The 144,179-nt window shown below is 39.3% G+C and overlaps 11 protein-coding genes across 11 annotated transcripts in view; 9 read left to right on the forward strand and 2 right to left on the reverse strand.

The window, feature by feature from the left end:
* Positions 1–4,364: 4,364 nt before the first annotated feature.
* LOC310939817 (transmembrane protein 238-like) lies at positions 4,365–4,919 on the forward strand (the record flags this gene model as incomplete). The annotated part of the gene is made up of 1 exon (XM_083904661.1): positions 4,365–4,919. The coding sequence occupies one exon, from the start codon at positions 4,365–4,367 to the stop codon at positions 4,917–4,919; it is 555 nt and encodes a 184-aa protein (XP_083760787.1).
* A 13,574-nt stretch (positions 4,920–18,493) lies between these two features.
* Positions 18,494–26,787, forward strand: LOC310939626 (forkhead box protein K2-like). Its single transcript, XM_083904431.1, has 9 exons — positions 18,494–18,900; positions 20,438–20,632; positions 21,439–21,580; positions 21,669–21,815; positions 22,701–22,894; positions 23,397–23,602; positions 23,714–23,971; positions 24,311–24,508; positions 25,541–26,787. The coding sequence occupies exons 1-9, from the start codon at positions 18,605–18,607 to the stop codon at positions 25,777–25,779; spliced, it is 1,875 nt and encodes a 624-aa protein (XP_083760557.1). The 5' UTR covers positions 18,494–18,604; the 3' UTR covers positions 25,780–26,787.
* A 21,089-nt stretch (positions 26,788–47,876) lies between these two features.
* Positions 47,877–58,864, reverse strand: wdr45b (WD repeat domain 45B). Its single transcript, XM_083905025.1, has 10 exons — positions 58,794–58,864; positions 57,269–57,343; positions 54,033–54,134; positions 53,857–53,944; positions 53,670–53,764; positions 52,003–52,193; positions 51,849–51,934; positions 50,596–50,697; positions 50,378–50,499; positions 47,877–49,771 (listed from the first exon to the last, which is right to left on the reverse strand). Exons 1-10 carry the CDS (start codon positions 58,858–58,860, stop codon positions 49,665–49,667), a joined length of 1,035 nt encoding a protein of 344 aa, XP_083761151.1. The 5' UTR covers positions 58,861–58,864; the 3' UTR covers positions 47,877–49,664.
* Positions 58,865–61,198: 2,334 nt separating this feature from the next.
* LOC310940134 (uncharacterized protein) lies at positions 61,199–67,715 on the reverse strand. Its single transcript, XM_083905067.1, has 7 exons — positions 67,553–67,715; positions 66,164–66,366; positions 65,151–65,252; positions 64,887–64,982; positions 64,667–64,777; positions 64,378–64,501; positions 61,199–63,798 (listed from the first exon to the last, which is right to left on the reverse strand). Exons 1-7 carry the CDS (start codon positions 67,578–67,580, stop codon positions 61,814–61,816), a joined length of 2,649 nt encoding a protein of 882 aa, XP_083761193.1. The 5' UTR covers positions 67,581–67,715; the 3' UTR covers positions 61,199–61,813.
* A 1,611-nt stretch (positions 67,716–69,326) lies between these two features.
* On the forward strand, positions 69,327–71,973 carry mettl9 (methyltransferase 9, His-X-His N1-histidine; the record flags this gene model as incomplete). Its single annotated transcript, XM_083904662.1, has 5 exons — positions 69,327–69,497; positions 70,037–70,227; positions 70,304–70,513; positions 71,479–71,663; positions 71,750–71,973. 5 exons carry the CDS (start codon positions 69,327–69,329, stop codon positions 71,971–71,973), a joined length of 981 nt encoding a protein of 326 aa, XP_083760788.1.
* A 2,532-nt stretch (positions 71,974–74,505) lies between these two features.
* Positions 74,506–81,532, forward strand: kdelr2b (KDEL endoplasmic reticulum protein retention receptor 2b). The gene is made up of 5 exons (XM_083905388.1): positions 74,506–74,744; positions 77,592–77,692; positions 77,924–78,082; positions 79,226–79,478; positions 80,437–81,532. The coding sequence occupies exons 1-5, from the start codon at positions 74,654–74,656 to the stop codon at positions 80,469–80,471; spliced, it is 639 nt and encodes a 212-aa protein (XP_083761514.1). The 5' UTR covers positions 74,506–74,653; the 3' UTR covers positions 80,472–81,532.
* A 526-nt stretch (positions 81,533–82,058) lies between these two features.
* On the forward strand, positions 82,059–84,257 carry LOC310939819 (THAP domain-containing protein 6-like; the record flags this gene model as incomplete). The annotated part of the gene is made up of 5 exons (XM_083904663.1): positions 82,059–82,138; positions 82,896–83,088; positions 83,521–83,589; positions 83,903–84,095; positions 84,229–84,257. 5 exons carry the CDS (start codon positions 82,059–82,061, stop codon positions 84,255–84,257), a joined length of 564 nt encoding a protein of 187 aa, XP_083760789.1.
* Positions 84,258–84,898: 641 nt separating this feature from the next.
* LOC310939820 (TERF1-interacting nuclear factor 2-like) lies at positions 84,899–86,629 on the forward strand (the record flags this gene model as incomplete). The annotated part of the gene is made up of 5 exons (XM_083904664.1): positions 84,899–84,932; positions 85,839–86,041; positions 86,135–86,227; positions 86,330–86,407; positions 86,486–86,629. Exons 1-5 carry the CDS (start codon positions 84,905–84,907, stop codon positions 86,627–86,629), a joined length of 546 nt encoding a protein of 181 aa, XP_083760790.1. The 5' UTR covers positions 84,899–84,904.
* A 53-nt stretch (positions 86,630–86,682) lies between these two features.
* On the forward strand, positions 86,683–88,802 carry LOC310939821 (uncharacterized protein; the record flags this gene model as incomplete). Its single annotated transcript, XM_083904665.1, has 2 exons — positions 86,683–86,797; positions 86,885–88,802. The coding sequence occupies 2 exons, from the start codon at positions 86,683–86,685 to the stop codon at positions 88,792–88,794; spliced, it is 2,025 nt and encodes a 674-aa protein (XP_083760791.1). The 3' UTR covers positions 88,795–88,802.
* Positions 88,803–94,497: 5,695 nt separating this feature from the next.
* Positions 94,498–98,324, forward strand: LOC310939822 (uncharacterized protein; the record flags this gene model as incomplete). The annotated part of the gene is made up of 7 exons (XM_083904666.1): positions 94,498–94,630; positions 95,569–95,771; positions 95,864–95,956; positions 96,050–96,127; positions 96,199–96,309; positions 96,388–96,511; positions 96,619–98,324. The coding sequence occupies exons 1-7, from the start codon at positions 94,606–94,608 to the stop codon at positions 98,322–98,324; spliced, it is 2,340 nt and encodes a 779-aa protein (XP_083760792.1). The 5' UTR covers positions 94,498–94,605.
* Positions 98,325–106,246: 7,922 nt separating this feature from the next.
* LOC310940140 (caskin-2-like) overlaps positions 106,247–144,179 on the forward strand; it is a 57,312-nt gene continuing 19,379 nt past the window's right edge. The window contains exons 1-6 of the mRNA XM_083905073.1: positions 106,247–106,356; positions 136,294–136,345; positions 140,650–140,747; positions 142,645–142,790; positions 143,931–144,026; positions 144,118–144,179. The exon at positions 144,118–144,179 is cut by the window's right edge and continues 72 nt beyond it. Coding sequence (XP_083761199.1) covers positions 106,263–106,356; positions 136,294–136,345; positions 140,650–140,747; positions 142,645–142,790; positions 143,931–144,026; positions 144,118–144,179 — 548 coding nt within the window. The 5' untranslated portion in view covers positions 106,247–106,262. The remainder of the gene's footprint in view (positions 106,357–136,293; positions 136,346–140,649; positions 140,748–142,644; positions 142,791–143,930; positions 144,027–144,117) is intronic.

Below are 144,179 nucleotides of genomic sequence, written 5' to 3' on the forward strand. Positions count from 1 at the left end.
TTTGGGGACGACCCTTTTTTAAAAAAAAAATTATTATTGGCTCGTTTTCACCTCTTTCGACAGCCAGAGGTTTATTATGGGATATTGTGTGTCTGCCCTTTAACTCTGAATGTGCACTAATTGTGACTCAAATCCTCCAAAATAAGACTAAGTGAAAACAGCCGGCGGCTGCTGAGCGATAGATACAACTGCAGGAGAACGACAGAATAAACAAACAGAAGAAACTCAGGAGGGGAAACACAGTATTAAAATGTTTTTATTATTATTATTATTATTATGAACTTAAGTTATGATGATAGTTTTGATTTTTTGAGATAACTTTCACTTTCCATATCTGGCTGTTATTCAACCGTTTACTGAGAAGCTGACGTCACAAAGTCTGAGTCCTGAAGTTCTGCCGTGATGACAAGTACGTTCTGCTTTCCAGTATCCATCCACCCATCCATCTGTCCATCCACCCATCCATCTGTCCATCCACCCATCCATCCATCCACCCATCCATCCATCCATCCACCACCCATCCATCCATCCACCTGTCCGTCCATCCACCCATCCATCCACCCACCCATCAATCCATCCATCCACCCATCCGTCCACCCATCCGTCCACCCATCCATCCATCCACCCATCCGTCCACCCATCCATCCTTCCACCCATCAATCCACCCATCCATCCATCCACCCATCCACCCGTCCATCCATCCATCCATCCACCCATCCATCCATTCACCCATCAATCCACCCACCCATCCATCCATCCGTCCATCCATCCGTCCGCCCATCCGTCCTTCCATCCACCCATCCATCCGTCCATCCATCCATCCATCCGTCCATCCACCCATCCGTCCATCCATCCATCCATCCACCCATCCATTCATCCATCCGTCCTTCCATCCATCCACCCATCCATCCACCCGTCCACCCATCCACCCATCCATCCAACCACCCACCCATCCATCCATCCATCCATTCATCCATCCATTCGTTCATCCATCCGTCCATCCGTCAAACCCTGGACAGATCGCCGGTCCATAGCTTTTGAATTTTCTAGATATCGCAAACGTTCCAGGAGTTTCGCTAACGAGAAGCACGGCGTGACGTCAGGATGGTAACGGAAGGCTGAAGCGCGACACGACAGACGGACAACGGCGGACATCTACGTGTCACTTCCTGTCCGTCACCTTCTCCTCTGTCCCTTTCACCACAACCTATCTAGGCGGATGATTCTTTGGGTGAATTCCAAATTCCTTGCTTAACCCTCGATTAAGGGCAAGTTTAAGGGCCACGTCGCCCTCAATATTTAGAATTTTTCCGAGACCACCCTTGGGAGCGAGGGCTACCCAGAATGCATTGCGTGCATTGAATCGCGCAAAGATTCAAAGAGGCTCGCGTGGCCAAAGCGACGCGTACGCGTTGTGAAAGGCCACCTGACGTCTTCACGATCGCAGCGAAAGGTGATGTTTATCACCGTAAATACAAATGATTGCAGAAATGTCAACGCGATCCATGACGGTGGAGCAGCAGCAGCAGCAGCAGCAGCAGCAGCAGCAGCAGCAGCGACTGCAATGCAGTGCATGAATGCAGACCTGATCAAAGTGGACACGTCGTACATGTACAGCATCTATATGTGTGTGTGTACAAAGACAATTTAAGCTTAAATTCTGCGTTGTAGCGTCTTATTTTGCTAATTCCTGCACAGGAAATGCTCACTTTTTTTTTAAATTTAATCTTTATTAATCGCTTGTCTTTTCCTGTTACTGCGCTTGTTCTGCACCAAAAGTACAAAGAAAATCCCTCGTACCTTCATTTCTACTTGATTCTGAATAGAGAAAAATAAGATTTCATTTAGACGTATGAAATATACGAGCAGGTAATTATAGAAAACTATGAGTAAAAAACAATTTTTTGTGTATATTTACTTCTTGTTAAAACGCAAGTAAATACTTACTTAAAAAATGTTTATGTTGTTATTTTATTATTTTTATTTGCTGGTTAAGGAATGCAGTGACTTCTCAGTGCAGTGCTGCAGGCAGCTTCAGGTTATTCTAAAGATGACTGGCGCCCTCTAGCTGTCACACGAATATGAACTGGAAATGTACTCGTATTAATCATCAGTTTTTTTCCTCACTCACTCTAAACTCAGTTAAACACATTTAATATGTTAGTTTTACAGATGTTGTCTTTTTTTAATGTCTCTCTGCTGAGGAAGACGCCGCGTCCTTCCTCCTCTTCCTCTTCCTCTTCCTCCTCTTCCTCCTGCAGCAGATGTTTTGCAGACGGCAGAGAAATCACCGTGAGCCATGAAGGACGTCACTGGAGGAAATCCATGTCATCTGCCTCGTCTTACACTTCATCATGAAGCTTAATAAGTCATGAAATCACCCGTTCACTGTCAGTGGGTCACAAAGGAGAGAATCATATCTGCCACAAAAAATACAAAACATTTACACATCTGACCCCGTTTTTCCTCGAGTTAAGATGAATATTTCTGTGTTTTTGACACATTTTTCCTTCATAAATGTTCCTTTTGTTTCCAGGTGAATTCACTGTGGTGTTGACTCTCGTCCACTGTTAAAAAAAACAGTAGGAGTCAAACCTTTGACCCTAAGACTGAACCTTATCACGAGTCAAACCTCAGACAAACACAATAAACCTAAGAATAGTGATTGTGTCACCAACTCCTTGTCCTTAAAGGGCAACGACACCAAAGTTTCATTTACTTTAAATGATTATTTACTGTATATTTACAACAGTTTGTTTTGGTTGTTTTTTTTAATCTAAAAATATTTTTACTTTTCTGAAGTAAACATACTTTTTACTTTAATAACAAATACATTTTCTATATTTTTTCTGACTGTTTTGATTAAGAACAAGTAAATATTTGGCCCGTTTCTCTAAATTAACGAGAATAATTTTCCACCAAATATGAAGTTCAGTTTTTCTGAACTAAACACGATTTTTATTTTTAATAACAAATACATTTGAACTCTGTAAATCTCGATTAACTTGATATTTTTCCCCCTTTGACATAAAAGTCAGCAGTTTTTCCCTGAATTTCTGGCGTAACTGTGATGTTTAAATATATTTATATATTCAGATTTCATTTAAAATGAGTTTAATATTCATACTTTTTCAGGTTTCTGACATCAAAATACATTTTATTTTAATAACAAACGCATACATTTTTTGTACTATTCTAACAGATGATTGTCAGAAGTGTGAGATTGTGAGAGTGTGTGTCCGTGAAGGCAGCACGTGATTCATTATTATTTAAGTATTTGTTTGATATTTATTTGTTTATTTTATTTAATGATGTGTTTTTTTTACATATAAAAAAGATTGTGCACATTTTTGGATTTTCAGACCTTAATATCTTAATATTTGATTTCTAAACCGTTTGGTTTTATGTGTTGATTCTCTGTGTCGCCAGTAGGAGGAGTTGCTGAATTTGCCAAAATATGAATTGAAAGATTTTTCCGTAAATTTGCAAATCTGGTGTCAGAACAAGAAGTTCTCACATTTAGTTTTACAAGTGTATTTGTATTTGTGACAGTAGTAGAATAAGTAGAATAGCTTTAGTATAGTCGGTGTGTGAATGATCGATAATCATTATTATTTAATTTAATTTATTTTATTTTATTTTATTTTATTAAATTAAATTAAATTAAATTAAATTAAATTAAATTAAATTAAATTAAATTAATTTAATTTGATTTAATTCATTTCATTTCATTTCATTTCATTTCATTTCATTTCATTAATTTATAATAATTTATAATAATTTATTTAATTATTTTTGGCAGTAACAACAGGGCCCCAAATTCAAATTGTTACTTAGGGCCCCCCATGGAGGCTTGGGCCGGCCCTGATACAGAATGACGTGTGCCAGGGGGGCGGGGCCAGCACGCAGGTAATCGGTGCACAGGTGTGAACGTGAGTTTGTGGAGCTGCGGCTCGGAGTGTGGAGTTGTGCTCTCCGGTTTCTGGTGTGGTCCTCCCCGGTCTCCTCCTCTCCTATCCCCGGTCTGGTGTTGTCCTCTCCGATCTCCGGTCCCCGGTCTCTGGTGTGTTCCTCTCCGGTCCCCGGTCTCTGGTGTGTTCCTCTCCGGTCCCCGGTCTCTGGAGTGGTCCTCTCCGGTCCCCGGTCTCTGGAGTGGTCCTCTCTGGTCCCCGGTCCCCGGTCTCTGGTGCTGTCCTCTCCGGTCTCGGTGCTGTCCTCTCCGGTCTCGGTGCTGTCCTCTCCGGTCTCTGGTGCTGTTGGTGCTGTCCTCTCCGGTCTCTGGTGCTGTCCTCTCCGGTCTCTGGTGCTGTCCTCTCCGGTCCCTGGTGCTGTCCTCTCCGGTCTCTGGTGCTGTCCTCTCCGGTATGGCCCACCGCTGCGTGGGTAAATGCGCTCCGTTGTTCTTCCTCGCGCTCCTCTTTGACGCCGCCGGCCTCCTCGTGCTCCTGGTCGGGATCTTCGGGAACCTGCGGCTGGACGGCCGCTTCTACGGGGACTTCCTGATCTACACGGGCTCCGTGATCATCTTCCTCAGCCTGGTGTGGTGGGTGCTCTGGTACACCGGCAACGTGCAGCTGTACGCGCGGGAGGAGCGCGCGGGGAGCCCGGACCTGAGCTTTACGCACTGGGCCAGGAAACTGTCCGAGAGGCTGTCCGGAGGAGGAGGAGGAGAGAAGATGAAGATGAAGATGCAGCACGAGCACGAGGAGAAGAACGTGGGCAACGCGAAGGCGCTGAACGGGACTGTGCGCGCGTCCGCGCCGGCCAAGATCACCTGGGAGGACGGTGGCACCGGAACCGGAGGAGGAACCGTGAACCGAGGCTTCGATGGAGGCAGCGAGAAGAACCTGGAGCTGGGAGAGCTGAGGAGTTCTGAGGTGAATCTGCAGACGGTGGAGAAAACAGAGAGGCTGTTGTGACCTGAGGTCAGTGACAACAACAACAACAACAAACAACAACACAAACAACACAATATATCGAGATTATCAAATCAATCAGGGCTTCAACTAACGATTATTGTCATGATTAATGGAGTTTTCTGAAGTAACAAAACTTATAAGACAAAAATAATATTAGTTTTTACACAAAAATTACAATAAAACTAATAAATAAGGAATAAATACACTAAAATAATATTCACTATTTAAGAAACTCAAACACCAAACTTTGATCTTTGATCTATTTCTGTTGATATTGATGGATTAACTCTGTGGTTAAACCAATATACGATTGTTTCGTCCGTAAAATGTCAAAACTTCAAATATTTAACAGAAATAGAGCAAAATAAAACATAGAACGTGAAATCAAAGAACTTTTAAACTCACACTTGATCAAACTACTGTCTTTAAAGTGTTTTTCTCAGGGATTAAACCCTTTACAACTTTGGTAAATCGCTGCAGGAATAATCCACAACTCCTTATATGAACGTCCTGGGGGCGTGGTTTATATGTGTTTATGTGTTTATATGTGTTTATGTGTTTATATGTGTTTATGTGTTTTATATGTCACATCTTCAGGCTTTAAAACATGTTTTTGAGTCAAAGTTAGGATTAGTTTTATATTGAAGGAGTGATAATTGTGTGTATTTATATAAATGTGTATATATGTGTGTGTGTGTATATATGTATATGTGTTTATATATATGTATATATGTGTGTGTATATGTGTATGTGTATATATATGTGTATATATGTATATATATGTATGTGTATATATGTATGTATGTATATATATATATATATATATGTGTGTATATATATACTGTATGTGTACATATACGTGTATATATATGTATATGTGTATATATATGTATATGTGTACATATGTATATGTGTACATATGTGTATATATATATATATATATATGTGTGTACATATATGTGTATATATGTATGTGTGTACATATGTGTATATATGTATGTGTGTACATATGTGTATATATGTATGTGTGTACATATATGTGTATATATATATGTATATTTGTGCATATATATATGTATATATGTGTGTATATATTTATGTATATATGTGTGCATATGTGTATATATTTGTGTTTATATATGTGTATATGTATATGTGTATATATATATAAAGTGAAGAAGAATAACATTTAAACTGCAGGTGATTTGACAAAATGCAAATATTAGCTAATCTGTACTATTAGCTAACATTTATCAGCTGAAATTTGACACTTTTTAACCACAATATCTGACAAAATTAGAGATTTTTACCCCAAAAATGTCATTTTTTCTGTTTTTTTTATCAATAGAAAAATTACACAATTGATTAATTTAACCCTGAGAAGAAAAAATCTGGCATATTCTTTTTTAAAAATGTGTGTTTATATTTTTCTTGTCATGAGTGACTGTGCAGTTTTTAAAAAAGTTTGAGTTTTCACCGTCACACACACACACACACACACACACACACACACACAGACACACACACACACGTGTGTATCATCATCATCATCGGCCGCCGCCCACTGACAACAGTCATAAATATATTTAAACAAAAGCATGTACGAACAGAAAGATTCAAGTGTTTAACAAACAAGAGTTTCTCAACACACACACACACCCACACACACACACGTTGTGTAACACGTTATAAACCATGATTGTGTTGTCAGTTTAGCGCTGAGTTCAGACTGAGGAGGTTTTTTAAACACTCAGGAAAAAGAAAATGAGGATTATTTTCAGATTTTTGAAAATAATTTTCTTGATTAAAATCTCAGATACACAGCGTTTCATCAAAACCTCAACGTTATCATTTCGTTCAATGAAAAAAAAGTCAGAGATTAAAGTCAGAACATTGTCTCTTAATCTGTAAAATCAGAATTTAATCTCAAAAGTATTACCTTCTTTTTTCCTGAGATTAAAGTCGTAATTCCGAATTTTCAGCAAAAAAGTCATAATGTGAAGAAAATAAATGGAATTCTGGGGGAAAAGTCTTATAAAAACTCTATTCATCTATAAAATTAGATTTTAATATCGGAACTCTTTTTCAGAATTTTGACTTTTTTCAGAATTCTGAGAATAAAATATTAATCAAATTAATTATATTATATTAATGCCAAATTTTAAATATTAATCAATAAAGTCAATATTTGTACTTTTTCCATGAGAAAAAAATAACCTCAGAATTCTGTGATTAAAGTCACAATTCTGACTTTTTTCCCCCTCAGAGTTCAGCAAAAAAGTCTGAATTTTGACTTTAATCTCTGAGAATTTCTGAATTCTGAGAAAAATTACAGGAAAAAAAAAACCAGAATGTAACCTATTAATCTAAAAGTCAAAATTCGCAGATGAAATTTGATATTTTCTGAGAATTTAAAGGGAAAAAAGTCAGAATTGACAAATTGAACAATATTCACACATGGCCCTAATCCTCTTCCGTAGTTATACGGAGCAAATAAACCAGATAATATTAACATGTAAAAACTGAAAAAATGATCTAATTATCGAAATAGTTGCTAATAAATTAACTTCTTATCGATGAATAATTCTTATTATTTTTTTAAGACGTTTTCTAGAAAACACGAGTTTGAGATTTCGGACGTTTTTTGATGGACATTTTTCCGGGTTTTCTGTCGTGGTTTTATTTTTTCTTCAGATTAATTTCAATAATAACAAACGGGTGAATCCATGAAGTGAGAAACACAACAAACCACAGATGAACAAACAACAACAACAACAGTGTTAATAATCAAAAGCTTGCCGAGATTAAAATCTGATTTTATTGATGAATAGAGTTTTTTTATAAGACTTTTCCCCCAGAATTCCATTTATTTTCTCCACATTATGACTTTTTTGCTGAAAATTCAGAATTACGACTTTAATCTCAGGAAAAAAGGTAAAACTTCTGAGATTAAATTAGGATTTTACAGATTAACATTTAAGGTGTTTTTTTGTTGCTCTCAAGGAGAATTCTGCAAATATCACTTTGTTATTTATACTCTTCTTCTTCTTCTTAGGTGAACTCCATCTTTGTGGAGTTGAAGGATCATCTCTGCTGCTTCTTCTTCTTCTTTAACACAAAAACAGACTGAAAAACCTTTAACTTTATGAACTTAAGTCACTTTTGTTTTTCTATCAAACGGCACTGAAACGGTTTGTTAATCAGGGAAAAGACACACACACACACACAGTGTTTTTACTGTGTCTTCAGATTTGTATATAGCAAAGATTATGTGTATATTTTATATGTGCGATTGTTTTTATTTTGTTTCCGTCACATATGTAAATTATTTTTCTCGGGGGAATAAAGTTTACATGTTTACACTTTATTTTTTGACGTCAGCTGCTTCGGTCGACAGCGTCTTAAGAACGCATTTGCCGCTTTATGTCGTCGTTAAATCGGCTTTTCCAACATGAAACTGAAGTCTGTCGACACCAAACCCCATAGAGAAAATCATCGTTTTTAGCTCTCGCGCAGACAGGGAGCTGCTGGGCTGCTGCTGGTCCTCTGCTGCCTCGTGTGGTCACTTTGTGTCACTGAGGTGAATCTGAACAAAGAATTTTAAAAGCCGAATTCACATAATAAGACATTTGAAGTTAGTGACGGAGGCAGAAGTGGATCAACGACTCCTGTGAACTCCTGCGTCTCTGTGATGTAAAAATCGCTGATTTTATCTATGGGGTTTGGTGTGGGAGAGTGAGTGGTTTACAAACTTCAGTTTAAAGCATATTCTGAAGATATTTTAGACTTAAGCTGATGTGGATTTTTATTAAGTGAGTAATTTAAGTGATAATTAAAAAAAAAAAAAAAATTCACTCTCCCACACCAAACCCCATAGAGAAAATCAGCTATTTTAGCTCACAGGGACACAGGAGCTGCTGGTCTGCTGCTGGTCTACTACTGCCTCGTGTGGTCACTTTGTGTCACTGAGGTGAATCTGAACAAAGAATTTCAGATGCCGAATTCACATAATAAGACATTTGAAGTTAGTGACGGAGGCAGCAGTGGATCAACAACTCCTGTGAACTCCTGTGTCTCCGTGATGTTAAAATAGCTGATTTTCTCTATGGGGTTTGGTGCAGGGAGAGTGAGTGTGTTTACAAACTGCAAGTTTCCTGTCATAAAAAAGTTGCGTAAAGGTGAAATTAAGCATAATTCTTAAGGTGGTGATTGTGTTGATTATATTAAATTAGCCTTTTTTTTTCCTGTAAAATCTGAACGCTAATGTGTGCTAAAGTCGCTTTGGACGTTGGAGCATCTTCTCAGATGAGACTACAAACCCTGGCCTTGAAGGAAACGTTGTTCCTCCTCCTCCTCCTCCTCCTCCTCCTCCTCCTCCTCCTCCTCCTGTCAGTCAGAGTCATGAGAGGTGAGGAATGTCTTATCTGACTGTTTAAACTCTTCCTCGTCGTCACTTCTCTCACACTGCACGAGCAGCGCTCAGGAAGGACGAAGTGTTTCCTCGCAACAGCGACGCGTGGATAAACCGGTAAAACTGAAGAACCGTTCCAAACTTCCCTCGCCCGCCCGCACCCGGCTGCCATGGATTTCTTCGCCCGTCTCGGCCGCTGCCTGCTCTTCTTCTTCCTCGCCGTGGTCTTGGACGTCGCGGGCCTCCTGCTCTTCTTCATCGGGGTCTTCGCTCCCCTCAGCTTCTGGGATTTCTTCGTCTTCTCGGGGCCGCTGCTCATCTTCCTCAGCCTGTTCTTCTGGATCTTCTGGTACCTGGGGAATCTGGATGTGCCGCCGCAGGAGTCCGAACCCGTGTGAGCAGCGTTGTCCCGGATACGTTTGGGCTGGAAGGATCTTCAGGATCGTTTTCTTTCTTCTTGATTTCATTGAAGGACGATTTCACCACGGAAATAACATGGAATATGACAATGGAAGCACAAACTTGGACCTTTTAATCCGAAGAGACATTTGTGCGCTAAACAGACTTCAGGTTGGATTTGAAGAAACATTCGTGGAACGATTAAAGAAGATTGTTCTGCGACATTTAATCGATTTTCTTTTCTGATTTTAGCTCCTGGTTCCTTTTCCTGGTTCAGTGAGAGTGAGTAAATCTAAATATTTGACGACATAATCACATCGAGAGGGGGGGGGGGGAAGTACATAAACTGCTGTAAATGAGGAAAAAACACAGCGGTCTGAGAATGGAGCCTTGAGGAACGCCACACATGTTTTATAACCAAAGGAAACATCCGCGGAACGATTAAAGATGATTGTTCTGCAACATTTAAATCGATTTTCTTTTCTGATTTTAGCTCCTGGTTCCTTTTCCTGGTTCAATGAAAGTAAAGTCAACATATTTTGTGAGTAAAACTAAATATTTGACGACATAATCACATCGAGAGGGGGGGGGGGAAGTACATAAACTGCTGTAAATGAGGAAAAAACACAGCGGGCTGAGAATGGAGCCTTGAGGAACGCCACACATGTTTTATAACCAAAGGAAACATCCGCGGAACGATTAAAGATGATTGTTCTGCAACATTTAAATCGATTTTCTTTTCTGATTTTAGCTCCTGGTTCCTTTTCCTGGTTCAATGAAAGTAAAGTCAACATATTTTGTGAGTAAAACTAAATATTTGACGACGTAATCACATCGAGAGGGGGGAAAAAAGTACACAAACTGCTGTAAATGGGGAAAAAACAGAGCGGGCCGAGAATGGAGCCTTGAGGAACGCCACAACATGTACATTTACACTTAATTTCACAAGTTCTGGTTCCCTTTGCTGCTTCAGTGAAAGTCAAGTCAACATATTTTGTGAGTAGAACAAAGAAATTTACATAAACTGCTGTAAATTAGGAAAAAAATAATGGGCCAAGAATGGAGCCTTGAGGAACGCCGCACATGTTTTATGACCAAAAGAAACATCCATGGAACGATTAAAGAAGATTGTTATGCGACATTTAAACCGATTTTCTTTTCTGATTTTAGCTCCTGGTTCCTTTTCCTGGTTCAGTGAAAGTAAAGTGAACATATTTTGTGAGTAAAACTAAATATTTGACGACATAATCACATCGAGAGGGGGGAAAAAATATACATAAACTGCTGTTAATGAGGAAAAAACACAGCGGGCCGAGAATGGAGCCTTGAGGAACGCCACAACATTTTAATGCTCAACAGACTCAGGGATGGATTTGAAGAAACTTTTGTGGTTTTCTGATTTTAGCTTCTTAATTTTACAAGTTCTGGTTCCTTTTGCGGCTTCAGTGAAAGTAGAGTGAACATATTTTGTGAGTAAAACTAAATATTTGACGATATAATCACATTGAGAGGGGGAAAAAGTACATAAACTGCTGTAAATACATAATAAACACAGCGGGCCGAGAATGGAGCCTTGAGGAACGCCACAACGTTTTTCACCATTTAGGCAGTTTTTAAGTTGCACTCCCAGAAAACATTCAAGTATTGTATTTAAATTTGATTTAATCATTTAATTTGCTATGTAAATTGTATTCAATTATGAAATAATAATATCACTACTGAAGTAAAGTGAAAATGTGACAATAAAAGTGCAAACATGGAACTTTGATGTGAAAAAAATATATATATATTTATGCTCAACAGACTCTAGGATGGATTTGAAGAAACTTTTGTGAAAATGAAGTGAAAAAACATTGAATTAATGACTAAATTGTGTAAAAGTGTTCATGTTTTCTGATTTTAGCTTCTTAATTTCACAAGTTCTGGTTCCTTTTGCTGCTTCTGTGAAAGTCAAGTGAACATATTTTGTGAGTAAAACAATTTTTTTTTACATAAACTGCTGTAAATTAGGGAAAAAAAACAACGGGCCGAGAATGGAGCCTTGAGGAACGCCACAACGTTTTTCACCATTTAGGCAGTTTTTAAGTTTTATAAACATGTTTTATAACTAAAAACAACTGTCCTATAAATCTGTGTTAAATCATTCAATGAATTGTATTTAAATGAAATTAATTATGTTGTCATATTTTCTATATGAATTGTATTAAAATATGAAATAATCATATGTTTATGGATATTTTTTTTTAACTCCGAACAGCTTTAATAGGTTGATTTTAAGTCCGAGAAGAGAATTCCGAGCAGTTTTTCACACATAAATCATGTTTTAGGTTCATTACAAAGAAAATGTTAGAGTTTGCGTTTGTTTTCAAGTTTGACGTCTTTTTTTTAAAAAAGATGATTCACTCTGAATCCCATTTTCACAGCGTTTGCATCAGAATGACTCAGTCGCTGCCTCTCCTGCTCTCAGTCCTTCCTTTGTTTTTATTGATTTCCCTGCGTCTTCCATTGTTCCCGATCACTCTCTGTGCTCCTACTCCTGTTGTGAAATCCGAGTATTGGTCGCTCAACCCATTCACCACAAACCAGTCAAACTGGGTCACTGCAGGCTGCTCTCGTTTCACAGCACTGAGGGGAAAAACTTCCCCCCGTTTATGAAACACGATCAGAAATTTTTATAGAAAGTTATATCAAATGAAATCGGGGCGGCAGTGAAGGCAGTGAGGGCGCGGAGTCTGTTTGCACAGATTTGGCTGTAATATTATGTGCAGCGAGGTATGCGGCGCGACTCGTTTCCTGTGTAACCGAAGAGGCCACGCCTCTATTTACTCACTGATCTCTTGATCTTTATGTTTCCAAACGATCAGAGAAAAACAAGACAATGGAGAAAACAGAGAGATTTCAAACCATAATAATTAAAGAGGGCAATCGGAGTGCAAATATGTGCCCACAGGAGTAAAATACTGACAGTCTGTTATCGTTTATCTAATAAGAGACAAATATAAACACCATTATAATAGAGAAATTAAAAAAAAACAAAGTAAATACTCTTTCCCAGTAAGATTCATGAATAAATCTTAATATTAAACAGCATAATGTTATTTATGTAAATTGTAAATTGCTCATTAGTTGCATTAAAACAATAGCGGCCCCAGAATAGAGCGCCACCCAAGACAAAACAATTAGTTGTACATTCCCCGGAAAAAAAATACTTACATTTCTTGTCGATGATCAACTTTACTTAATATAAATTTCCAAAACCACGTCAATATTTGTTATCTACAAAGAATCATACGTAAATGATATCGTATGTGTTGAAAAACGGCTAAAAAATCGAGAGAGATAGTGGTCCGAGTATAGAGCCTTGAGGAACGCCACACTGTAAAATAAACGTCTCTCTGTTGTAAATGTGTTTTTTTTATTCATGTGCAGAATTCTGTAATCTATATTTCTACATGTTTTATTCATGAAATATTGTGACTTACAATATGAAAGCTTTTGAAATTCCGAATATTAGTACGTAAAATAGCAGATCCGTGCTATTTCCATGACGACTGAACGGAAAAAGACGCGCGTCACGTCATGTTTACGTCACTCCAGATTGTTAAAATGAGTCTCTAAAGTAACGATAAACTTTAAAAGTCGAGTTTTTATTTACTTTTATTATTGCCGTGTGTCGGCCATCTTGGAATTTGACATTTCTGACTTGAGGGGCGTGTTCTAGATGAAGGAACGCCCCCTCAGCGCGTACATTCTGACTTCCAATTAATACTGGGGAACGCCTACAAGTAAAAAAGATTAAACGTGACTCCAGACTCATTTTTAATTAAGACGAAAAATATTTTTGAAATTTTGAAACCAAAACATTTGTTGCTACATTTTATTAAGAAAAACAGCCCAGCTATCGCAGTTATTTGAGGGAAACAAAACATTTTCCGGTTATTTTGAAAAAAAATGTAATGTAAACATACATGTCCGTATAATCTCTGTGACAGGGCCGTTTCTAGCTGTTTGGGGGCCCTATGCGAGTCACTATTTGGGGGCCCCTATTTTTTAGAGATAGGGTAGAGATTCCTAACTTTTTCTGATTACCCCACAAACACTTACATGCTTTGCAAATATATGCATAATGAATGCATCCAGTACATGCAAATAAAGACAGGTACTTTTAATTCTCAAAAATATAATAAAATATGAGTCTGAACTTTCAGTTTGGGGGCCCCTGGTGGCTGTGGGGCCCTATGCAGCTGCATAGTCCGCATATAGCAAGAAACGGCTCTGCTCTGTGGAATGTAAACATATTTACTATTTAATAACATATTTATCTTGTTTGTTTGGTTGTTTTGACCCATTTATCATAGATTTTAAAATGAGGTATCACTCCTCGTAAATGTCGAGGGTCGACGTGTTTGGAAACGCGTGAACCGTTCATCACTAATTCATCCTCACGCTCTTTAAATCTCCAGGTGAATTCGTCTGCGCTCGTCGACGGTGTCACGATCGCTCCGGCTTGTTTTGTGAGGCTTCGGTTTCCAACCTCACACCTAATGTGTGTGTCTTTCCGTTACCTGGAGCCACACACACACACACACACACACACACACACACACACACACACACACACACACACACAGAGGTGTCCTGGGTCAGGTGAACATGACACTCTTTGACTCAGCGTCGTGGTGACAAAGGCGACACGGATTAAGTTCAGTGCAACGTTTGGTTGTTTGTCTGATCCGTCAGTAATTCACACACACGCACACACACACACACACATTCTTGTACTTGCTGCATACTGAGGATCAGGTAAAAGTGCTGACAAAGTGAGGACCAGCTCTTACACTTTATAAATCAACACAATTACAAATATCTACTTCATGAATGACATTTATAAAGAACTACTGGGTGCAGTACCATAAAATGTCTGCAGGTGGAGCCCCAGAGCAAAAATTGTGTGAAACACCTGGGCTGGAAAACAGGTTTTTGTATCATATTGAGGAGCTCTGTTGAAAACAGAGTATAGCATGTTTACAACCTGAGGAAGTGATTTGAAAGAAAACAAAGTGAGGACCGGGCGAAATGTCCTCACTTTGTAAAAATGACCTCACTTTGTTGGTTAAAAACCCTCACTGGTCCTCAGTATGCTGCAAGTACAAGAACACACACACACACACTGGTGGTGATGCGTTCACTGTGATGCTATTTCAGGAAGGAGGAAATATGGCTGCAAGAGGCATGTTGGCAGAAATAACTACTACATTAAAACCTTATGGTCTAAAAAGTGGTAAATAACCTTTAAGAAGCACTCCAAAATTGTTTTATTTACAACTAGACTGATTTAACGACAGAAGTGCAATTTGCGGTAAAAGTAGCAGTTTTTGTTCGTACAGTGGCAGCCATCTTGGAATCCCAAGTCAGGGCTTGGTGAGTTTGCTTCGAGGAACCTCGGAAATTCCCGAGATTTGGAAAGACTTCAAATGGAACACAGCAAAACAACGCTATTTATTTGACTGTTTAAATGCACTTGTGTTGAACACGATGTTTGTGTGAGCGAAATACCGCATAGATTGTTGCTAACAGTGGCTAACAGTCGCTAAATGTGTGGCTAACAGTGGCTAACAATTGCTAAATGTGTAGCTAACAGTGACTAACAGTGGCTAAAATTGGCTAAGAGTGACGAACAGTTGATTAAATGCACTTCTGTTGAACACATTGCTACGACCGAGCGAAATACCGCGTAGATCGTTGTTATTGACTAGTGTTGCTAACAGTGGCTAACAGTGACTAACTAACAGTGGCTAACAGTGACTAACTAACAGTGACTAACTAACAGTGGCTAACAGTAACTAACAGTGATACTAACAGTAGCTAACACTTGCTAAATGTGTGGCTAATAGTGACACTAACAATGACTAACAGTGGCAAAAATTTGCTAACAGTGATACTAACAGTGGCTAACACTTGCTAAATGTGTGGCTAACAGTGACACTAACAATGACTAACAGTGGCAAAAATTTGCTAACAGTGATACTAACAGTAGCTAACAGTTGCTAAATGTGTGGCTAACAGTGACACTAACAATGACTAACGGTGGCTAACCTGAGTTAAAATTTATTTCTTTTAGTTCTTTGTTATTTCTAATAAAATAATTAGTAATCTTAGTAAATACATGCGTCTTCATCGGAGTGAAAAGGTAAAAGTACAGTTACTGCGCTTTGTTACCGTGGTGACGGTGATGGATTGTGTTAAATTAGCTCCTCCCTTTAACGGTCGTATTGATCCCCAGTATCTGCTCCAGTGAATGTGACAGGTTCATTAGCACAGAGTTAATGAGGCCAACTGACCCCAGAGCTGTTCAAATACACCTTTAATTCAATGGTTTTTTTTATTTAAGATACAGTTTTAAGCCTCACACGTGTATACATTTCATTTTTAATGGTTTATTTCATGTGTTTTTCTACTAATTCCTTTGTTTCATGCCAAAATACAAAATTCAACAAATGTAACATTACTATTTTTAAAGTAGACGTGACAATAAATACATTTAAGGCTCCTATAATTGTTTTAAGATTAACATTATATTCAATTTTATTGATCCCAAACTGGGGAAAATCACTTTTTTAATCATGACTGATTTTTCCAGGAAACACCTCAGTCTCATGTTTATTTAAACGTTTGCAGAAACCCTCAACAAACAGGTTTAAAAAATATATTAATGTATACAAATGATGAGGCTGCAGTATAATAAAACACCAGCAGGGGGCAGCACTGCACTGAGGTTTCACTGCAGTTCAGGGCACATCATGAAAAAACTATAGAGATATCTACTAATATTAACGTTAATAAAAATGAGAATAAGAAAAGAGTAAAGAGAAAATTCAATATTTTTAATTTTCATGAATTTTTGAAATTCTTGAAATGATCCATTTGCCCTGATGCACTTTGACAGTGAGCTGACTTTCTTCTCAAAAACAAAAAGTATCTCGGAATGACTTGAAATTTACCATCATACTAGTCGGCATAACCCTGAACAAGAATCCATTGAAAATATTTGCAAATCTCTTAAGGAATAATTTATATGAATTTTTTAAATTCTTGAAATGATCCATTTGCCCTGATGCACTTTGACAGTGAGCTGACTTTCTTCACAAAAACAAAAAGTATCTCGGAATAATTTGAAATTTACCATCATAATAGTCGGCATCGCCCTGAACATGGATCCGTTGAAAATATTTGCAAACCTCTTAAGGAATGATTTTTATGAATTTTTGAAATACAGAAAATGATCCATTTGCCCTGATGCACTTTGACACTGAGCTGTCTTTCTTCAAAAAACATTTGCTTTGTGCCTAATGAGTTTGCACAGTGTTTGTATAATGTTAGCCTTTACGGTCCTTATCGTGCATTACCATAACTGAAAAATTTTCTTCAGCTCCCTTTATAGGAATACATACTTCGTATGGGCACTGCACTAGTATTATATAAGTTACATTTATTATGTGTATTGATTTATATTCTCTAACATATTATTTTAGCCAATCAATATCAATAATGTGGACTTCACTGCTGCAGGTGAACAGCAGTGATTTATCATGCAGAGCGCTCCCAGCGGCCTGCTACTGAACTGCAGCCAGTGAACGCACTCAGCTGCACCTAAAACACGGAGCGTGGATCTGGATTCATGTTATGACTTTTGCACCACACTTGTGTTTATAATGATTATAAAGTAATTTTCTCCATGTATTTATTTCAATTTTAACTAAATTTGAAGGCTCTAACAGTGTTTATTACTGTTTATTTTGTTGTTTCCTTCATCTTAGTGATTATATATGAATTTTTAGATGAGATGAGATGAGATTAGAATTTATTGATCCAAAACTGGGGGAAATTCACTTGTTACAGCTGCAAAAGAAAAAAGGTCAGAGGTCAACGAGTATGAACAGAATACACTTTATTATAAAAACAAGAATTTGAAATAAAAGAGAAGATATTTCAAAACATATTAAATCATATATAATATATATTTATTTACTTTACTATAAGAAGTGTGTTTTTCTGTCTGGGTTTTAATTAAGAAATAATCTGTGAAGTAGCAAAAAAATAAAGCAACAATCAAAGAAAGGATAATAATAATAATAATAGTAATGAAAAAAATCAATTTTGTTCTAATAAATTATTTACAGTACATTTTAGTACAAAATTAACACTAAAAGATAGTAAACTGTCCTTGAGTTAAGATGAGTTTTGTCATACGATCATAAACAACAATATTTCTAAAGAAGCAACGTACATTTTTAAGGTGGGTTGAGTTAAATGTTGTGTTTAACGCTGTTTTCCACTGACCAAAACAATCATTAATGCAGTATTTAACAGCCTGTAATGTGATATTTGTTTACATCTTCACCATCCGGTTCCTCCTCCATGAAACTCCGCTCCGGTTCTTCCGTCTCTCCACTCATCTGCGTGTCACTCAGCCTGCGCCGCAACCGAACGCCATTTTCTTACCAATGTTTGTTGTCATTGGTAAACAACACACATCTGCCTTCCCCGGCCGGCTTCCTATTGGCTGCCGCGGTTGTCAGTGACGGCACTTCCGCCCGTTTGTCCGTTCCTCATTGGCCGACGCCGCTCTTTCTCTTGTTTTGCCCCGCCCTCCCCTCTGCTTCACGGCGGTGGTGGGTCGGAGGAGCCGCTGTGTCCCCGGTCTGGCACGTTCCTAGCCACATTCTCCACGGTGCTAAATTTGATCCCCATTTCCCCCCCCAAGAAAAACAAAAAAAAACTAAAAAAATAATAATCACTCCCCCCGTCGCAAACTCCCCGCAGCCGCTTTTTACGTTCGCGCTTCCCACAGAAACACACAGATCTCCGGCAGAAGATGGCGGTTGTAAGCGGGATGTCGGGGTCGGCGGTAGCCCGGCTAGAGGGCCGAGAATTCGAATACCTGATGAAGAAAAGGTCGGTGACCATCGGCCGGAACTCCTCGCAGGGCTCGGTGGACGTCAGCATGGGACACTCCAGCTTCATCTCGCGGCGGCACCTCGAGATATTCACCGCCGGGGAGGACGGCACCGGCACCGGAGAATTCTACCTCCGATGTCTGGGGAAAAACGGGGTGTTTGTTGATGGGGTGTTCCAGAGAAGAGGGGCTCCACCTCTCCAGCTTCCACGAATGTAAGACTCATTTATGACCCGTTTGTTTAGAACCATAAACCCGGGCAGGAGCAAACTAAACAAACATTTGCGGGTTTACGGCTCCGTGTGTTATTGTTTTGTTCGCCCGCAGCGGTGATGCACGTGTTGAGCACTAAAGCAACATCAAGCCTTCGATAACATTACGCTTAATCTCACCCGCAGATTAGCTACTTTATCACTTCTCCTTCCCGTAAAGATCGGATAAAACACAATTCAACACAAACCACGACTTAATCTTAACCTTTGGCGTGTTGTGGTTTATTCGGTTTACAGAGAACACGTCAGTGATACACGGAACAGTCAAAGTCGAGCTAAGAATGCATTGTGTAGAACGTATAAGCAATGTTTTTACACGTTCAAACTAAGTGGTTTATAATAAGAAAAATACTATTAATGTGTGTGATGTGTGCCGAATTGCACAGTTGTCGCTTTATGATCGAGAGCAGTGTAAACATGTGGCGTCTACTGTTTGTATTTCCGGGTAACTTGATGACTAACTTAAAAATGACTCGCACTGTAATGGGGGATTTGTTTAGCGATGAATGACTTATTGTATTCCGGGCTTTCACGCTCTCATCTGTGCAGCAAACACACGTGAGGAGGTGACAAACACATGTGCTGTGTGTGCTTTTATTTACTCATCACACCGGTGATGAATAGTCGTTATGTAATTGATACAAGGGAATAATTCACATTGCATCAGCAGCTAAGGTTAGCCCTGTTTACCCCCATGAACCACATGTTTACTCTGGCCAGTTTGTGTGTGTTTTTTTTTTTCTGTGTCCAGACACATTTTACATTTTTGTCACCCTCCTCCTCAATAGTGGTGATCCCTTTAATGCACGAGCAGCTGCTTCCACATATACTGGTTTAATATTAAATTAGACGTGATGGGTATGATCTGTTACGTAATGGACATGGTGGACGTCCATTTTTAAACCGTGTTGCTGAATCTCAGCTCTCATCGCTGGGCTTCACTTAGACCTTGGCCCGACTGTTGCCAGGCAGGAAGCTTATCTGGACACTGGCGCTGTCATAAACACCCTGGGTTGTATGTGTTTCCCGTTCATTTTAGTTATATATAGTTATAAATGTAGACGATTATGCAGTGATTTTCAAAATATGTTAAAATGTACAGTGTAGACATTCATTTGTTATTAGTCGTAGAGTTTAAGTAAAGTTTTCCATGGGTCAAATATTGAGCAACAACATTAACAATGTCTGTAAATACGTGTGCAAAAGAGGAAATAATGGCGTTGTCGTTTAACTTTCCCCCAATATTTGAACGTGAGCAGCCAATGGGCGATAATTCATGCCTATTTTTCGCCATATTAGGTTTTTAGCAACATTTATCAAGTTTCTAAGAACAAAGATAAAGTTGTAGTTATATTTAGCTGATTTAAAAGAAATTATGTCGATTATAAGGGGGAAAAAATGGTATCGTCCTCGGTCGGACCAAAACAAACGACAGTAACAGTAGTAAATACTAAACTGTATTTGTGTCTCTGGTTCCCAGGTGTTGTTTCCGCTTCCCAAGCACAAGCATAAAGATCTCGTTCACAGCCCTGTCCAGTGAAAAGAAGGAGCCAAGGAACGTGCCGGAATCACCGGTCAAGCCCGTCCAGCCCCAAATCTCCCCGCTGACCATCAACATTCCTGACAACATCGCCCACCTCATGAGCCCACTGCCTTCACCCACTGGCACCCTCAGGTGAGAGAGAGAGAGAGAGAGCCCTCCAGCAGGTGGCGCTGTGCCTTATGACTCAGTTTTCATGCACTGATGTTTTCTGGTCAGGTCTCTTATTTCACGTTTTAAGTTCCGAGCAGATCGGTCAATGATCCGCGAAGTTACAGGGCTACTTCCTGTTTTTTTTTTAAATGGCTGACTTCCTGTTCAGGTTCATGTGCGCAGATGTGTTCAGGTTTGGTCGCTTATGTCACGTATAAAGTTTTGAGCACATTGGTCAATGATCGGCGAAGTTTCAGGGCTACTTCCTGCTGCGTGGTGGCCAAATAAAAAAAAAATGGCTGACTTCCTGTTCCGGTTCATGTGCGTAGACATGTCCAGGTTTGGTCGCGTATTTCACGTATGTATCTTTGATGCGTCTAGTACAAATTGACGTGTTTTTTTTTAAATGTACGTATGATTAATAGCGTTACTCGGACGAGTTTGTTTGTTTATGGAACATAAACTTTTATTCGTTTATTCGCCAAAAGGTGGACTCTGAATTCAAAATGGCCGACTTCCTGTTGAGTTGATGCCATGGTGCCGATAGACTTTTTTGTTCGTCTTGGGCTGTGACACGTTTCCACCAAGTTTCGTGAAATTTGGTGCAACTTAGTTTCAGCTTTGTTCTACCGGGTTCCACCTTTGGGGGTTGCCACTGAGCCGGAGCTAACATGGCTAACGGAGCTAACTGGTAAACGGCGCCTGGATTCTGGTGCCGCGGCACGTAAACATGAAGAGCATTAGATTTATTGTTTTACCAATTATTTTATTTTTTTTATTTTTTACAGCGCAGCAAACTCTTGTCCGTCAAGTCCGCGAGGGGCGGGGTTCTCCAGCTACAGGACGGGTCGTGCGTTGACCTCTGACCTTATCGGCGACAACTCGCAGTCGGAAAACGACAAGGAGGCGTCGGGTGAAGACAGCCCAAAGGTGAGCGTGAACAAACCAGAGACGGAAAACACGCCGACGTTAACCGTTGCGATGTTTTGATATTTATTTGTGCTTTTTTTACCCGCAGGACGACTCCAAACCTCCGTATTCGTACGCGCAGCTAATCGTCCAAGCAATCACCATGGCGCCGGATAAACAGCTCACACTCAACGGAATTTACACCCACATCACCAAGAACTACCCGTACTACAGAACAGCTGATAAAGGCTGGCAGGTCAGTGTCTGGTTACTGTCGCTAAAGTGAAAGAATGTAAGCATTGATAAAGCTCTACTCATAAATTATCCCCCCCAAAAAAATTCCAGTTAATTCCCATTGAATTACCAGGAATTTTCCCACCCCTTTGTAGCCCCAACTTATTATGGACAAATTTGTGAAATAATAATTAAAATGGGTAGACGATCACCCGAGTGTGTTCCCATTCAATTTCGGTAAGAATCGACCCAGTGATGACGTCACAAAACATCAAAAATCTTCAAGAAACACCATTGTTTTATAATGGACAAAACTGTCAAAACAACCTAAAATATCTTTGTCAAAAGTCATCCTATTCAAACGGAATTTGGTGTGTGTGTGCGGGATTAGACTCTCTACAAGCAAAGTATGTTTCATCCAGATCCGCTCCAGATTACAGATTTTGTGGCAATTTGAATATAGATTGGTTCAGCACCATTGAATAAGTTCACGTGTGTATCCCAGCGACATTTCAACAGATCGGAATACAATTTTTGTGGTGGTTAGATGACTGCCTGAGTATGTTCCCATTTAATTTTGGGAAGAATTGACCCAGTGATGACGTCACAAACGCGGATCAAATCTTCAAGGTGCCCATTCTTTTACAATGGGCAAAACTGAAAAACAAACTAACATATCTCTGTCAAAAGTCAACGTATTCAAACAGAATTTGGTGTGTGTGTGCGGTATTAGACTCTCTATAAACACAGTGAGTTTCATCCAGATCGGAACCAGATTACAGTTTTGGTGGCCATTTAAATTTCACAGTCCCATGTAATGGGGTAATAACTGTAAGGAGGTAAACTTCTGGATCAAAAATGTTTAGAAAACTAGTTTTCTTTTTTGATTTGCTTTCTGCTGTCGTAGAACTCGATCCGTCACAACCTGTCCCTGAACCGTTACTTCATCAAAGTGGCTCGCTCTCAGGAGGAGCCGGGCAAAGGCTCCTTCTGGAGGATCGACCCGTCCTCCGAGGGGAAGCTGATGGAGCAGGCCTTCAGGAAGCGCCGGCCCAGGGGCGTGCCATGCTTCAGGACACCTGTGGGAACTCTGTCCTCCAGGTAAACACTGGACACGCGTTTGTCCCGTGTCCACAAACACGTGGACAAAATGGTCTTTCATGCTCTTTGGGATTGTTTTGAGTTATTAATTTGATTAAGGGTCAAGGGTCAGTTCGATATTCACTGAGAAGTTGACATAAAATCTGATTTAGCACATGATAATGTGACTCTGTGTCCTATTTCCAACTTGTCTGGCCTATAATTTTTTATTTTTTTAGACATTTTTGCATATTTTTATATTAAAAAAAAATGTTTTTGATACCTATAACTTTTTTGACCGTTCTGACAAAGGTTTAACATCTTACCTTGACATTTTTGTCGTATTTCTGACTATTTTTTTGATACCTTACCATATTTTTGACCGTTTAAAATCAAAAATAGTATAATTTAAGTTTACAGCCGCTGCAGTTCATGAATTATTCGGCCCTTCACACCTGTATCAATCACACCATTGGATCACTCAGGACTGTTTTTGACCACTTTATTTCCATTTCCTCCCCAGGAGCGCTCCTGCCTCTCCTAACCACACGGGGGCGCTCTCCGCCCACTCCAGTGGTGTCCAGACACCAGACAGCCTGTCCAGAGAGGGATCCCCGGTCCACATGGAGCCCGAGCCGACCCCTGTCCCGCCCCCCGTGCAGACGACCGCCACAGTCCAGCCCAAACTCGCCGTCATCCAGGAGGCGCGCTTCGCTCAGAGCTCCCCCGGTACACAAACGCCTCACTGTTTATTTGTTTTTCTTTTCCCGTGTTTTGTTTTTTTCACATCAGTGAATGACCTTGGCTCCGCCCCCCCCCCCCCCCCGTGCCCTCTGATAGGCTCCCCGCTAAACAACCAGCCAGTACTGATCGCCGTGCAGCGGCAGATGCCTCAGACGACCATGAAGCCTGTGACCTACGCCGTGGCGACGCCGGCCATCGTGACCACGGCGGGAAGCCCCGCCTCCGTCATGCAGACGGTGCACGTCGTCCACCAGATCCCGGCGGTCACCATGGCGACTGTCGCCACACAGCCTGCTGTTAAAGTGAGCCAAAAACCTCAGGAGAACGGCGGCGGCGAGCACAAAGAGATCAAAGGTGAGGCACTGTCTCCAATTTAAAAAAAAAAGTAAAAAAACTTTTTTTGAAAAAAAATAAAATAAATTCGGACTTTTTTTTTGTTTATAGATTTTTTTTTTTAAACAAATTAAAAACATTCTTTGGGAAAAACAAAATTCAAAAAAAATCTAAAAAATGTTCAAAACTTTTTGAAAAAAATAATCTGAAAAAAACTTTTTGAAAATGACTTTAAAAAACAATTAAAAAATGGAAAAAAACAATAAAACATTTTTTTTTTTCGTTTTTTATTTTATCATGGATTCACGACATCGCTGTTTTTGCGACTTTTTTCTGATCCGACTTTCTGTCCTCTTGCAGTGAAATTGGAGGCGGTGCCGTCCATCACGGCCACGTCTATAGGCGGAGTCAGTCGTATCATCCAGAGCTCTCAGGCGGCGCCTCTGACGACGGTGACCATCCTGCAACAGGCGCCGCTCGGTCAGCACCAGCTCCCGATCAAGGCCATCACACAAAACGGGACGCACCTGGTCCCCATCACTACTGCTGCTAACACAGGTAACACACTTCACTCTGCCTGCACCAAAGCCCATAGAGAATAGCAGTGATTTTAACATTACAGCACACAGGAGTTCACAGGAGGTGTTGATACACTGCTGCCTCCATCACCAACTTCAAATGAGTTATTTTTATGACTTCGGCTTTTGAAATTCATTGTTTAATATTACGGCAGTGACACAAACTGGCCACACGGGGCAGCAGCAGACCAGCAGCTCCTGTGTCTCCATGAGCTTAAATTGCTGATTTTCTCAATGACTTTGGTGTGAAAACTATGTTGTGTTTCTGTTGTTATGTGACATAAGTACGATTTTATCATTGTCAACATATTTTTGAAAAATTTGACACCATATAACATTTTTGACAGTTTTCAACATTTTGAACATTTAAGATTTTGACATTTAACTGAACTATGAAAATAAAACTTTTTTGAAAAGAAAACTAATTTGAAAAAAACACACTTAAAAATAAAAAAAATAAAAATGTTTTTCAAAAAATTTTCAAATTTTGGACGACAAAGTATAGTATGACGTTTATGTCAAATTTTGGACCAAAATTTTTTTTTCAAAGAAATTGTCAGATTTTAGACAACATAGTATAGTATGACGTTTTAGTCAAATTTTGGACCAAATTTTTTTTTTTACAAAAAATTGTCAAATTTTGGACGACATATGACGTTTTTGTCAAATTTTGGACCAAAAAAATTTCCCCCAAAAAATTTTCAAATTTTGGACGACAGTATAGTATGTTTTTGTCAAATTTTGGATTCAAATTTTTTTTCAAAAAATTTGTCACATTTTGGACGACATAGTATAGAATGACGTTTTTTTCAAAAAGAAAATTATGAAAAAAAGTTTTTTCCCAAAAACTTTTTCAGGAAAAAAAAAGACTTGAAAACTATTGGTATGAGAGGGTGAGCAGTTCGTAAACCTCAATTTTCCGATTTCAGAGGCGGTCAAATGTTGAGATAAAGCTCAAACACGTGAACGATCACTATATATATTTATTAAACTCTGCCCCTTTTCCTTCCAGTCGTCGCGAACCCTCTTCACCTCCTGGCGACTCACGCCTCGGCCTCCGCCTCCCTCCCCACCAAGAGGCAGAACGGTGAACTGCAGGACCAGCCCGACTTGAAGAGAGCGAAAACGGGGGCGTTGGTGGAGCAGGGCGGCAACGCAGCCGCCGTTGTCGTCGTCGTCAACAACAACAACAACAATGGCACCACGGACAGAGCCGGAGGGGGCGGGGTCAGTGAACAGAACTCCGTCTGATCTGCGTCCACTGACCTCAGCTCTCCTGTACGTATTGAGCCTCACACCTTCCACACTCACCCCCCCCCCCAACACACACACACACTCTTCTACTTCAAGGTGCCAAAAAAAAGACGGAAACGAGTCTACAGAATGTGCGTAGCCCCGCCCCCTTTCCACACACACACACACTCCGCCTCCACGAAACACGATGCAAAAACTTCAGACCAAATTAAAAAGACGGAAGCGAAGACTGTGAAGACGTTTGTGACGCGGACGCCCGTGAGGACGACGCCCAGTTTAAAGGGATAGTTCACCTTTTCTCTTGTTGTTTTTTTACCGTGTTGTTGGATGAGACGCTAAGATGCTAACTTTGACGACAAACATGGCTACCGGGTTAAAAAAAAATCTTTAGCCCCACGGGAAAAAGTCTCACCTATGATATCTCAAAAATGCTTTTATCTCAAGAAATTGACGTTTGTAAATCCACACCAAACCCCATAGAGAAAATCATCAATTTTAGCTCACAGGGACACAGGAGCTGCTGGTCTACTGCTGCCTCGTGTGGCCACTTTGTGTCACTGAGGTCAATCTGAATGATGGATTTCAGATGCCGAATTGACAAAATAAGACATTTGAACTTAGTGATGGAGGCGGCAGTGGATCGACAACTCCAGTGAACTCCCGTGTGCTGTGATGTTAAAATCGCTGGTTTTCTCTATGGGGTTTGGTGCAGGGAGAGCGAGTCAGTTTTTCAATCAAAAAACATGGGATAAAGCCGGAAAATATACTCTTAAGATATTGTAGACTTAAGCTGGAGTAGATTTTATGATGTGAGCTTCTTGTTAAAGGCTGAGTGTGTAAGAATTAAGTGAGATTTCCTCCTGTTTCCAAAGCACATCACCTCCGCCCTGGTTTGGCCTGTTCGGGCTGCCGTGGACACGCGGCGGCACAAAGTGGCGGCTACACTTCAACAAGCACACGCGTAACGTTACCGTCATCTCTCGTCGATACGTCTGCGGAGGAGAAGCCGTCGTCTTGTGCGCGGTTTCGCAACACGAGTTTCAAAGCTAAAATTAGAAATTCACCACAAGACGACGGCTTCTCCCCAGCGGACGCTTTCCACAACAGAGAGCGCAACAACGCTTTGGCCGATTGTGAAAAGAAACGCTGTGTTACATCCGCTTAAAACACGGCGACTTCAAAAAATGTGCGTCATGTGATCGTTATGCTGTGGAGAAGCCGTCGTCTTGTGTGGTTTCACAAAAACCTGAACTATCACTATTTAAAAGACTAACTCCGCCCCCCAAAGACAAAAAAAAAAGGAGCTGAACTCCGGTAGCATCGCAGACGGGCGAAGAAATCATCGGCTGCGAAGGTTTTTTTTCTCTCCACATAAAGGGAAGTGTGTGTGTGTGTGTGTTTACGTTCGCGTGGACATTCCCGTCTTCGGCAGCTAGCCTCTGTGTCGACCTACCTAACCTTGAGTCGTGAGTAGATTATGCAGTATTCCGTCGTACACGCGTGTATCTGTTCCCCCCCCCCCCTCCCCACACAAAAACCCCCCACAGATATTCTCTCTAGTAATAATTAAGATAATAATTAACGAAGAAAATGAAAAATCTATACGTGGGCTCTTTAAGAACATAAAAAAAAAAACACACATCATGATATTTTTCGGGAATTTTTTTTGTTTTGTTTTTTTTTTTATGTGAAATGAATGTAGTCTCAAAAACAAACACTATCTATGGAGTGGACGTTCCGATTTTTATTTTTACGTTTTTTTTGTTTCTGCTCACTCGCGCGAAAGGAAAAAAAAAAAAACATTTTCTTTGATCGGCGTACATCTACAGATTTTTTTTTTCCCCTCATGTTTTACAAATATCCTACGAGATGAAACGACGTATATTATTCCCGTTGTGCGTATTTTCACCATGAACTTGCATGTTATGGATCTAGAGACAAATGTACGTGAGCAGATTTAACCGAATTATGGAACTGAAGAAAATTTAGACTGAATCTACGCTTTATGATTCTGACCAGTGCTGCACTTAACCCTCTTTAGTTTTTATTCTTTTTATTTTTTTTAATCTTATTTTTCTGTATTTTTTTTTACTTTGGCTCCTCAGTATTTTCCCTCCCGTCATCATTGGTTGTTTGTTATTTTTTTGTGTTAAAGTCTCTCTTTGCTTGTTTTTTTTTTGTTGTTGTTTTTTTTTCAGATTGTATTCTATGTTACACGAGGAAAATTAAGTGATCGGTGTTTGTTCTGCTTCAGTGGGTAAATGCTTTTTTTTTTTATATAAATTTATTTAAAACACAAACTCTTGCCTGGGATTTATTTGTGTTGTTGTTGTTGTTGTTGTGGAGAAACATGATCACACTTTCTTCAACAAACAAAACTACGGTGTGTTTCTGTTGCTTTAGCCTTAAATCTATGGAAGCCCAACACTGCCACTATTACACACTGGTCAAAAAAACAAATCTTTGATCATTATAAAAATTAAAAATATTAACAATTATCGAACACTCAAGTAAATCTGGTTAAAACCAAAAAAATCTCGTAAAAATTTTTTTTGTCATATTTTGGACAAAAGAAATGTTTTAAAAAAAAATACAAATTCAAATTTTGGACAAAATTATTTTTTTAATTGTCACATTTTGGACGACATACTATATTATGACGTTTTTTCCAAATTTTGGACCAAATTTATTTTTTCTTATAAGTTATCAAAGTTGGACGACATAGTATAGTATGACGTACTACATAGTGTAGTGTGACGTTTTTGTCAAGTTTTGGACCAAAAAAAGATTTTTCAAAAAACGGTCAGATTTTGGACGACATAGTATAGTATGTCGTTTTTGTCAAATTTTGGACCAATTTCTTTTTTTCAAGAATGGTCAGATTTTAGACGACATAGTATAGTATGTCGTTTTTGACACATTTTGCAGGTATAGGTAGTGGGTTCAAATCCTTGCTTGGTCAAAGCTTTTCATGTTGTTTAAAGAAGCATATTATGGCTTTTTTTTTTTAACATCAGACATATTTGACAAGGTGGGGACTTGAAACCACAACCTTAGGAATTGAATGCAAGCGTTTTGCCAATTGAGCCACTGTGACTCCTGTACATCTGGTGTTGTCTATTTGTTACATTGTGGACGGCGTAGTATAGTATGTCGTTTTTGTCCAATTTTGGACCAATTTTTTTTTTTTTAAATGGTCACATTATGGACGACATAGTATAGTATGACGTACTACATAGTATAGTATGACATTTTTGTTAAGTTTTGGACCAAAAAAAGGTTTTTCAAAAAAATTGTCAGATTTTGGACGACATAGTATAGTAGGACGTTTTTGTCAAGTTTTGGACCAAAGAAACGTTTTGCCAAAAATGGTCACATTATGGACGACATAGTATAGTAGGACGTACTACATAGTATAGTATGTCTTTTTTGTCAATTAGGACAAATTTTTTTTTCCAAAAAATGGTCACATTTTGCATGACATATTATAGTAGGACGTACTACATAGTATAGTATGACGTTTTTGTCATGTTTTGGACCAAAAAAACGTTTTTCCAAAAATGGTCACATTATGGACGACATAGTATAGTAGGACGTACTACATAGTATAGTATGACGTTTTTGTCATGTTTTGGACCAAATTTTTTTTTTTCAAAAAAACGGTCAGTTTTTGGACGACATAGTATAGTGTGTCGTTTTTGTCAAATTTTGGACCAAACTTTTTTTTCTCCAAAAATGGTCACATTTTGGAGACATACTATAGTATGACGTACTGCATAGTATAGTGTGACGTTTTTTTCAAAATTTGGACCAAAAAAACGTTTTTCAAAAAACTGGTCAGATTTTGGACGACATAGTATAGTATGTCGTTTTTGTCCAATTTTGGACCAAATTTTTTTTCTCCAAAAATGGTCACATTTTGGAGACATAGTATAGTATGACGTACTGCATAGTATAGTGTGACGTTTTTGTCAAGTTTTGGACCAAAAAAATGTTTTTCAGAAAAATTGTCAGAATCAAAGACGACATAGTATAGTATGTCGTTTTTGTCCAATTTTGGACCAAATTTTTTTTCTCCAAAAATGGTCACATTTTGGCGACATACTATAGTATGACATACTGCATAGTATAGTGTGACGTTTTCATCAAGTTTTGGACCACATTCTGGGGGCAGCGGTGGCTCACTTGGTAGAGCATCTACCCCATATGCTGAAGCTGTAGTCCTCGCTGCAGGTGATCCTGGTTCGAATCCAGCACCAAGCGGTCTTTCGTGTGTGTCATCCACCATCTCTCTGTCCTGTCTCCTGTCTCTCTCCACTATAATATCATTAAAGGCAAAAGGCACAAACAAATATATATATATATAAAAAAAAGATCACTTTTTGGACGACATAGTATGTCGTTTTTTGTCCAATTTTGGACCAAATGTTTTTTTCTCCAAAAATGGTCACATTTTGGAGACATAGTATAGTATGACGTACTACATAGTATAGTGTGACGTTTTTGTCAATTTTGGACCAAAGAAACGTTTTTCAAAAAATTGTCAGAATCAAAAACGACATAGTATAGTATGTCGTTTTTGTCCAATTTTGGACCAAATTTTTTTTCTCCAAAAATGGTCACATTTTGGAGACATAGTATAGTATGACGTACTGCATAGTATAGTGTGACGTTTTTGTCAGTTTTGGACCAAAAAAACGTTTTTCAAAAAATTGTCAGAATCAAAAACGACATAGTATAGTATGTCGTTTTTGTCCAATTTTGGACCAAATTTTTTTTCTCCAAAAATGGTCACATTTTGGAGACATAGTATAGTATGACGTACTGCATAGTATAGTGTGACGTTTTTGTCAGTTTTGGACCAAAAAAACGTTTTTCAAAAAAATTGTCAGAATCAAAAACGACATAGTATAGTATGTCGTTTTTGTCCAATTTTGGACCAAATTTTTTTTCTCCAAAAATGGTCACATTTTGGAGACATACTATAGTATGACGTACTGCATAGTATAGGGTGACGTTTTTTTCAAAATTTGGACCAAAAAAAAGTTTTTCAAAAAACTGGTCAGATTTTGGACGACATAGTATAGTATGTCGTTTTTGTCCAATTTCGGACCAAATTTTTTTCCCCAAAAATGGTCACATTTTGGAGACATAGTATAGTATGACGTACTGCATAGTATAGTATGACGTTTTTGTCAATTTTGGACCAAAAAAACGTTTTTCCAAAAAGTTGTCAGAATCAAAAAACGACATAGTATAGTATGTCGTTTTTGTCCAATTTTGGACCATATTTTTTTTTCTCCAAAAATGGTCACCTTTTGGAGACATAGTATAGTATGACGTACTGCATAGTATAGTGTGACGTTTTTGTCAAGTTTGGACCAAAAAAATGTTTTTCAGAAAAATTGTCAGAATCAAAAACGACATTGTATAGTATGTCGTTTTTGTCCAATTTTGGACCAAATTTTTTTTCTCCAAAAATGGTCACATTTTGGAGACATAGTATAGTATGACGTACTGCATAGTATAGTGTGACGTTTTTGTCAAGTTTTGGACCAAAAAAACGTTTTTCAAAAAACTGGTCAGATTTTGGACGACAAAGTATAGTATGTCGTTTTTGTCCAATTTTGGACCAAATTTTTTTTCTCCAAAAATTGTCACATTTTGGAGACATAGTATAGTATGACGTACTACATAGTATAGTATGACGTTTTTGTCAGTTTTGGACCAAAAAAACGTTTTTCAAAAAAATTGTCAGAATCAAAAACGACATAGTATAGTATGTCGTTTTTGTCCAATTTTGGACCAAATTTTTTTTCTCCAAAAATGGTCACATTTTGGAGACATACTATAGTATGACGTACTGCATAGTATAGGGTGACGTTTTTTTCAAAATTTGGACCAAAAAAAAGTTTTTCAAAAAACTGGTCAGATTTTGGACGACATAGTATAGTATGTCGTTTTTGTCCAATTTTGGACCAAATTTTTTTTCTCCAAAAATGGTCACATTTTGGAGACATAGTATAGTATGACGTACTACATAGTATAGTGTGACGTTTTTGTCAATTTTGGACCAAAGAAACGTTTTTCAAAAAAATTGTCAGAATCAAAAACGACATAGTATAGTATGTCGTTTTTGTCCAATTTTGGACCAAATTTTTTTTCTCCAAAAATGGTCACATTTTGGAGACATAGTATAGTATGACGTACTGCATAGTATAGTGTGACGTTTTTGTCAATTTTGGACCAAAAAAACGTTTTTCAAAAAAATTGTCAGAATCAAAAACGACATAGTATAGTATGTCGTTTTTGTCCAATTTTGGACCAAATTTTTTTTCTCCAAAAATGGTCACAATTTGGCGACATACTATAGTATGACGTACTGCATAGTATAGTGTGACGTTTTTTTCAAGTTTTGGACCAAAAAAACGTTTTTCCAAAAAGTTGTCAGAATCAAAAACGACATAGTATAGTATGTCGTTTTTGTCCAATTTTGGACCAAATTTTTTTTCTCCAAAAATGGTCACATTTTGGAGACATAGTATAGTATGACGTACTGCATAGTATAGTATGACGTTTTTGTCAATTTTGGACCAAAAAAACGTTTTTCCAAAAAGTTGTCAGAATCAAAAAACGACATAGTATAGTATGTCGTTTTTGTCCAATTTTGGACCATATTTTTTTTTCTCCAAAAATGGTCACATTTTGGAGACATAGTATAGTATGACGTACTGCATAGTATAGTGTGACGTTTTTGTCAAGTTTTGGACCAAAAAAATGTTTTTCAGAAAAATTGTCAGAATCAAAAACGACATAGTATAGTATGTCGTTTTTGTCCAATTTTGGACCAAATTTTTTTTCTCCAAAAATGGTCACATTTTGGAGATATAGTATAGATTGATGTACTACATAGTATAGTGTGACGTTTTTGTCAAGTTTTGGACCAAAAAAACGTTTTTCAAAAAACTGGTCAGATTTTGGACGACATAGTATAGTATGTCGTTTTTGTCCAATTTTGGACCAAATTTTTTTTCTCCAAAAATGGTCACATTTTGGAGACATAGTATAGTATGACGTACTGCATAGTATAGTGTGACGTTTTTGTCAAGTTTTGGACCAAAAAAACGTTTTTCAAAAAACTGGTCAGATTTTGGACGACATAGTATAGTATGTCGTTTTTGTCCAATTTTGGACCAAATTTTTTTTCTCCAAAAATGGTCACATTTTGGAGACATAGTATAGTATGACATACTGCATAGTATAGTGTGACGTTTTTGTCAAGTTTTGGACCAAAAAAACGTTTTTCAAAAAACTGGTCAGATTTTGGACGACATAGTATAGTATGTCGTTTTTGTCCAATTTTGGACCAAATTTTTTTTCTCCAAAAATGGTCACATTTTGGAGATATAGTATAGATTGATGTACTACATAGTATAGTGTGACGTTTTTGTCAAGTTTTGGACCAAAAAAACGTTTTTCAAAAAACTGGTCAGATTTTGGACGACATAGTATAGTATGTCGTTTTTGTCCAATTTTGGACCAAATTTTTTTTCTCCAAAAATGGTCACATTTTGGAGACATAGTATAGTATGACGTACTGCATAGTATAGTGTGACGTTTTTGTCAAGTTTTGGACCAAAAAAACGTTTTTCAAAAAACTGGTCAGATTTTGGACGACATAGTATAGTATGTCGTTTTTGTCCAATTTTGGACCAAATTTTTTTTCTCCAAAAATGGTCACATTTTGGAGACATAGTATAGTATGACGTACTGCATAGTATAGTATGACGTTTTTGTCAATTTTGGACCAAAAAAACGTTTTTCCAAAAAGTTGTCAGAATCAAAAACGACATAGTGTAGTATGTCGTTTTTGTCCAATTTTGGACCAAATTTTTTTTCTCCAAAAATGGTCACATTTTGGAGACATACTATAGTATGACGTACTGCATAGTATAGTGTGACGTTTTTTTCAAAATTTGGACCAAAAAACGTTTTTCAAAAAACTGGTCAGATTTTGGACGACATAGTATACTATGTCGTTTTGGTCCAATTTTGGACCAAATTTTTTTTCTCCAAAAATGGTCACATTTTGGAGATATAGTATAGATTGATGTACTACATAGTATAGTGTGACGTTTTTGTCAAGTTTTGGACCAAAAAAACGTTTTTCAAAAAACTGGTCAGATTTTGGACGACATAGTATAGTATGTAGTTTTTGTCCAATTTCGGACCAAATTGTTTTTTCTCCAAAAATGGTCACATTTTGGAGACATACTATCGTATGACGTACTGCATAGTATAGTGTGACGTTTTTGTCAAGTTTTGGACCAAAAAAATGTTTTTCAGAAAAATTGTCAGAATCAAAAACGACATAGTATAGTATGTCGTTTTTGTCCAATTTTGGACCAAATTTTTTTTCTCCAAAAATGGTCACATTTTGGAGACATAGTATAGTATGACGTACTGCATAGTATAGTATGACGTTTTTGTCAATTTTGGACCAAAAAAACGTTTTTCCAAAAAGTTGTCAGAATCAAAAACGACATAGTATAGTATGTCGTTTTTGTCCAATTTTGGACCAAATTTTTTTTCTCCAAAAATGGTCACATTTTGGAGACATACTATCGTATGACGTACTGCATAGTATAGTGTGACGTTTTTGTCAAGTTTTGGACCAAAAAAATGTTTTTCAGAAAAATTGTCAGAATCAAAAACGACATAGTATAGTATGTCGTTTTTGTCCAATTTTGGACCAAATTTTTTTTCTCCAAAAATGGTCACATTTTGGAGACATAGTATAGTATGACGTACTGCATAGTATAGTATGACGTTTTTGTCAATTTTGGACCAAAAAAACGTTTTTCCAAAAAGTTGTCAGAATCAAAAACGACATAGTATAGTATGTCGTTTTTGTCCAATTTTGGACCAAATTTTTTTTCTCCAAAAATGGTCACATTTTGGAGACATACTATAGTATGACGTACTGCATAGTATAGTGTGACGTTTTTTTCAAAATTTGGACCAAAAAAACGTTTTTCAAAAAACTGGTCAGATTTTGGACGACATAGTATAGTATGTCGTTTTTGTCCAATTTTGGACCAAATTTTTTTTCTCCAAAAATGGTCACATTTTGGAGATATAGTATAGATTGATGTACTACATAGTATAGTGTGACGTTTTTGTCAAGTTTTGGACCAAAAAAACGTTTTTCAAAAAACTGGTCAGATTTTGGACGACATAGTATAGTATGTCGTTTTTGTCCAATTTTGGACCAAATTTTTTTTCTCCAAAAATGGTCACATTTTGGAGACATAGTATAGTATGACGTACTGCATAGTATAGTGTGACGTTTTTGTCAAGTTTTGGACCAAAAAAATGTTTTTCAGAAAAATTGTCAGAATCAAAAACGACATAGTATAGTATGTCGTTTTTGTCCAATTTTGGACCAAATTTTTTTTCTCCAAAAATGGTCACATTTTGGCGACATACTATAGTATGACATACTGCATAGTATAGTGTGACGTTTTTGTCAATTTTGGACCAAAAAAACGTTTTTCAAAAAAATTGTCAGAATCAAAAACGACATAGTATAGTATGTCGTTTTTGTCCAATTTTGGACCAAATTTTTTTTCTCCAAAAATGGTCACATTTTGGAGACATAGTATAGATTGATGTACTACATAGTATAGTGTGACGTTTTTGTCAAGTTTTGGACCAAAAAAATGTTTTTCAGAAAAATTGTCAGAATCAAAAACGACATAGTATAGTATGTCGTTTTTGTCCAATTTTGGACCAAATTTTTTTTCTCCAAAAATGGTCACATTTTGGAGATATAGTATAGATTGATGTACTACATAGTATAGTGTGACGTTTTTGTCAAGTTTTGCACCAAAAAAACGTTTTTCAAAAAACTGGTCAGATTTTGGACGACATAGTATAGTATGTCGTTTTTGTCCAATTTTGGACCAAATTTTTTTTCTCCAAAAATGGTCACATTTTGGAGACATAGTATAGTATGACGTACTGCATAGTATAGTGTGACGTTTTTGTCAAGTTTTGGACCAAAAAAACGTTTTTCAGAAAAACTGGTCAGATTTTGGACGACATAGTATAGTATGTCGTTTTTGTCCAATTTTGGACCAAATTTTTTTCTCCAAAAATGGTCACATTTTAGAGATATAGTATAGATTGATGTACTACATAGTTTAGTGTGACGTTTTTGTCAAGTTTTGGACCAAAAAAACGTTTTTCAAAAAACTGGTCAGATTTTGGACGACATAGTATAGTATGTCGTTTTTGTCCAATTTTGGACCAAATTTTTTTTCTCCAAAAATGGTCACATTTTGGAGACATAGTATAGTATGACGTACTGCATAGTATAGTGTGACGTTTTTGTCAAGTTTTGGACCAAAAAAATGTTTTTCAGAAAAATTGTCAGAATCAAAAACGACATAGTATAGTATGTCGTTTTTGTCCAATTTTGGACCAAATTTTTTTTCTCCAAAAATGGTCACATTTTGGAGATATAGTATAGATTGATGTACTACATAGTATAGTGTGACGTTTTTGTCAAGTTTTGGACCAAAAAAACGTTTTTCAAAAAACTGGTCAGATTTTGGACGACATAGTATAGTATGTCGTTTTTGTCCAATTTTGGACCAAATTTTTTTTCTCCAAAAATGGTCACATTTTGGAGACATAGTATAGTATGACGTACTGCATAGTATAGTGTGACGTTTTTGTCAAGTTTTGGACCAAAAAAATGTTTTTCAGAAAAATTGTCAGAATCAAAAACGACATAGTATAGTATGTCGTTTTTGTCCAATTTTGGACCAAATTTTTTTTCTCCAAAAATGGTCACATTTTGGAAACATAGTATAGTATGACGTACTACATAGTATAGTGTGACGTTTTTGTCAAGTTTTGGACCAAAAAAACGTTTTTCAAAAAACTGGTCAGATTTTGGACGACATAGTATAGTATGTCGTTTTTGTCCAATTTTGGACCAAATTTTTTTTCTCCAAAAATGGTCACATTTTGGAGACATAGTATAGTATGACGTACTGCATAGTATAGTGTGACGTTTTTGTCAAGTTTTGGACCAAAAAAATGTTTTTCAGAAAAATTGTCAGAATCAAAAACGACATAGTATAGTATGTCGTTTTTGTCCAATTTTGGACCAAATTTTTTTTCTCCAAAAATGGTCACATTTTGGAGATATAGTATAGATTGATGTACTACATAGTATAGTGTGACGTTTTCATCAAGTTTTGGACCACATTCTGGGGGCAGCGGTGGCTCACTTGGTAGAGCATCTACCCCATATGCTGAATTTGTAGTCCTCGCTGCAGGTGATCCTGGTTCGAATCCTGCAACAAGCGGTCTTTCATGTGTGTCATCCACCATCTCTCTGTCTCTCTCCACTGTACTATCATTAAAAGCAAAAGGGCCCAAACAAATATATATCTATATAAAAAAAGATCACTTTTTGGACGACATAGTATAGTATGTCGTTTTTGTCCAATTTTGAACCAAATTTTTTTTCTCCAAAAATGGTCACATTTTGGAGACATAGTATAGTATGACGTACTGCATAGTATAGTGTGACGTTTTTTTCAAGTTTTGGACCAAAAAAACGTTTTTCCAAAAAGTTGTCAGAATCAAAAACGACATAGTAGAGTATGTCGTTTTTGTCCAATTTTGGACCAAATTTTTTTTCTCCAAAAATGGTCACATTTTGGAGACATAGTATAGTATGACGTACTGCATAGTATAGTATGACGTTTTTGTCAATTTTGGACCAAAAAAACGTTTTTCCAAAAAGTTGTCAGAATCAAAAACGACATAGTATAGTATGTCGTTTTTGTCCAATTTTGGACCAAATTTTTTTTCTCCAAAAATGGTCACATTTTGGAGATATACTATAGTATGACGTACTGCATAGTATAGTGTGACGTTTTTTTCAAAATTTGGACCAAAAAAACGTTTTTCAAAAAACTGGTCAGATTTTGGACGACATAGTATAGTATGTCGTTTTTGTCCAATTTTGGACCAAATTTTTTTTCTCCAAAAATGGTCACATTTTGGAGACATAGTATAGTATGACGTACTGCATAGTATAGTGTGACGTTTTTGTCAAGTTTTGGACCAAAAAAATGTTTTTCAGAAAAATTGTCAGAATCAAAAACGACATAGTATAGTATGTCGTTTTTGTCCAATTTTGGACCCAATTTTTTTTCTCCAAAAATGGTCACATTTTGGCGACATACTATAGTATGACATACTGCATAGTATAGTGTGACGTTTTTGTCAATTTTGGACCAAAAAAACGTTTTTCAAAAAAATTGTCAGAATCAAAAACGACATAGTATAGTATGTCGTTTTTGTCCAATTTTGGACCAAATTTTTTTTCTCCAAAAATGGTCACATTTTGGAGATATAGTATAGATTGATGTACTACATAGTATAGTGTGACGTTTTTGTCAAGTTTTGGACCAAAAAAATGTTTTTCAGAAAAATTGTCAGAATCAAAAACGACATAGTATAGTATGTCGTTTTTGTACAATTTTGGACCAAATTTTTTTTCTCCAAAAATGGTCACATTTTGGAGATATAGTATAGATTGATGTACTACATAGTATAGTGTGACGTTTTTGTCAAGTTTTGGACCAAAAAAACGTTTTTCAAAAAACTGGTCAGATTTTGGACGACATAGTATAGTATGTCGTTTTTGTCCAATTTTGGACCAAATTTTTTTTCTCCAAAAATGGTCACATTTTGGAGACATAGTATAGTATGACGTACTGCATAGTATAGTGTGACGTTTTTGTCAAGTTTTGGACCAAAAAAACGTTTTTCAGAAAAACTGGTCAGATTTTGGACGACATAGTATAGTATGTCGTTTTTGTCCAATTTTGGACCAAATTTTTTTCTCCAAAAATGGTCACATTTTGGAGATATAGTATAGATTGATGTACTACATAGTATAGTGTGACGTTTTTGTCAAGTTTTGGACCAAAAAAACGTTTTTCAAAAAACTGGTCAGATTTTGGACGACATAGTATAGTATGTCGTTTTTGTCCAATTTCGGACCAAATTTTTTTTCTCCAAAGATGGTCACATTTTGGAGACATAGTATAGTATGACGTACTGCATAGTATAGTATGACGTTTTTGTCAATTTTGGACCAAAAAAACGTTTTTCAAAAAAATTGTCAGAATCAAAAACGACATAGTATAGTATGTCGTTTTTGTCCAATTTTGGACCCAATTTTTTTTCTCCAAAAATGGTCACATTTTGGCGACATACTATAGTATGACATACTGCATAGTATAGTGTGACGTTTTTGTCAATTTTGGACCAAAAAAACGTTTTTCAAAAAAATTGTCAGAATCAAAAACGACATAGTATCGTATGTCGTTTTTGTCCAATTTTGGACCAAATTTTTTTTCTCCAAAAATGGTCACATTTTGGAGATATAGTATAGATTGATGTACTACATAGTATAGTGTGACGTTTTTGTCAAGTTTTGGACCAAAAAAATGTTTTTCAGAAAAATTGTCAGAATCAAAAACGACATAGTATAGCATGTCGTTTTTGTACAATTTTGGACCAAATTTTTTTTCTCCAAAAATGGTCACATTTTGGAGATATTGTATAGATTGATGTACTACATAGTATAGTGTGACGTTTTTGTCAAGTTTTGGACCAAAAAACGTTTTTCAAAAAACTGGTCAGATTTTGGACGACATAGTATAGTATGTCGTTTTTGTCCAATTTTGGACCAAATTTTTTTTCTCCAAAAATGGTCACATTTTGGAGACATAGTATAGTATGACGTACTGCATAGTATAGTGTGACGTTTTTGTCAAGTTTTGGACCAAAAAAACGTTTTTCAGAAAAACTGGTCAGATTTTGGACGACATAGTATAGTATGTCGTTTTTGTCCAATTTTGGACCAAATTTTTTTTCTCCAAAAATGGTCACATTTTGGAGACATAGTATAGTATGACGTACTGCATAGTATAGTGTGACGTTTTTGTCAAGTTTTGGACCAAAAAAATGTTTTTCAGAAAAATTGTCAGAATCAAAAACGACATAGTATAGTATGTCGTTTTTGTACAATTTTGGACCAAATTTTTTTTCTCCAAAAATGGTCACATTTTGGAGATATAGTATAGATTGATGTACTACATAGTATAGTGTGACGTTTTTGTCAAGTTTTGGACCAAAAAAACGTTTTTCAGAAAAACTGGTCAGATTTTGGACGACATAGTATAGTATGTCGTTTTTGTCCAATTTTGGACCAAATTTTTTTCTCCAAAAATGGTCACATTTTGGAGATATAGTATAGATTGATGTACTACATAGTATAGTGTGACGTTTTTGTCAAGTTTTGGACCAAAAAAACGTTTTTCAAAAAACTGGTCAGATTTTGGACGACATAGTATAGTATGTCGTTTTTGTCCAATTTTGGACCAAATTTTTTTTCTCCAAAAATGGTCACATTTTGGAGACATAGTATAGTATGACGTACTGCATAGTATAGTGTGACGTTTTTGTCAAGTTTTGGACCAAAAAAATGTTTTTCAGAAAAATTGTCAGAATCAAAAACGACATAGTATAGTATGTCGTTTTTGTCCAATTTTGGACCAAATTTTTTTTCTCCAAAAATGGTCACATTTTGGAGATATAGTATAGATTGATGTACTACATAGTATAGTGTGACGTTTTTGTCAAGTTTTGGACCAAAAAAACGTTTTTCAAAAAACTGGTCAGATTTTGGACGACATAGTATAGTATGTCGTTTTTGTCCAATTTTGGACCATATTTTTTTTTCTCCAAAAATGGTCACATTTTGGAGACATAGTATAGTATGACGTACTGCATAGTATAGTGTGACGTTTTTGTCAAGTTTTGGACCAAAAAAATGTTTTTCAGAAAAATTGTCAGAATCAAAAACGACATAGTATAGTATGTCGTTTTTGTCCAATTTTGGACCAAATCTTTTTTTCTCCAAAAATGGTCACATTTTGGAGATATAGTATAGATTGATGTACTACATAGTATAGTGTGACGTTTTTGTCAAGTTTTGGACCAAAAAAACGTTTTTCAAAAAACTGGTCAGATTTTGGACGACATAGTATAGTATGTAGTTTTTGTCCAATTTCGGACCAAATTTTTTTTCTCCAAAAATGGTCACATTTTGGAGACATAGTATAGTATGACGTACTGCATAGTATAGTATGACGTTTTTGTCAATTTTGGACCAAAAAAATGTTTTTCAGAAAAATTGTCAGAATCAAAAACGACATAGTATAGTATGTCGTTTTTGTCCAATTTTGGACCAAATTTTTTTTCTCCAAAAATGGTCACAATTTGGCGACATACTATAGTATGACGTACTGCATAGTATAGTGTGACGTTTTTTTCAAGTTTTGGACCAAAAAAACGTTTTTCCAAAAAGTTGTCAGAATCAAAAACGACATAGTATAGTATGTCGTTTTTGTCCAATTTTGGACCAAATTTTTTTTCTCCAAAAATGGTCACATTTTGGAGACATAGTATAGTATGACGTACTGCATAGTATAGTATGACGTTTTTGTCAATTTTGGACCAAAAAAACGTTTTTCAAAAAAATTGTCAGAATCAAAAACGACATAGTATAGTATGTCGTTTTTGTCCAATTTTGGACCAAATTTTTTTTCTCCAAAAATGGTCACATTTTGGAGACATACTATAGTATGACGTACTGCATAGTATAGTGTGACGTTTTTTTCAAAATTTGGACCAAAAAAACGTTTTTCAAAAAACTGGTCAGATTTTGGACGACATAGTATAGTATGTAGTTTTTGTCCAATTTTGGACCAAATTTTTTTTCTCCAAAAATGGTCACATTTTGGAGATATAGTATAGATTGATGTACTACATAGTATAGTGTGACGTTTTTGTCAAGTTTTGGACCAAAAAAACGTTTTTCAAAAAACTGGTCAGATTTTGGACGACATAGTATAGTATGTAGTTTTTGTCCAATTTCGGACCAAATTGTTTTTTCTCCAAAAATGGTCACATTTTGGAGACATAGTATAGTATGACGTACTGCATAGTATAGTGTAACGTTTTTGTCAATTTTGGACCAAAGAAACGTTTTTCCAAAAAATTGTCAGAATCAAAAACGACATAGTATAGTATGTCGTTTTTGTCCAATTTTGGACCAAATTTTTTTTCTCCAAAAATGGTCACATTTTGGAGACATAGTATAGTATGACGTACTGCATAGTATAGTATGACGTTTTTGTCAATTTTGGACCAAAAAAACGTTTTTCAAAAAAATTGTCAGAATCAAAAACGACATAGTATAGTATGTCGTTTTTGTCCAATTTTGGACCAAATTTTTTTTCTCCAAAAATGGTCACATTTTGGAGATATAGTATAGATCAGGGGTCACCAACCTTTTTGAGACAGAGAGCTACCTTAAGGGTAAAAAATAATATGGAGGGCTACCATATAATATTTTTTTGTTTGTTTACCATTTAAATGATTAATATTATGCATTCAACTGCATACACATTCCTTCCAGTGCTTAATCCTAACGATTACCAGTTTTTATAAACAATATCAAAGATATTTTACTGACAAATCATACGGATACATGCAAGTGAGGTGAAGTGAAGTGAGCCCGCGGGCACCGTATTGGCTGCCCGCGGGCTACCAGGTGCCCGCGGGCACCACGTTGGTGACCCCTGGTATAGATTGATGTACTACATAGTATAGTGTGACGTTTTTGTCAAGTTTTGGACCAAAAAAACGTTTTTCAAAAAACTGGTCAGATTTTGGACGACATCGTATAGTATGTCGTTTTTGTCCAATTTTGGACCAAATTTTTTTTCTCCAAAAATGGTCACATTTTGGAGACATAGTATAGTATGACGTACTGCATAGTATAGTGTGACGTTTTTGTCAAGTTTTGGACCAAAAAAATGTTTTTCAGAAAAATTGTCAGAATCAAAAACGACATAGTATAGTATGTCGTTTTTGTCCAATTTTGGACCAAATTTTTTTTCTCCAAAAATGGTCACATTTTGGAGACATAGTATAGTATGACGTTCTGCATAGTATAGTGTGACGTTTTTGTCAAGTTTTGGACCAAAAAAAGTTTTTCCAAAAAATTGTCAGAATCAAAAACGACATAGTATAGTATGTCATTTTTGTCCAATTTTTGACCAAATTTTTTTTCCTCCAAAAATGGTCACATTTTGGAGACATAGTATAGTATGACGTTCTGCATAGTATAGTGTGACGTTTTTGTCAAGTTTTGGACCAAAAAAATGTTTTTCAAAAAAATTTGTCAGAATCAAAAACGACATAGTATAGTATGTCGTTTTTGTCCAATTTTGGACCAAATTTTTTTTCTCCAAAAATGGTCACATTTTGGAGACATACTATCGTATGACGTACTGCATAGTATAGTGTGACGTTTTTTTCAAAATTTGGACCAAAAAAACGTTTTTCAAAAAACTGGTCAGATTTTGGACGACATAGTATAGTATGTCGTTTTTGTCCAATTTTGGACCAAATTTTTTTTCTCCAAAAATGGTCACATTTTGGAGATAACGTATAGTATGACGTACTACATAGTATAGTGTGACGTTTTTGTCAAGTTTTGGACCAAAAAAACGTTTTTCAAAAAACTGGTCAGATTTTGGACGACATAGTATAGTATGTCGTTTTTGTCCAATTTTGGACCAAATTTTTTTTCTCCAAAAATGGTCACATTTTGGAGACATAGTATAGTATGACGTACTGCATAGTATAGTGTGACGTTTTTGTCAAGTTTTGGACCAAAAAAATGTTTTTCAGAAAAATTGTCAGAATCAAAAACGACATAGTATAGTATGTCGTTTTTGTCCAATTTTGGACCAAATTTTTTTTCTCCAAAAATGGTCACATTTTGGCGACATACTATAGTATGACATACTGCATAGTATAGTGTGACGTTTTTGTCAAGTTTTGGACCAAAAAAAGTTTTTCCAAAAAATTGTCAGAATCAAAAACGACATAGTATAGTATGTCGTTTTTGTCCAATTTTTGACCAAATTTTTTTTCTCCAAAAATGGTCACATTTTGGAGACATAGTATAAGTATGACGTACTGCATAGTATAGTGTGACGTTTTCATCAAGTTTTGGACCAGATTCTGGGGGCAGCGGTGGCTCACTTGGTAGAGCATCTACCCCATATGCTGAAGCTGTAGTCCTCGCTGCAGGTGATCCTGGTTCGAATTCTGCACCAAGCGGTCTTTCCTGTGTGTCATCCACCATCTCTCTGTCTCCCGTTTCCTGTCTCTCTCCACTATACTATCATTAAAGGCAAAAAGGCCCAAATAAATATATATATATAAAAAAAGATCACTTTTTGGACGACATAGTATATATATAGCATTTCGTTTTTGTCCAATTTTGGACCAAATTATTTTTTACCAAAAATGGTCACATTATGGACGACATAGTATAATATGACGTACTACATAGTATAGTGTGACGTTTTTGTCAAGTTTTGGACCAAAAAAACGTTTTTAAAAATAATGGTCAGATTTTGGACGACATAGTATAGTATGTCGTTTTTGTCCAATTTTGGACCAATTTTATTTTTTTACAAAAATGGTCACATTATGGACGACATAGTATAGTATGACGTACTACCTAGTATAGTATGACGTTTTTGTCAAGTTTTGGACCAAAACATCGTTTTTCAAAAAATGGTCAGATTTTGGACGACATAGTATAGTAGGACGTACTACATAGTATAGTATGACGTTTTTGTTAAGTTTTGGACCATAAAAAGGTTTTTCAAAAAAATTATCAGATTTTGGACGACATAGTATAGTATGTCGTTTTTGACAAATTTTAGACCAATTTTTTTTTTCCAAAAATGGTCACATTATGGACGACATAGTATAGTAGGACGTACTACATAGTATAGTATGACATTTTTGTCAAGATTTGGACCATAAAAAGGTTTTTCAAAATAATGGTCAGATTTTGGACAACATAGTATAGTATGTCGTTTTTGTCCAATTTTGGACCAATTTTTTTTTTCCAAAAATGGTCACATTATGGACGACATAGTTTAGTAGGACGTACTACATAGTATAGTGTGACGTTTTTGTCAAGTTTTGGACCAAAAAAACGTTTTTCAAAAAAATGGTCAGATTTTGGACGACATAGTATAGTAGGACGTACTACATAGTATAGTGTGACGTTTTTGTCAAATTTTGGACCAATTTTTTTTTTTCCAAAAATGGTCACATTATGGACGACATAGTATAGTAGGACATACTACATAGTATAGTATGACGTTTTTGTCAAGTTTTGGACCATAAAAAGGTTTTTCAAAAAAATTATCAGTTTTTGGACGACATAGTATAGTATGTCGTTTTTGACAAATTTTGGACCAAATTATTTTTTCCAAAAATGGTCACATTATGGACGACATAGTATAGTAGGTCGTACTACATAGTATAGTAGGACGTACTACATTGTATAGTGTGACGTTTTTGCCAAGTTTTGGACCAAAAAAACGTCTTTCAAAAAAATGGTCAGATTTTGGACGACATAGTATAGTATGTCGTTTTTGTCAAATTTTGGACCAATCTTTTTTTTTCCAAAAATGGTCACATTATGGACGACAAAGTATAGTAGGACATACTACATAGTATAGTATGACGTTTTTGTCAAGTTTTGGACCATAAAAAGGTTTTTCAAAAAAATTATCAGTTTTTGGACGACATAGTATAGTATGTCGTTTTTGACAAATTTTGGACCAAATTATTTTTTCCAAAAATGGTCACATTATGGACGACATAGTATAGTAGGACGTACTACATAGTATAGTAGGACGTACTACATTGTATAGTGTGACGTTTTTGCCAAGTTTTGGACCAAAAAAACGTCTTTCAAAAAAATGGTCAGATTTTGGACGACATAGTATAGTATGTCGTTTTTGTCAAATTTTGGACCAATCTTTTTTACCAAAAATGGTCACATCATGGACGACATAGTATAGTAGGACGTACTACATAGTATATTATGACGTTTTTGTCAAGTTTTGGACCATAAAAAGGGTTTTCAAAAAAATTATCAGATTTTGGAAGACATAGTATAGTATGTCGTTTTTGTCAAATTTTGGAAACAATTTTTTTTCCAAAAATAGTCACATTATGGACGACATAGTATAGTAGGACGTTCTACATAGTATAGTGTGACGTTTTTGTCAAGTTTTGGACCAAAAAAACGTTTTTCAAAAAAATGGTCAGATTTTGGACGACATAGTATAGTAGGACGTACTACATAGTATAGTGTGACGTTTTTGTCAAATTTTGGACCAATTTTTTTTTTTCCAAAAATGGTCACATTATGGACGACATAGTATAGTAGGACATACTACATAGTATAGTATGACGTTTTTGTCAAGTTTTGGACCATAAAAAGGTTTTTCAAAAAAATTATCAGTTTTTGGACGACATAGTATAGTATGTCGTTTTTGACAAATTTTGGACCAAATTATTTTTTCCAAAAATGGTCACATTATGGACGACATAGTATAGTAGGTCGTACTACATAGTATAGTAGGACGTACTACATTGTATAGTGTGACGTTTTTGCCAAGTTTTGGACCAAAAAAACGTCTTTCAAAAAAATGGTCAGATTTTGGACGACATAGTATAGTATGTCGTTTTTGTCAAATTTTGGACCAATCTTTTTTTTTCCAAAAATGGTCACATTATGGACGACAAAGTATAGTAGGACATACTACATAGTATAGTATGACGTTTTTGTCAAGTTTTGGACCATAAAAAGGTTTTTCAAAAAAATTATCAGTTTTTGGACGACATAGTATAGTATGTCGTTTTTGACAAATTTTGGACCAAATTATTTTTTCCAAAAATGGTCACATTATGGACGACATAGTATAGTAGGACGTACTACATAGTATAGTAGGACGTACTACATTGTATAGTGTGACGTTTTTGCCAAGTTTTGGACCAAAAAAATGTCTTTCAAAAAAATGGTCAGATTTTGGACGACGTAGTATAGTATGTCGTTTTTGTCAAATTTTGGACCAATCTTTTTTACCAAAAATGGTCACATCATGGACGACATAGTATAGTAGGACGTACTACATAGTATATTATGACGTTTTTGTCAAGTTTTGGACCATAAAAAGGGTTTTCAAAAAAATTATCAGATTTTGGAAGACATAGTATAGTATGTCGTTTTTGTCAAATTTTGGAAACAATTTTTTTTCCAAAAATAGTCACATTATGGACGACATAGTATAGTAGGACGTTCTACATAGTATAGTGTGACGTTTTTGTCAAGTTTTGGACCAAAAAAACGTTTTTCAAAAAAATGGTCAGATTTTGGACGACATAGTATAGTAGGACGTACTACATAGTATAGTGTGACGTTTTTGTCAAATTTTGGACCAATTTTTTTTTTTCCAAAAATGGTCACATTATGGACGACATAGTATAGTAGGACATACTACATAGTATAGTATGACGTTTTTGTCAAGTTTTGGACCATAAAAAGGTTTTTCAAAAAAATTATCAGTTTTTGGACGACATAGTATAGTATGTCGTTTTTGACAAATTTTGGACCAAATTATTTTTTCCAAAAATGGTCACATTATGGACGACATAGTATAGTAGGACGTACTACATAGTATAGTATTACGTTTTAGTCAAATTACGGACGACGTATGAGGCTTTTTTAGACCAAAAAATGTTTTTCAAAAATGTTTTCACATTTTGGATGACATAGTATAGTATGACGTTATTTCCTAATTTTGGACCAAATTTTTTTTTTCTCAAAAGTTGTCAAATTTGGATGACACAGTATAGTATTACGTTTTTTTGGAGTAAATTTTTTGGTCAAATTTTGACATCTTACTAAGTTTTCAGTCCATACAAAGTTCAATGAATCATATCAGACGGAGCTCGATGACAGAGGTTAGACAACATGAAAAAAAAAGTCCATGAGGCTTGACTGTAAAAGTAGACGTTAGATTTTATTCACAAATTTAAACGTAGGATTTTACAATCATTCTGAGTTTGTGTCAGAAAGACGTTGGCTTTTCATTGTGTGCAGCGTCTCTGCTGTGGTCACTGTGTGTGTGTGTGTGTGTGAAACACTGAAGTGAATTCTGATTTTTCTACAAAGCACTTTCTGATTCCCTGATGAGCTGAAATAATGGATGCTGTTAGCGACAGTTTACAGACACAACATGACTGAGTCACACTGGTGTGTGAAGCTTTAAAATGTTCCTCATCAATGTCTTCTATCATCTTGGCTTAATCATAGATAAACACCTTGAACAGTTTTCAACTGCATTCAAAATATTGTCAGTTTTACCGAGTTGTTGATGTTGAAAATTTCTTAAATAATAAAGGTTTTTTCCTTGCTCACGTTGGACAACGAACTCTCAACGTTCACCAACCCTTAAAGAGACAGTTCCGCAGTTTCGGGGGTGGAAAGAAAAAGCTTAGCCACATTCTTGGCAGAAAGCTAACGCTAACAGCAGCTAGGTTGACTCGGCGTTTAAGACGGGAGACTGGGGGAAAAAACAGCCACCTAGTGTTTGAAATGGGAAACTGTTTAGAGCTCAGTTAGTTGCTTCTAACATTTATGTATTTTATAATTTATTTAATCATTATAATGGAAATTTGAACGATTACATTTCAGCCTTTGCCATTTTAAATGTGCGATTTTGTTTTTAAAACGTGCAGCTGTTGCCGTTTGGAAATGTAGTTATTTCATCAAGAGTGTAAAAACTATAACTTTTTTTTTTAAACTAAACTTTCTACCGTAGAAAATCAGTGGGCTAAATATGAAGCTAATGCTAACAGCAGTTAGTTCGACCCGACGTTAAAGGCGGGAAACGGGAAAACGAGCCACCTAGTGTTAGAAATGGGAAACTGCTTAGAAATTAGAACTAATTAGAACTTAATTAGTTGTTATAATTGCTACGAGGAAATTACAGCCTTTGAAATTGCGATTTTGATTTGGAAACGTGTTGGGTTTTTTTTCGGCAAACAAAACCTAATTTCCCGCACACAAAAAAATAAATCTCTAAACTTTCTAACGAGAGTAGAAAACAAACAATCTCAACTTTCGCCAGCATTCTTAACGATCATATTGCACAAAGTATGAAAAAAAAAAGAAAAAAGGAAGACGGAAAAACAAATACACGTTAATAATGTTCTTTTTTTCTTTGCTACTAGTTTTGTACAAGTTTAAGTATTTCGTTTCACTTCAGTCCGACGTCTCGTGTTTATACAGTGAATATAAGAAAGATCGAGTAATACTATGGCGTCGCAAACGCAGGATTTTGCGAAAAACACCCAATATGGTACAATTGTTATATACACAATCTTACACACTGTGATTTACTGTGTGCGACAGCAGTAACGTGTTGACACGTACAGATTCTCTCCAGTCTCAGAGGCACTCCCTACAGTTAGGCGGTGTTAGTCGACAAAAATCCCATCCATCGGAATCTTCTGTGCGATTAAAAAAAGCCATCCTTTTTTTATCGGAAATTTCCTCGGAAGACGTCTCAAAAAAAAAACAAAAAAAAAACTGCCATTGTTCCCGCCCTCTTTTCTCTTGTGTTGGCTATTGGGAGGCAAATCCGCGTTTGTCCACGTCGTCCTCGCGCTCTTCCACAGAGTCCGTCGAGGTCGGGGGTCACAAGTGCGACTTCCCGTCTCCTCAAATTTTTTAATTTACGGTTAAAGAGAAGAAAAAGAAATAAAAATAAAAATAAAAATTTGGTGATAAACCGCAGAAAACAGGCCCGTCTGCAGGAGGAGGTCAGGGATCAAATCTTGTCGTCCGTCATCTCCAGGAACTGGGCGTAGACGTCGCGGGAACACTCCCCTTTCTGGTTGAACAGGAACTTGTAGTAGCTGCCGTCAGCACAGATGGCTGCATGGGGGGGGGGGGGGGGGGACATGAGTCAGCAAACACAGACCACACACACACAAGAGCATTTTCAGAGGGTGCAAATTCTGTCATTACAGCTACAATCATCGGAAGTCGGAACTGGGAGCGACGTCACCGCCGCATTGACAAGATAACAACGTACTACGTGCTAGTATTTTGTTCACGCAAAACAAAGCGTCAAGTTTAAGGATAAAAAAAAAAAAAGTTCGCAAAAACACTACGTGTACGACTTTTTTTCTGTGAAACAAATGCGACAAAAGTGACGTTAAGGCTGCAAACTAGTAATCCGAACTTGTTGCTACCGACCTCGGCAATTCCGAGTTACGACCGCAAACGGAACGCAGCAATACTGTCGACATGAGGGGCAGCCATCTTGGAATCTGAGGTTTGTGAACTTTCCGAGGTGGAAATCCAGCCTGAGGGGGGCGCTTAGGAATGCTGACTCAGCAGAATTATTCTGGTTTGATTGCTGTGGGTCTCTTATTTTGAAGGAACTAAAGTCGTCACACTGGTTGTTCTTTACCTTTGCGGCGAACAAAATAAAAACAAAGCCAACGCCACATGTCAATAACCCGTGGTCACACTCACCGAGGACGGCGTTGGGTTCTGTTCCGAAGGCGCAGACGCAGGGGGAACCCGAGGGAACCTGGAACTTTGAGAAGCTCCATTTAGAGCTGAAGTACTTGGGAAGAAAACTGGCTGAAGCCAAACTGTAAAAGACAGACAGAGACAGGAAACAGGAAGTTTAAACACCGGCGCTGTTCGGGCCGAGCGATGACGTCAATGACACCGGAACGGGAACCGACCTGGACTGTTTGTTCCTCTTGGGATCTTCTGCCGCAAAGATGTGGACGGTGCCGTGGTCACTGGACACACAGATGAGGGACGCGTCCTGGTTGAAGTTAATGCTGGAAAAAAGACAAACAGGGATGAGACGATTCAAGGATGGGACTCTCATACCTGCCCTAACCCTAAATGTTTGCCCTAACCCTAAATTTTGCGTGTTCACGTGTAGGGTGGGATTTTGCCCTTATAGTCAACCCTTAAAATGTAGCGAGCTCTGATGCGGGCTTAAAACGAAGTGGAAGATGAAATTACCCATGATGCTTTGCGAATTCAGCGAGCTGGGTGATATTTTTCAACAAAGATGGCGGCCACATCTGCCTAGGAACTATTTAGTTGGAATATATTGTCGCAAATAAGCACGTTACAATGTCAAAATGTGTTGGAATATGTTGGTTTGATACACATCCAAAGGACCGTTGAGCTTTGAATACTTATATATGAAAGCAGCTAGCGAACAAGCTAGCTAGCTAGTGTGCTTCGAGAGAGCATGCCCGTCATGAAGAGCTACATGACGGGCAAACGCTCTCGAAGCACTCGGTAAATAGCCGCTAGCTATTGAACCGGCGTTCACTTGAACACGAATACCCTGGACTTGACAGATTTCAATCACATTCGTGATATAGGGTTTACGAGGACGGAGGAGAAAAACTGCGTTGACGCAGAAAAAGAAAAAAGCTGGATCCGCCGGCATTTTTCCTGAATTAAATAGAAGTAGAATCGTCAACATGTGACGTAGGTTTGCACGTTCGATACGCTAATTTGCATATAGTAGTGTCCCAATTCAATAGGGAAGCCAATTAATAAAGTGGAAATTTTAAGGGGAGGTATTGGGACGGGGCCTAAGTTTACTTATGGGGAAGTAAAAGCTTTAAGGTCACTTAGAAATGTCCTTTTTTTTTTTTTTTCAATGATTATAACATTAAATGAATCAGAAATACACTCAATACATTATTAATGTGGTAAACGACTATTCTAGCTCCAAACAGTGTTCGCTAATCGCGTTAGAAGGCTATTGGATGATTAGAAAACCCTTGTGCAATGATGTAAGCACAGGATGACAACGTACAATTACGTGGCATTTTGTTCACGCAAACAAATTAACGAGTTTACGGACAAAAAAAGGTTAGCAAAAACACTACGTGTACGACTTTTTTCCCTGTGAAACAAATGCGACAAAAGTGACGCCAGAGTTCCGTTTTAAAAGCAAACTGACCAGTAAATGTTGGCGGCCTGCGATCCTCGCCTCAGCTCCTGTATGAGCTGACCTGCAGACGTGTCGAAAATCCTGATGAGCGTCCCCTGTGGACACAAGGATCACTCACGCGTCAGCATACGCGTTTGTTTTGCACACACGTGCGCGAACGTACCTTCTCTGACGCGGTGGCTATCCTCGTGCCCTGCAGGTTGAGCGCGATGCAGCACAGCGAGCCCTCGTGGGCGGGGATGTCCACGGGCGGCTTCTCCGTGTTGGCCAAGTCTACGATCTGAACATGGCCCGAGTGAGTGCCCGGGAACGCTAACAGAGAGTTGTTGCTGTTGGGACACAGCACACACAGACCTGACCGGACCAGAGAGGAAGACCAGAGAGACGACATCAGTGTCATGGTTTAGATCAAGACGAGTGAAGCTACGTCGTCCATGCTAACACAAGTTTATTTAACCTACATCCACGACTGCTGCTGTTTAAAGGACCAATGTGTAAGTTATTGTTTACTACACTGTCAAGAAGAAGTAGAAGTAGTAGTAGTAGGAGTAGTAGAACTAGCAGTAGAAATAGTAGAAGAAGACGTAGAAGTAGTAGAACTAGCAGTAGAAGAAGAAGTAGTAGTAGTAGTAGTAGAGCTAGCAGTAGAAGTAGTAGAAGAAACAGTAGTAGTAGAAGTAGTAGTCGTAGTAGGAGTAAAAGTAGTAGTAGTAGAAGAAATTATAGTCGTAGAAGTAGAATAAGCAATAGTAGAAGACTAAGTAGTAGTAGTAGATGTAGAACTAGCAGTAGTAGTAGTAGTAGAAGAAGTAGTACAGGTAGTAGAAGACGTAGAAGTAGTACTAGAAGATGTAGAAGTAGTAGGAGTAGAAGAACTAGCAGTAGAAGAAGTAGAAGTAGTAGAAGAAGCAGTAGTAGTAGAAGTAGTAGTCGCAGTAGAAGTAGTAGGAGTAGTAGAAGAAGCAGTAGTAGTAGTAGAAGTAGTAGTAATAGAAGAAACAGTATTAGTAGTAGAACTACTAGTAGTAGTAGTAATAGAAGTAGAAGTAGTATTAGAAGATGTAGAAGTAGTAGAACTAGCAGTAGAAGTAGTAGTAGAAGTAGAAGTAGTATTAGAAGAAGCAGTAATAATAGCAGTAGTAGTAGTAGTAGAAGTATTAGTAGTAGTAGTAATATTAGTAGTAGAAGTAGTAACAGTAGTAGTAGTAGTAGTAGTAGTAATAGTAGTAGAAGTGGTAATAGTAGAAGAAGAAGTAGTAGTAGTAGTAATAGTAGAAGAAGTAGTAGTAGTAATAGTAGAAGAAGTAGTATTAGTAGTAATAGTAGAAGTAGTAGTAGTAGTAATAGTAGAAGTAGTAGTAGTAGTAGTAATAATAGTAGTAGAAGTAGTATTAGTAGTAACAGTAGTAGTAGTAGTAATAGTAGAAGAAGAAGTAGTAGTAGTAATAGTAGTAGTAGTAGTAATGGTAGAAGTAGTAGTAGTAGTAGTAGTAGTAGTAATAGTAGAAGTAGTAATAGTAGAAGAAGTAGTAGTAGTAGTAAAAATAGAAGTAGAAGTAGTAGTAGTAGTAATAATAGAAGTAGAAGTAGTAGTAGTAGTAGTACTATAAGTAGTAATAGTAGTAGTAGTAGAAGAAGTAGGAATAGTAGTAGTAGAAGTAGGGTTAGGGTAATAGTAGAAGAAGAAATAGTAGTAGTATTAGTAGTAGTAATAGTAGTAGTATTAGTAGTAGTAGTATTAGTAATAGTAGTAGTAGTACTAGTATTAGTAGTATTAGTAGTAGTAGTAGAATGAATGTTGTGACTGCAGGTGTAAACGTGGTCCCTGACCTTTGGGGTTGTAGCAGGTCTCAAACACATGCAGCTGATGAGGATTGTGGGTAAAGGTGAAGACTTTGATCATAGAGTCCAGGACCACCACGATCCTGAGGACAGAGGAGACAGAAAGGGTCAACAAACATCCACACAGCGTTTCCTCTGTCTTTATAAGTCAGATGTAAAGAGCGTTCATCATCACCTGTCACGTCGAAGCTTCACCGCTTTGACTTCTGTGGAGAACTCGATCTCAATAACCGTCTTCTTCTTCAGGTCGTCCCAGATCATCACTGCCAAGAAGAATGAAAACGTTAAAACGACATGAATAAAATGTGTTTATTTCACTGACAATGTCGTAGAAGAGTTGCAGACACGAACCTTTGTTGGTTGGATACTTGGGTTTCTTGCCTCCTCCCACTAACGCCAGATAATTACACCTGAACAGCATCTCCACGTGGCCGACTCCGCCCTCCAGGAACTCTGAAAGGTCAATAAAAACAAACACGTTACTGTGTAAATACGCCTTTTGTTCACGTTTAAACCAGCGTACGTGGGTATCTAGTCTCATCCTTCCTTTTACAGAAGCCCATTAAATAGGTTTTAATTTCTTCCTAAATTCTGTTTTTCCTAAACTTTTTGAATATTTTACGCTAATTTTAGCAGCAAAATGAAATGAAAATTTCAAATAATTATGCAATTATGTCCATAATTATACGCAATTATGTCCACATTCTATATATCATGGAAATCATAGAGCCATAGAAGAAGCAGTAGTAGTAGCAGTAGTAGTAGAATAATAAGTAGTAGTGGTAGTAGAGGTAGTAGTAGTAGATAATAAGTAGTAGTGGTAGTAGAAGAAGAAGTAGTAGTAGAAGAAAAAGTAGTAGTAGTATAAGACTAAGTAGCAGTAGTAGTAGAATAATAAGTAGTAGTAGAAGTAGTAGTAGTAGAAAAAGTAGTAGTAGTAGAAGACTAAGTAGCAGTAGTAGTAGTAGTAGAATAAGCAGTAGTAGTGGTAGTAGAAGTAGTAGTAGAAAAAGTAGTAGTAGTAGAAGACTAAGTAGCAGTAGTAGTAGTAGAATAATAAGTAGTAAAAGAATAAGTAGTAGTGGTAGTAGAAGTAGTAGTAGAATCATAAGTAGAAGTATAAGTAGTAGAAGCAGTAGTAGAAAAAGTAGTAGTAGTAGAAGAATTACTAGAACAAAAAGTAGTAGTAGTAGAAGAAATAGTAGTTAAAGTAATAGAAGTAGTAGCAGAAGTAGTCGTAGAATACGTAGCAGAAAAAGTAGCAGTAGTAGAAAAAGTAGTTGAAGTAGTAATAGTAGTAGAATCAATTGTAGAAGAACTAGTAGTAGAAGAAGTAGTTGAAGTAGTAGTAGAAGAAGTTGTAGAAAAGGTAGTAGTAGTAATAGTAGTAGCAGAAAAAGTAGTAGTAGAAGAAAAGGTAGTAGTAGAAGAAGTAGTAGTAGTAGAAGAATAAGTAGAAGTAGTAGTAGAAGAAGAAGTAGCAGAAAAAGTAGTAGTAGTAGACGAAGAAGAAGTAGAGGTAGTAGTAGAAGTAGAAAAAGTAGTAGTAGTAGAAGTAGAAGAATTAGTAATAGTAGTAGTATTAAAAAGTAGTAGTAGAAGTAGTTGTAGTAGTAGTAGTGGTAGAAGAAGTAGTAGTAGTGGTAGAAGAAGTAGTAGTAGTAGTAGTAGAAGAAGAAGTAGTAGAAAACAAAGTAGTAGTAGCAGCAGAAGTACAGGTAGTAGTAGTAGAAGAATAAGTAGTAGTAGTAGAAGAATAACTGGTAGTATTAGTAGAAGTAGTAGTAGTAGAAGAATAACTGGTAGTATTAGTAAAAGTAATAGTAGTAGAAGAATAACTGGTAGTATTAGTAGAAGTAGTAGTAGTAGAAGAATGACTGGTAGTTAGTATTAGTAAAAGTAATAGTAGTAGAAGAATAACTGGTAGTTAGTATTAGTAGAAGTAATAGTAGTAGAAGAATAACTGGTCGTATTAGTAGAAGTAGTAGTAGTAGAAGAATAACTGGTAGTATTAGTAGAAGTAGTAGTAGTAGAAGAATAACTGGTAGTATTAGTAGAAGTAGTAGTAGTAGTAGTAGTCTCGTAGAGGCTTAAGTGTGTGAACACGCCGTCAGATCACAGCGTGGCACTTCTTCTGTACTTTATCTTCAGACAGGAAGAGCTACGATGATTCACTTCTGCATTTCCAGCCGCAAATAAGACACAAGAACAGAAAGAGAATCTCTGTATTCTGTGTCCTGTAAGACTCTCGTTTCTGCAGAGGTAACGGTGGAGCAGGTCGAGCTGCTGAGACGTGTGTTTTTATTTTTAGCTTCCTCTTTTTATTCCTGCGTTTTTAAAGAGTTGCATTTCTGTCACACTTCACTGCAGATTCCTGTATTTGTGTGTGTGAGCTTTTATTATTCCACTCCTAAGATGAAAAAAAGCTTAGAAAGACGACAATAATGCAGATCTTCATACAGTCAACAACACATAAATATAATTAAATTACAGTTAAAAGCGAAATAAAGACGGAAATTCCCAGTTTTCCCACATGACACTGTTATTGAGTTATATGAGTTTTAACTCTATTTCACCAGCACGGTCTTTTAAAAATAAGAAAAACACAATTAAGGAGCTCTAAACACAATTTTTAAGTGTTTTCTTATTTTGGAATTTAAAAAAAAATTACTGTCAGTATATCGTATTCTAATCCTTTAATGGGAACTAATGAATAACAGTTAATGTAACAGCAGCAGAGGGTACAAAAGTAAAGTTAACATGCTTTATAAATATAATTATATGGAGAAAAATGAAGTGTGTCCATAACAAATTCACATTCAATTCAAAACTTAAGATATAAAGGCTGTAACTAACGACGATGACCGTAAAAAGTTGGAAAACGATGTCCACAAACGATTATTTGTTTTGACGGCGCAAAATAATCCGGAAAATAATCTCATTTAAGAAGCCGAAAAGCCACCGAAACGTGTTTGAATTATTTAAAAACAACATTAAAAAGACATTAAATCAGGGGCATCAGCATAATGGTTAACCTTTAAAGGGCCAGATGTAACCGTCATACAGAATAAATGTAACCAAATGTAACCAAATATAATAGTTAAAGTAAAATAAAGGTAACTACTCAGTAACATATTGCTAAATAACTTTCTGTATTTATTACTTATTCAATTTCACCCGTCGCATGATGCATATACCATGATACACTGGCGGTGCCGTCACTTCGTGAGTAACGCAATCGCCGTGCATTGTGGGAAATGTAGTTAACGGATGGTCAACGCAGCATTAAAGCAGCATTAAACCTATTTTAACACAGTTTTTGAAGACCAATTAATCACTTACGGGCCACATTAAACGACGTGGCGGGCCACATCTGGCCCGTGGGCCTTGAGTTTGACGCATGTGCATTAAATGGTTTTGTTAGATTTATTACTTACTTTATTACTTAAGACTTATTCAGTGACTTTATTTGTTTTAAACGGGGAACAATGTTGAGAGAAAAGCATGACGATGCTACAAAGACAACATCAAATATTTGTTTTTCAACCACTTCATACACACACACACAGAGAGAGAGAGGCTGTTACCTTGTTTCTCCTTCTCTTTGAGTGGATCCGTGTTGTAAACACGGAATCCATTTTCCATTCCACAGGCGAAGCATCCTGCAGAGAAAACAGAGAGAAAAATCAGTCTTTACAGATCATGGTCGGACCCTCGTGGACATTTAACGGTGAGTGGAGAGGACACGAATTAACCCGGGATCAATCATTAACCCGGGGTTTATACGACTTAGCGGACAAAGTCGCTCTTAAGTGACATTTGTGACGTTAAAAACACCTGACTGTGACCCTTCAGAGTGTGACACTGACCTTTTGTGATGATAGTTCACAGAATTTCAAAGTAAGAGCGTTGCACATGATTAGCAAGTGGGTGTGTTGTATCCCCCCCCAAAACAATCATAATAAATGGTATAAAAACACAAATGACCTAAAGCTTGCTGCACAAAACCACTGTCTTCAATGATATAAATGATGTAACATAGACGCAGCACTTCAAATAATCAATACATCATGAAAGTAGGGCTGCAACTTGAGATTTAGCCTTTTCATTATTGACCAATTTGTCCTTCATCAAGAACTTGTTTGGTCCAAAAAGTTATAAATTATATTTTTGTTTAATTTTGTTAAATGGAGCAAAAACAATTGTCCAGAAATGTACACATGTAAAGTAAACAGTTGACGATTCGTTTACTAAAAGGACGAATCACTGCAGCTTTACATTAAATATCTCAATATTTGTGTACACTCACATTTTAAATACACTCATGTTCAAAAGGTTTAAAATGAAGTGTTTTTTTAAATATGTGGGGCACTTGAGAGGATTTCTTATGTTTACTTATGTCTTTAAATGTTTATTTTTAAATAATAGCTATGGAAAACACGTTATGAAAATAAACATATGGTACACGGACTATCACGTGTATGTCTTGGCACAGTAAGTCACTAAAATACATACTTTATTTGAATTAAATAAATTGGTTTACGGTAAGTAAATAAATAAATAAACCAGCGACCAGCGAAGAAACTGTCAAACTTAGCATAACTAGCTGCTAGCTGGCTAATGCTAGCCAAGGCTCCAATCGTATATTGTGATGGAATTTAGCCAACAGTGGCCTTTTTAGCTACGTTAACAACATTAGCGTGTTCTTATTTTAGTACAGTGCACCTACTTATTTGCGTCTAACTTTGAAACAACGAGCCATTTAGGAGGAAAAGTATATGACAAAAAAATAGCTAGGTTAGCTTGTTTTGCTAGCGTCGGTGACATAGGTGTTGGCTGACGTTCGCGAGCTAACTACATCTAAATTTAACGTCATTGTCAGCGCTTTTCATTTACGTTTTTTTAAGATACATTTATATATGTATACACACATGGCAAGGCTAATTGCGTAACACGTAAAGTTGTTATTGTTGTTAACTGATTATACGCGTTTATATCGGTGTGTAGTAGCGACGTTTTTAGCCTAGCATGCACGACGATGCCAGCAAACTTAGCATTCGAGAGGAAAAAGGAGGAAGGAGGGGAAAAAGTGCTGCTGCTGCTTATTCTCACCGTGATCCTGGTTAAATCCGGCATAGAGGAGCCCGTTCCCGTGAGGATTGGACGGTAGTAAATTCATTATTTTAACACCCCGGAGTTAAATCCACAAAACGAGGCGAGCGTGTGTGTGTTTTTGAATCCAGGGACTGGATGTGGATGGGTGAGCTAACCGGCTAACATTCCTCCTCCTCCTCCTCCTCCCGCTGCTGCTGCTGCTGCTGCTGCTGCCCGGACTGAGTCAGAGTGAACACACGGGACAGACAGAGAGGGAGACAGAGACACAACCAGAGAGAGACACTCGTACACGACTCATCGATTAATTATTTACATGACAGGTTGTTTGTTTTGTTTTTTTGACGAGAGGGTATGTATGTGTGTGTGTCAAAGGGCTGTGATCGCTTTAATCAGCGATTTTGATTTTGTCAACTGCGGTTTCCTGATCATCCTGCTGGTTTGATGATGAGTGAAACCTGTTTATCTTTATCAAACACGCAGGAAGACAAAGGTGAAAAAGTCCCGATAGAGGATGACGTTCACTCACAGTCTGTCTGTTTAATCTAATAATCTAATTATCAACATCGCTGTGAATGGTTATATTGGAAGCGTGAATCTCGCAGCCAACGAGCCCCAGTGGCCTAATGGATAAGGCACTGGCCTCCTAAGCCAGGGATTGTGGGTTCGAGTCCCATCTGGGGTGAAGGTTTTTTTTTTTGGCGTTTGTAACTTTAATAAATAAATTAATAAATACATTTAAAGGTGCATTATGTAATAAATCTAAAGCAACTGGCCATAAAATCCTCCTAATATGTCACAGAGACTCAGGAATAATGTTCATATAACAAACTGAACTCACCAACAACAACAGTACAGACAAAATATTTGCATTAAAACAAATCTTTTGCAGACTGCAAATCATGTTTGGGCATGTGGCGCCACCTACCGTCGTCTACCAATCATTGCAGTCAGTAGAGTCTCAGCTACCGAGCAACCACGGGTTGCCAGTCAGGGCAGAAAACGATACCAAAAGACCTCTGTGTTTTGCATTTTAATGTAAACGTTTTTGGCCACATTCTTACATATGGCGCGTTTAAAAAATGACTTGCCTATTCCATTCGCGAGGGAGACAAAATTGTACTTTTAAGAAAATTATCCTGTTGAAAATTTGATCAAAATGTTTTTTTTTAAATTGTCAAATGAAATAAAGAAAAATAGTGGAATATGTAAACGACTACCTTTTATCAATTCATGAAAAACAGCTAGAATTGATCAATTATGAAGAAAATGATCTCATTAAATAAGGGAAAAAAATGATATATATATAACAATAATTGGTTTATTAAAAAAAAGCTAATTAAGGAAAGCGTAATATCATTCAGTTACAATTACATCACACATTCAGAACAATTCCCTAGGGATCAATTAAGTCAAAACAAAGCTGAAACGTTAATTTTTTTAAGAGGAACACTATCAAGATAGTTCAGAAAACAGAGCAAAAATGTGTTCGCAAGCTCGTATCCTCATTAAATTAAAGGTGAAGTAAGTAGTTTATAGTGCCATCTAGAGGAGAGGCTGAAATTTACAACAAAGAACTACTCCTCTGCTCACCCCCTCCCTTCCCTGAGCGCTACGGTGTCCTCAGCCGGTCAAATGCTGTCCTCGTCGTCTTTCTCCGCGTCAGCAGATGACGTTCGTGAGGCGAGGGAGAGGGCAAGCTACCGCGGCCGTAGCAGACGAAGCGGAGAGAGTGGAGGCGGGACTTCTGCTACAAGTAAAGCGACGCTTGATTTGTTCTCTCCGGTTTGTCCTTACAGGCTCCGGTAGAAACATGGCGTCTCGCTGCTAACAGTGGCTATGCAACCGCGGCCCGCGACCATGTTATTTTACATGACTTTTTGAAACACTACGAAAAATGAAACAAAAACAATTATACAGCGACTAGACAATGCAGGAGCACATAATATGTATAAAAGAGTGGATTTTGGGTTATATAAACCCATAAATACTACACAGTGTCCCTTTTTCACTTTTATTGAAATAAATGTATCGTTTATGAACAAAAATTGGGCTAACTTCTAATATTCTATAAACTATTTCTAATTTTTCCAAAGGTTTAAGTTTAATTACTAAAACCACAACTTAAATTCAAGCAGGAGTTATTTAATAAAACGGCAAGCAAACAATTTTGCCTCTTTCATTACTTTAACTTGTAACATGATTTTGATGAAAATATTGACTTTAAAGGCCACCGTAGAACAATATTTACTTAACCGTAATCTAATGGTTTGAATCCAACTGCAGTGTCCTGACATTAAGTAGTTAGGATAACAAATAAAAAAGCATCATTGATCATTGATGGTAGCAAGTTTACAACATATATCTTCAAATAAGTTAGTAAACCAAACGAAATCCGCTGGAGTCGCACTCTGAATTTATTCAAGGAGGAAACGATTCCCAAAGGAATCAAGAGGTCACATTTACATACAAATCTTATGTAGCGCTAAAGCAATGCTCTTGTTTTTTATGTAAAAAATACAAAGATCTCTTCCCTCTTCTTCTTCTTTTTTTTTTAATTATATATATATATGTATAACACACTATACAATCACACAGCGTCTCCTAATGATTCAGGCCAGGGTGGAGGAAATGCGGTGAATAAGAAGCTGTCCTTCTAACCGGATCAGTCAAACATGATAATCAACAATAACGGGATTCGGCGACCCAGAGGTCGGCAGTTCGTCCAGTTACGCGACCTCTGACCTCCTTCGGCGAGAGAACGTCAAAGAGAACGGGGAGGATCTGAGCGGTTGGGAACAGAGATCGTTCTCGGTTCTTCTAGTTTAACGAGGGGCAAAAAAAGTACAAGCAGCAGATAAAAAAAGAAGAAGCTAGTTTTGGATGCGAGCATGAACGTCCTTGGAGAAGCTGAACGTTTTGATGCCAGAATGTTTGAAATCCTAAGTGACCAAAAACAGTCCGGAAGAAGAAGACCAGAGAACAGGAAACCCGGGATTCCACCAACTAGTTAGCATCGTCTACGCATGAACGAGCCTCCTGTGTCTCTTAAGGCCGTGAAGACTCGAAAAGGCTTTGTTGCACACGGCGCAGACGTACGGCCGCTCTCCCGTGTGGGTCCGCATGTGCAACGTGAGGAAGCACGACTGGACGAAACCCTTCTCGCATATGTTGCACTTGAACGGCCGCTCGCCAGTGTGGTACCGCCTGTGTATCTTCAACTCGGCCGCGGAGCGGAAGGACTTGTCGCAGTCCTCGCACTTGTAGGGCCGCTCGCCCGTGTGAATCAGCGTGTGCCTCACGAGCGCGTCCTTGCCGAAGAACCCCTTGCCGCAGTGCTCGCACGGGAACCGCATCCCCTTGTGGTGGAAGTTGTCGTGCTTCAGGAGGCACCTCCTGGACGTGAACGTCTTCCCACACTGCGCGCACGTGAACGTCGGCAGCGGTTTGTCCAGTATGGGCTCGCCGGCGTTGTGCACGCGCTCCACGTGGCGCGTCAGCGTGACGCTGTGTCGGAACTTCTTGCCGCACTCCCAGCACAGGAACGGATACGCCTTGGTGTGTTTCTTCTGGTGCTCCACGAGGTCGGAGAATGAGCGGAAGCGCTTGGTGCAGTAGGAGCACTGGAACGGCTGGTAGCCTGTGTGCTTCCACTCGTGCCGGATGAACCGCTTCAGGCTGGGGAACGTGGTCTGACAGTGGGTGCAGGTGAACGGCTCGGCGGGGTTGTGGACGTCGATGTAGTGCTTGTGAAGGGCCTTGAACACCAGGAAGCTCTCGTCGCACTGGTTGCACTGAAACGGCGTGTGCGACTCCTTGTGCATGGCCAGCGCCTCGGGGTCTCGGACCAGCTTGGTGCACACCTCGCAGTACAGCGGGTTGTGCGTCTGTCTGTGCGACTCCAGGGTCGATTTGTACCGGAACACCTTGCCGCACTCGTCGCACCGGAAACAGCGCTTGGCATCCTCGGACGCCTCGGGATCCACGTGGTGCTCGGTGTAGCAAATGTTTCTCATGTGGAACCGAAAAGTCTGTCTGCACTTGAACTCGGAACTGCAGAGCTGACAGAAGAACGGACCTTCCAGAACGCTCTTGTTCCCTTCCGGGCTTTGGTCTTTGGAAGACTTCCTCTCTGACGGCGTGTAGTCCGGGTCCTGCTCGGTGTCGTCTGCCGGCGGATCCTCGGCCGCCGCGTCGCAGGGAACCCCGCTGGATGACTCTTCGGCCTTGTCCTCTTCTGCTCCCGCCGCCTGCGCCTTTGGTTTCCTGCCAGGCTTCTTCTTCTCCGTCAGACCTTGACATCGGTGCTGCTGCAAGTAGCGCAAGCTCTTATAAAACCTTTTACACACCGAACAGGTCAAGGCGACGTCCTTCGAGTGTCTGCTCATGTGCCGCGGCAAGAACTTGGCCTGTCTCACCACGAGGCCGCACACTTTGCACGTTCTCTCGTCCAAGTCGTTGCTCTTATTCGGTGCTTGGGATCTGGTGAGGGTTTTCGAGCCAGCGTTGACAGAATTGCCGCTCTGCGTCCTTGAAGATTTCCTCCACTGCGACAGGTATCCCTTCATCTTGAGGCCACGGTTCTTCCGCACTGGTCTCTCCCACAGAACATCGTAATCCGGGTCTTCGCCTGTGGGTTGTTTCTTCTTCCTTCCGCGTTTGTTCGGCTTCTTCTCCGCGTCGTCCAGCACCGTCACATGGCCGTCCTCTCCAATCATCAGCGTTCCAGACTGGTCGTCGCGTTGCTCGTTGGCCATTTCGCCCTCGCCGGCTACGGCGCCTTCGGCTTCAACCTCAGTCTTCACTTCGGCAGCGATACCGAACCACTGGTCTGACGCCGCCGCTGTGCCCTCCGCGTACGTCTCTTTGTTCTCGGTCTCCACCTCCATCTCTGTGCAGACCGTGTAGACGGCGTCCGTTTCCGTTTGGTCGTTGATGATCATGACTCGCTCTTCGGACGGGAGGCAGAGGACAGACAAGATGCCACTTTCTACGATGCAAGATTCTGAAAAGAAAGCGAGATTTTTGTCGTTACTAAATTGACAATTTAGATTTCAATCAGTTTTAATTAGTGCTGTCGAACGTTAACGCGTCAACGGCGCCAACGTTAACGCGTCGACCGGAAAAAGGCGCTCATGACGTCATGTTTATGTGACTCCGGGTTGTTAAAATTAGTCTGTAAAGTGACTCTAAACTTTAAAAACAGACGCACACATACGCAGTACACGGGCACGCTGGTTATTTGTAGCGCTGCTCTTTTTCTTTAATAAACAGACCGCTCCAGGTCCACTGTAGGCGCGCTAACGGCTCTAAAGGAGCTAGTGCAGCTAACGTGGCTAACTGGTAAACGGTGCCTGGACTCCGGGTGTCACGGCACGTCAACATGACACGTTAATCTATTGCACAGGACTAGCTTTAATGTACCTTTAAATTAAACATTAATTTTAAGGTTTATTCACTCCTCTGACAGAAAACTGAATATCTGTCCAGCGTGTGGACAAAACAAGGCAGCGTTTGAATGTTTAGGTTAAGTTAAGTTTTTCCCCAAACAACAAAGAGATCAATATCATCTTGAGCGACTCACCGATGTCCTCTAACTGAGTGAGGTCTTTGTAAGAGTCCAGCAGCGTCTTCAGCTCCTCAGGTTGCGTCATCGTCTCCATGCATTCGCCCAGGACAGACGAGGCGTTGCTGAGCAAAGACGCAATCTGACAAAAGACGGGGAAAAACGAACGTTAATATTCACCCAACAAGTTATTTATTTGGAGAAGCGGCTTCCCTTCCTGCACTCCTCACTGCTGACCGTCAACGACACAGACGGTGGCCGTTAAATCTGATTTCCTTTGTGTCTGAGGAGATTTTATTCTCTATACCTGCTGAAGAGTTTGAGCGGGAAGAAGCTTCTCAAGTCTGGACAGAAAAAGCCACATCAGCGTCTGGATGGCTTTGTCGTACGTGGGACCAAAGTCGCCCGGGAAAACATCCTGGAAGAGCCAAGAAAAAAGTCAATCTCCAGCTAAGCTGCTCAGACTAAAAGGAACGTATTTTCAAATTAAGAGCGTGAAACGTATTCACACACAGAGGAATTCTCACCTGGAAAAAGTTGGTTCTCTCGTCGGGATCTTGGAGCAGATTTCGGACGAGGCCCATGAAATGAGAGTCGGGTTTGATTTGTTCTGCGTTTTCAGTCTGTCGCGAAACAAGAGACAACCACACTTTATTATTCCAGCTATTTGAATAATCGACAGTATCGTTCATAGAATATTTGAATACTCGAGAAGCGACGCATGGGTCACTGTTTTTAATACATTCGTTTGCCATCTTTTTAAACTACATCGAATAGCGGTTGGGACTCACCTCGGGGCTCCACAGCGACGTGAGCGTCTGCATTCGGTCCAGATGAGGCTGAATGACCCGGAGGTCGGCCGTGTCGTCAGAGCGACACAACTCCAGGATGAGCTGCAGTGAGGGAACAGAAGAAACAATCACCAAAAAAAACCAAAAAATAAATAAAATTGCAATTTACTAAAACTAAAAGTACTAAAAAAGTACCACTAAAAGACGACCAAGTAATCAGTCCAATATTTGCTATTTTTTTTAATAATCTGCGCTGACCAAATATTACTTATCAATCCGCATATTTGTTCTAAGCAACTTGAAAAACGCTGCTCATGGGGCAATAACTAACGATAACTTTCATAATTGTTTTTTTTAATATTCACATTTAAAGGTGCATTATGTGATAAATCATAAAATCCTCCTAATATGTCACAGAGACTCAAGAATAATGTTCATATAACAAACTGAACTCACCAACAACAACAGAACAGACAAAATATTTGCATTAAAAAAATGTTTTGCAGACTGCAAATCATGTTTTGAAATCATGTTTTGGCATGTGGCGCCACCTACTGCCGTCTACCAATCCTTGCAGTCAGTAGAGTCTCAGCTGCCGAGCGACCACGGGTTGCCAGTTACGTCAGAAAACGAAACCTAAAAGACCTCAGTATTTTGAATTTGAATGTAGAAACCGTTTTTGGCCACATTCTTACATATGGCAACTTTGAGTAAGAGAACTTAAAACCAATTAATTTAAGATCAAAAGAGTTGCCAAGTCACTTGTAAACTTTATTTATCCATCCAAAAGTTTCTTTTTTCTGAGTTTCATGTATTTAATATTTCGCTTACACGATTTTTTTATTGAAAATATGGTATATAGTTGAATGTTTATATAGTATTTGTATCAGATGGCGGAAAAAAGATAATTGGATAAATAAATGGGCCAAATCAGCATCAATTATCAGACTACATTCACTTCTTAAGGATATTAAAAAAGGTAAAAGAATAAATTATTGACTCTCGACACTTACCCGCGCCCTCAGACCCAGAATGAGTTCGGCTCGCTGCCGCGGCGACAGCAGCTGAGGGACGATCTCCGTGACCATGAACACAAACTCCTCGAGCAGCCCGTAGTCCGACACCATCTTCTGCTCCACCGTTTGCCATATCGCCGCGGAGACCAGCCGGATGGGCGGGACCAGGAGACGCAGGGTGGAGAGGGGAAGAGAGGGACCTGGAGACGGAGAACAAAGATTAGATAACAAGAAAACCGTCAGTGATACGTCACATTAGGGGAGTGTTTATTCCATCCTATGCTCCTGAGCGCGCCATGTAATGTAGAGCTGCAACTAACGATTATTTTCGTAATCGATTAATATGTCGAATATTTTCTCAATTAATCGTTTGGTTCATAAAATGTCATAAAATGTTAAAAAAAAAATCGATCTGTGTTTGTCAAAGCTGGAAATTACGATGTTCTCGAATGTCTTATTTTGTCCAAAAACAAAATGATTCAGTTGTGATGATTTCTTTGTAATGTGGAGCAAAGAAACCAATGAAATATTCACATTTAAGAAGCTAAAACAATCAGAAATCTTGTCTTAATAATGAAAAAAGCTTCAAAACTATTATCAAAAAATCATTTAGTAATCGGTTAATTGTTTCAGCTCTAATGTAATGAATACTGGGGCTGAACAATTCATTTGCAGGGGACAATATTTATAAATTAATGTCAAAACACAATTTTAGATGAACTAATGTTTTGATCTATACATTGCACAGACTTAAGGCTCCATCTTTGTTTCTCACAGATCTGCACAAAGATCACACCGTAATCATTCTACTGTACCGTATGTTTTTGACAATAGTAATATCGTGTCATATTCCACAGGCCGATGAAAACGCCTTTGTTGTTCCTTAATAAATATGTAAAAATCGCCACTCCCTCCCCTCTCTAACATCACGGATCGTACCCGCAATGGCAATTTCAGGCTAAAATAATAACAATTTGACATTTATTTTAAAACCATTCAGCGCTAGTTTACATAGTGGAAAAAATAGAGACACAAATATACTTTCAACTAATACGATATTGACATAATATTTCAAAAACAGAGCCATAACGAGTCCGGAGCTACTGTTAGGTTTAGCCAAGATGGCGGAGCCGACAGCTCGCATTAGCATAAAAATCTTCACTGTAACTTTTAAAGCACCGCGGTTAAAACACGTCATCGTTTTAAACCGAGAAGGAAACACTTGAGTACATCGTGGACCGTGAGTTTATTTCACAGTGACGCGAAGTTGGGAGGAAAAAACTAAACAAAACAAGTGTTTTAGCTCCGCTGAGCGATGCTATTCCCGCGCGCGGGCTGTGTCACGGCCTAGCCAAACAAACGCGTCCTTCCCCGGGTTCCACTCACCGTGTAAGTGTGAAATAACTCCGTCCATCGTGGGATTGGGAGCAGTCACATCACAGTCGACGTGAGCGGAGTGTGTTTGTGCACCACAGGCTGAACGCGACGGATTTAGAGCGGCTGTGATCCCGAGAGCGAAGCTAAGCTACACTGACGAGCTTTGTGCGTCGGCTACTACTGCTTCTTCTTCTTCTTCGATTTTAATGGCGGCTGGCCATCAACTCTATGGGGCATTACCGCCACCTACTGACCCGGGGGTGTGTTGTCAGGCTCCAATATCGCCTCCTAAATGTCTTTATTAACTTAAATATAAATAAAAAATAAAAATTATAATTTAAGTATTAATTAAATTACTATTAAATTAAAAATAAATAAATAAATGATACATTGTATATATGTGATATATGTATATATTATACATATATCATATAATATTGTGTTGATTGCAGAGAGAACTTTAATTTAATGGGTTAATTTTTAACGGATGAAGATTTGATTAAATTAAATTAAATTAAATTAAATTAAATTAAATTAAATTAAATTAAATTAAATTAAATTAAATTAATTTAATTTAGTGAAATAAAATAAAAAAGAAATAACAAATATAACATTGTAAAAACACCATGAATCCAAATATTTTATATCAAATATCGTATGTCACAGTAAACACCGACAGCGCTTCATTCGCAGTGCATTCTGGGAGTTGTTGTTGTTAATCCATATGAGCCAAAAATACTATTTTCTGCCTTTTCTCGGCCAAGAACAAGAAGGCAGTTATACTTACTAAATATTATTTCACATTTCTATGACACAGATGATTTAAAATATTTTACATTTACAATTTGACATTGGTTTCACTTTGGTCCATTTGTAAATTAATCTTTATCCAGATATAAAGTAGAAAATGTATCTGGCACACGTGAGAGTGTCAAGATGCTCCACAGACATTTAAGAACTACAACAATAAAAACAAAGTGGAAAAATAAAATATTTGAATGTCAGAAACAAAACCACTTAAGAAAATTTTAAAATAATACAGGTTAATTATCAGACTTTTCTTGCAGAAGTTTTCATGCAAATCAACACAGACAAGAAAGAAAATGCATTTAGCTACACATAAATAACACTTTTTAACTTTAGCAAACTGTATTTTTTTTCATTTATAATTCACACTTTTGAATATTGTTTATTGTATTGTATTTAAAGGACAAGGATTTGTGTGAAATATAAATTAATGGTTCATGTTTATTATGTGCAATGTAATTCTGCTGTGTGGACTATGGGTAAGTTTGTTTTAATTAAACGTGTCATTAGCTGTTGCTAAATTAGCCAGGTTTTGTGATTATTCGACTTTTTGGCTGTTAATAAGCTTTAGTTTACAGTATTTAATCATTATTTATTCATTGCATTACTTGTATTGTTTATCATGTTGATCGAAAGAAAATAAAGACAACAAAAACACAAGTCTGTGTGGGGAGGACACATTTAGCTGTAACACAGGATGCGGAAATGAGCCGCAGCTCGGATTGAACGATGGGGGACATTTGAGGCTTAAAAACTGTCAAACAATGGACTGAAGTCGAGTAAATAACAGCTGGTTTGTCTTAAACCCACCGCGCCCTAAGGTTTGTTTGATTGTTGTCTTGGAAGTGGGGACATGTCCCGCCGTGTTGCTTCACAATTGGCTGCCTTTAGCTTCTTAATCGTCACATTTTAGCCGCATCTGCTCAGTGTGTCCGCTGCCTTCGGGACTCTGTTGTTGTCCGTGTCTTCCATCATTATGTGTCACCTGCAGCTGAGGACTCTGGTTTTCGGCGCCTGGGTGCTGGGATACGTGGTCTTCCTGCTCTCCGTCAGGAAGATGTGGACGGGGAAATACGTGCGGAGCCCGCTGGTCCGGTCACTGATTACCAACATGGTGAGCGAGGGCGACGCGACGGAGACGCAAGAGGTATGAACGAGCGATGACCAGTGATGAATATGAACTTTTTATGTTCCCGATTTGCGAGACTAGTTGTAGTTAATACGCCTATGAAGTTTGGTGTGAGAAATATTTGTTTCTACCCCCAATAAATGATCATATGTTTAGAATTGCCAACTTTTTGAATGGGGTTTGGTTTGAACGTTACTTGGCATTTCTGCACAATGACCAGATGACGTGTTTATGGTGCCGATTTGTGAGACTAGTTGTAGTTAATGCCCTTGTGGGGTTTGGTGTAAGAAACATTTGTTTCTACCCCCAATAAATTGTGATACGTTTAGAATGCTCTACTTTTTAAATGGGGTTTGGTTTGAACGTTACTTGGCATTTCTGCACAATGACCAGATGACGTGTTTATGGTGCCGATTTGTGAGACTAGTTGTAGTTAATACGCCTATAAAGTTTGGTGTAAGAAACATTTGATTCTACCCCCAATAAATTATGATATGTTTAGAATTGCCAACCTTTGAATGGGGTTTGGTTTGAACGTTACTCATTTCTGTCTCCAGTGGTACCGGTGCTGTCCGGATCTCCTCGGAGAGTCCGTGCGGCCCTTGTTCATCCAGAGCCACCTGGACTCGGACACCCAGACATTCCTGAAGTGCAGTGTGGAGAAGTCTGGCTGGATGTTCACGCAGCTCTACCACTCTTTCGTATCGTCTGTCCTCAGCCCTGTGGTCTCACGCACCTCCATCAACGGGTCAGTTGTTGTTTTTTTTAACGAGACGCTCGTCTTTGTGCTCGTCTGACGTCGTGTGACGTGTTTCCTGTGTCAGGTTTCTGGGCCGCGGCTCCATGTTCGTGTTCTCCAGCGAACAGTTCCGGCAGCTGCTCCGGATCGAGCCGGAGTGGAGGGCAGAGCGGCTGCTGGACCTCGGGGCTGGAGATGGAGGCGTCACAGAGGTGATGGGAGGCCATTTCAGAGAGGTCTACGCAACTGAGGTCTCTGCACCCATGAAGTGGCATCTTCAGAGGAGGAACTACAAGTGAGTGGACTTTTCTCTGCTTATTCTGACTGCTTACTTTCAACTTTATGTAATTTACGCTGTAGTTTACGCTGTATTTACACTGTAGTTTACTCTGTATTTACACTGTATTTACGTTGTATTTATACTGTAGTTTACACTGTATTTATGCTGTAGTTTGCTCCGTAGTTTACACTATTGTTTACTCTGTAGTTGTCACTGTTGTTTACACGGTTTTCTCTGTATTTTACACTGTTGTTTAAGTAGTAGTTGTCACTGTCATTTACCCTGTAGTTTACTCTGTAGTTTGAGCTGTAGTTTACACTGTAGTTTACTCTGTAGTTCACACTGCTGTCTCTGTAGTTTACTCTGTTGTTGTTTACACTGTAGTTTCAGCTGTATTTACACTGTAGTTGTCACTGTAGTTTACACTGCATTTACATTGTAGTTTACACTGTATTTACTGTAGTTTACGCTGTAGTTTACATTGTATGTACGCTGTAGTTTACTCTGTAGTTTGCACTGTATGTACACTGTAGTTTCGATTGTAGTTTACACTATGTACACTGCAGTTTCAACTGTAGTTTATACTGCATTTACATTGTAGTTTATGCTGTAGTTTACATTGTATGTACACTGTAGTTTGCACTGTATTTACACTGTAGTTTGCGCTGTAGTTTACACTGTAGTTTACACTGTATGTACACTGTAGTTTACTCTGTTTAGACTGTAGTTTACACTGTATGTACTCAGTAGTTTACACTGTATGTACTCAGTAGTTTACACTGTGGTGGTTAATGTTCTCCTACAATTCCACATTCCAAAATGTTATTATATGGAGCAAAGAAACCAGGAAATATTAAAATTTAAGAAGCTGGAAAATCCGAAAGGCCCAGGAAGTAGATGTTAAACTACGGCACATATGAGTGGCGTGATTGACAGCTGGTATAATCTGGAGGTGTGCCCTCTCTGTCTGTCTCGCTCAGAGTGCTGGACATAGACGAGTGGCAGCAGACCGGCTTCCTCTACGACGTCATCAGCTGCCTGAACCTGCTGGACCGCTGCGACGATCCTCTCCACCTGCTGCGCGACATCAAGCGTTCGCTCGTCCCCAACACGGGGCGACTCGTCCTTGCCGTGGTGCTTCCCTTCCAGCCTTACGTGGAAGTCGGTCAGTGTGTGTGTGCGCGCCGAAAAATAAACGGATAATCGGGTGAAAGAATCGCAAGTAAAACCTGTATGTGTGTTTGTTCTCAGGAGGACGATGGCAGCGACCGAAAGAGCACGTGAAAATCCAAGGGAAGAAGTGGGAGGAGCAAGTGACCAACCTGAACAATGAGGTGTTCCTCAGGGCGGGGCTTGAGGTGGAGGCGGTGACGCGGGTGCCGTACCTGTGCGAGGGCGACATGTACAACGACTACTACGTTCTCGACGACGCCGTGTTTGTCCTCAAGGCCGCGGACGACGACGCCGCGGAGTGAAGACGCTTTTTTTTTTTAAACTTTGAGTGGAATTTGAAGTTTGTGTTTATTTGTTTGAAAAAACTCCACAAAAAACAGGTTTTTCTGACCAAAGCTCAGGTTTGTGTAATTACCGACATCCACCAGCCGTCTTTGTGCGACAGTGATACCTCGAGTTCTTCTGTCAGGGCTGTCACTCCTCATTCAGTTCAAGTAGTAACCCTTAGAATCCAGCAGAGGGCGCACGTAAAGTTTTAAATCATATCGTATGACCACATCAAAACTAGTGGTGGGCACGTTCGCGGCGATTAAGTCACAATACGATAGTATCGCGGTACAGCTCGAGTGAGAATGAGCACACGGCACCCTCTAGTGGACTAACCCGCCCGCCGCTAATCAATACAGTGAAATATCACAATATTTCGATCTTATTTTTGATTTGTTTCGCATGTTGCGATAAACGTGGGGGGGGGGGAAATCATTGCAATTGCGTTTCAGTCCACTAGATGGTGCCGTGTGCTCACTCTCACTCGAGCTGTATCGCGATACTATCGTATTGTGACTTGAATATCTCGGTATCGTATCGCGGTGCCTCACCGAAGACTCGCAAAGAAGCTGACATATGCTGTAGAGAATAATAACAAAAAAAATTGTTAAAAAAACAGCTAAAATGAATTTAAAAAACTTAATAAAATCCAATTACAAGTATTAAAGTAGTTAATAAAGTGACAGCCCTGGTGTTTTACTGTAATCATGCTGTAATAATGTTGTGTTACAATCTGTTCATAGGGCAAAAGAATTGACTCGGCAGCGTACAGTCTTAGTGATGTATTTTAAAAGTGCCACAAGGGGGAGCCTTATGAGTCATAATGATCTTATTCCAGGTGATTGTTTGTTTGTTTTTTTTACTTTGTGTCCAATCTGCGAATTATCTGTGCCTGACCAAAAATGTATGCTAAAGTGTTTTCAATGTTTTTTTTTTTTAAACAAAAATATTGTGAATTTCCGTTGCTTTTAATCCGAATAATCACAGCATGGAGCTTCCATATATCATCCCATAATCCCAGTAATATGAGGCCTTTTGTAAAAGTGTCATTTACGTTCAAACTGCAGTAACTGTAGCCACAAACGAAGATGAAGCTGCGTTTATGTCGTTTCTGGGTCTTAAAACTTTCACGCGCGGTCCGTTTAGCGACGAAAAAATATGCACCGATCAGATTAAATGTTGTTATTGTTAGCCGTTGCTAACGCGCACAATAATGCTCTGTGACTGTAGCTATGGCTGACGAAATTTGTGACGACTTCAAGTGCGTTCCAGTAAGAAGTCGGATGTTTGGATTTCCCGTAGGCTCACACGAGCCACAGTTACTGCGGTATTTGTACTTAAAGATGGAAACTGTGAATAAAAATAAGTAAATGTGTATTTTATACTGACTTTTGTGTGTGTGTGTAGTGTGTGTTGTAACAAGGAAATGTGTTCACCGGTGTCGTATCTCTTTGTCTATTGTGTGTGTTTTCCTGCTCGTGATAGGTGTGTCACATTTTATTCATACTTGGCGTTGGCACTCAGTAGTTCTTATCGACATTTCTGCGATAAATACCTTATGCTCGAGTTAGCTCCTTGGTTCTCAAACTGTGGTGCGCGCTAATCACAAATACCGTCTCTACTGTGTATATACCGGAGTACGAGAATGGTCGTCATCAACAACTGTTCACTATAAGGCATCATGGTATCACACGTATATTTAATAATATTATTTCTGATGCAAAATGAATGTATTAATATCAAAAACAGACATTTATTTTAAATTACATAAACAATAGTGTGGACATCTGTTATTAAAATTTGTACCAGGAGAAGTTTTGGTCACTGTCATTCGTGGCTCGTGCCCTAACAAGTGTATTTATATATGTAATTGAATAACTAATAATTATGACCAAATGTCTTATTATTATTGTTATAATTACATTTCTAGCATGTGACTCAACTAACATAAATAACATGATATTAAGTGGGGGGCCGCATGTGGACCCCGGGCCGCCAGTTTGAGACCCCTGCTTTAAATGCTGTGTGTGTGTGTGTGTGTGTGTGTGCGTGTGCGTGTGTGTGTGTGTGTGTGTGTGTGTGTGTGTGTGTAGTCGCGAATGCTGAGTCAGCATATCCAACCTGTCGCGTTCACGTTACACTCAATAGTTTATTTTATGATTTCACGAATTTATCCTTTATTTGAGTTTTAAACTTTTTCATATATATACATATGTATGTATGTATATTTATATATATAACGTAATTCGGTTGTATTTTTTAAATAGTTAACTTCAAAGTCTATTTTAACGTAAATTTCCCGTTTAAATGTCCTCGTACGCCGAGCGAAACCTACGTTTTCCTAATGAGCGTGAAGGCAGCATTCGTATATGCAGATGAGGCGGTCCCTCGCTTCTGATTGGCTGAGCGTGCCGGCGCTTCCGGGTTCCCGATTGGTCGCCGCCGCCTCGGCCACTTCCCCGAGCCACGTCGCTTTCTACTCGCCATTTTCCCCCCCGTCCCGTGAAGCCCGAATCGCCCCATTCTGGTGTCGCGGTGTCAGGCCACTGTCGTCGGGTGTTACCGCCGAGTCTTACCCGAGACGAACCAAGCTCTTTTTTTTATTTTAATTTTAATTTTTTATTTTAAAAAAAAGGCCGCTGTGCGTCAACAAACATGAACATTTTCAGGCTAACCGGTGATCTGTCCCACTTAGCAGCCATCATCATCCTGCTGCTGAAGATATGGAAAACCAGGTCCTGTGCCGGTGAGTTTGCCACACAATTATACTTTAAATAATGTAAATGTGTGAAATGCTAAAGTTTACTGTCACAAAATGGCTCCGTGGCGTCTCTTTTTTAAAAATGTTTTGCTCACGAGCCGGTGTCGTGGCTAACGCTAGTTAGCTATCTGGCTAGCAAAAACCCGGTGTGTCCTCGCGATATTGGTCATGATACAGTTGTTGTTGTTTGTTTTACTATCACACAACCATTTTTGCCGTGAACCTCGTTCATATAACGCGGTTATAAGTGCGCTGTTGTGGGGGAGAAGGAGCTGTAAAGTCTGGTTAGCAGCAGCTGCTGTCAGGTCAGAACAGCGGGGCCTGGACTAAGTTTACGGTAAGCAGAGATGTTATTGGGGGGGTCCTCGTCTCTTTGAGGGTCACCTGGACTCGTTTTTCTCCACGTTGTGGTTGTTGGTCATGGCGTTATTAACCCGGCTGTTGTGTCTCTGACGTGGCAGCAGCAGCATTAGCAGCAACAGTTATGTCCTCACAGTAGCTTTGCTCTGTGTTTTCCTGTTAAGCCTTTGCCGTGTTTTCATGCTCGTCGTCGAACGGTCAAAGGTCAAAGGTCCATCCCAGTCACTCACCTGAGTTAAAGGTGCATTATTATGTAATCAATCTAAAGCAACTGGCCATAAAACCCTCCTAATATGTCACAGAGACTCAGGAATAATGTTCATATAACAAACTGAACTCACCAACAACAACAGTACAGGCAAAATATTTGCATTAAAAAAATTAAAGTTTTGGCATGTGGCGCCACCTACCACCCACTACCAATCATTGCAGTCAGTAGAGTCTCAGCTGCCGAGCAACCACGGGTTGCCAGTTGCGTCGGAAAGCGAAACCTAAAAGACCTCTGTATTTTGAATTTTAATGTATTAACCGTTTTTGACCACATTCCTAGACCGGAAGTTCCAATTAACGTTGTTTTTTTTTAGTGTGTATCTGCGTCGTTAACATGTTTACAAAGCCCTGAAGGTTCTAAACAAACAGCCACTGCTGAGAAGGCTGTGTTTTATTGTAATCTCGGGCTCAGGGAGATCTCTGAAAAAAAAACCTTCTGGTTACGTGAACAGCAGATCCTCCTGCTCCGGGCACTAGTCCGTGCACATCCTGTTGCGTACATTGAACCGCAGAAGAAGAATAACGTCCGTTGTGAAGGTGTTTCACGAGCGACAGTGTCTTCTGACTCCGAGTCAAAGTCATAAAAGGGACTGCGGCGGGGAGTCGTGACAAAATATTTTTAAACATTGTTAAAACAATGTTTTGATAATGAGTAGCAGTGCATCCAACGTTCCAGAGGGGGGAGCTGCGCTTCTGAGAGCTTGCGTGCTATTAATGTCGCATCCGGGTACTGGCCAATCACAAGACAGTTGGGAAGGCTCTTCTACGCTGGCTGGCCAATCACAACACACTCTGTGTTTCTGGGTGTGAGAGTTCAGTCTGAAACACTGCGGCTGATGAGAGCTTCAGTGAGGAGAGATTTCTATCGGCTCGTTTACAGCAACTAGGAGGTTTTTGAGCATAAAAACAAGTTAATGTATGTAAGTAGACCTCCATAACTAACATATATGTGCAACAGGACCACTCTATGTGAGCTTTAAGTCACTACGGCTGTTTGCTGGAGATTAAAGGCGTGATACCAGTTTGTACTCGGCGCATACTGGACTCGCTTATTTTGGTACCAGAGTGGTCCTAATGTAAACGCAAAAGAACCGAATCGTTAAAATCGCTTATTAAATGAGAGGTTCATTGAGGAAATACTCGGCAGATGAATCGATTATGAAACTAATCATTAGTCGCAGCCCTACTGGACTGATGAAGTTTTCTGATTTTTCAGCTTCTTAAATGTGACTATTATCTGGTTTGGATTTGAGGGTTACAGACCAAACAACTGATGGATTAATAGAGATATTAATTGATTAGTTACAGCCCTGATGTGGTGATGACTGGTTACTATCACAGTGGGTGTGACCGTCCTTTCACCTGCCACCACACCAGGTAAACACAATGTGATGATGATGATGACGATATTCTTTTTCTGGCCCCTATATTGAGCCGATTTTCATTTATTTAGAGCGTTATGTCTTTCTTAATGGCCGTTTACGGGCAAGTGGCAATTGGTTAAACACACATGCTACGTTATAATAGTTTTGTAGCTTTAAACTGTGTTAAAAACACTGCACTGAAAGCATGTGATGCTGGTTTATGTATCGTATACGACGCAAGAAATCACCGTTATTGTTCTCCGTTCTTATTTGTCCTACATTCTGCTCCTGTTCACATTTCTCCTAATGAATCTTATTCCATTTTGCTGTGACCCTTTGTTTTGTTGCTGCTGCTGTGTCAGCTTTAATTCACACACACACACACACACACACACACACACACACACACACACACACACACACACACACACACACACACACACACACACACACACACAGAGAGAGAGAGCTGTGAATGAGTGTATGAGACTCAATGAAATAATCCCAGTCAATAAGAGTGTATTGGTTATGCAGATCAGGCTCGGTAGGATTGTTTCTAGTGTCACAAAAGGAAATGGTGATTCCAGTTTGATATAGACTCACTTTAAGAGTCGTATTGTAGTTATTTCTTGATTAATTGACTGGTTGTTTGGTTTCCCAAACCTTTTAAACCTTTTTGTTTTGAGTGGAGCAAAAAAGAACCTAGAAAATATTCACATTTAAGAAGCTGAGTAGAAGTTTTCAAATGTTGTATTTGTTTTTAAGTACAAACGTCTTCTCTTCTCTTCTGTCTGTGCTGTATAAAAGTGTGTGAGCGCCCTCTGCTGTCTCCTCGCAGGTATTTCCGGGAAGAGTCAGCTGCTGTTTGCGTTGGTGTTCACCACTCGGTACCTGGACCTGCTCACCTCCTTCATCTCCCTGTACAACACCACCATGAAGGTGAAGAAACGCTCTTCTCTCCACGCTCACCAAACACACACACACACACACGTCGTTATTTTTAAGATCTTTTAAGCCGACACGCCCTGTGTTTGCCGAAGGAAGACGGAAGAAGGCCGACCCTCCCCTCAGGAGACGACACGTCCGCGTGTGTCTTCACGGTGACACGTACTGTCGTTTGACAACGCTAACATCTTGTCCTTCCCCCCCACCCCACCCCCCTCGGTCCAGGTCATCTACATCGGATGTGCGTACGCCACCGTGTACATGATCTACGTCAAGTTCAAGGCGACGTACGACGGGAACCACGACACGTTCAGGGTGGAGTTCCTGGTCGTCCCCGTCGGTGGCCTGGCGTTCCTGGTCAACCACGACTTCTCTCCTCTGGAGGTCAGAAAACTCCTCCCATGTGTTTCTTTTTTAAATATCATATGTAGGATTGTGTATGTTGAATTTAGAAGTGTTTAACTTGAAATTCAGTCCCCGCTTCCTTGTTTTAACCAATTTTCAGACGAAAAATGAAGGTTTCTTTGCTCCGTATAACAAAGAAATCATTCAAATTGAATGCAAGACATTTGAGAACATCATTATTTCCAGGTTTTTGGTGAACACTGATCAATATTTTCCGACTTTTTCTTGTTGGAGCCGTAGATGGAAGATAATACACATATTTATGCGCCTCACTTTGCATATAACACAGAAAAAACATCAAAATTAAAAGTAAATTCAATGAGTTTGAACTCCTGCTCATCTGGTTAGAGTTAATATACCAAAAAATTACTCGCAAACATTACAATTTAGTCCACAATTCCTTGTTTTAACCTATTTTCAGAGGAAAAATGAAAAAGAGTGTTTTTTTCTGGTTATTCAGCTTCTTAAATGTGAATATTTCCTGGTCTTTTTTTGCTCCAAATAACAAAGAAATCATCGATCAATCAACAGATTCATCGAATATGAGAATAATCTCGAGTTGCAGCCGTAGTTAGAAGATAATACAGATTTATGTGCCTCACTTTGCATATAACATAGTAATACGTTCAATGAGACGCATATTTTTCAGGCAAACGCATAATAAACAATCTAAATCTAAATTAAATGTGTTTAAAATCCTGCTCATTTGATCCTGAAGTCATGCTTTGATTATGTATTTATATTTAGGTCCGTTCCGTGATGAATTTTCCTGACCGTTACGTTGATATTTATTGTATATATTGAATAAATTTGTGAAATAGACAACATAATATATGTTGATTTAAAAGCCACGCGTGGAATTTTTCATTTCCAGCCTAATTACTTGTGTTATCGCAGAATTTGACCACGTTTTCAGTCGCCGTAATTGTCTTTAACGTGTGTAAACGAGGGTGTATTTACAGTTTATTAGTCTAAAGTCCATCAATTCCACGTCCTACCTGAGCCTGAAGCTTCACACAGTTTGAAATGTTGACTTTGTTTCCCTGACAACCATGCAAATGTCTGTAACCCTCGTTATATTTCACAGTCAAACTCCTCACGCTCTTCTTCTTCCCTCCCCAGATCCTCTGGACGTTCTCCATCTACCTGGAGTCGGTGGCCATCTTGCCGCAGCTCTTCATGATCAGTAAGACGGGCGAGGCGGAGACCATCACCACGCACTACCTGTTCTTCCTGGGTCTCTACAGAGCTCTCTACCTCATCAACTGGATATGGAGGTTCTACTTCGAGGGCTTCTTCGACATGATCGCCATCGTGGCCGGCGTCGTTCAGACCATCCTCTACTGCGATTTCTTCTATTTGTATGTAACTAAAGGTCAGTCTTTCTGTCGCCGTTCCGTCGTAGAGATTTGTTTTTGTTTTTGTTCCGTTTGTTATTTGTGGTTTTAAGTAGTGCCGTGTTTTCCATGACGACTGACCGTGCCACGCCACCGGAGTCCAGGCACCGTTTACCAGTTAGCCCCGTTAGCTGCATTAGCTCCTTTTAGCGCAGTTAGCGTTATCCTACAGTTGAACTGGAGTGGTCTGTTTATTAAAGGAAAAGAGCAGCGCTACAAATAACCAGCATACCTGTGTAACTGCGTAAGTGTGCCTCCGTTTTTAAAGTTTAGCATGATTTTAGAGACTCATTTTAACAATCACGTAAACATGGCGTGCGTTAGCGCTGACGCCGTTAAACGCCGCTAACTCGTTAACGTTTGACAGCACCAGTTTTAAGTCAACGCTCGGTGACAATTCAGGGTTTTAGCCGCTTTATTATCTGCTCACTTAATACATAACGTTATATGTAAAAAGTTTACATTCAAACAAGGGAATACAAGGGTTAAAAATAAAAAAAATAATGAACCTGACAAAAAAAGTGATATTACAGAGCACCAAACCCCATAGAGAAAATCAGTGATTTTAACATCACAGCACCCAGGAGTTCACAGGAGTTGTTGATCCACTGCTGCCTCCATCACCAAGTTCAAATCTTATTTTGTCATTTCGGCATTTGAAATCGGATTCGGACTCATTCGGATTTACCTCAGTGACACAAAGTGACCACACGAGGCAGCAGTAGATCAGAATCTCCTGTGTCCCCGTGTGCTAAAATCACTGATTTTCTCTATGGGGTTTGGTGCAGGGAGAAAGAGCTCGCTTAAAAATGTCACTTTCCTGTTGAAGAAGTCGATGTTATGGCGAGCTAAGGCAGTGAACGTCTTGTTTAGATGCTGTAGAATCTTTTATTACGTGGTTAAAAATGTGTGTTTTCCGCCTCGTCTCGTTTCCAGTACTCAAAGGAAAGAAGCTGAGTCTTCCAGCTTAAGTGCCAAAGACGAGGAGTTTGTCCCGACTTGACGGGAGGGGGAGGCGGGGCATGCGCGGACACGTACGACCCCCCACCGCCACCAACAACAACAACACCACCACCACGTCCTCCACTTCCCCTCCCGTCAAGAGAAAAGATGCCTGAGACAGAGAGCGTGTGGGAGCTGCCGACTAGCGCCTCCATGTGGCCCGGAATCAGAGTGGCCGCCGGTCCGCCGCTACCACCACCACCATCATCATCGTCTATGGATTTCTGTTTGACGCATCTTGCCTTAACTGTTTTTTTTTATTTTTTTTATTTCAGTGTATAAAGGAAGGAAAAAAAGAGAAAGAAAAGTTTTCTACCCCTAAAGATTTGACACATTGGTGAAGAATAAGAGCTGAAGATACAAAACGGCCAATGATTCGGCGTTGTATGATACTAAGGCGGACATCTTGTGGAGGGATATTATCAACTTTAGCGTTTGTAATAATATTTGCAATGAAAATAAATGTGTTTTTTTGTTTTATTTTGGGGGGGATTTGTTGAATCTTCTTAACTTTGGTGGACAATTGATTCATTTGCTGATCTGTATGCATTCCCACGTCTGAAGACTCTTTTCTTTTACTTTGACCCCGGGCACTCGATGAAGATGGACGTCACGATTTAACATTAAAAAGAAAGAGAGGAGAAAAAAAAATAAGGCATTCGGATGTAAAATCTCAAGTTTTTATGACGTTTGAAGACAAAACCACAACTGTCATCCGTGTAAATGTGTATTTTCTCACTCCATTCATCGCCCCCAGCCTGTTTTCTTTTAAATGGTCCATTTAAAACACATAAATACGAGTAAAAAAAATCACTGGTAACGTCTTGTATATGAAGTATCTCTCACTCTCTCTCGTTTTAGTTGCAGATGTATTTATTTTTTATCCTCCTGGTTTCCAATAAACAAAGAGTCCGTAGAATTTGTTTCACGTGCTGTGCATATATATATATATTACTTTTTTCCTTTTTTTCTGACAATCCTATTTTTTTTTTAAACGGAAAACATCTGCAATAATTATGGTTTTCATACAATTTTCCCCTTTTAACAGCTTTTGCATGATGTTGCCACCGTTAATAAACGACTTTCTTGGGAAAAATAAATATTTGTCTGCTGTTGTTACAATAAGCAGCATTTTATTTATTTAAAAAATAATATTTAATTCCTCTTTAATGCACACAATTAATAGAAATAGATGGCTGCAGTGCTCACAAGTCCATCGTCAATACCTGTTTTATGGTTTTTGGCAGATTTCGATGCACACTTACTTTAAAAAATGACCGTGTCACACCAGCTTGTCAAAGGTTCCGTGTATTAAATCGCCAAAAGACACAAAGTGAACGGTTTCTACTCGTTTAAACTAACAATAGTTGTTTAAAAATTCTATGTGAAAATATGACTTTTTTCTTTTCCGTTTGTTTCAGTTCACGCATGACACAACCCGGAACGAAAACACAGACGGACGAACGATGACGTTGTAGCTTCCGTTTTGGTCCGGAAATGCGGCCGCCATCTTGGACCGGTCATTCTGCTATTAGTTGAGCAGCGGAAGCGACACGATGCCAGAACATTGTGCAGCATATTCCTGCGTTAATAGACGGACGGTTGAAAATAGGGCTCGAGGGATAACTTTTCACAAGTAGAATTGAACATTAATATTTTGTTTGTATTTTGTGACTCGAATACTACTGTACGGTATTTATGTCCACCAGCGAAATCGTAGCCAGCTAACGTTAGCTACGCTATGTTTGTTGCCGGTGTTCACCCCGCGATGAGCCTCTTAAAAAATGTGATGGAATATAGAGCTGCAACTAACGATTATTTTCGTAATCGATTAATCTATGAATCGTTTGGTCCATAAAATGTCAGAAAATGATAAGAAAAAAAATACATTGATCAGTGTTTGTCAAACCTGGAAATGACGATGTTCTCGAATGTCTTGTTTTTGTCCACAAACCAAAATGATTCAGTTTTAATGATTTCTTTGTTTATGTGGAGCAAAGACTAAGAAAATATTCACATTTAAGAAGCTGAAACAATCAGAAATCTTGTTTTAATAATGAGAAAAGCTTCAAACCGATTAATCGATTATCAAAATAGTTTGCGATTAATTTAGTAATCGATTAATCGTTTCAGCTCTAATGGAATATGCAGGATATTAATGCTATTTTATGCTATGAAATAGCGTGAATATGCTAAAACTAGCATATATAACTAAATATCATTGGGCTGAGTTATGTACACACACACTCACACAATTCAAGCAGCTTTGGTTCATTATCAACAGATATGCACCAAAATAGGAGTTTTGTTGAAGAAAGGTTTTAAGAAATTTGAAAGAAAATAAGCTTGACCTCTATTGTAAAATGTTTTTTGTGTGTTATTTTATTTTAAAGGTTTCCCAAAGACAAAGACGTGAGGAAGAAGTGGGAAGTCGCTCTGAGGAGGGAAGGATTCACTGCGAGTGATTCCTCCGTGCTTTGCTGTGAGCACTTTGAGCCGGGCGATTTTGACAGGACAGGTCAGACTGTCCGACTCAGAGATGGTGTTTTTCCATCCATCTTCAGCTTCCCGGTTCATCTCCAAAGAGTAGGTGTATCATCATAAGGCTATTGTACGGTGGCCCTGAGGTGCAAAACACAAACGCAAATCACAAAACACAACACAAATCAAAAACACAAACGCACATCAAAAACATTAACTCAAAACGGACACACAAATCACAGTGATTTGTGTTTCCGTTTTGAGTCAATGTTTTTGTGTTTTTGATTTGCGTTTGTGTTTTGTGATTTGCGTTTGTGTTTTGCACCTCAGGGCCACCGTACTATTGGCATTCATAAATGTAAATACTAAATATACTAAATACTAAATCATAGGGCAGGGTGATCCCTGTATATTATTTTCAAGTACACCAGAAGCTGCTAAAAATATTTAAAAAATAATAATACTTGTGATACATAATACTTTTGTTATTGAACGTATTATGTATTATTACATGACATTACATTAATATCATTTAAGCCGGGAAAAAGCAGGAAGACGTCTACCTCCAGAAGACCTGAAGAGAACTCACAACCTCAGCCTAATGATGTGAGTATTTCTACTTTAAACATGAGATCATAATGGTCCTGGACATCTGACTTTGTTTGCTGCCATTCATATTAAACACACTCACAAAAAAAAAACACACACACCATTGAAGACATGTTGAACGTATAGACACACACACACACACACACACACACACACACACACACACACACACACACACACACACACACACACACACACAAACAGTGCTGGAAGTGGTTTTGACAGGTGATGACTATAAGAAAGAATGTGGGCCATGCACTAGTGGTGTCAACGTGATGTTTGTTTGTGTGTGTGTGTGTGTGTGTACTAGGATCACGGCTATGCCTTGCCCTCTTCTCGCGACACTCTTCAAACCAGACTCGATGAAGCCTTGGCAAGAGTGGAAAGTCTGGAGCGAGAGAGGAAGAATGCCGTGGCCAGAGAAAAGAGTGCAAAGACCACGGTGAAGAGTCTTTTGGGAGATTTGAAAGAAAAGAACCTCATCAATGAGAAGCTCTACTCAGGTAAGACAAAATTAGCACTTTGACATGTATGTACATGTTATTCTTACAGTCTTTATTAACTCCTTAGTTATTATCTGTATCAGACTTATGTGATTGTTAACTAATTTTTGCTCATAAAATTTCAGATCTTCAGGTAGAATCCATGGAAAACAGGGGTCATGAGTACACGAAGGACTATAGAGAGTTTGCGCTCACACTACAACTTCACACGTGTGTGTGTATATGTATATGTATATATATATATATATATATATATATATATATATATATGTGTTTATGTATATATATATATATTTGTTTATGTATATATATATATATGTATATGTGTATATATATATTTGTATATGTGTATATATTTGTATATGTATATATATGTATGTATATATATATTTGTATATGTGTATATATGTATGTATATATGTATATGTGTATATATATATATGCATACATATGTATATGTATATCTATGTGTATATATGTATACATATATGTATATATACATATATATGTGTGTGTATATATATACACACACATATATAATATATATATATATGGTTACTCTATGATTTATATTGCTGTGTTTATATTTATAATGTATATGTGTTTGCAAAATACCTACATATCACATATAAAACACAGCCCGGAACCAAAAAAAAAAAAACACCGACACCGTCGGACGGATAATACAGTCCGGATTCCGTCACACATGAGTCGTTTGCTGTCACACAAACAACTGAGAGGAAAAGGCGTGAAAGGAGTGAAGTTTATCTAATAAAACAAACATTTTGCTCCTGAATCGAGAACAGCGGATGATGAGGGGCAGTTTAAAGGGAGACTGTGAGTAACCGATAACCAAGTTAGTAGCTAGCCGTGTAGCCACTGAGCTAATGTTAGCAATGTCTCGTTCAATTCTTCTAAACTCTGATGCTCGATTTGAACGTAAACTGCGCGTTGTTGTTGTTGTTGTTGTTTTTACCACGTTTACCATGTTTAAATACACGTAGTCGCTGCCATGTGATAAACGGATATGATGCTAGCAATAACGAGCGGTTTATACGGGTGTAAATAATAACGTGACCAATGAGCACATACTGTGTGTTTTTTTATGCTTTTGCACGGCATTATCGAGCGATATTGGCTTTAAAATATAATACCGGATATCGGCGAACACCAGAAGGCTAATAAGCTGCTACCGAGGCTGCTTGACTTCTATACTAACGCCCTCTCTACAGCTGTTATTTATTATTATTACATATAAATGTATATGTATGTGTGTATGTGTGTATATATATATATATATATATATATATATATATATATATATATGCATATATATATGTGCGTGTGTGTACAGAGGAGATTCTAGAGTCTGTAGGGGCCCTAAGCAAAACTGTAAAACATTGTAAAGAACCCACATTATAAAACAATATAAATATATAGAACATTAAATACTGTAAATAACTGAAAAAACATATATAAACTGAGTAAAAAAGATATGCATTACACTGTAAATAATCCTCTTCATTTTCCAACTTGCAGAACGATAACTTCACACAGGTTAAAGTGAGGTGGGGCCCCTTTAGTACACATTTGCACATTTCAGTAAAAAGAGCCCTCAGGCTCCGAGTGTCGGGGGCCCTAAGCAGTTGCCTGCCTTGCCTGTTCACAAGCGGCGCCCCTGTGTGTGTATATACGTACATATATAGTATTGGATAATGCTATACTCTTGTTTTCATGACTCAGGTCCTGGTCTTCCTCTCTCTGCTCTTCGTCTCCTGGTCTCACCGGTCTGCCTGGTCTCTGCAGCAGTCTGGCAGACCGTACGGCAGAAGGCAGTGGCTCATTATGGGATGCTGGAGGAGTTTGTGTCCATGGTTACCGACCTGGTCCCGGAGCTGCTCACCAGCCGACAGAGGGCCCAACTGGTCCTGGGCCTGAGAGCGCGGGTGAGAGGCTGAAGTGATGGAAACGCTGTAAATGCTGAAAATGTATGAAATGAAGATGATTAAAACGTGTGTTTTGTGTGACGCTGTTTTCAGCTCATCCTGGAGTTATGTCAGCGCGAAGATTCCGCTCACTCAGAGGTCGTTCAGCCTCACCTGGACAGGATGCAGACGCTCATCGAGGCCTGTGTAAAAGAGGCGAGTTTACATTTTTTTCAAATGAAAAGAAGTTCTATAAAAGAAGGAAAATTTTTCGACGTTTTAATATAAAGTTCATGTTGTCTCTGACAGGCTGGAGCCACAAACGACTTTGTGGATTTCGTGAAAGACTTGTTGAAAGATCCAGAGACGAGGGACAACTTCTATGAGGTGAGAACATGAATTAGATTCAAGTGGAGCTGAAACAATTTCTCGATTAAACTTCATCAGTGAATGTTCAATTTTCAGACAGTTTTCCACGAAGACTTTGGTCCGGCGTTTGACGAAGCTCTTTGCAGTTTGACGCGGCTGCTTCTGTCCAGACTGGACGAGTTTCTTCCTCTTCGGTCTTTCCAACAGGTGCAGAACATGAACATTATCTCTGAGCCGTAGACTTTTGAGACAAAATGTGATTCTAAATGCTTTTTTCCTCTCAGGTCGCCTCCATGTTTGGTGACGTGTCTTCAGTTCTGCAGGACTGTATGGCGCCCGTGTCTCAGGGGGAGGAGCTTAAGATCGTCCTGCAGTATCACAAAGAAAACAGTCAGCTTGACCACAACGGCAAGTTTTGTCTCTTTGTTCGTTTAAGAAGCACTTTCACCTTTAGATGTGACAAATTTTTAATTTTTCACTCTTTCCTCTTTCCAGACGGTTCCTTGGACGGTGCCTGCATTATTTCAGCTCTCAGACTTCATAGAAAACAAGCACAGGACGCCGTCTTGGATCACGTTCCGTCGCGTACGGGGACCGAGGTCGTACCGTCGCCCCGTGCGGCGCAAACGAACGCCGACGCGATCCCGGAAGGTCGCACGATCGAGATAAAGCGCCACGACACTCGCCTCGCTCCTGGAGACGTCATCGAAAGCGTCGCGAGACGCGGCGAAAAACGTCTCGACGCGACGCCACGACTGAAGAGGAAAACGCTTCTGCTTCAAGAGAAAGGAGGACTTTGCGAAGAGGCTCCCTCTCCCTGCAAATGGGTCGTGTCGGTCAACGAGGATCCGAGCATCTCCAGGAACAACCCGGCAGAAACCGCTCCCGACGCTAACTGCAGCGAAAACGACTCGTGGTCTTACTACTCGGACGATGATCGCAGTCCCACGTCGTCCGATTCTTGGTCTTACTACTCGGACGCCGCCTCGTCTCCCGGTAAAAGTCCGACTGGGTACGATTCACTGTCCGGCTGCTCAGACCCAGAGGACCTGTCCTTCAAGGGTCAGGAAACTTTATCCTCTTCAGAAACAAACCCGGGAATCGCCGACGCGAATTTTGTCGCGCGGCTAAAACCCTACAACGCTCACTGCCTTCTCTGCAAAGAGCTCATAAGCACAAGTTTGAAAGCTCACATGCTGATGCACTTCCCCTCAGAGAACTACGCCTGCCCCGTCTGCAACAGAAGGTTTAAGCTCTACATGTCTTTGCAGAGGCACTTGCGGGGAAGTTGCTCCGACTCTGCGAGGCAGCAGGTCATCGTGGAGAAACCCGAGGTCGCCAAGAACCTCTACAAGTGTGACAAGTGCCTGGACGCGTATTACGACGATTATTCCCTGGCCAGGCACAAAATCACCCACCACGAGCTGTACTGCGGCGTGTGCAGGAAGGTGCTGCGCGACGCGGCCACGCTGGCGCGACACAAGGCGTCACACGCCACGTTCCAGTGCATCCGCTGCGAGGAGACCTTCACCGTCTTGACGCTGCTGCTCAGGCACTGCGAGAGCGTCCACAAACTCAGCAAACCGTTCAAGTGCGACCACTGTCCGAAGACGCTGCCCAAGCTCCGCTCCCTGATCCTCCACGAGGGCAGGCACACGGGTCACCTGCCGTACCAGTGCGCGCAGTGCGGCTCCAGGTTCCGGAGTCACACGGACCTGGTTTACCACGAGCGCGTCCACACGAGGGAGAAGCCGTGCCTGTGTCCGGTCTGCGGCAAGACGTTTTCCCAGAACTCCAGCCTGAGGCGGCACCTGAAAGTCATCCACAGCGACTTTAAGAACGACAAGAAGTACGCGTGCTCGCAGTGCGAGAAGTCCTTCAAGGACAAAAGATCGCTGAAGAAGCACCAGCAGAGCAGCCACCTCAGCGACGGGTCGCCGAAGAACCACCAGCAGAGCGGCCACCTCAACGACGGGTCGCTGAAGAACCGTCAGCAGAGCGGCCGCCTCGACGACGGATCGCCGAAGAACCACCGGTGGGGGGCCCACGTGTTGCGGTATCCGTGCGAAATCTGCGGGAAGCTCTTGTCCCAGTCCTCGGTCGTCAGGCATAAACTCATCCACACGGGCGAGAGGCCGTTCAAATGCACGGTGCCGAAATGCGACAAGAACTTCAGGTCGGGCACCGAGGTGAAGATCCACATCCTCTTGCATCACACGTCGGAGCGGCCGTTCAAATGCGACGTCTGCGGGAAGGGCTTCATACGGCTGGGGTTCCTCAACGAACACATGAAGATACACTCGGGGCAAAAGACGTTTGTTTGCTCCGTGTGCGGCAAAGCTTTCCACAAACGCTACCTCATGAGGGCGCACCGCAAGAAGGTTCACACATCTGCGAGACGGTGAATCTAAGGCCCCGGTCACGGATCTATGCAGGACCCTTGTGAAACGGTCATTGTTGTGATGGTTAAATGTCTTGTTGTGGGGAGATTGGGAGCTCTCTCCACTGCCCCCTACTGTCTGTTAGAGGAAAGGCAGACTTCAGCAGATCAGGGCTGTCAAATGCCGTTTTTCCCACTACATCGTACTAAAATTGTCAGACTCCTCTGTTTAAATGAGGAGATTTGACACATTTCCTTGCCAATTGTTGGAGATTAATCCACGTTTTTGGCTATTAAGTCTTTTTTTTTTAACTGAGCTACAGTTCACCATTGTTCGATATGATTCTTTTGTCGGACGTCACGCTAACGGAAAAGCAAGATAACTGTGCCGAGGCGAGGTGAGGCGGGTTATGCGTGTTATTTTAAAACATAAAAGAATGGCCAAAATTGTCTGGGCTAGCTACAAAACGCAAACAAATCATCACGTTAATGTCTTTTTTACGTTTTTATAGACGCTGTTCTGTCTAATTTCAATTCATCGCGTGTCGTCTTTGTGTCGAGATTACCGAGCTCGAATTGGAACTTCAAAAAAAAAAAAAAGTGTTTGAGCTAAAAATGCTTATTTTCTCTATGGACTTTGGTGTGGGAGAGTGAGAATGGTTAAAACTCTAAAGTTTCCTCCTGGAAAAGTCTGTCCAATGGTGACATTAATTAGGTGCCATATGTAAGAATGTGGCCAAAAAACAGTTACTACATTCAAATTCAAAATACCGAGGTCTTCTAGGTTTCGTTTTTCTGACGTAACTGGCAACCTGTGGTTGCTCTGCAGCTGAGACTCTACTCACTGCAATGATTGGTAGACGGCGTTAGGTGGCGCCACATGACGCCAAAACATAAACAAGATTGGCAGTCTGCAAAATATTTGTTTTAATGCAAATATTTTGTCTGTACTGTTGTTGTTGGTGAGTTCAGTTTGTTATATGAACATTATTCCTGAGTCTCTATGACATATTAGGATGATTTTATGGCCAGTTGCTTTAGATTTATTACATAATGCACCTTTAAGCGGGAGTGGGTTTTATTGAGCTGAATTTTATGTGGCTGAAATGTGTTTTTCCCTGGTTTCAAGTTTGTGTCTCGGGCTGCTGGTTCTCTTCCAAAAAAAAAAAAAAAAAACTCTGACCATCATAAGTTTTATATATATATATATATATATATATATATATATATATATATATATACATACACATAAAAAAGAATAAATATTGCAGGTCTGACGGCTAATTTTCATCCAAGTGTCGTGACTTTTATATTAAACGTGAATCTGCCTCGAAGCGGAGAAGGGTCTAACTCCGGGCCGGAGTCACCACGCCATCCCTCCCCTTACCATTACGGGCACTCCCCTTACACGCGGGCACGCCTCCTCAACACTGATTGGGTGAGAGATCACGTCTGACGTGATGACGTTGTCGTATTTGAAGAAGGACGAGAAGCGAGAAGTTAAAAAGAGAGGAAAGCTGCAGAACTACGCAAGTTCAAAAAATGACGGAAGACAAGGTAAGAATGGTTTAATACACAGTTTGATATTGAACACTGTATTTATTGTCGTTATTTATACATTTTAGATTAAGTCAATTAAGTTTAGTTTGCTAACCAGTCGTGACTCGTGTCTACATGTTATAACCGTAGCGACTGTATCAGTAAGCAAGAGAAGCCATTTTTCTAGTTTGTTTTAATGATTTCTTAAACGCCTTTACTCATACAGTTTATAACATTGACAAAGTGAGTCACATTTTCCACTAAGAAACCTTTACGATAAACTACATGCTCTTTATTTAGTTGTATCTAGTCATGTTTTTTAATCTTTAAATGACTGAAGTTGCACACAGCTTTGCTAATTTGAAAACGTGACCTCAGTTCTACAATTGTAAAGATGAAACATTTGATAATGAATAATATATTTCACGTTAAGAGATAAAAAGTTATGTTGAATCACAGTCAACAGTTAAATGTATTTCATTTCAGTTAGCCTACATATATTTTAGGACAGGTAAAGTCTTATAGGCAAATGTAATCCAGTTAATTTCTACTGGATTGTTGATGAAACATGTTCCCATGTTAAAAATACAAAAGAAATGTAATTTAATATTAAATATTAAAATTCTCTTACAGAGCAACATGACCTTTCCTGTTGGAGCAGGCCCTGAGCTGAGGCAATGTGACTCAGACACTTTTCAGTGTCCGATTTGCCATTTGAAGATTTGCAACATTTGCATATGACACATGCTGGCACAATTCTGATTGTGATGATGATCGTCTACAGGTGCCATCGGATGCAGATGACCATATATACAGCAAGATGCCGTACATCTTTCCTGCAAAAGACTTGGTTAGTCTAAGCATTTCTTTCATACATCAGTAAACACACAGATGTGTTCTGTCTCATTCAAACTTATCTGTGTATCCATTTAGGGCAGTGATGTTACTATGGTCGGCTCCGATGATGCATCCACAAAGAGTCTTGTGGTACGTAAGGAAGTGCAAATAATCAGGGAAATTGTCTTATTCAAAGCACTTGAATATATACAGTGTTGCATATTTATGCATTGTAAAATTTAATTTTAGGAAAGGGCCCAACAGGCAAGAAAGAAACGGCGTGAGTCCAGTTGCCTGTTAATTAAAGCAATTACTGAGGATCAAGGCATGCTGCAACACCTTCAAGTGAGTTTGTCAAAAAGCATTTTGTGTGGGATTTATTTATTTATTGTATTTATATATGAATACCCAAACTAAAAACTTGAGTAAAAACTGGAGTACTTGAAAGTACAAAGACAGACAAGAAGTACGCTGATCCAGTGGCTTTCGTCATGGATGTACTTTTGCCAGAGGTGAGATATCAGACACTGATTCAAAGACTACATATTTTATATAACTGCATATGTCTCCTTTTAACACATGGTCACTGTCCAACACAATCTTAATCTTCATGACATAGGCAACAATATTCGCCCTGGCAGTTGTACACTCCATTTCCCTGGACAAAGCCACTGAGATGTACAAATGTGGAAATAAGTTTGACTCGAGGTAAGTCAGATAGTTTAGAAAACTGTTAAACCAACTTTCACAGCAGTGTATATTCCCAAATGTATGTGAGTGTCATTAATGACTATCATTTTGTCTTATCAGTGAGATAACGCTGCTCAGTGAACAGCTTCAGAGCCAGAGCCTGTCTGATGAAGCAAGGCTCAAACTCCAAAGCCTCTTGGCCAGATTCCAGAGCGCTTTAGAGAGTGAGGACTTTCTTCAGCGACTGTGATTCGAGTCAAACTGTTTTCCATCCATCTGTCCATTACCTACCACTTTGTCCTCCACTGAAGGGTCACGGGGGGTGCTGTGCCTATCTCAGCTCACATAGGGCGATAGGCGGGGTCACACCCTGAACAGTTCACCAGTCCATCACAGGGACACATATAGAGACAAACAACCGTTCACTCACACTCACACACCTACGGCCAAATCACCTAATCCCCAAATCTGCATGTTTTTGGGCTGTGGGAGGAAGCCGGAGAACCTGGAGAAAACCCACGCACACACGGGAAGAACATGCAAACTCCATGCAGAAAGACCCTTGTTCCAGCAGGGGCTCTTTGTCAAAAGTGTAAAAAGTTTATTTTGTGTTACACAAATAAAAATAATATATCATTAATTTCTTGTACTCATTACATGGATTTGAAAGTTATACAACTTTCTGTGCAGAATCAAGTGTTTCAGAGCTTTTGTATGACTTCATTCGTCAAAATATCCACTGATGTCCAACTGTGTTTGATTCAGATACCAGAGTTTCACATATCTACCTGGAAATAGGTAACAACTCCTTAATGACATAATCAGCAATAGTTTAGTTTATTGTTGATTTTGTTGAAAGCTTTGTTGAGTGATTTTGTAGTTGTACCTCATGGGAGTGTAAAAACAGAACAAGTAGACTTCTATAGTTCTAATACTTTTTCTGTCAAACAGACTAACAAGACATTCAAAAAGTGTAGGCTATTAAACACAACTTTTTATAACCTACAGTTTGCTGTGATCATGGAAGTTTGCAAAAATAAATGAAATTACTCACAAACGTTACATTTTACAGAAGCTATTGCTGTCACAGTGGAAATGTTTTTTGGGGATCAGTATCACGTTATAATGTGATACTGTAATATATAAACGTGATCATTATATTTTATAAACGTGATCATTATATTTTATAAACGTGATCATTATATTTTATAAACGTTATAATTATATTTTATGAACGTGATACTTTATTTTGTAAACGTGATTATTATATCAGAAACATGATAATTATATGTATGTGTATAATCTGCATTTATATATTTTAGCAGTTTGGCTATATTATTTAATAGTTTACAAAGTGGCTTTAATTATTCATAAATTGCATACAAAGTACACTTATGTGTTCATAAATGTCAGCGAGTATTTTATTCGTCTCTATTATTGTCGCACACCGTCAAGTAGGTCTAACTCCGGGCCGGAGTAACCACGCCATCCCTCCCCTTACCATTACGGGCACTCCCCTTACACGCGGGCACGCCTCCTCAACACTCCCCTTACACGCAGGCACCTCTCCTCTGACGTGATGACGTTTGCTTTTGTCGAAACTTTATTTATACACGCGTATCCCATGCAAACTCATTGAGAGAGACTTTTTACCACGGTAGGCTAACTGAAATGAAATAAATTTAACTGTTGACTGTGATTCAACAGAACTTTTTATCTCTAAACGTGAAATATATTATTCATTATCAAATGTTTCATCTTTACAATTGTAGAACTGAGGTCACGTTTTCAAATTAGCAAAGCTGTGTGCAACTTCAGTCATTTAAAGATTTAAAAAAAATGACTAGATAAAACTAAATAAAGAGCATGTAGTTTATTGTAAACGTTTCTTAGTGGAAAATGGGACTCACTTTGTCAATGTTATAACCTGTATGAGTAAAGGCATTTAAGAAATCATTAAAACAAACTAGAAAAAAAAGAAGCTTCTCTTGCTTTCTGATACAGTCGTGACGGTTATAACATGTAGACACGAGTCACGACTGGTTAGCAAACTAAACTTAATTGACTTAATCTATAATGTATAAATAACGACAATAAATACAGTGTTCAATATCAAACTGTGTATTAAACCATTCTTACCTTTTCTTCCGTCATTTTTAGAACTTGCGTAGTTCTGCAGCTTTCCTCTCTTTTTAACTTCTTGCTTCTCATCCTTCTTCAAATACGACAACGTCATCACGTCAGACGTGATCTCCACCCAATCAGTGTTGAGGAGGCGTGCCTGCGTGTAAGGGGAGTGCCCGTAATGGTAAGGGGAGGGATGGCGTGGTTACTCCGGCCCGGAGTTAGACCCTTCTCCACGGAACCGTCCAGAACTGACTCATGACGCAACCCGGAACGAAAACACAAACGGACGAATGATGACGCTGCGCCGCTTCTGTAAGATGGATCTCAACTAAAACATTGGACGAAAACAGACGGAAGTGTTAAAAAGTAATTTTAACGCGTAAAAGATGTTGAAATGTATTGTAAATTCGTGGTTTACGTTGTTCGCGGTGGGGGTTTGGTCGCCGCGGCCGTGACGAGACGAAACACGACCCGGAACTAGAAACACGGAAACACCGCCGGACGGATAATGAAGTCCGGATTCCGTCACGTGAATCTCTACTTTCACAGAAATGAGAAAGGCCGGGAAGAAGTGAAGTTTATCTCATAAAACACAACTTTTTACTGCTGGACCGAGAACAACGGATTAAAAAATAATAAAGAGATGAGGGATAATTTAACGGGAAACTGTAAGTAACCGGTCACCGGGTTAGCTAGCCATGTAGCCATTGAGCTAATATTAGCGTGTGCCGTTACTGATGCTCGATTTGGACATAAACTGCTCCTATAAACGTTTACGTGTTTAAATACACGTATCCACTGTCCGGTGATGAAGTACACGGTGGAATTGTGTATCTTATAAAGTGACCAACGAGCGCATCGTGTATTTTTACGCTTTTGCCGGATATTGATAACGATTACTGACAACAAAAGGAGGCTAAATTTGCTGCTACCTCATTGACTTCTAAGTTTGTAGCCCCTTCAACTACTCTTTATTTTACGTTTATTTAAACACGAAATCAACCTTAAATTTATATAAAAACATAATTTATATAAAAATTCCACTACTTTAAAACCCTGTGAACCAGACTGCACTAATTTAAGTGACTCTTCTTATTATTTTTATGGTCGGCCATGCTCATGATCTTGTGTTTTTTTCTCTTTAAACTGTTTTATATTTTTAAATTGTTTGTGAAGTGCATTTGTATCATTTTTAAAAAATAAACATAAGTAATTTAATCATTATTAGCATTATTAGTTAAAGGTGCATTATTTAATAAATCTAAAGCAACTGGCCATAAAATCCTCCAAATCTGTCACAGAGACTCAGGAAAAATGTTCATGTATCATAACTGAACTCACTAACAACAGTACAGCCAAAAATTTGCATTAAAAATATTTTGCAGACTGCAAATCATGTTATGGCATGTGGCGCCACCAACCGCCGTCTTCCAATCATTGCAGTCAGTAGAGTCTCAGCTCCCGAGCAACCACAGGTTGCCAGTTATGCCAGAAAGCGAAACCTAAAATACCTCAGTGTTTTGTATTTGAATGTAGTAACCGTTTTTGGCCACATTCTTACACATGACGCCTTTAATAATGCTAAACTCTTGGTTTCATGACTCAGGTCCTGGTCTTCCTCTCTCTGCTCTTCGTCTCCTGGTCTCTCCGGTCTGCCTGGTCTCTGCAGCAGTCTGGCAGACCGTCCAGCAGAAGGCAGTGGCTGATTATGGGATGCTGGAGGAGTTTGTGTCCATGGTTACCGAACTGGTCCCGGAGCTGCTCACCAGCCGACAGAGGGCCCAACTGGTCCTGGGCCTGAGAGCGCGGGTGAGAGGCTGAAGCGATGGAAACGCTGTAAATGCTGAAAATGTATGAAATGAAGATGATTAAAAACGTGTTTTGTGCGTCGCTGTTTTCAGCTCATCCTGGAGTTATGTCAGCGCGAAGATTCCGCTCACTCAGAGGTCGTTCAGCCTCACCTGGACAGGATGCAGACGCTCATCGAGGCCTGTGTAAAAGAGGCGAGTTTACGTTTGAAAAAGAAGTTCGTTAAAAGAAGGACGATTTTCGACGTTTTAATATAAAGTACATGTTGTCTCCGACAGGCTGGAACCAAAAACGACTTTGTGGATTTCGTGAAAGTGTTGTTGAAAGATCCAGAGACGAGGGACAACTTCTATGAGGTGAGAACATGAATTAGATTCAAGTGGGGCTGAAACAATTGCTCAATTAAACAGTGAATGTTGTTTTTCAGACAGTTTTCCACGAAGACTTCGGTCCGGCGTTTGACGAAGCTCTGTGCAGTTTGACGCGGCTGCTTCTGTCCAGACTGGACGAGTTTCTTCCTCTTCGGTCTTTCCAACAGGTGCAGAACACGAACATTATATCACTGAGCCGTAGACTTTGAGACAAAATATGATTCTAAATGCTTTTTTCCTCTCAGGTCGCCTCCATGTTTGGTGACGTGTCTTCAGTTCTGCAGGACTGTATGGCGCCCGTGTCCCAGGGGGAGGAGCTTAAGATCGTCCTGCAGTATCACAAAGAAAACAGTCGGCTTGACCACAACGGCAAGTTTTGTCTCACCTTTAGATATCGCTAATTTTTACACAAACTGTTCTCTCTTTACTTTCTTTAGCTAGTTTTTCACTCTTCTTTTTTCCCCCCCTCTTTCCAGACGGTTCCTTGGACGGCGCCTGCATTATTTCAGCTCTCACACTCCATAGAAAACAAGCACAGGACGCCATCTTGGATAATTTTCCATCGCGTACGGACTACGAGGTCGTGCCGTCGCCTCGTACGACGCAAACGAACGCCGACGCGATCCTGGACGGTCGCACGATGGAGATAAAACTTCACAGAATCGACCTCGTTCCTCCGGGGAAAGAAAAACCACCCGCGGCGGTCGTGTCGGTCAAGGAGGATCCGAGCATATCCGAGAACGACTCGGCAGAAACCGCTCCCGACGCTGACTGCAGCGAAAACGACTCGTGGTCTTACTACTCGGACGACGGCTCTGTCCGTCGCAGTCCCGCGTCGTCCGATTCTTGGTCTTACTACTCGGATGCCGCCTCGTCTTTGGCGTCTCCCGGCAAAAGTCCGACCGGGTACGATTCGCCGTCCGGCTGCTCAGACCCGGAGGACGTGTCCTTCAAGGGTCGGGAAACTTTACCCTCTTCGACAAGAAAGCCGGCAATCGCGGACGCACAAAAACAAACGCAGAAAAACAAGCACAACGCTCACTGCTTCATCTGCAACAAAGTCATAAACGTGAGCCTGAGAAGCCACATGAAAATGCACTTCCCCTCGGGTGACTACAACTGCCCTCGCTGCAGCAAAAGATTTCAGAGGTACACGTCGTTGCAGGGGCACTTGAAGAAGGTCTGCTTCGAGTCGACGAAGCGGCAGGACGACGCGGCGAGCCCCGACGTCGCCGAGAACCTCTACAAGTGTGACAAGTGCCCAGACTCCTTTAACTACAAAGTGTCCCTGGCCAGGCACAAAATCACCCACCACGAGCTGTACTGCGGCGTGTGCAGGAAGGTGCTGCGAGACGCGGCGACGCTGGCGCGCCACAAGGCGTCGCACACGGCGTTCCAGTGCGTCCGATGCGAGGAGACCTTCGACGTCTTGAAGCTGCTGCTCCGGCACTGCGAGAGCGTGCACAAGCTCGGCAAACCGTTCAAGTGCGGCCACTGCCCGAAGACGCTGCCCAAGCTCCGCTTCCTCGTCCTCCACGAGTGGAAGCACACGGGCCACCTGCCGTACCAGTGCGCCCAGTGCGGCGCCCGGTTCCGCTGCGACACGGACCTCGTTTACCACCTGCGCGTCCACACGAGGGAGAAGCCCTTCCTGTGCCCGGATTGCGGCAAGACGTTCGCCCAGAACTCCAACCTGATACGCCACGTCAACTTCGTCCACGGCGAGTTTCGCGATGCGAAGAAGCACGCGTGCTCGCAGTGCGAGAAGTCCTTCAAGGGCAAAGGGTCGCTGAAGAAGCACCAGCGGACCAGCCACCTCCACGAGCTCTTCCGATATCCGTGTCCGCACTGCGGGAAGCTGGTGTCGCGGGCCACGCTGCTCCGACATCAGCTGATCCACACGGGAGAGATGCCGTTTAAATGCACAGTGGCCGGATGCGTCAGGGAGTTTAGGTCGGCGACGGAGGTGAAGAATCACGTCCTGTTGCGTCACACGTCGGAGAGGCCGTTCAAATGCAACGTCTGCGGGAAGGGCTTCACGAGGAAGGGGTTCCTCACCGTGCACGCCAAAATACACACGGGAATACGGCCCTTCGCTTGTCCCATATGTGGGAAAGCGTTCCTCAAAGTCTACGGCATGGAGAGACACAAGAAGCTGGTTCATTCGGTTTTTAAAGAATAAAACGAGACTGTGATGTTGTAATAAAATCACACCAAATTAGCTTTGTACCTTTGTTGTGTGATGATGTTTTAAACATTTGTGTTCCGGGTTTAATCTTGGAATTAATCATGGAATTAAACATTCATGTTAGGGGTTTAAACCTGGAATTAAACATTTGTGTTCGGGGTTTAATCCTGGAATTAAACATTCATGTTCCGGGTTTAATCCTGGTATTAAACAGTAATTTTCTGGGTTTAATCCTGGAATTAAACATTCATTTTTCCAGGTTTAATCCTGGAATTAAACAATCATGTTCCTGGTTTAATCCTGGATTTAAACATAATGTTCCGGGTTTAATCCTGGTATTAAACATTCATATTCCCAGGTTTAATCCTGGAATCAAACAGTCATATTCCCAGGTTTAATACTGGAATTAAGCATTCATGTACTGGGTTTACTCCTGGAATTAAACATTCATGTTCCGGGTTTAATCCTGGATTTAAACATTCATATTCCCAGGTTTAATCCTGGATTCAAACAGTCATATTCCCAGGTTTAATCCTGGAATTAAACATTCATATTCCCAGGTTTAATCCTGGAATTAAACTCTCATATTCTCAGGGTTGAACCTGGTATTACTCTATCATGAAACAACATTTCAGTGTAGTTTGATAAAAAGTGAATTTATTTTGTTTACAGTTCGTTTGGCTTTGGAAACATTATTTGTAAACTGCTGTCTGGAAAGTCTAGAGTCAGTGCATTTTCTAACCAGCAGGTGTCGCCACAACCTAAGCACAACGTGTGCAGGTGTTCCCTGGTTAATGAAGCGTTATCATAATATTGACTGTAATATTTACACACACACACACACACTATATTTATTATACAACCAACAAATGCCTTTTAAATCTTTAAATATATGATCATTGTGTTAGAAAAACAAACCCATTAACTGTGTGAGGCAGCGGCTTCACACGGGTTTAATTAGTGTTTTATTGATTTTTGTCAAAGTTTAATTTGTACTTGCGGTTGTTTAAAGTTGCCCGGAATATAAACAGTTATGCCATTTCGCCTTCAAAATAAAACCTTACATTTTTTTTGTTTTAATGAATTAAAAGTAGAATGCTATGTAAGTATGTATTGTACGCGAATATAAAATATTTATTTTTAAATATGTTTGATTGCATTTGCCCTTTATTTAGCCAGGGTCAACCATATATAAATATATTTCAAATCACAGTGAATTTCATTAGTAACTTTCACACAAAAAAAATACATTTAAATCATAGTAAGTCGATCACAATCATGTTAAATGTATCACAATACTCATCGATATGAATGTTATTGATATATTTTACATATATATGAACATAATGCGACACTTCATTTGGCCTAAGCTTTATTTTGAAAGTGTGTCACCGGAACTCGGTGCGTTGCACGCGCTCAGCTTGACGCCGAGCCGGACGCCGTGGTCTCGCGCTGCTGCTGCTGCTGCTGCTCTGTCAGTGTCTTCAGTGTCTTCAGTGTGCGCGTGAGTGTGTCCACCTGTCCTTCCTGCTCCGTCCACACCAGGTGAGAACTGTCCCTCTTTAAACGCTCACCTTTTTCACGCTGTTACGAAGTATTTTTAACGCATCGTTACCCAGGAAAAGACGGAGAAAAGTACGTTGTTGTTTTTTTTCCCCTTTTAGACGCGCGCGAGCGTCACATCGGAACACCTTGACAACTTTAAGCTAACTATCGAGACCGCGTACGATAAACACGTTAATACCGCACTGAATTTGATGAAATAAACGCGAAATAAAAAAAATCGACTTTAAAATGTCGTCGTGTTTCAGTTACGGAGGTTAAAGAGTTAGAGTTAGAGTTAGAGAGTTTGTTTGTTTCCAGAGCTGGAACACCAGTCTGTGGATTAATATCGTGGATTAACTGATGAAATTCTGGGTCCCAAACTTTAAAAATGGCTTCTTTAAGTGTCCGAAAACAACACTTATTTAGTTAAGTGTCGGAAAAGACTTAAGAAATCACATTTAAGACGTTTATTCAGTCAAAAAAAGTCGTCAGTTGGGATGTGAACAATTAATCGATAACTAAATGAATCGTTGAAACCCTTTTTTCAGGGTTTTTTTTTACATTGTTTTTATTGTGAACCAGTATGAAATTAAATATTTAAATAATTCACCAAAAATCAAAATCTACATATTTAATTTCATACTGTATCAACATAATGGCAGATATCAACACAACTTTACCTGTAGTAAAGTAGCCGCCTAGCATTAGCAACTACTACAGCAATCAGAATGAGGAAAATGTTTATTTGTTGATTGAGAAAATGTCTTTTCGAAAACGAATATCAAACCTCCTGCTAACTTATGCTCGCTAAGTGTCGGAAAAGACTTAAGAAATCACATTTAAGACGATTATTCAGTCAAAAAAAAGTCATCAGAAACCCTTTTTTGATAATTAAAACAGTTTTTCAGATTTCTTAGCTACTTATACGTGAATATCGTCTGGTGTCTTAACAATAACAAAGAAATAATAATGACATTTCTGTACTGAAGACTGTAAGAAGTACGTTTTTCCACATACGATAAACACGAAGGTGCAAAATGATGATTATTCTGACGATTAATCGATCAGTTTGAGCTGTTTTTAGTCAGAAAAGAGCAAAGAAATGAGAGAATTCTCATGTAAGAATTCATATTCAATCAGGGGCTTTAACAATTCATCGATTACTAAATTAATCTTGCTCAAATTTTCTCATTTTTTTGATTTGCGATTTCTAGATTGCGGATTGTGACGAAGAAAATGTCAGAATACCTTTCCTTTGGTTCATGATTCAATTAAAAATGATTTAGTACATAGGGCTGCTAATCTGCTAACTTGCTGCAACTAACGTTTATTTTCATCATGGATTAATTTGTAAAACATGTCCTGGATTAATCAAACTACGTGTTTTTGCCGTAAAATGTTGATCGCCGTTTCTCAAACTAAGGAAATTGGGATGTTTCCAAATGAAAATGATTCCGTTTTAATGATTTCTTACATCCTCAACTTTTAAAAGAAAACCTCTATGCAGGTAACCACGGCAACCATGGTACTAGCCTAAAAGTAGAAAAAATATCCCGCCCACAATTATCCCGATCAAAATAATTCCCGATATTATTGTGACGATGGAAAACAGAAATTTAAAAAAAAACAAAAACATATTTCTTTAGTGGAAAAATAATGAATTTCATAAGATCGTAATAAGTCACGCAGCTCCCCCTTGTGGCAAGCAGTGTACACTGGCGCGTTAGACGGGATTTTCAAGTCGCTCACGAGAAATATTGATGTTTTTATTTTTTAACGGAGGCTGCAACTAACGTTTTGTCCGGAAAATGTCGGAAAATGTTGATCGGTGTTTCTCAAACTAAGGAAATTGCGATGTTTCCGAATGAAAATGACATTAAGAAGATTTAAGAAGCAGAAAAATGTAACAATGAAATCATTAAAAATCAATAAAACTTGATTTGATTCCGATTCCTTTGGTTCACGATTCAATTACAAATTTATTTCGTACATAGAGCTGATAATTTGAGTCTTTTGAAAAGTTCGGTAACTTTCACGTTTTGGGAAAAATCCGACGTAAACACAAGCAAATCCAAGAGAACGGACGTTATATTTAAGCTAAACTTGCACCTTCTTGGCCGCTCTGATGCTAACTGTGACTGAACGGCAGCATTTTGTCACATTTAAAAGACCAAACTAATTGATTAATCATTCGCAGCGATTAATGTCGTGCGCTATTTCTGTTTGTGTTTATTTCAGGGACGCAGAGCTCCTGCAGTAACGATTTTCTTAAATAATAGATGTTTGTTTTCATATCCTGACAAACAACACGGGATTAAATTGTCAGGATTCTGAATGGGGTTTGGTCTGAAGTGGTTTGCATTGAATTAATAATGTGATCAAACTACATTTACAGTTATGTTTATTTTACAGCGATGAGGTCTCTGATTCTGCTTTGTTTACGTTCTGCTTCAGACGGTTAGCCCACACTAGTTTTAGATCATATCATGTGTCATAGCTTTAGCATTAGCATGTGCTTGAATACCTCGGCTTTAAATAGGCAGCGAGACGTCGTATCCACCTCTGCCTTTTTTTTTTGACTTGCAAAGTGTCGCCGCACCAGCCGGCCTGGATATATTTACTCGAGTGGGTGTGTCGCATCTGTCTGCATTGACATGTGATGATAATATTAAAGGGACAGTTCCGTTTTTCTGCTTTTATTTAGACTGGAAACTTTCGCTCCCTGCACCAAACTCCATAGAGAAAATCGTCGATTTTTACTTAACGACACGCAGGAGTTGTTCATCCACGGTTTCTTTGTCTGTATGTTCTAACATGTTGTTTTTACGATATCGGTGTTCGGAAATTTGAATTCGGATTCGCCTAAGTGACGCAATCTTGCTCAACGAGGCAGCAACACAATAACAAAGAGTGTATGCAAGCTTGTAAAAATTTCTCCTTTTTGTCAATGGACTTTGGTGCAGGGAGTTAGACGTTGTTGAATTATAGTTCAAAACCAGTGCTGTCAAACGTTAGCGCGTCAACGCTAACGCATGACAGAAATATGTTTTTGTTTTGTTTTGTAAATTTGTTTTTTCCATCGTCACAACAATATCGGGAATTATTTTGATCGGGATAATCGTGGGAGGGATATTTGTGCCGGTGTCGCGGCACGTAAAACATGACGTCATGCGCGTCGTTTTGCCGGTCAGTCGTCACGGAAACGCGCCATGCGTTAACCCATTGCGCAGCACTAATTAAAACACGTTTTGCACTCCCACTAGCCACGTAGCGAGGCTTACGTCCTCAACTTTTAGAAGAAAATATCTATGCGGGTTACCACGGCAACCATGGTACTAGCCTAAAAGTAGACGTAAATATCCCGCCCACGATTATCCCGATTAAAATAATTCCCGATATTATTGTGACGATGGAAAATACAAATTTAAAAACAAAACAAAAACATATTTCTTTAGTGGAGAAATAATGAATTTCGTAAGATCGTAATAAGTCATGCAGCTCCCCCTTGTGGCAAGCAGTGTACACTCACGAGAAATATTGACGTTTTTATTTTTTAACGGTGGCTGCAACTAACGTTTATTTCCATCATCGATTAATCTGTAAAACATGTTCCGGATTAATCAAAGTACGTGTTTTGTGCGGAAAATGTTGACCGGTGTTTCTCAAACTAAGGAAATTGCGATGTTTCCGAATGAAAGTCATTCCTTTGTCAAACGGAGGGGAAAAAAACTGCAGATATTCAGATTTAAGAAGCAGAAAAATCTTTGTTTTGGACTATTTTACCTCGTTATTCGTCGTCCCGGCTGATTCAGATTTAAAGTTTAAAAACGGCCTGTGAAGCTACAGCGTTACAGAGGAAAAACACTGTGTTTTATTTAAAACTCTAAAGATCTCAGGAGGCAGGAAGCCAGATCCACTATCTGCCTGCAAAGATGCTTCCTTACTTTGGGAGTGTGGCGTTATCAAAAAGACAGAGAGTCCGTTCCTGAACGGGAAGAGCCACAGATTAGCCGACGCTCCTGAGGGAGCGAGCTTCCTGGATCAGAGGAAAACACACACACGCACGCACGCACACACGCACGCACACACACACACACACACACACACACACACACACACACACACACACACCGAGTCGAGTGAGTCGACTTAAAGTCGCACGTCTTACCTCAACACTCGGCGGCGGCTGGGAGGGGGGAAAACGTGTCACGGAGCACAAAGAAGAACTAGGATTAGAGGAAAATGAAGACTTTTGACAGGTTTTTTTTATCATCTGTGAGGTTTAAAAACGTCTCGTAAATCAGTAAAATTAAGTTCCCGGGAAACGACGGAGGACAGATTTTCTCTTATTAGGAGGTCGGGGGAACGGTGCACATGTCCGTTTGACAAATGTGGGAACAACGGAGTCGAATATCGTTGGACAACCACTATACTTAAGTAATAATTGATTATTTTGAAGAAAACTAATCGATATAGAACGAGCCGATACTGTCCGGTATATGGCTTTAATCACAAAGAGAAATGTCTACTGTAAACGTCCTTTTTCCATTTTTATATTTGACAGCAGTATAAAAACTGTGTTGCCAAAAAATACACAAAAATGTACGTACAGTATTTCTAAACTGTATTCATTTGAGTTTCAGGTCCAAATTGTACTCATGTACTCATTATTATGTTATTTTTGAGTCAAATCTGACTCATTTTGATATAAAATGCTCCAAATCCCCTTGGTTTAGTCTTGGTTTTGACCAATTTTCCCTCCAATATTCCCGTATCTATTGACCTGGAATTACATCCATGCATGTAGCAGCACATTTTCCTCAAAGTCGTTTAAAAACCTTTACTTTCTGTACGTGTCAAATATTTGATCTGTTTTTATTTGACGGTGGTAAAAAAAAAAGCCCTTAAATGTCAAAATGTCAAATTTGACCCACATAGAATGAGCTGGAAATACTTAATACAGTATAAAAATCCAATAATTTTACATTACGCTTACATTCTATACGTGTTTAATTTGACCACTTTTGGCGTTCGACAGCAGTAAAAAATACCCTCAGTGTCACTTGTTTAGCCTTAAATTTGAAGATTTTCCCATTAGTGGCCTGAAATATACAGAACTTTTCATAATAACTTCAAAGACTTTAAATGTTGTGTTTTCAAGGCTTGAGTTTTGGATAAAGTAAAAAAATAATGAGCTTATTATTAGACGGAGGAATAAATAAATACTAAAAACTGGGCCTGGACCTCGCTTGTGCGTGTTTGGAGCAAAATTCCATCTCTTTTGATGGGGATAGACGGAGTGGAATAATCATTTTATATACGAGGTGCTGGGAAAAGCCTTAAAAGTGTTATAAAGAAAACATGTAGAAAACGAACCAAAACAAACATTATTCCTGGTTCTTCATCCACTTTTTGATCCATGTTTTCCATTCATTTCCAATGGGAGAAAATGTTAGATACTACAAGAAGTGAAAATGGCAGAAAAATATCTTTAATATGAATATAAATGTTACAGAAAGACGGGGAAAACGAACCAAGATTGACTCGTTCCTCTGCTTTTTTCCTCCCAAATGAATGGAACCCTCGTTTGCCATTGATCTAAGCTTTTACCGCATTTTCTTTTTTTTGACGAATCAATCTGAATTTTTCGCGACGTGTAGTCGATCACCCAAGTATGTATTAAATAATTTTTGGATGAATCCCACCTACTGGTGACGTCGCAAAACATTGTCCAATTTTCAAGAAATCCCAATCTCTTACAATGGCCAAAACGGTAATTTTAATATTCATATATCTGTCAAAACTTATCAGATTTGAACGTTATTTGGTAAGTGTGTGCAGGACCAGACCATCTAACAGTATACTATGTTTCATGTGGATCTGATCCAGATTATGGATGTGGTGGCAATCTAAATGTTTAACATGGTTCAGTCCAATCTCAGAAACATCTTCACAGATCAGGATGACTTTAGTCATGTTGGTGTAAGATGGTAACGGCTACACACAGGTGATGTTCTAGATTCAGAAGGTTCTTCTACATTGAATTCAATCTTCATTTTCTCATTTTCAGTGATTATAAAGCTAATGTGATTTCTCTCTGTCTCGCAGCTCGACCCGGACAAGACTATGAATATACGTTCAGCTCTTCACGCCGCCGAACCTCCACTACGTCTTCTCCTCTAACTCCAAACATCCACCGTCCCATCATCGAGAACACCATGGAACCAAACTGCCACAGTGTGAGGAAGAAGAAGATTGGTTCCTGGACCAGTTCCCCTCACTCCCCTTCTCTATAGACGTCCGTCACCTCGTTTGACGTTTGTGGAAACCGGAGCTAATTTAGAACTGGAATAGCGCGTCACGCAGGCGACCTCCGTGGTGGTGATCATGGGGAAAGAGCAGGATCTGCTGGTGGCGGTGAAGACGGGCGATCTTTTGCTCGCTCACAAGCTACTTTCCAGAGTCAAGGGCAACAAAACCAGTGAGTACAGCGTGGTGTGCGGTGTTGTTTTCTAAGGTTCTGCGAGTGTGATCGTTTCCTCTGTGAAATCCAACAAAAATGGCCGACACTATGCTACAAGGTTTACTGATTCTGAACCACACAGATAGGGCCTTGAAGGTTCTGAAGCAGAGATGGTAGAACAGGACCAGACGAGTTTACTTCATGGAAGTTGTAGCCGGAACATAGCACAACCTTTACCAAAACACTGTTGGGGGGACGGGGGATGGTGGGGGGTGGGGGGGACGCTTTTCTTTGCTGCACCACCCAAACTAATGGTAAACAAGAGTTTAGCTGAAGTAGTTCCTGTGTTGAGTGGTAAAAAATGGACAAGTTGGACCTTCAAGCTTCTGTATCTGAAAGGTTAGAACTGGACGATACGGACAAATTTGTGTTTGATTTGACGCAAACCAAATAACGTTTTGCTGCAGTTGTCGTTGGGTTGTGCTTGGATTAAAGTGCTGGATGAAATGACAGCGGGTCTCCAGAGGTTGGACCTTTTGAAGACAAAACCGTGTCTGTTGACATTTTTTTGAGAAACCGAATTACGATTTACTGCAAATGTTGTGTAGCACGGGCAGAAATCACATCTTAACCTCTTCTTCACGGTTGCCCCCGGTACCGTAGAAGAGAAATCGGCACCGGAGCGTCAGCGTGATTATGTAAACAAACAAAAACGTGTCGACTGGACAACAGAGAATCCACAGATGGTGCCAAACTGTGCCGTTCTTTACTAAAACCTCTGTAACTTTACTCTGCTTCACTTCAGCAGCATCAGACTCTGCACAGCTCATGTCCACATGTTGTTACATGACCTCCATGTGTTTTTAAGCTCCTACTGCATATTTTAAAGGTGATATTTGCTTGAAAATAGCAATATTTTTTTAGGCGAGAGAAAAAAAACATCCTTCAGCTATGCTGTGTTCCATGTACATTTACTCTGACACGGTGGCATCTACAGTGAAACTTACACCTCTGGTGGAATCTCACAAGTGTTATCTTTATTTTGATTCCAAGATAATCCACATAGAGCTTGTAACTGCAGAGATTTACTCTATTTAGTTTGTCATTTTGGAGCAGGGACTCCAAAAAGAGGGTCAGGGAAGAAGAGGTTAATGAGGACCAAGAACTCAAATCTATATCGTTTTCCATGACTTTGGGTCGCGATCGGGCTCACGATCGCCGCCTTTCAGTCGGCGCTGCTTTAAATATTGGCATTTTAGACATTTCCTTTGCTAAATGATGGAGATTGCCGCACGTTTTCAAGTCTTTTTAACGTTCATCTAGACAGTTGGACGTCGTTTTGCGCTCATGACTCTTCGGTGACGTCGATCCCTGACCAAACGCGTGTGTTGACGTCGCATTTTTTTTAGCATTTTTAGCAGGAAGTGATATAGAAAAAGCACCAGGTACCAGGTTCTATCACTGATATCTGTTGTTTACTGTGATACTGTGGTCATGAACCAGAGCGCTCGCCGTCAGCGCTCCCGCTGTTCGCTCTAAGCCGAGCACGTCGTTTCATTGTGATAACTGCGGGATCGGGTTCAGCTGTCGACCGCAAACAAACGTCGGGGTCAGGGACGATTTTAAACTAAGTGGATTCAAACTGCGCTAACGACACGGGCTAATCTCCTTAATGCAGACCCCTGCAGCTCCTGTGTGTGTGTGTGTCTTTCGTTTCTTTGTCGGAGTTTTTCTTATCTGTGGAGATTCAGAGTTGCAGTAGCATTGTTGCAGATGACAGACTTCTGCTGCTGTTTCTGCTGCTGTTTCTGCTGCTGCTGCTGCTGCTGCTGCTGCTGCTGCTGCTGCTGCTGCTGCTCTCTGATCCAAAGCCCGGGGAAAGTTAAGGCCACGCAGCTCTGTGAAGTTGAAACGTCTCTTTGTGGTCGTTATCTGTGTTCTGGGCTTTCATCAGTGCGGCTTTGGCTGCTAAATGACAAGCCCTGTGAACAAAGCTGTGGCTGTGCGCGACACACACACACTGACACACACTGACACACACACACACACACAGACACACAAAGAAGCATCGTTGGCAGGGAATATTAAGAGTGATATTGTCTGTTTTCTTTGTTCCGTTCCGTTTGAGCGTTTCGACTTTTTTGTGAACGACGCCGCCGTCGACGAGCCGCTGTTGTCTTCCTCTCTCCCGTTTCATCTCTGATGCCTTCAAGGTGCCCTTGAGCAAGGCACTGCATCTGCTTCAGCGAGGAGCCTAAATTCAACATGTGCCTGTACAATCTCCCAAGTGATAAATTATGGATAAAAAATCAATAATAAAATACATTTTCAAACAATAATTTAGGCTAAAGCTGCATTTTTTTGCAAGGTTTAAATCAGTTATTTATCAAGGACTAAATTAATCATCGAGCAGTCGAGTATTTTGTTGTTTTCTTGCTCCCTAGAACATAAAATAAATGATCAAAAGTGATTCATTTTGGTTTGTTGAAACACTGATCGTGATTTTTTTCAACATTTTTGACCCAAACAGATTAATCGATTAAGGTAATAATCCCTGTATCGCCTGATTACAAACGATTACAAAATGACCAAAATGGTCAAGTGCAAATAATCTGCAAAAATAAGCATGTATTCCAGTTTCTTTGCTCCTCTGTGACAGAAAAATGCATTTATTTTTGGGCGGAATAAGCATTCGTGGAACATTTTATGCTATTTTCTGCCGTTTTAATAGCGTAAAAATCAAGTTAAAACTAGAAAAGCACTCGGAGAGCGCAGACCTCCGCCAAGGCAGCCCCATTGCGGACATTTCCTGAACACTTGCACGTATATTTGTATATATTTCACACACGGCGAGTCTCATTGTGACCTGGGTTAAAGTTCACAGGATGTGGCGTGGATTTAAAAAGGTTGAGCTGGAAGTGTCTGTGTTGACATTGTGCTTGTGTTTGGAAGGAAGTGGTGCCAGTTTACAGTGAGTGAATAACCTGCCCCCCCCCCCCCCCCCCCGGGGCCAAGAGGATCGGAATTGGGCTCATAACCAAAAGGTCACCGGGTCAAATCCTGGGAACGGCTGCGGGTTGCGGTGCGGTCGATTCCCCCCCCCCCCCCCCACTGCTCCTGTGCCTTCAGAGGTCAAAATCATGACCGCTCATTGGTGTGTGTGCAAAAATAACACCGTCTAATTCTAATTAATCTAATTGAAAAGGGATTTACAGCATCAGCTGAAGTGTGACTTCAGAGTTGTTCCACCCAGGAAAACAAGTCTGAACACCAGCGGTGTCACAGTCTGACATCAGTGATAATCCGTCATGAAATACTTGGTTTTTGGACCAAGTTTGTTAAAGAGCGCAAAGATTAAAGCGAGTACAAGTGAAGCATGGAGGTCATGTGCTTTTTAAGCCTCTGTGGTGATGTCTGTACGACATGCTGGACATTCCAGGCTAACCCAGGTTAACCCAGGCTAACAGGCCCTGTCCCAATACCTCCCCGTTAAAATGTCCACTTGGTTTGGACTGCCCTCAACCGTAAATTCCCCCTTGTTTTGAAATTGGGACACGCCACTGCATGCAAATTAGCTTAGTGAACGCAACGAACGTGCTAACCTACGTCACATGTTGACAATTTTACCGGTGGAGCGTGTTGCTATTTTCATTCAGGAAAAATGCCGGCGGTTCCAGCTGTTGTGTTTGCCCGTTGTGTTGGCTGTGTTTGTTTTTCTCCGCCCTCGTAATTCGTGATATAGCGTGAAATCTGTCAAGTCCAGAGTATTAGTGTTCAAGTGAACGCCGGTACACGCATCCAAAAACACTGACAAAACTACCCAGATGTAGCAGAGCTAGCTAGCAGCTATTTGCAGAGTGCTTCGAGAGAGTACGAACGCTCTCGAAGCACACGGCAAATAGCCGCTAGCTAGCTAGCTAGTTCGCTAGCTGCTTTGATAAATCGTCAGTTATTTTCTGACATTAGTGTTCAAAGCTCAACTGTCAAACCGACATATTCCGACACAATTCGGCATCGTAACGTGCTTATTTGCGAAAATATGTTACAAACGAAATAGTTCCTATATATCAGCCGGCTCGCTGAATTCGCAAAGCATCATGGGTAATTCCATCTTTCATGTCGTTTTAAGCCCGCATCAGCGCTCGCGACACTACACGTGAACGCGCAAAATTTTGGGTTAAGGCAAAAATGTAGGGTTCGGGGGGGTGTTGTGACGGGGCCTAAGCCTCAGGCCTCGAGGTGTTGTTGTTAGAACGGGAACTGAATTGCGACGTTTGAAGGAGCGGTGGTGACGGGGGTTGTTGACGGGGTCAAGAGAGGACGGACAAAAACAGAGCACTGGTGGTGAAGCCCGTTCGGCTCCTTTGACTGATGAGTGAGACCAAAGGTCAAAGGTCGGGGACACGAGGGTGAACGTCTCTGCGGGAAGTTTGACCCCCGTTATAATACCAGCGTTTCCCAAACTTTCCATCTGCCTTTTTTAAAAAAGATGGCAAACTCCTGTGAACTACATTTCATGCATGTTATTTAAAACATTAAGACATAAATTTGAAGTAATTTTTTTTGGGAATTCTGTGTTTGTGGACCCCAAAAAAAATTCCCGTGACCCATCTGTGGGTCCACGACCCCAGTGTTTGGGGTCACTTAAGTGTAGAATAACACAAGGAAATCCCACAGATCAGAACATTAGTTGGGTGTGTTGCTTCATGGTCCTTTTTTTTTTGCCTAAATTTCATCCATTTTTTCATATTTCCTGACCTACTTTTTGAGCTCCATGGCTCCCTGAACTGACCCTGAAGGCGTCCAGGAAGATTTCCACAGAGAAAAAGAACTCTCCTCCACCCGTCTTCACCTTCTTAACTCGAGCTAACGAGCTCTGCAGAGTCATCGAAAAACAAACCAACCATCGACATCAGATCATTTTCAGTCTGCGGGGAATTGAAACCCCGGTCTCTTATTTCACGACGCTTATTATTGTTAAAACCCGACCGTCTTGTTTTAATCAAAGAGTAAGAGTCTGTCGATGGTGCTTTGTTTACTTTCACTTTCATGGGCTTATATGAATATGAAAGTGTTTTAAAAAACGCCTTTAAACATGGCAGTGGAAGTTCTTGCTCGGGGCTGTAAGGTGGCAGAGGTAAACCCTGGGTGGGAATGACCCGGGGGGGGGGATTAGCAGTATCATTGTGTCTCGGTGATGGACAGGAAGCTGAGATGGGAGGTTTCTTCTCTCCAATCGACCATCTGCTGACATCGGTCTGCGTCTTCAGGCATCATCTGAATCGACTTCCCGCAGTCGTCCGCCTGTTTTTGCTTAGCTTGTTGCAAGCTGTCGAGTCAGGTTTGTGGATGCAGAAGAAGGATGGTAGCGCCTGTCTGTTATTCGCATTCTGTTGCACAATAAAGGCTGCGTTTGTACTATTTTTTTTTTGCCGGAAACGGCATTCCGAAGAGATTTAAAGGGATAGTTTGACCTATTTTCCAACTCGACCGGTGTGATGGAGACTTCTGGAGACGTTTTCCAAGAAATTTCATTCAGTTCTTCTAGTTGCCGAGTTCGCTGGTGCTATGGCTATGGCTAGCGCAAGTCAATGGTACCTGCTAGCATGGCATTAGAAACACTCATACCGACTCCACAAACGGCAGACTATCGATGTACATATCTGTGTTGATAGAATAATATTTGAAACAAAACTAACCTCGCATCGCATGAATTTTTGAAGGACTACTTTCTCGGCGGAATCAGTCCGCCGCTGCCATAGCCTAACAGGAAGTATGACGCGCTGCTGCTGCTGAGACATAAATCCTTCAAATTGCAATGTTGGTTTTATTTCAAACATTCCATCAACACAGATATGTACATCGATAGTCTGCCGTTACAACCATTGACTTGCGCTAGCCATAGCACGAGCGAACTCGGCAACTAGAAGAACTGAATAAAATTTCTCGAAAACGTCTCCAGACGTCGCCATCACACCGGCCGAGTTGGGTAAATAGGTCTTATGTCCAAAATTCCGAACTATCCCTTTAAAGCTCCATATCGGAAGTCATCCGTGTCTGTACTCGCTGGCATTTTTGAGGCAACCTGGAAAGTTTGGTGGATTGGTGGATGTCGGATGAGGAAGCGGTCTCTAATCTGTTCCTGTTGGACGGATTGCGTTCAAACATCGTCAAAAAAGTGTCCAAGTGCGCCCTCAAACTACCAAATGTGCTTTTGCTAGTTGGATCGGAATCGATCGGAATCGTTCGGACCTGTTCTTGGCGCGATCAGCACATGATCCAATCACTTTGGACAGGATACTGAACAGGATGTTCTTTTGGGGACTTCTTCCGTTTCGACCAAGTGGAGCGTTTCGATCCGGTACGCATTTATTTGCGCAACCGTTCCCTTCTTTGGCACCCTTCCCTTCCCTTTGCTGACCCAGGGCTTTATCATTCCAAACTGTACCATGATGATGGGAGTCTAAACAGGATGTTCTCTCAAGGACTTTAAAAGCTTGAGCGACACTCCCGGTGTTCTCAACGAGCTCGGAACAACCGGCATCGGGAACCCTACCGGATTGGGTGGCCTGGTACCAATCTAGGGTGTCATCAGTTTTTGCCCTTTCAAACTTTGGATGTCAGGTGCATCTCAGGAGCAGAGGTTGATCATTGATCATTGTGTGGATGCAGCTCTTTAGAGCGGTGTTTCCCAACCCTGTTCCTCAGGGAACGCTGCCCTGCCATGTTTTACATGTTACCCTGCTCCAAAAACACCTGGTTGAAATAAATGGTCAGCTCATCATCGAGCTCTGCAGAAGCCTGATAACGAAATTCAAATAATGTAATATTTCAACTTTTGTTACAAATTTAATTTAATTTTTTTAAATGGAATATTTCGACTTTTGTCCATTTTTTTTTCAAAAATGCAATGTTTCGTCTGAATCAGGTGTATTGGAGCAGGGCAACATGTAAAACATGGCGGGGCAGCGTTCCCTGAGGACCAGGGTTGGGAAACACCGCTTTAGTGGAGTGACAGCTTGACTCATAAAGTCGTCTCACCCCCCGTCGGCTGAAGTGGGTGTTGTCCAGAACCCTCCCCCTGAATGGGGGCGACCATTAGAGACCTGAGGTTCTTCAAAGGAACTTTGGTGATTACAATGTCTTTTGTTGTAACACATGCTGTCTTTCATCTCGACCCCGCGGCCCAGCCCTCTCTGCTGTCACGGTAAACACGAGGCACCTCGGGGAGTTCTCCATAGATGCATGGACAAAGAGTCGCCACACAAAAGGGCTAAAGATCATATTTGAGCATGCATTGTGGTGGCCATTTTAGCCATAGATATAATTTACTGATGACTCAGACTTTCTTTCAGTCTTTTTCCACCAGACGTACAAAAGTTGCTTTGATATCGTATCATTTGAGTTTACGTCCGACTGTGATCAAACACGTGAGGTACAACGGTGACAAAGCCGCAGATTGAGAGGCCCACAGATGTTTAAGTGCAGCAGAGAGTGTAGAGAAAAGACTGTTTTCACCAATATCACGAGGTGACTGTATGACATTTCTGGAACAGAGTTGGGACTGCAACTGCAATATTTACTTTCATAATCTGTTTCTCAGTTAGTCGTTTAATCCGTTGTTTCCCAACCCTGGTCCTCGGGGAACACGGCCCTGCCATGTTTTAGATGTTGCCCTGCTCCAAAAACACCTGATTCAGATGAAACATTACATTTTTGGAAAAAAAAATTGTGAAACATTAAATAATAAAAAAAAACAAAAAACAAATGGCCAAGATTTGATAAATATATATTTTTTTAAAAATTGACAAAAGTTGAAACATTATTTTTTTTTAATTTTTCTTATCAATTATCAATAATTTTAGATTTTATTATTTTTAAATGTTATTATTATTGATAACAAAAATTATTTAAAAAAAAAAAAAAAAAGTTCATTATCAGGCTTCTGCAGAGCTCAATGACGGCTGACCATTTAATTGATTCAGGTGTTTTTGGAGCAAAAACACCTGTAAAACATGGCAGGGCTTTGTTCCCTGAGGACCAGGGTTGGGAAACACTGGTTTAATTAATAAAATGTCGGGAAATTGCAGAGAAATATTGATCGTTGCTTCGCCAAACCAGGAAGTATTGTTTATTTCTGTGTATAGACATGTAAAACATGGCAGGGCTTTGTTCCCTGAGGACCAGGGTTGGGAAACACTGGTTTAATTAATAAAATGTCGGGAAATTGCAGAGAAATATTAATCGTTGCTTCGCCAAACCAGGAAGTATTGTTTATTTCTGTGTATAGATGTCTCGCTGGTTCTAGCTTCACACCAGGAATTAGAAGATTGTTTCTCTCTTCTCATATTTAATAAGAAATAGCGAATAAGACTTTAACCCCCCCCCACTGCCTCTCCCAGCTCCCTCATCCTTTATCTTGGCATCCTCCTTCCTTGCTTCATTCCTCTACCTTGAATTAGGGATAACCCGTCTGGCCTAGTGTCAGATTAGAGGTCTGTTAGCATTAAGAGCATTTAAGACGACGTGTGTGTGTGTGTGCACACGCCTGAACACATCCACAGTTTATACTTCTTAACCTCCAACATAATTTATTTCACTTTTATTTTTTTCATTTTGTTTTGACTCTCTTGAAGCACTGTGTTATGTTTCTAAACCGCTAGCCTGATAGCTAACTGTGCTAATGTTTATCACAATTTTGTCTCTGTTTTTTTTTAGTGATTTGACTCTGTTGATACAGAGTGCTGTTTTACAAAGTAGTTAGCCTGATGGCTAACCTGCTAAATGTGCTAATCATCATTCTTCTTCTTTGTTTATAACAATGTTGTCTCTGTCTGGTTTTTTTGTAGTGATTTGACTCTGTTGATGCAGAGAGTGTTGTTTTACAAAGTAGTTAGCCTGATAGCTAACCTGCTAACTGTGCTAATCATGATTATTCTTCTTTGTTTATCACAATATTGTCTGGGTTTTTTTTGTAGTCATTTGACTCTGTTGATGCGGAGAGTGTTGTTTTACAAAGTAGTTAGCCTGATAGCTAACCAGCTAACTGTGCTAATCATGATTATTGTTCTTTGTTTATCACAATTTTGTCTTGGTTCTTTTTGTAGTCATTTGACTCTGTTGATGCAGAGTGCTGTTTTACAAAGTAGTTAGCCTGATAGCTAACCTGCTAACTGTGCTAATTAGATTCTTCTTCTTTGTTTATCACAATTTTGTCTGTTTTTTTTTTTGTAGTCATTTGACTCTGTTGATGCAGAGTGCTGTTTTACAAAGTAGTTATCCTGATAGATAACCTGCTAACTGTGCTAATCATGATTCTTCTTCTTTGTTTATCACAATTTTGTCTGGGGTTTTTTTGTAGTCATTTGACTGTTGATGCAGAGAGTGCTGTTTTACAAAGTCGTTGGCCCGATAGCTAACTTGCTAACTGTGCTAATTAAGCTGACGTTATTAGCCTGATAGTTGGGTAGCCTGTGTGTGAACAGCTTTTGGCCACTTGCTCTTGCATGGTAACACACACACACAATAATCCTGAGCCTTTGCTTAGCTAACAGATGGACTCGTCTGTCTAGGATTGTCAAGTAAATAACCTTAAAGTAATTAAGCTGCGTGTGTCTTCGACAGACAGTGTTATTTAATCTAGCTTACGTGCCGCTTCATTACTTTCCCCGGGCGGCACATAGTTGCGTCCACCGTCGTCGTCATCGTCGTGCTTTTTTTCTTGTAGCGTCGTGTTTTTCTTCTTCTTCTGTTATTACAGAAAAGGAGGCTGGTGTTTGACTGCAGCGATCATCTGCCTCTACTTGCCCCCTAAACTACACTCACATCAACATCAACACAAAGGCAGAGAAGTGTCCGTAGGCTGTCGAGTTTTCTGTGGTTTGTGGAACTGATTCATGCTCGTACATCGAGTCTGAGGCGGGTTTTTTGTCTGATCGTGCACTTGTTGTTTGTGTCGGTATGTGTTTGCGGTAATGAGAATCAGCAGGAGACGCCGCCGCTGCTGTTCTTGTTGTGTCTTTGATGTTCTCCATTATCTCGGGTCTTTTATTTTTCTACCTGCTCCTCTCATCTCTTTGCCCCCGACGCAAATGCAAATAAAGTGCACAGCGTTCACATCCTCCAGCTGTGTAGATAACACATGATATGTGTGTGTGTGTGTGTGTGTGTGTGTGTGAAAGAAAGTGCATTTTCTGATGTATTCAGCATCATTTTTCATGTGTTCTGACTTCTCGCCGAGGGGACGGGGTCAAAATATCGATTTGGTAAAATATATCGTCTTCATGCTATACGATAATCCAATACACCAGGGAAAATATCAATATTTTAATTAACAAATGAAGGTGCTAAACAGTCCTTGTCAGTTTTCACTCACCAGGTGACATCATTTTGTTTCTGATACAATACAATTCTTAGACAAAATGAGTTAAAGCAGCTAATACTATGCAGGATTCTGTTGAAAATATTTGCAACATTGAGCTGACTTTCTTCTCAAAAACAAAAATGACTTAAATCTTAAGTCCGAATGACTTAAAATTTACCATCATAATAGTCGGCATCTCCCTGAACAAGGATCCGTTGAAAATTTTTGCAAACCTCTTAAGGAATAATTTTAATGAATTTTTGAAATTCTTGAAATGATCCATTTGCCCTGATGCACTTTGACAGTGAGCTGACTTTCTTCTCGAAAACAAAAAGTATCTCGGAATGACTTGAAATTTACCATCATAATAGTCGACATCGCCCTGAACAAGGATCCGCTAAAAAATATTTGCAAAAAAGGAATCATTTTCATGAATTATTGTTTTGGTTAGCGCTGGTGTGGTGAGTCATTACAGCTAATAGCTGTTTGTTGCCCTGCTCCTAAATAAACCTTAAAGTCACATAAATAATGGTTTGTAGACGTCATCGATCCGTGTTCCTCTGAGGCTAATTGAGAACTCTAATGACTTTTCCACGAGCGTGACCTCATTCTTGACCAATAATCACATGACAGTTGACTAACTAGCTGCGGGAGGTCACGCTGCAAAAGTGAGCCATGTGATATTGATTGGTTTGTTTGTTTTTTAATCATCAGATACGACTTCGAGAGAGAGAGAGCCACTGCTCATATAGAGCAATGTTAAATATGGGAATGAGAAAAACTCTGTGAACCAGTTATGTCGGGCGTGATCATACCAAACAAATCACATAATGATTTAATGATGGTAATAATGCTTTGTTTATAGAGCAATTTTCTTAACAATGTAACAAATGGGGATGAGCCGACACTCACCTGCCAAGTTTGAAACCTGTTAAGTGAACGGTTATGGGCAGTTGTGTTTTGAATGAACAGATATTGAGTTCTTGAGACGATGTTAAAACCGTGAGCGCTGTCCCACATTGTAAAAAAGCAAGTTTTGCTACAAATATGGCTAACGGCTATGCTAACAGCCTGAAGATAAGAGTGTGCCATAGCATTGCGCAGGAAGTGAAGCAGGAATCTGGAATCACTGCCAAAAACAAGAAGTCTACAAGAGGAAACAAGCTCGCCTCTTTGCCGGGTAGATATAAATCACGGATTCGGACTAGATTTACCAAGACCTGGTCTTCACTCTGAAGATGAAGGGAAGTTGATCAGGAAGTTGAAGATGTCTGGAATAATGTCCTTTCTACCTGTTTTGCGATATAACGGTCGATCTCTGCAGATTTAAAGAGACGGTGAACTCTTGACGGGTTGAATCCAGCACCGGTCACTTTCATTTTTGCCGCATCTTAGACTTAGGCCAATGTGACGTCCAGATCTCTATTGAGCCTGGGTTTCCACCGAGTGGAACGGAGTGGTACGGTACGGGATTTATTTGTATTTCTATTAGAAATAGTACCAAAATAACCGGTCCCAACTGTTCCATTCTTTGGCGCCCTTCCCTTGAGGTCCCAGAGTAAAACGATACGTACGGTATGGTCCGGTTGGAGCTAGGCCGTTGTAGTCTGTTGAGTCGCATTGGCTGTCGTCGTTTCCTTGTCGCCCTACGACGTTGTCGCTCGTTGTCTTGGCGCTGGTTCGAGCACAGCCAATAACCAAGTAAAAGGCACTGTCCCAGGGCTTTACCATTCCAAGCCGTTCTGTACTGGAGCCAAAACACAGGAGTGAATATCAATCAAACGCGTTCTCTTTGGTTAAAAGAAACAGTTTAAACCTGGACGTAAACATGTTTTTTCACCAGCGAGGTTCCAGAGCCCATTCAAACAAAGGGGATGTGGGACCTGAATTGTACTCGCTCCTACTTCAAAGCGTTCCAGCAATTGAAGTCGAATGTTAGAAAACGGTGACGATCGCGGCGCTTTAGATTTATGTTTGAAGAGGCATTTTGACTGTCAGCAATTCAGTCTACTCACATACACGAGCGAGCCGTATATGTAAAAGCGTCATGAGTATACTTTTACCGTAGCCCTACATATCTTCATGCTAACGGATAACGACGACGACATAATTTCCCGCCATAACATGAAAAACAAGTTGCGATAAAATTGCTGTATCTGAAACATGTTATTCTCCGACGTCATTTTGGTGAATTCGGGGTTAGGTCGATAACCCTGACTTTGCTCGTGGGAGGTCCCACTTCGACAGGCATTCCAGTTCACTTTTTCTAGTTGGAGGTCGGATAAGTCCCACCTCCAACTGGTTTGGATGGGTTCTTGAACGCAGCATATGTCATGGCACTGAATCCACCGTCAACTTGTAAAACTCAATTATTTATTTTTAAACTCGTACAAGAAGGGAGGGGGGGGGGTATAGACATTTAAAAGCTATAAACCCCCCTATATCAGGCAAGATGGAAAGACATAGAGGCCAAGATGGAAAGTTTCCAGATTCAGGCAATACTAGGGGACATAGGAAACAAATTGGCTCAACAAAGCAATAATGAAATTATTAAACAAACATTGGCTATCTGGAGCAAGATGGTTAAGGAATACAATATGGAGGGAGACATCAAATTATTAATTTGGCCTGCTCTAGACCCCAGATTCGAACCAGGAATCAGTGATGCTGGATTCAGGCGATGGTGTGACAGGGGCATTACAGCAGTATGCACAATAACTCACAGAGGGCTCTTAAAAAGTTTCAGTGAGCTACAGAAGGAATTTGGACTGGAAAACAAGGATTTTTTCCGTTACCTGCAATTAAGAGATTTTTACGAGAAAAGAATCAAACCAACATTGTCCAAAGAGGGCAATGCAGTGGTGGATACTCTGACTGTAGCCTATAAAAAGAAGAATAGGAAAATAATATCTAACATTTATCAAGGTCTTCAGAAGCAGAAAGGGATCAACACAGGATACATTAAAGCAAAATGGGAGAAAGAACTAAACATGGAAATATCAGAGGAGGAGTGGCGTTCTATGTGGAGTGCACAGCATTCATCTACGAGTTCGAAGAAATGGAAAATATTTGGATGGAAGAACTTGATTCGTTTTTTCATTACACCTCATATAAAAAGCAAATTCTCTCAATCTCAAGAACAGTGCTGGAGGCAGTGCGGAAACATGAACGCAGATCACTCCCATATATTTTGGCTATGTCCAAAAATTCAAACCTTTTGGAGTTGTGTAAGTACCACTGTGGCAAAGATCTTGGGATACACAATTCCTAATAATGTGATGGTCCTCTATTTCTGTGTCTTTAATGAAAATGTGGTTGAAAAAAAAGATTGGTATCTGTGTAAAATACTGCTGATGGCTTGTAAAAAAGTTATAACAAAATACTGGTATAAATCTGAGTCTCCAAGCATTAACCATTGGATGGACAAAGTGAAGGAAATGTGCTTCATGGAAAAGATGACTTTCTCTCTCCGATCAAGAGGAACAATTTTTCCCAGGAAATGGGAGAAATGGACTGCTTTTATCAAAACAATTGAGGACGCTACACACTAACAAGTAAAATCACTGGACACTATATATAGGACTTTTAACTGAAGAGCCCCCATGTTTGTTGTTAACTTGTTTTTCTCTTAAACTGAAAATGCTAAATAAAAAGTTTAAAAAAAAAAAAAAAGCTATAAACCGTGCAGGAGCGCAGACGGCGTCGCGGCGGCGGCATGCACTCCTTCAGACGAGTAAACAACAAATACTTCTCCAGACAGGTGAACTCTTCATGAACCTGTGTCACATTTCCTCTCATTATTATTATTATTACACCCTGGTCCTCTTCAGTAATCACAGTGCAGAGTGGTTTCTGTGTCTTCACTGCTTCACAGGACATGAAGAGGAAAGGAAGTATCACAGAAAACCTCCAAATATATGCACATACGGTTTCTCTCTTGTTGCGTGTGTGTGTTATTGGTTTATAAAGTACTCGCAGATTCTCGTCTTTTGGAGGATAAATACTTGAGGAGGTTGGGTGTTTTACCTCTGCGGCGCTCAAACGTCCCACAAGGTTTCTTTTAACGTGGAAATTTCATGAGAAGCCATTTTTTTGGAGTTTACTAGGACGCCGTGGAGCCGTAAAATGAAAAATGTACTTGTTCTTTGTTTGTTTTGCGTTTTCCACTTTACCTCATGGGATTGTTGAGTCATAATTAGTAGTATCATATATTATTAGCACCAAGAGTGGAGAAGTTAATTTCTTTGTCATTTCAGCTTCTTAAATGTGATTTTTTTCTGGTTTCTTTGCCCCATATAACAAATAAATCATTAAGAAGTGATTTATTTTTGTTTTTTTGCATCATAATTTCAAGCTTTTTTTTGTCATTTTCAGACCAAACGAGTACACGATTGATTGAAAAGAGGTTAATTGATTATGGATTATTGACATTCTGTATGTTATATCTTGTATGTTATATTTTGTATGTTAAATATTTACATTTAAGAAGCTGCAAAATCTCGAAAAATTCTCAATTATAGTTGACGTTTAGTTCAGTAATTGATTTATTGTCTAGTAGTCGTCGTAGTATTGTGTAGTCTTTGCTCCTTAACGACAGTAAACACAATACCTTTGGTTTGTTTTTGAACGCCGTGACGTTGACGCGATCAACAGCTTCATAAATATGTGTTAAAATGTTTCGGAAAAATAAGCGGCGGATGAAACGTTCAAGAACATAATTATCGGTTACAGCCGCACGAATGAAAGGAAACCCGACGCCGTCGGAAGAATCGCTGCCAAGAACCTCGACGGCCTCGCATACCGTCAGATTTCCTAACCCCAGGTGGATATTAAATGTTAATTATGACACGGTTTTTTAGCTCCGAGGCTGAGATAATGTTGGTAGAGAGAGAACGTGGTGTTAATAAAGGAGAGGCTCTGCGCTCAGTGTTGTGTGAGTGAGTGAGTGAGTAAACACACGATTTGAATGGTATGTAAAGTGTTTTCTCCCTGAGGTGCAGGGTTGAGACTTGTTATGTAACACGAAACCCGAAGGACTGTTTACACCATCAGAGGCTTAATGCACATGTAGCAACACACACACACACACACACACACACATTCCTGTACAGCAGTCTTAGTGAGGACTCTCGTAGGGTTGCACCAAACTGCGATGTCCGTGATCGGACTAATCGGAATATAACCGGAGATGCGTTCTGATCTTCCAAAACACTTCGGGACGCGGTCGGAGATGCATTGAGATCACGTTGTGTACGTCCCACGACCTTTGAAAATGTTAAGTTCCAGCGTTAATGCTATGACATCATTCGGGAACTTGGAAAATTCCTAAAATTTCGACATTCCGAGTTCCCACGACTAATTATAGTAGTTATAACGTGGTTCTGAGAGATTCCTAAACTCGGAACATTCAGAAAATGTGGGAATTCTGAGTCTCGACGACTAATGGGACGCAATATTGATGCTATGACATGATTTGAGAAGATTCCCGAACTTGGAAAATTCTAAATATTAGGATTTTTTTTAGCTCGCATGCTAATGGAAGGAAATTTCAAGTTCCAGCATTAAATGCTATGACATAATTCGGGAACTTGAAAAATTCTGAAAATTTGGACATTCCGAGTTCCCACGACTAATGAGAAGATTCCCGAACTTGGATAATTCTGAAAATTAGGACATTTTGTAGTTCAGAATGCTAATGGAACGCAGCATTCATACTGTAACGTGGCTCTGGAAGATTCCTAGGAACTCGGGGAAATTCAGAAAATCTGGAAATCCCTCTTTATGGAATTTAGCATTGATGCTATAATGTGGTACAGGAAGATTCCTGAACCTGAAAAATGTGGGAATTCCGAGTTCCAACTACGAATGCGAAACTAAAACTGCGATGTCTGTGATCGGACTAATCGGAATATTACCGGAGATGCGTTCTGATCTTCCAAAACACTTCGGGACGCGGTCGGAGATGCATTGAGATCACGTTGTGTACGTCCCACGACCTTTGAAAATGTTAAGTTCCAGCGTTAATGCTATGACATCATTCGGGAACTTGGAAAATTCCTAAAATTTCGACATTCCGAGTTCCCACGACTAATTATAGTAGTTATAACGTGGTTCTGAGAGATTCCTAAACTCGGAACATTCAGAAAATGTGGGAATTCTGAGTCTCGACGACTAATGGGACGCAATATTGATGCTATGACATGATTTGAGAAGATTCCCGAACTTGGAAAATTCTAAAAATTAGGATTTTTTTTTAGCTCCGCATGCTAATGGAACGAAATTTCAAGTTCAAGCATTAAATGCTATGACATAATTCGGGAACTTGAAAAATTCTCAAAATTTGGAAATTCCGAGTTCCCACGACTAATGAGAAGATTCCCGAATTTGGAAAATTCTGAAAATTAGGACATTTTGTAGTTCAGAATGCTAATGGAACGCAGCATTCATACTGTAACGTGGCTCTGGAAGATTCCTAGGAACTCGGGGAAATTCAGAAAATCTGGAAATCCCTCTTTATGGAATTTAGCATTGATGCTATAATGTGGTACAGGAAGATTCCTGAACCTGAAAAATGTGGGAATTCCGAGTTCCAACTACGAATGCGAAACTAAAACTGCGATGTCTGTGATCGGACTAATCGGAATATTACCGGAGATGCGTTCTGATCTTCCAAATCACTTCGGGACGCGGTTGGAGACACATTGAGATCACGTTGTGTTAATGTAACGAGTGTCCGATGTGTCTCAGCTCCACCCACAACAACAATTGCGTTAGCGTAAAATACACCGGTGGCTACGTCGAGCACTGCTAACGTGAAATAGGCGACAAAACTGAGGAACGCCCCACAGCCTTTGAAAATTTCAAGTTCCAGCATTAATGCTACGACATAATTCGGGAACTTGGAAAGTTACGAAAATTTGGACATTCCGAGTTCGCACGACTAATGTTGCGCAGCATTAATGTTATAACGTGGTTCTAGGAGATTCCGAAACTCGGAACATTCAGAAAATGTGGGAATTCTGAGTTTCGTCTACTGAGGGAATGCAACATTGATGCTATGACATGATTTGAGAAGATTCCTGAACTTGGAAAATCCTGAAAATTAGGACATTTTTGAGTTCCGTATGCTGAGGGAACGCAGCATTCATGCTGTAATGTGGTACAGGAAGATTCCTGGGAACTCGGGGAAATTCAGAAAATCTGGAAATCCCTCCTTATGGAATTCAGCATTGATGCTATAATGTGGAAAAATTCAGGAAATGTGGGAATTCCGAGTTCCAAATACGAATGAAATGTAACATTCACGCTATAATGTGGTTGAGGAAGATTTCTAAACGTGGAAAATTCAGAAAATGTGGACATTCCAAGTTCCTAGAGCTAATTTAACGTAGCATTAATTCTTATAATTTGGTTCAGGAAGATTCCTGAACTGGGAAAAAAATCCGTATTAATCCATAAACATCCATTTTAAGCACTGACAGAACCAAAATGTCCTCTTTTCCCTGTGGTTTATGAGTTTTTTGGTCCTCACAACCAGAGGTTCTGCCTTATTAGGACCAGGTTTTGGTCTCTGGTCCTGACAAGGTCAGTGTTTTAATGCCAGAAACAGAGTCCCGAATACAGGAACTCAGACAGCAGCAGCAGCAGATGATGATGATGATGATGATGATGATGATGATGATGATGATGTTTCATCTCCTCACTGTCAGTGAATATTGAATGGCTCTGACCTAGTTGCCGCCGGCGCCGCGGGAGATTATTCTCTTCATTTTTAACAATGAAGCTAATTCATTTGATGATGTTTTTCATCTTAAGCTTTAGTTTATTTATTTATTTGTTTTTTAACTCCAGACCTAGTTCCTACTAGTGTTGTTTTTCTTTTAAATGTGTCACTTTGTAAATGAGGCGAACGTGAAGAAAGAACAACACCGACAGTTGTCGTCTTAGGAAACTGCCAAATATACACACACACGCACACACACACACACACACAAACACACTGCAGTTTGATTTCTGTTTACCCCAAAAACTCTGCATATTTAAAGGCTGTGCGACGTCAAACTGAGATTTTAGCACGAGGAGTCGTAGGAAGTAGCTTTTCTAGACGACGGCTGCAGGAATTTGATCAACAATAGAGACGTTACGTACGCCAGATTATCTATAGATCTGTGCAGAGATGTCCCATAATAACACGACTCTCGAGTCGTTCTGCCTGTTTGAATGTTCGTGTTCTCTCTCGTACTGAGATGAAGGCGTAGACTGGAGAGATCGGCCTTTGTTTCTTCTCACTAACAGATTAAAAACGTTCATTGTTGAGTCACGAGAACGCTGATTTAACGCTCTCATCTTCATTGTTGACCAGTGGGAGTGAGGTTTGATCACTTTAAACACCATAGAAACCTAGAAACCTTAGTTTTTCACCAGTAGACATTAGATTTTGGTGGTAAAATAACAATTTAAACCCCAGTTTAAGCAAGTTTTGATCATTGGGAATTAGATTTTGATGATAAAACTATTTGAACCTGGGTTTAAATTTGTTTTTGACCAGTAGAAATTACATTTATTGATAAAATCCTATTTAAATCTGGGTTGAAACAGGTTTTAGACCAGGACAAGTGAGATTTTGGGGATAGAAACCAATTTAAACCTCAGTTTAAACGTGGTTTTGACCACTCTGACAGGTTTTTGACGAGTCATACCAATTTGAACCTATTTAAACCTTAGTTTTTGATCATTGGGAATTAGATTTTGATGATAAAACAATTTAAATCTGGGTTTAAACAGGTTTTTGACCAGGACAAGAGAGATTTTCAGGATAGAAACCAATTTAAACTGGGGTTTAAAGGTGGTTTTGACCACTTTGACTGAGGTTTTAACGAGTCATACATTGACATTAGATTTTGGTGGTAAAATAACAATTTAAACCTCAGTTTAAGCAGATTTTGACCATTTTGATGATAAAACTATTTAAATCTGGGTCTAAACAGGTTTTTGACCAGGACAAGTGAGATTTTCAGGATAGAAACCAATTTAATCTGGGGTTTAAAGGTGGTTTTGACCACTCTGACTGAGGTTTTGGTGAGTAATACCAATATAAACTTGGCTTTAGGAGGTTTTTGACCAACAGAAGTGAGGTTTTGGTGATAGAAACCAATGTAAATCTTAGTTTAGACTAGGTTTGACCAGGAGAAATTAGATTTTGGTGGTTAAGAACAATTTAAACCTCAGTTTAACCAAGTTTTGACCCGTAGAATTGAAATTTAATGATAAAAACCTATTTAAATCTGTGTTTAAACAGGTTTTTGACCAGGACAAGAGAGATTTTCAAGATAGAAACCAATTTAAACTGGGGTTTAAAGGTGGTTTTGACCACTTTGACTGAGGTTTCAACGAGTCATACATTGACATTAGATTTTGGTGGTAAAATAACAATTCAAACCTCAGTTTAAGCAGATTTTGACCATTTTGATGATAAAACTATTTAAATCTGGGTCTAAACAGGTTTTTGACCAGGACAAGTGAGATTTTCAGGATAGAAACCAATTTAATCTGGGGTTTAAAGGTGGTTTTGACCACTTTGACTGAGGTTTTGGTGAGTAATACTAATATAAACTTGGCTTTAGGAGGTTTTTGACCAGCAGATGTGAGGTTTTGGTGATAGAAACCAATGTAAATCTTAGTTTAGACTAGGTTTGACTAGGAGAAATTAGATTTTGGTGGTTAAGAACAATTTAAACCTCAGTTTAACCAAGTTTTGACCCGTAGAAATGAAATTTAATGATAAAAACCTATTTAAATCTGTGTTTAAACAGGTTTTTGACCAGGACAAGAGAGATTTTCAAGATAGAAACCAATTTAAACTGGGGTTTAAAGGTGGTTTTGACCACTCTGACTGAGGTTTCAACGAGTCATACATTGACATTAGATTTTGGTGGTAAAATAACAATTCAAACCTCAGTTTAAGCAGATTTTGACCATTTTGATGATAAAACTATTTAAATCTGGGTCTAAACAGGTTTTTGACCAGGACAAGTGAGATTTTCAGGATAGAAACCAATTTAATCTGGGGTTTAAAGGTGGTTTTGACCACTTTGACTGAGGTTTTGGTGAGTAATACCAATATAAACTTGGCTTTAGGAGGTTTTTGACCAGCAGATGTGAGGTTTTGGTGATAGAAACCAATGTAAATCTTAGTTTAGACTAGGTTTGACTAGGAGAAATTAGATTTTGGTGGTAAAGAACAATTTAAACCTCAGTTTAACCAAGTTTTGACCCGTAGAAATGAAATTTAATGATAAAAACCTATTTAAATCTGTGTTTAAACAGGTTTTTGACCAGGACAAGAGAGATTTTCAAGATAGAAACCAATTTAAACTGGGGTTTAAAGGTGGTTTTGACCACTCTGACTGAGGGTTCAACGAGTCATATGTTGACATTAGATTTTGGTGGTAAAATAACAATTTAAACCTCAGTTTAAGCAGATTTTGACCATTTTGATGATAAAACTATTTAAATCTGGGTCTAAACAGGTTTTTGACCAGGACAAGTGAGATTTTCAGGATAGAAACCAATTTAATCTGGGGTTTAAAGGTGGTTTTGACCACTTTGACTGAGGTTTTGGTGAGTAATACCAATATAAACTTGGCTTTAGGAGGTTTTTGACCAGCAGATGTGAGGTTTTGGTGACGTACAGGGCTTTGGTCACTCTCTTATCGGGGATTTGAAAGTTAATTTAAAGTCTCAGATGCTTCAGATTTACTCTTCATGTTAAATATGTGACGTTTATAGACGAGGAAAACAACAACAACAACAACAAGGCCGTGTGCGTTCCTAATGATGGAGCGTCATTAGGAGTTCAGTGTTACAGCTGCTTTGGTCTGAGGTCGTCAGATGGATGTTGTTCCTCAGATAAGTGTTTCCTCTTCATGTGGCCGTCACCTGACCACGGAGCGTTTATCGCCCACAGACTCTCCGCGACCTCAAATTACCCCCCCTGTGTTTAGCTCTGGCTCCAGGCCACAGCTGGAGAACTCCTGCAAGTGTCTTTTTCTTTTGTTAATGAGAAGCCGGCGTGGGTGGAAGTGGGTTCGGATTCCCCGCGGAACGACTACAAGGAATATTTTTCCGAGCTACAGAGTGAAAAGTTGAACAAAAGTCTCAGTCTGCGACGAGGAAACAGCTGTTTCACAAATTCTCTCTTTTTTTTTTTTTTTTCAAAGCAGCCGTCCGTCCGTCTCTGCGCCGTCCTTTTTTAAAATGAATTATTTATTCAGAATTCATGGAGATGAAGACAGGACAACATTTGAGATTCTTTTTTATTATTTATTCATCGGCCAATTCTTGCACGTCACGCATTTTCCTCTCAGGAAATATGGGATTAGATGTTGATATTTTTAAACAACAACTTTTTAGACTCAAATAAAATCTTGATTTAATCATTCAAAAATATTGTATTTTGTTGGGTTGTATTTGATTTGTTCTTTACGCTCCCTCACTTGTTCTTTTCACTCCCTCATTTGTTCTTTACACTCCCTCATTTGTTCTTTACGCTCCCTCACTTGTTCTTTACGTTCCCTCACTTGTTCTTTACGCTCCCTCACTTGTTCTTTACGCTCCCTGATTTGTTCTTTACGCTCCCTCACTTGTTCTTTACGCTCCCTGATTTGTTCTTTACGCTCCCTCACTTGTTCTTTACGCTCCCTGATTTGTTCTTTACGCTCCCTCACTTGTTCTTTACGTTCCCTCACTTGTTCTTTACGCTCCCTCACTTGTGCTTTACGCTCCCTGATTTGTTCTTTACGCTCCCTCACTTGTTCTTTACACTCCCTCACTTGTTCTTTACACTCCCTCACTTGTTCTTTACACTCCCTCACTTGTTATTTACACTCCCTCACTTGTTATTTACGCTCCCTCACTTGTTCTTTGCGCTCCCTGATTTGTCCTTTGCACTCCCTCACTTGTTTTTGCGCTCCCTCACTTGTTATTTACGCTCCCTCACTTGTTATTTACCCTCCCTGATTTGTTCTTTGTGCTCCCTGATTTGTTCTTTACGCTCCCTTACTTGTTCTTTACGCTCCCTGATTTGTTCTTTACGCACCCTCAGAGCGAAGAAGAGAGTTGTGTTTTCAAACAATAAAATACAACATTTTGAATGATTAAGTTGATATTTTATTTGCTTCTTAAAAACTTGATAAAAAAGTTAGTTCCCCTGAGAGAAAATCTGAAAAGCTCTGCTCCAGACGAGTCTATTGTGATGTAAATACACTCATTTCGTCATCCATAAAACCCACGACAAAGACAGCTGCGCTCACTACGGTTACACCTGAGGAGTCGTCATAGCGATATTTAAAAAACAACAAATAAATAAATGAGTGATAACCGCTGTTACTCATGTATCCTCTCAACAACGTGTATTGATGCATCAATAGTGACTTTATAGCGTTTTCACTTCCTTTTCATTTATTCTTTTTGTGCCCTCCAGTCTTTCACGTGCGCGGCCCTGCGATCAAAGACGAAAAATCAAAGCAACGCATTCTCGCTTCTTGCCAAACTGCCGTCTCGCTGAAAACGAACACAGAAATAATGTCGTCTTTCATTTTTAATTTGTCTTTTCCAGGTGTTTCTCTTGTACCTGCTCTGAAAAGACACCAGGTTTCCAAATGTTGCTTTATCTCACTGTTACACACCTTTTTTTTGACTGGAAACTAACATTTGTGCCACTTTGTGAACACGCTCACTCTCCCACACCAAACCCCATAGAGAAAACCAGTGATTTTAACATCACAGCAACACAGGAGTTTACAGGAGTTGTTGATCCACTGCTGCCTCCATCACTATATACAAATGTCTTATTTTGATAATTCGGCTTTGAAAATCCTTTGCTCTGATTAACCTCAGTGACACAGAGTGACCAAACGAGGCAGCAGTGGACCAGCAGCTCCTGTGTCCCCGTGAGCTAAAAAAACGCCGGTTTTCTCCATGGGTTTTGGTGTGGGAGAGTGAGTGGTTTGTAAACTTTCCAGATGGAAAACCTAATAAAATCTATGTCAGCTTCAAGTTTGTAAACCACTCACTCTCCCACACCAAAGCCCATAGAGAGAATCAGTGATTTTAACATCACAGAGACACAGGAGTTGTTGATCCACTGCAGCCTCCGTCCGTAAGTCCAAATGTGTTTATTTCGTGACTTCTGTGTTTGAAAAACCGTCATTATGGTTTACCTCTGTGACACAAACTGACCACACGAGGCAGCAGCAGCAGCAGCAGCTCCCCCCCCCCCAGCCCCGTTAATTTTCTCTATGGTCTTTGGTGCAGGGGAGAGAGTGAGCCGTTTCACAAACTCTGGTTTAGATAAATGGGGCGAAAACATATGATTTAGACGTCGCAGGCTGCAGCTGGTGTGTATTTTAGTTTTGGGCCGAAGCTCAAACCTCAGCGATGATACGGAGGCAGGATAACCATAGTTGTTTGGAGTGTGCTATCAAAACACAGCGTCGCATACGCTTTCTGTGCTTTTGTTTGTTGTAACCATAGAAAAACAATGGAGCGCTTCCACAGCGACGACGCGATGGTTTTTTTTCTGTTTGCACGGACGTCGTCGTCGTCTTCTTTCAGCGCTGCAGAGCTGAACCCTGTAATTTCCCCCCGTCTCTGCGAGGAAAAATAAAAACGCCGGAGATTTACTACACATCTGTTTGCAGCCGCTACTGTACGACGTGAGGGTTAGGGTTCACACTCGCAAAAACAACAACAACAACAACAACGCACACAAACGCTATACAGTCCACACACACACACACACGCTGCTAATGTAATTGATGCTGATGTCAGGAGGCGAGGTTTGAAAAGGCAGCTGAGGCTCAGAGAGAGGACGGCGTGGTGGGTGTGCTATGTGAGGAATGTCGGCTCATGTTGTAACTGGAACTCCTGAAAGGGCCTCGTTTCTTTCCACACCGCCCGGGGGGGGAGGGGGGGGAGGCTTTAAAAACCCCGCCTTCTTTGGCGAGCAGCCAAACAAAGGCCCCGCCCCCTCTATCTGTCTCATTATCAATGTGGCTTTTTGTGCCCTCGGGGCTCCTGTTTTTGTGTCTCTCTGCAGTCGTCTGTCAACTCCATGCTCCGCTTCTAAGACGCTCACTTTGTCCAAACATCTATTTGATCCTCAGCAATGAGATGCATTCAAGGAGCCTTGTACATTTATTTGATGGTCAAAATAACGTCAGATTTTGTCAAAATAAATTCAAATTTTGTCAAAATAAAGACACATTTTGTCAAAATAAAGTCTAATTTTGTCAATATAAAGTGAAATGTTGTCGATATAAAGTGAAATTTTGTCAATATAAAGTGAAATTTTGTCAATATAAAGTGAAATTTTTTCCTAATGGTCATATTTAGTCCAAATTAAGTGAAATTTAGTAAGAAATTTGATCCAAATGGTCAGATTTAGTCAAAATAAAGTGAAATTAAGTCCAAATAAAGTGAATTTTTGCCCAAGTAAAGTGAAATTTTGTCAAAATAAAGTGAATTTTTGTCCAAGTAAAGTGAAATTTTGTCAAAATAATATGAAATTTTGTGTTAGTTGGAAGTTGAAGGATCACCTTAACTTGGAAAGTCAGAGTTCTCAGTTTGAGATGCATTCAAGTCCTAGACGTTCGCTTTATCTAGAAAATTCAAAAACCCTGTGTGACTCCTGGAAATGTATTCCAAATAAAGTCAAATTTAGTCCAAATAAAGTGAAATTTAGTCCAAACAAAGTGAAATTTGGTCCAAATTATCAGATTTAGTCCAAATGAAGTCACATTTTCTCAAAATAAAGTTAAATTTACTCTGCTGCTGCTGTGAAAACTAGAATCTTCTAGGACGCTCACTTTGTCCAAACATCAAGTTTGAACGGCGCGATACTGTTGCCCCTTCCCTAATACACCACAATTCTCAACACTTAATATTATAGCTACAATATCGGTATCATCTAGCGATGGATTATAGAATTTGCTCCTCAGCAATGAGATGCGTTCAAGGAACCTTGTAAAATTTAAAATAGTTTATTAGTTGATCTCATGGTGCGTTCCAGTTGTAGTTGGAAGTTGAAGGATGGCGTTAACTTGGAAAGACAGAGTTCCCAGTTTCAATATTGGATCTAAAGAATTTAGATGCATTCAAGGAACATTGCAAACCTTCTGTTACCAGGCACGAGTACTTCTCATTACCGTGACTCCTGAAGCGTTTGTGATATCTAGAAAATTCAAAAACTGTGATGGTCTGGCGATCTGTCCAGAGCGTGACCCCGACTTTAACCCTACGTTGTCGTTAGTTTCTCAGTACTGTGATTCCTAAATGGTTGAATAACTGCCAGATATGGAAAGTGAAAGTTATCTTGGGGGAAAAAAGTGGGCAGAAGAACTAACTCCCTTAAAATTTTTGGGACAATTCTACAGCCATAAAATCTAAATAAACCCAGTCAGCCTTAAGGGTCGCAGGGTCGCTGGAGCCCGATCACAGCTAACGGAAAACGAGGTCACACCGTGGACATGTTTGCTAGTCCATCGCAGGGTAAACATACACATAGACGATCAGTCATTCACTCTCTCATTCACATCTACGGTCGAGATGGAGAGTTAATTAGCCTCTGCGTGCTAACTGGACAAAACCAACACACACACACACACACACACACGTCACAAACTTGTGTTAATGTTAATTTAACTGCAGGAGAATCTAAGTGGCCTTTTACAGTTGGACGCAGGGTAAAGACGCTATTAGCGCTATACGTTTTTGTTGTCTTCAGTCGGACAGATATCGCGATGTATCGCATAGTCGTCGTATCGCAAAATTATTGGTATCGTGGATATCGTTATTGCGTCGTAAGGTTCTCCAACTTCCGCTAAAATATAAGCCAGCTTAAGTTGTTTTGCGAGTTAGCTCGGTGGGATTCAGCGTATCTTAATACGCAGCTCCCTCATTTACTGTCGACTTGCATCTCCAAAGTGCTGTCGCTGCTGCGGCTGACACTGTCGTAGGATATCGTAGTGAACCTCACGTGCGCCCTCTGCTGGTTTGTAATGAACTTAAATCTGCGCTTATTTGATGGCAGCCAGTATTGGAAGTGAAGATAAATATTCTTTACTCGCTGAACTCCCGGAGAAACAAGAAAATAAGAAAATATCAAAGTGTCAAAGTGTCAGATAATGTCAGATTTAGTCCAAATTAAGTGAAATTTGCTCCAAAGAAAGTGAAACTTAGTCCAAATGGAGTGAAATTTAGTCCAATTAAGGTGAAACCTGGTCCAAATTAACTGAAATTTGGTCCAAATTAAGTTAGATTTAGTCCCAATTAGGTCAGAATTAGTCCATCTAAAGAGAAATTTGGTCCAAATGGTCAGATTTAGTACAAATAAAATGAAATTTACTACAAATGGAGTGAAATTTGGTGTAAATAAGGTGAAACCTGGTCCAAATTAAGTGAAATTTGGTCCATTTGGAACAAATGAAATGGAAGTCTTCAGTGGGAAGTGAAGATAAATATTCTTGACTTGCTGAACTCCCGGAGAAACAAGAAAATAAGAAAATAACTAAGAACTTTTTAGTGCTCTGTCTTGAATGCACAAAACCCTGTTGCACCAGAAATCAGAATATTTTCCCCCCGCTGTATTATCTTCATGAGCTGGGGAAACGGCATCAATAAAGCACAAAGAAGAGAATTCAATATTTAATCAGGGCTCCTCCATTATCTGCTTGTTCTCTTATTCTCCTCTTTATACTGAATATGGAACGTTTACTGCAAGAGTTTTCTCTTTCATTGTCTGCGTTTTTGGTTAAGAAATTACGAAAATAATCGCTAACTGTTTTGATCATTTCTTGATTAGTAATTTGATCCGCAAAATGTTTGATTTGTTTCCTAAACCTTGAAATTAATGATTTTTTTTGTCTCAAACTTTCAATCTAGAATGAAAATAGTTGATGGTTAATTCGGTATTTCTTCTTAAATGTGAATATTTTCTGGTTTCTTTGCTCCGTAATTACAAAGAAATAATTAAAAACTGATTGATTTCATGTTTGTGGACAAAAACAAGACCTTTGAGGTACACTGATCATTTGCTCCTCGTCAATGAGATGCATTCAAGGAATCTTGTACATTTATTAGTTGATCAAAATAAAGTGAAATTTTAGTTTAGTCACATTTAGTGCAAATAAAGTCGAGAAAATGAAAATGGCGAGGTGCATTTAGCTCATTTGCTAACGGAACAATGCGCTTCTTATTCTCTTCACTGTTCCTATTGTGCTGCTTATTGTCTGACACACACACACACACATACACACACACACACACACTGCTGTGATTTCCCACACCTATGTGGGAGAACACAGTGCTGCAGATTGATTTCAATGAATGGCCGTTTGTGTGGGATTAAGTCATTTCACCGTACCGAGGAGAGTTTCCTCCTCTTCTGCGATCGATGAGCGTATGAACGTCCGGGGGAGACGACTGAAATTGTTAGCGATAGACGATAATCTGAGAGTCTGGATTAACTGTACGTCGTAAAAAGGATGCAAAGGGACGAGGCCCTGATTTGACGGGAGGAGGACGACGAGGGGATTATGCACGTTTGAAAAGGAAGTTAGTCAACGATACAACTACAAATCTTCGTAGCTGTCTTTTTTGAAATCCTGCAGCTGGGAAAAGACTGGAAAACTAAAAAGGATATTAAGCCGAGTTTAATCCCCACCACTTCTTTTACAATATATATATATAATGTGGCAAAGAAACCAGGATATTAAAAGACCTAAATATGAGCCGACGACAGATTATCTTCCCTTTGGACGACAGAATGAATGAGTAAGTCATGGGACAAGCAGCCGTCTGTCTGCTCCGAGGTGAGTAAAGACAAACTTGTTCAGTCTTGCTTCTGCGTTTGCTTCTGTAGAAAAGAAGGATATTTAAACGTATAAAGACGACGGAGAGAGAGATCAGTGGATTAATGGACTTCTTGGTTCTCAATAATCCAGCTCCGACTATTTCTGCTAAGCTGTCGGATCAAAGATGCAAAAAAAGATGCTCTACGGTCGCTGAGCAATGAGATGCATTCAAGGAACCTTGTAAATGTATTCGTTGATCTCATGGTGCGTTCCAGTTGTAGTTTAAGGTTTAATTTTTAACAAATTAAGGATCGCCTTAACTTGGAAAGTCAAGAGTTCCCAGTTTCAATATTGGATCTAAAGAGATGCATTCAAGGAACCTCGTAAACCCTTCTGTAGGTTGCATAGTCACAGAAGGGAGGTACTCATTACCGTAACTCCTAGACTGTTAGCGATTTCTAGAAAATTAAAAAAACATAGACTGACGATCTGTCCAGGGTGTGACCCTTATTATTAGTCCAAATAATGTCAGATTAAGTCCAGATTAAGTGAAATTTAGTCCAAATAAAGTGAAACCTGGTCCAAAAAGTTACATTTAGTCCAAATAGTCAGATTTAGTCCAAATTAAGTGAAATTGGGTTCAAATAAAGTGAAATTTAGGCCCAATAAAGTCAAATTTAGGCCAAATAGTCAGATTTAGTGCAAATTTAGTCCAGATAAAGAGAAATTTGGTCCAAATGGTCAGATTTAGTCAAAATGTAGGAAAATAAAGTCAAATTTAGTCCAAATATAGTCAGATTTAGTCCAAATTAAGTGTAATTTCCTCCAAATGGAGTGAAATTTACTCCAAAAAAAGTCCAAGAATTAGTCCAGATAGTCAGATTTAGGCCAAATAAAGTCAGAATTAGTTCAAATTAAGAGAAATTTGCTCCAAATAAAGTCAGATTTAAGCCCAATAAAGTCAAATTTAGTCCACTTACAGTCAGATTTAGTCCAATGTAAAATTTAGTGCAAATAAAGTCAGATTTAGTCAAAATAAAGTTAAATTTAGTCCAGATAAAGAGAAATGTGGTCCAAATGGTCAGATTTAGTCCAAATAAGGTGAAACCTGGTCCAAATTAAGTGAAATTTAGTCCAAATAGTCAGATTTAGGCCAAATAAAGTCAGATTTAGTCCAAATTAAGAGACATTTGGTCCAAATAAAGTCAAATTTAGGCCACTTACAGTCAGATTTAGTCCAATGTAAAATTTAGTGCAAATAAAGTCAAATTTAGTCCAGATAAAGTCAGATTTAGTCCTAATGTATTGTGATATAATTGGTATAAATGACCATGTATGGTGTGTTGTACGTGAGGTACCTTGAGAATAGCAGCTCCCGCTAACCGCTCGATGCTCTGTCGCGACACGCTCGTGTTGTGAGTCGCTGCTAAAGAGCCGTGACAACATGTCAGGCTAAATGAGGCGGAATGGTGCGTTTGTGCGACGGGGAAATATCTCCCCCGTGTGTGTTTCTGTGAGCCCGCTGAGCTGCCGTGAGGGCGTCAGTCAGAGCCCAGAGAAGCTTTCCATCCTGTCAGAGCTGTCGGCTTGTTGTGAAGGAGGGAGTGATGATGGGTGGAAGTCAACGCAACACACACACACACACACACAGAAACAGGCAGAGTCCTGCAGGATTTTCTCTAATGGGAAAACAAATGTGTCACCAAATCTAACCCACACCTCCATCTGTGTTTATTCCAGAGTTACTGGGCTCCACCAAGAGGCTGAACATCAACTACCAAGATTCAGACGGGTAAGACTGTGTGTGTGTCTGTGTGTGTGAGTGTGTGTGAGTCAAACTAATGTAATGCAGCAGTCATGACTGACACATAGAGACTGAATGAGATGACAAACCTAGATAATAAGAAGTGGCCTCCCTCCCTGCTGTAGCTGTAGCTGTGTGTCTTCACAGTGTGTGTGTGTGTGTCTTCAGTGAGTGACTCACAATCAAGTTCAACACAAACATGTAGCGACAAATAACACAACAGGTTTATTAGATGATTTCAGGTCATTTCACTAAATGTTACTGCACTTTCTCCCCGTAATGGTTTGAAAGGTGTAGAAAGATCCTGGTGTTTACATGTTTACATAAGTTTTGGGAACTTTGGGGAAATATTCCAAATTGGAAAACTTTCCATGGGAATAAATGAGAAATTTTTGGATAATTAAAAGAATCTGTCTTATGCAAATATAAACATTTTTGTTTTGTCATAAACAGATGTACATGCAAAGTGTATATATACATATATATGTATGTATGTATATGTGTATGTATGTATATCTATATATATATATGTATGTATGTATATGTATATATGTTTATGTATATATATATATGTTTATGTATATATATGTATATGTTTATGTATATATATATGTGTGTGTGTATATGTTTATGTATATATGTATATATGTATGTATATATGTATGTATGTATATGTGTATATATGTATATATATATATGTGTATGTATATGTATATATATATATATGTGTATGTATATGTATATATGTGTATGTATATATATGTGTATGTATATGTATATATATGTGTATGTACGTATGTATGTATGTATATATACGTATGTATATATATATGTATGTATGTATGTACATATATATGTATGTATACGTGTATATATGTGTATGTATTTATATACCTATAAATGTACATTTGTATACAAACATATCAATGTATATATACACACATACAGTAAATGTACATTTGTAAAATGTGTACACGTATAAATGTATATACTTATATAAATATGTGCATATATCAACATTTTATGGACAAAAAGCTCGAGCTTTTTTTGATAAAATAATGGACATGTTAGTTTCACAGCAAGAGTGTATTTGTGACTCTGTTAATTTGCAGCAGCAGGTTTTTTCCTCTCAGTCTTCATGACTTTTCCTGACAGTGTGATGCTCTTCAGCTGTGGTTAGTTTTCACATGACGGTGTGAAGCTTCGTCTCCTGTCAAACGTCCTCCAGAGGATTCTTTTTTACACGCTGAACTAGAAGCTAAAACCACTCATTTATCACCACCTCAAACTCAAAGCTGTGCAAGTACTTTTCACTTTTTAAAGAAGTACTTTTCAGATTATATTATACATTTGTGTATATGTATATGTATATATACATGTTTATTTATATGTATATTTATATATATATATATATCTATGTATGTATATATATATGTATGTATATATATACATACATATATATATATATATATATGCACGTAAATTTGTGTATATGTATATATAGGTATATATATATTTGTGTATATGTATATATATGTATATATTTATGTATGTGTGTTTATATAATAATGTATATTTATATATATGTATATACATACATATATATAAATATATGTATGTTTATATATATATATATATGTATGTATATATATATATATATATATATATATATATATATATATGTATGTATGTATATATATATATGTATATATATATGTATGTATGTATATATATATATGTATATATATATGTATGTATGTATATATATATATGTATATATATATGTGTTTACAGTTGCACAAAATAATTATACAAATGAATATTTTCACTTCTATTGAAGTATTGTTGTGAATTAAAGGTGCAGCAGGTCACATTTCTATGATTTTTGTTTGTTTTCTTGAAAAAAAAACAAGCTAAGGTCGCCTTAAAACAGGCAAAACTACCAGACCTGACCGAGGGGAGCCTTTGCGTGTGTATACAGCAGCAGAGCAGGAGTGGAGCGGAGACGAGAAGCGTTTATTTAGACCGTCTGTGTGTGTGTTTTTGTGTGCTTGTGAGGACCAAAAACCCATAAAAACCATATGGAGCGAGGACATTTTGTCTGGTCCTCACAATGTTAAAGGGTATTTTAAGGGGTTAAGACTTAGTTTAAGGGTTAGACTTGGGTTTAAGGTAAGGCACTGAGTTGTGGTGGTGTGTGTTCTTGTCATAAACACTGACCTTGTCAGGACCAGTCGTCCTCACAGAGACCTAAAACCTCGTCCTAATGAGGCAGAACCTCATTTGTGAGGACTGTGGTTATGGTTTAAGTTAGTGATGAGGTTTTGTTTAGTGTTGTGTGTGTATTTTTGTGTGTGTGTGTGTGTGTGTATGTGTGTATCCGTGTGTGTGTTGACTGAGGCTGGATTCATGTGTCTACATGCAGGGACTGAGCTGTGTGTAGGAGGTGCTGCACAATAGGAGTGTTGAAAGTGTGTGTGTGTGTGTGGAGGGTCATACATACATGAGATGGGGGGGGGGTGAACAAATAGTCGCTCATCACTGAGTCAACATCATTCCACAGAGACAGATTCAGACAGAGTGTGTGTGTGTGTGTTTTAGAGAGTGTGTAAAAGAAGTGACTCAGGATATGGTTTAGTCTGTTTGAAGGGCTGATGGACGGATAAACGTGTGTGTGTGTGTGTGTGTGTGTGTGTGTGTGTGTGTGTGTGAGGATCACTGAGGTCTAAACAATGTGACTGAGAAGATAAGACACCTGTCTGTCTGTCTGTCTGCTGATTCCTCAGATTATCTGACGTCCAAAAACACTTCATCTCACGGTGTCACAAAGTCTCAATGATTTTCACTTAAGTCACAGTAAAGTTTTTTTTTTTTTACACCTGATGCTGCTTTTCCACGACATGATCCCGCCTGGACTCGTGAAACTGCCGTGACGTGGGTTTTGGTGGTCAAAAAGATTTGTTCACACAATCGTTCAGTACTTCAGGGTCGATTGAATGGTTGATTTGGGCTCACGATCGCCGGCTTTCTGCAGATCTGTCACTAAATTCACCAGATATTAACAATTTAGGCATTTCCTTTGCTAAATATCGGAGATTGAATGCTGTGGACATTTGTAGCGACCTTCTGGGCATTTTGTCGCGACCTTCTGGGCGTTTGTCGCGAAGGTTGCGTTGGTTGCGACCTTCCTTAGCGACCTTCTGGGCGTTCGTATCGACCTTCTGGGCATCCCCCGCAAACTTCTGGACGTTCCTCACGTCCTTCTGGACTTTCCTCGCGTCCTTCTGGATTTCCTCACGTCCTTCTGGACTTTCCTCACGACCTTCTGGACATTAGTCGCGAACTTCTGGACGTTTGACACGACCTTCTGGACGTTTGTTGCGACCCTCTGGACCTTCCTCACAACCTTCTGAACGCTTGTTGCGACCCTCTGGACGTTCCTCGCGACCTTCTGGATGCGTATGGCGAACTTCTGGACGTTTGTCGCGACCTTCTGGACGTTCCTGGTGACCTTCTGAACGCTTGTTGCGTCCTTCTGGACGTTTGTTGCGATCTTCTGAACGCTTGCTGTGACCCTCTGGACGCTCCTCGCGACCTTCTAGACGCGCATGGTGAACTTCTGGATGTTTGTCGCAGACCTTGGACGTTTGTTGCGACCTTTTGGACGTTGTCGCGACCTTCTGGACGTTCTTCGCGACTTTCTGGACGCTCCTTGCGACCTTCTGGACGTTTGTTGCGACCTTCTGGACGTTTGTTGCAAACTTCTGGACGTTTGTTGCAAACTTCTGGACGTTTGTCACAAATTTCTGGACGTTTGTTCAGAACTTCTGGACGTTTGTTCAGAACTTCTGGACGTTTGTTCAGAACTTCTGGACGTTTAACGCGAACCCTAGATGTTTGTCGCGACCTTTTGGACGTAGGTTGTGACCTTTTGGACGTTTGTCGTGACCTTCTGGACATTCCTTGTGACCTTCTGGACGTTTGACATTTCGATAACGGTACTGAGAAGCCGGCGTCTCAAACGTACGGACGTCGGCGTCTCAGTACCGTAATTCCTAAACAGTTGAATAACTATAATAAGATATGTAGTTAAGTTGAAAGTTATCTTGTTAAAAATGGGTCAGAAGAACTCACTCATTGAACAGTTTTTATGTGACATTTCTACAGCCTTAAAATCCAAATAAATCCAGACGGCCTGAACGTGACGTTGCTCGTAAGAGGTTTAAAGTAAAAAGTGACAGAGATGAAAAGACGTCCTGATGGTTTCTAACCTCCCTCTCTTTCCTCCACAGCTTCTCGGCGCTGCATCACGCCGCTCTGACGGGAACCACTGAGCTGCTGTCGCTGCTGCTGGACGCTCAGGCCACGGTGGACATCAAGGACATCAACGGTACGCCGACGACTGACACCACATTTATTTAAAAAGTTTATTTAAAAAAACGATCGTTCGGGTTAAATTGAACCTGAAAACTTTCTTTAGTCGCTGTGGGAAAGCGTCAGCTGAAATTCTAATTTGACCCGCATGAATAAAAATGACTGACTTTGAAGTCTGTCAAAGACTCGAGTGGAACTCACTCATTGGGTTTTTTCGTACGTTAGCATGAGTTTGACCTCTGCGAGGTCACGTAGAGAAAGATATATATATATATACTTATATATATATATGTATGTATGTGTGTCAAATTTTAGAGTTTCCCGAAGCTCGTTAAAGCTCAGACTCGGTCATTAAAATAAACAAGTGCCTCAGCAAACATCAGAGGAGATGATTAGACTTTAATGAAATCTGACTGAAACCCTCGGGGATGTGACTCTGTGAGACTCTGTGAAGGCGCTGGGTTCTGCAGCACGTGCACTCTGTTCATCAGTGTGACGACGAGACATGAAAGAGCTGCAGCTAACCATCATCTTCAGAATCTGAAGATTATTGCCTTGATTAATTCACTCATGTTTGGTCCACAAAATGTCAGGAAAATGTTGAAAAATGTGGACCATGTTTCTACGTTTTAGATTACCGTTACATTCGGACGTGATTTTGTTTTCCACGTTGAAACAATCACTCGGGTCATCGATTATTAATCGATCATTAAATTCATTTTTGAGATTTGAAAAACTTTTTTTCCCAACATTTTATCGACCAAACTAGGGTGTGGGAATCGCCAGAGACACCGCGATACGATATTATCACGATATTCAAGTCACGATACGATATTATCACGATATTTAAGTACAATATTATCATGATACAATATTATTATCACAATGTTTAAGTCACTATACGATAGTATCGTGATATTTAGGTCACGTTACGATATTATTATCATGATATTTAAGTACAATATTATCACAATATTTAAGTCACGATCCGATACTATTATCACGATATTCAAGTACAATATTATCGTGATATTTAAGTCATGATACAATATTATCACAATACGATATTATCGTGACATTTAGGTCACAATATGATATTATTATCACAATATTTAAGTACAATTATCATGATATTTAAGTCAGGATATGATATTATCACAATGCTTAAGTCACAATACGATATTATCGTGATATTTAAGTAGCAATACGTTATTATCACAATATTTAATTCATGATACGATATTATCATGATGTTTAGTACAATAAAATATCATATTTGAGTCACGATACAATATTATCACGACATTTAAGTCACAGTACGATGTTATCACAATGTTTAGTACAATAAAACATTATCACGATACAACATTATCGCAATATTTAAGTCACGATATGATATCACGATGTTTAAGTACAATAAAATATTATCAAGATATTTAAGTCACGACACAATATTATCGTGATATTTAAGTCACAATACGATATTATCACAATCACAATATATTAGTCACGATGCAATTTTATCCAGAAATTTAAGTACAATAATATCACGATATTTAAGTCACATATTGCGATATACTCGCACAACTGCTCTCGTGAATGTGAGCACTTGGCACCATCTAGTGGACAGAAACATCAATTGATTCTTTTTTTTTTTTTTAATGCTACTCCACAAAAACTTTAATGTTTCAGTTAAAAAACAACATATTTGATAAAAAACAAAAATGTATCCTCAGTGCCTCGGTGTCTCAAAAGCGATATTTCACTATATGGTTTTTTTTCTCCTTTACACCAAACCATTAACCATGAACTCTACAGTTGTCTCTCTGTCTCTGTCGTCCTCCTGTCCTCACCCGTCTCTCTCTCGCTCTCTGTCCTCCTGTCCTCACCTGTCCCTCTCTCTCTGTCCTCAGGCATGCGTCCTCTCCACTACGCAGCGTGGCAGGGTAAAGCTCACTCTGTGTCACTGCTGCTCAGAGCCAGCGCTTCAGTCAACTCGTCCTCTCTGGACGGACAGATACCGTTACATCTGTCTGCTCAGTATGGACACTACGATGTGGTGAGTACACACATGCACACACACACACACACACATGCCACTGCTGCCTGTCCTTCCTCGCGTTTCACTGAAATCCACCCGTCTTTGTGTCTCCGCCTGTATTGTCCACCAACAATACCAGTAACACCATTAAAGACACAGTACACACACACACACACACACACACACACACACACACATTCCTTTCCTATAACCTCATCTGTGTGTGTCCACTGGAATGTCTGAATGGACACATACACACATTTTTCATATATGTGTATAGATGTATATATGTGTGTATATGCAATATATGTATATATGTGTATATACAATATATGTATATGTGTGTATATATATGGATATATGTGTGTATATATATATATGTGTGTATATATATATGTATATATATGTGTGTATATATATATGTATATATACATGTGTGTGTGTATATATATATGTATATATACATGTGTATATATATATATATATGTATATATACATGTGTATATATATGTGTATATGTATATATATGTATATGTGTGTATATGTATGTATATGTGTGTGTGTATATATACATATATATATATACTGTATATACACACATACATATGTGTACCTATATGTTTGTATGTAAGGATATATATGTGTGTGTACATATATATACATACACATACATAAATGTGTACAGATATTTATATGTATGTATATGTATACATGTGTATATGTACGTATATATATATTGATGTAATGCATATTTTTGAGTCCAGACCAATTTCTCATATATTGAATAACTATTCTAACTGTTTTAATTCACTTTTTAACAGTATTTTTAACTTCACAAGAAAAAAAATGTCAGGTGGCACAACTAACTATTTATAAAAATATATACACATATACACATATGTATGGATGGATATGTATAAATACATATATATATATACCTACATATACATATATATACATACATACATGTGTATACATATATATACAATATATGTGTATATATATATATAATATTTCATGTAAGCTTTAGTGACCTCTGACCTCTGATAATCCCAAACTACACGTATGGTATTTCCAAAGTCACACTAACATCACAGAGACAACAGAGTGTGTTGAGATTATTGCAGCATAATAATCTGACGTGTGTTTCTCTCTCAGTCTGAGATGTTGCTGCAGCATCAGTCCAATCCCTGCCTCAGGAACAAGGCCAAGAAGACGCCTCTGGACCTGGCCTGTGAGTTCGGGAGGTTGAAGGTACGAAGACGTTTGTGCGTGTGATCCTCTTTCATTAGTTTGACTTATCAAGGGTCGTATAATACACTGTAGTGACTGAGTCGGCCTGTAGGTGGCGCAGCTGCTGCTGAGCAGTAACATGGTGACGGCTCTGCTGGAGGGCGACGGAGGACA

Source organism: Microchirus variegatus (genome assembly GCF_963457635.1).
Source record: "Microchirus variegatus genome assembly, chromosome: 18".
Lineage (NCBI taxonomy): Eukaryota > Metazoa > Chordata > Actinopteri > Pleuronectiformes > Soleidae > Microchirus > Microchirus variegatus.

Bases quoted from the DNA above. Each gene is read 5' to 3' on its own strand.
- LOC310939626 (XM_083904431.1), top strand. From the start codon at position 18,605: ATGGCGGTTGTAAGCGGGATGTCGGGGTCGGCGGTAGCCCGGCTAGAG. The intron at 21,581-21,668 runs GTGAGCGTGAAC...TTTTACCCGCAG, and splicing joins CGGGTGAAGACAGCCCAAAG to GACGACTCCAAACCTCCGTA. The intron at 23,972-24,310 runs GTGAGGCACTGT...GTCCTCTTGCAG, and splicing joins CGAGCACAAAGAGATCAAAG to TGAAATTGGAGGCGGTGCCG.
- wdr45b (XM_083905025.1), bottom strand. From the start codon at position 58,860: ATGAATTTACTACCGTCCAATCCTCACGGGAACGGGCTCCTCTATGCC. The intron at 57,344-58,793 runs GTGAGAATAAGC...TTTTCTCTGCAG, and splicing joins CGGATTTAACCAGGATCACG to GATGCTTCGCCTGTGGAATG. The intron at 52,194-53,669 runs GTCAGGGACCAC...TGGTCCGGTCAG, and splicing joins GACCTGCTACAACCCCAAAG to GTCTGTGTGTGCTGTGTCCC.
- kdelr2b (XM_083905388.1), top strand. From the start codon at position 74,654: ATGAACATTTTCAGGCTAACCGGTGATCTGTCCCACTTAGCAGCCATC. The intron at 78,083-79,225 runs GTCAGAAAACTC...TTCCCTCCCCAG, and splicing joins ACGACTTCTCTCCTCTGGAG to ATCCTCTGGACGTTCTCCAT. The intron at 79,479-80,436 runs GTCAGTCTTTCT...TCTCGTTTCCAG, and splicing joins CTATTTGTATGTAACTAAAG to TACTCAAAGGAAAGAAGCTG.
- LOC310940134 (XM_083905067.1), bottom strand. From the start codon at position 67,580: ATGGACGGAGTTATTTCACACTTACACG. The intron at 66,367-67,552 runs GTGAGTGGAACC...CTCCGTCTCCAG, and splicing joins AGTTATTTCACACTTACACG to GTCCCTCTCTTCCCCTCTCC. The intron at 64,778-64,886 runs GTGAGAATTCCT...TGGCTCTTCCAG, and splicing joins AGAGAACCAACTTTTTCCAG to GATGTTTTCCCGGGCGACTT.